This window comes from Cygnus atratus, chromosome 1 (genome assembly GCF_013377495.2).
Source record: "Cygnus atratus isolate AKBS03 ecotype Queensland, Australia chromosome 1, CAtr_DNAZoo_HiC_assembly, whole genome shotgun sequence".
Classification (NCBI taxonomy): domain Eukaryota; kingdom Metazoa; phylum Chordata; class Aves; order Anseriformes; family Anatidae; genus Cygnus; species Cygnus atratus.
Genome location: NC_066362.1, coordinates 16,021,517 through 16,165,695, shown reverse-complemented (window position 1 = coordinate 16,165,695; position 144,179 = coordinate 16,021,517). Strand labels below are relative to the sequence as shown.

Genomic DNA, 144,179 nt, shown 5'->3' with positions numbered 1-144,179 from the left:
GCGCCCGGCTTGCAGGGCAGAGCTGGTGCTCACAGCTCTTTGCTCCGCAGAGAGTATCCCGGCTTGGCTAAATGGAGAAGAAATCCTCCTCCCTCTTTCTATCTGCAAAGTGGAAGGGAACCACGAAGGATCCCTCCTGAGAGCACAAGTGCCCTGCGAGCAGCCCGCAGCCAGCCAGGGGGACACACAGGACTTCTGGAGGGGGCAGGATACAGCAGCAGGGCACAGTTTATTCCTCATGTGCAGTTTTTTTAAAGTTTCTCCTTAAACTAAAGGCTCTCCAAGGCACTGTTCTTGCAAGCCCAGGTTGTTACTGTGATGTTTTTGTTGAACCAAGGATGTCCTTATGGAGATCTCCTTCCCATCTGCTGTAAGTTTTCAGTCCAGCACCCAAGCTGCTCCTCAAGATGCCAGCTTAAAATGTCTGCTGCAAAGATGGCAGAGCTGAAGGTTTTGGTAGGCAGAATTTGGACAGTCTAAGCCTAAAATTCCTTTCCCCATCAGCTTCAGGCACTGAGCTCTTGCAGCCAGAGCTGCAGTGGTGGTGTGGGAGCAGGTCTCACTCTGGAGATGCAGATTAGGAATTTACCAGATATTTGGCTTATTCTGCACCAGGATCTCTAGTGGTTTTTTTTTTTGTTCTGTCTTCTGGGTGTTTCAGTAAGGCCCTGTATATGTTGTCAGAGCTTTTCTTCTTCGTTTCCACAAATTATTAAACTGCCAATCTTCATATTGCTGGTGAAATCCTATTAAAATGTTTCAAATTATCATTACAAATTGAATCTTCTCTCACGTGTCTCATGTACTATGAATCCTATTTTATTAACACCGCAATATTTCAGGTCTAGAATTAAAGCCAGAAGGGTTGGTAGTAATTAGTCCTTGAAATAATTTTATCTACAGAGCTTTGATGCCATTTAATATTCAGTGAGTTAATGACAGCGCTCTTCCAAGCAATGGTTCTGTCTGCCGCCTGCCAATTCAAATAGGAATTGGTTTAGGGAATGGAAAAGGGCTGGGATTGAATTGTCCATGGCAGATGAGGAATGTCTTTGGAAGGTGATTATAAAGGCCTTGACTTCCCAGAGATGTTGCTCGGTGTCTGGGTGCAATCCTGCACTTGCTGGGACCACCTTACCTGCACGCATCACCTCTCTGCTAAGCCCTGGTCAATGACAGCTCGGACCATGCTCCATTTGTGGGGGACCATCTCAAAAAAGGTCCTATCAGTGCTGGCTTCATCTCTAGAAACCTCATCCACAAAATTACACCTCTTCGGTGAACAATAATTTTCAAAATTTTCAGAATTTCAATTTCTTGCTTAAACAAGCAAGACTGTGCAGGGAGGAGTAGGAAGAACCACAGCCTCACTCCAGTTTTGGAAGTATGACTTAACCCCCAAAGACAAACACATCCCCTCTCTGAGTACTTGGCAGCCCAGTTCCCTTCAGCTGCTAGTATTTCCCAAGGGAGGGAGCTACCTGGACCATCTCTGCGCTTGGATCCCAGTCTTGTGTTGGCTTGGGGAGGGCAGGAAACTGGCTTTGGAGCTTCACAGGCATGCAGGATGGAAAGGATTTCTGGAGGTGACTGGCCCAGCCTCAAGAATTCGAGCAAGACATGGTCATCTCGTCATCTACCTGATTCTTGAGAACCTCCATGGATGGTGCTTTCACAGCCTCTTCTGCTGGAGACCACAAGGCCCCCACAGGGCTGGTGTGCTGCTGCCAGCGTGGAGGTGGAGTTACTCTGTGGAGGGATCTGGCTCTGTTGTCCCCTAGGGTTTGGTCAAACCCCACTAGGGTTGGATTGCTAAAGCCATTCTGCACTGCTGCGGGGAGGTGTAGCTCTTGGAGACAGTCTACAGCTACTACCTCACACTTTTTTTAATGTCAGTAGAAGCTAAAGCTGCAGCTGTTACCACTAATTACTTGAATATATCTCTTGTGCAGGTAGGTTAAGTTCTAATTTGGCTCCTGCTGTGTCAGTGAAATGTCAAGAAGAGAAAGTGCATTATGAACCACCACATACAGCCAAGATAGGTGTGGGAGGTCAGCTAATGGGTCGGGTCCTTTGACAATTTTTAGCTTTTCTTTTTAGGATTCAAATTAATATGTCTGTTTTCATGGCTGACTTTAGCTGCTTGCTGTGTTGCCACCTCCCTCCTAGTGCTCTTAAGGCATCCTCAGAGTACAGCTGATAGACTGAAGCTAACTACTCAGGGACAGATCACGAAGTCTCTTTTTATCCTGTTCTCCACACACAATGTGAGCCAAAGTGGACAGACATGTGCCAGCTGTAGAGCAGTGTTGCCTTGTGATGCCTTCTACACATGCATTGTATAGATGACATCAGGTAGCCCTATCACTGCAGAGATACTTCTGCCATCAAACTAATCATGCTGGACATCAGGATACCAAACTGAGTTTTCCAAACATGCCCTAACCTGGTTTTATTTTCGGTCTGCAGTCTGCCTGGCCTCTAGCCACGCAGATAGCTGTAATGATTCAATATGGCAGATTTCTCCTGTGCATTTTCAAGGGTTTTTATATTGAAATGTCTGTCATGGTCTTATGATCTGGAAGAAGGCAAAAGTCCAAGAAGTCTTGCTAGGATGTTCTTCTGTTAATTCCTATGGAAATTATTTGCAGCTGATGATGACAAGAGATTGGAGGGGCTCAAATTCAGACAACCGGTGCTGTGAGAGTTGCCCTGAGGCATCACTTCTGGCCCATAGCTGCCCTTCAGAAGCGAATAGTTCTCAGGGCCTTTTGGTCCTGCTCATCGGGATACCTTTCCCTTAATTCTCCCCAAAATGGAGGGCAGATCTCTGAGGGCAGCACTCTGTGAGAGCAAACATACCCTTCCCTTGGGCCAAGATGAGGGCAGTGGGGTGCTCATCCAGCTGCTGTTGGAGCGCTGACAATCTCAGATACAAGAATGAAGCACAAAGATTGGGCATTAGGTCAAGTAATTAAGGATGACGATCAAAGAGTGACATGAGCTTGCAGAAGAAAATGAAAAGATGATAATGTAAGTGACGGTGACCAAAAATGGTACAGTTAAGATCTCTTAGGAAAAAGCGGGAGAAAAAAACAAAACAAAACAAAACAGAATTAAGTCAAGGGGCTTCAAGTAACAGATTTCAGTAACAAAAGAGATGTAGTAGACAATAGTTAGTTGGAAAATAGTTTAAAAGAAGAAATAGCTCCGTACAATTGTCCATTCCTTTTAAAGGATGATGTTTTGATAGAGCTGGAAACTATCAGCATGTAGGCAGGCTGGAGATTGCAGCAAGCGACCAGTCTGGCTAAATTCCAGCTCCTCAGTGAACTCATACAGAAAGGAGTACAGAGAAAATGGTCATGAGGTCAAGTGAGTGAGGATGAATATCAAAGGACAGCATGTGCTGGAGGGAGAAAATCAAATTCAAGTGAAAAAAAGAAATAAAGAATGGCAAAAAACGCAGTCTATGGAGGCATTAATGGAAAGAGATATATCAGAAGACACATCGGTCCACTACTCACTGTGAAAGAAAAGATAATGGCAAATGATACTGAGGAGGCTGAACTGCAGAATGTCTTTTTTGACTCAGTTTTCACTGAGACATCTGTAGTGATCAAACAGAGGGGAAATGGTGCAAACTCAGGCTAAAAGGAAAGTACAGGAAATTGAAATATGTTAGAAAGAACAGCAATATTTAAAATATTTTGAAATTGTTGGAGCCTGATGAAATTTGAAAGTTGGATGCTCTCCAAGGACACTTTGAAAGCTGGCTGAGCAATTTTGGAGTAGGAGAACTGAGGAACCAAGAAACTCCATAAAAGAAAATTGTATTTTTCTCTAAAGAGAGGCAGAAGGGGGCTCTGGTAAATGCACATCATTCAGCTCAATTCTGATTCCCAGAAGAAGTACTGGAACAAATAAACATCCTATTTGCAAGCACTTCAGAAATAACAAATATACAAGTAATAGCCACTGTAGATTTGTCATATGCTAATAACGTCAAGGCAATCTAATCTGCTTCTGTGACAGGGTAATTAGCAGCGTATGACACACAGCTAGATTATAATAAAGTTTTGATGCCATCTCACATGAGATTTTTGTTAGCAAGCTAGACAGATAATTCCTAGGAAAGCGTAGGGGGTGAGCACAGGTCTGTTGTGCAGATCAGAGACTGTCAGTGGGTCACTGCCCAAAGGAATACATGGATCAGCTGTCTTTTTGGGGGGTTCACACTGGGATCAGGGACCCATCAGCATTTTCACCCGTGGCTTAGGTGACTAGAGAGTTTGTACATTAGATTTTCAAAACTGTACACAGGTGGAAATACGAACACACCAAAGGAAGGTGTTATATGGTGTTATCTGTGCAGGTTGTGAATTGACCTGAAACATTAAAATCAATTCAACAAAAGGGAAGTCCTGTGTCTGGGTAGATCTGGTCAACTGCACAGATGAATGGGGGATGATGCTGGGTACGTGGCAGTCCTGCAGAGAAGGCTGTAGAGTTGAGAAGGACCAAGCGGAGGAGGAGCCAGCAGTGGTGTGCTGCATGGGAAGGCTGCTGGGGATGTGGGGCCATCACCAGGAGGGATGGGTGGTGGCAATGGATTGCACCAGCATCCCACCCTGCTGCATGCCCCAGCTTGCCAGCAAGCGTGGGAATGGGCTTGGACCCACCAAGATGCTTCCCCTGCCTGTGATAACCCAAATTCAGCCCCAGGCACTTCCCCCATGGAGGGGTTATTCCCAAGATATCAGTCAGGGCTGGTGGCAGCTGTTTGATCTCTTTGCCAGCTGATGTGAGAGTGACTTCAAAGGGGCCAGTTCCCTGCTGGTACTCCCTCTGCACAAGCACCCACAGGTGCCCTGGGGGATGTTCATATCCTGGTCTCGGCCGCAGCAGCCAGCCATAGCTCTCCCACTGCCTGCTCAAGCAGGAGCAGGAGGAGCAGCTTCCCTTCTGCTCTTACCTGGGCACAAGAGGGATCACAGCTGTAGGTGGCCTGAGCAGTTTTGTTCCTGGAGATGATATATAAGACACATAAAATACGAGCAGTTCAGTGTGAAAGTAAGGGACACTGAGCCAGAAAGTGTTGCAGGACATATAGGGATTAATTCAGATCGTTATCAAACACCATCAGTGTAACAATGGAGGAAAATATGTTTTACATGCTTTCTGCTCCAACAGGTCTTAATACGTTGGCCTTTTCTTTCTAACAGATTTTTAAGAGACACATGAGTAATTTAACCCTGGCTAGGGAGTACTGATCAGTGTCCTTCAGCTGATCTTAATTATTATCAATACTGTCAGTGCTTTCCAAGTTTCTTTATTCAGATGCAGCCAGCAGAGCCTGCTCCACAATAAATGTCTTTGCTGTGTGAAAATTAATTCATGATCGCTGTCAAGGAACTTGGATATAATAAAGGAGAAAGAAAGTGCTTCTTGTAAACCTTTCTTTGTCTAACATTAAAACATTGTTCCTTTCTGTTCTTCTGCATAGAACATTTTAATGGGGCTCTGTAGGTGAAAAATGCATTAAAAGCAATTATCTCTGTAATTACTACCTTGCTTCTCTTGACCTCGGAAAACACAATCTCGCACTCACTGTTAGGGAATTATTGCTGGGAGAGATGCATATGTAAAAGGGGTCAGATATGCGAGACATTTAAGATCTGTGGATAACAGGAAAGAAACGGGACCAGCAAGGACGTGCGCTTTCACTCGCAGAGGAATTGCAGTGTTTCTCATCCCAGCTGCTCACGCACCCTCCCACTGTCGCTGTGTCTCTGGCACTGAGCAGCTGATACAGAGGCTACCCCTCTGCAGCTCTATTCTGAACTGCTTCCAGGTGCTGCATTATTTATGACCACAAATGAGTGCACACAAGCAACCGAGGTTCACGTTCCCACCTACACTGGTATCTGGCACTTAGTCAAAAAACCCTGGGACTGTCCTCCTTGTCACAAGTCAGGTGATGAACCTCACCCCAGATTTGCTGTGCAAGCTATCAGATTTGCCGATGGGAAACTAATATATAAAAAAGTTGCAACCCACCATTTAAATATATCTAGAATAACATTTGTGGTAACTGGATGCAGAATCAGGATTCAGGGTTCATTCTCTACACTGCCCTGTGTAATCAGTGCTGTTGGGGAAGGGCTTCCCAATACCCCTGATGGAAATCAGCTGGTCAAGTTGAAAGGAAAGTTACACAGAATCGCTGATGCTGGCAGGGCCCTCTGGAGGCCAGCTGCTCCAACCCCTGCCCAAGCAGGGACACCCAGAGCAGGCTGCCCAGGACCACGTCCAGGTGGCTTTTGAAGGTCTCCAAGGACAGACGCTATCCACCACCTCTTGGGGCAACCTGTGCCAGTGCTTGGTCACCTGCACAGCACAGAAGTGTTAATGGCAGGACTTCTTAGAAACCTATCTATTTTCTGTCTTTGCAGTGGGGAAGTACGACTTTATGGTGGTTTCACTCAGGTGGGCAGCTGAGCTCCGCCACAACAGCTCCTCACTCCCCCTCCTCAAAGGGAAAGAGGCAGAAAACATGATAAAAAGGGCTTGAGGGTTGAGATAAGGACAGGGAAATCACTCAACAGTTATCATCACAGGCAAAACAGACTCAGCATAGGGAGATTAATGTAATTTATTACCTATTACTCACAAACAAGAGCAGTGAGAAACTGAAAAAACAAACAACAAAACATTGAGCTCCGGCCCAGGGCCTGCTCCACTGGGGGCTCCTCCACGGGCTGCAGCGTGGAGATCTGCTCCATGTGGGACCCATGGGCTGCAGGGGGACAGCCTGCTCCACCAGGGGCCTCTCCACAGGCCGCAGGGGAACTGCTGCTGCGTGCCTGGAGCACCTCCTGCCCTCCTGCTGCACTGACCTTGGGGGCTGCAGGGCTGGTTCTCACTCCTCGCTCTCCCAGCTGTTTTTGTGCAGCATTTTTTTTTTCTCTCCTTTCTGATATCTGCCCTTACTGAGGCACAACCAATATCATTCTCTGGCTCAGCTCTCGTCAGTGGGTCCCTTCGGAGATGCCTGAAACTGGCCCTTATCTGACGTGGGGCACCTGCTGGGCTCGTCTCACAGAGGCCATCCCAGCAGCCCCCCTGCTACAAAAACCTTGCCACGTATACCCAATACACAATCTGTTGGTAGGATCCTGTTCAGATCCAGAGGCCACCATGATCTATTCCCACCACAGGTGCTATTTTTAGTTACTTTAACTATCACATCTAAGAGGGCCTACAGTACCTGTTAGCTGTGCCTGTCCTACATTGCTTGACTGGGGAACCTGAGGACAATTTTTTTTTTCTTTTCCCATGATAAAAATGGGTGTCAGACACACAGCTGTCGTAAGTGGCTGGGGAAATCTCTTCCCACATATTTTGCATAAGAATAATGGTGCTTGTAGAGCTTTTTGTCTGCAAGGGAAATGTGGAGTACTCTGAAAAACATAGCATTGTCCCCCAGAGTCTGCAGACAGCTGGAAGCACCAGCCTATGGGTGTCCACCAGCCTGGGGAGGTGTCTGACACTTTCACCTGAAGGGTACTAAATGATAAGTACGGCTATGTGGCGAAAGCTGAGCTGAGAGGGTTGGAGAGGCTGTCGTGCTCCTACCTTGATGGTAAGCGTAATAAACAGTCCCTAATGTGCTGGGGCAGACCAGATTGAATGCCCTGGGGAGAATTACAGCCATTACTTCGGAGGGATCAGGGAATGTGCAGGAAAGAGGCACTCTACATCTTCCAGTTTTGACTTAAACTGAGGGCAAGTGACTGAAAAGAGCATGTGGGGCAAGGGCTATCTATAGGTTCGAGAGCTGCATGTGTGTAGCTCTATACTAGTAAGTGTGCCAGCTTGATGTGACACAGTTATACTAATCTCACCACGTAGCCAAGAGAAACTGCAAAGGAAATGACCTGCCTCTACAGATAACCTTGTTCTAAGCATCTCTTGACAGGAATTAAATCCAGCCTCTTCAGAGAAGTCCCACTGGCTCCTTAGACGAAATGCGCTCCCAGCAGCCTGCCTCCTGACCTGGAGGGAACGAGGTGACCGAAGTTACAATTCCCAGGCCGCAATAACAGTGAAGCTGCTCCTGGGTGGTGGCAAGGGAATTTGCCAGTGATACAAAATGCAGATTGGAGGTCAGAGGGAAAAATTCCCTTGACTGCTTTATCTACTTAATCCTTGCATCCTCAGAGCCCCTCCTTGCTATCAGCACGAAGAAAAGAAGCTGTCTGGCATGCTGGGTGTTGAAACCAGAGAGGGTTTTATTAGTTTATCAGTTTTATTAGGCTGGTCCCACTTCTGAAAAGTTCAAAAGGAAGTATTATTTTATTTCTGGTTAGGCTTTCAATGCCTCTAACATACAGAAATGGTTTCTCCTTCTCCCTGCCTGGCAGTGTAATAGTCAGGACTCTTTTTGCAAGCCCCTTTATCCAATGAAATTGCTTTTACAAGCAGGCACCTTGCCAGTTATTTTTCTCCTGTTTTCTTGGAAAAGGATCAGACATTTATTGTCCTTGTATTTGTAACCATGGCAAAATATCTTACCTTATCTTCCGTGATGCTTATGTGTTAACACTGCTGGTTTCCACTGGAAATATGTCAAATTGCCTCCCAATGCTTTTAAGTCTATTAACATTTTCATAGGCCCTTTTCTTACAGCTGTATTGTAGTTGAATGATACAATTTGTTCAGCAGATTTTAGGGTTTGTGCTTTGTAATGACATAAGTCATGCCTTTACATGATCAAGGCTGGAGATCGGTTATTTTCTTTGGTGGATGAAGAGGAGGAAGGCAGAGGAACATTGTCCTGCCCCAGAAATGTGAATGCCCCTCAGCAGCTCTCCATCCCTGGGACCCATCTGTGGTAGAGAAAAACACAGTATTTTCCACAGAGATGTGCCAATTGAAAAACAGAGCTTCTGGAGGCTGAAAACTATTACCAAAGCATTAAAAAAAAAAAAGTAAAAAAAAAAAAAAAAGTACAGGTGCAAGGAAATTCCGTGAAAGAATGGGTAAGTTAAAGTAATATATGAGCAAAACAAAGCTCATGAGGAAAAGTTCTAGATACAGCCGTATACTAAAAGGAGATTTATTGGAGGAATATTGCAAACTTCTGCCTCCTGTATTAAATAATTATCCCCTATTAAGGTCTTCAACACAACATATTTTCTTGCTTAAATTTGTGACCTCACTCAATTTCAATTGATTAAACACAACTAAATCAATTTAGCACATCTTTAAAGATGGCCTGGAAGGGAAAGAAGCCATACCACTGCTGCTTCATTATCAAGTCAGCATCTTTTTTTTTTTTAATGTCACTCACAAGGGTATAATGCTTCCTGCTGTTTTTGTTATTTTTAGTTCTTCATTGTCCTTTGGAGATTCGTAATTGATTTTCACAAGGCGTGTGTGTACTCTTAAGGCGTGTGCACGTATAATCAGACCATGTAAGTCATATTTTACTGCAAGACTGGAGAGTGAATGAGTCGCTATTATGAAAAGAGAATGGTATTTGAACAATTGGGAGTGGCAGAAGTCTTGAGTTACACTATTTAAAACTGTTTGACCACCACCTCCAGCTTCCCACAGTGCCTGGGACCAGCACTGCCTGCAGGCAGGGATAGAGCCCGCTGGGCAGCACTAGGAGGGGGTCCAGTACTCCAGGCAAAGGCAGCATCCCAATTTTTCCTGGGCCCGTCTCCCTGCAGCACAGCCTGCATCCCCGTGCACCCCTGGAGAAGCTTCAAGCCTCCTCCATCCTGCATTATCAGGCTGGTGGGTTTTAAGAGTCGCTGCTTTTGCACTAAATGTTGGGATGAAAGAGAATGGTGCTGGCTGTCTCCACAGGGATGAAAGTCCCCGAGGTGTCAGCGGGCCACCACAGTCTGCATGTGCAAATACCCACATCTGAGCTGGACTTCCTTCAGAGTCAGCAGAGAGAAACAGGCACAGCTTGTGTGAACATTCATTTCATCCTATCCAAGTTGCCTAAAATAGTCCAGCTAAGTCGCACCCTGCAAAAGCCCATCTCTTGCTTTTCACTAGAAAGGAGTTCGGGGTGATGGGATCATCTATAGATATTTGTACTGCAGACATCTAATATTAAGGAAGATGAATCCTTTGATTCCTCTGTAGCTGGCTTCAGTTCCAACACCTGCCTCTATGTGTATTTTTTCTCTGTCTTCAGAAGTATTGTATGACTTACAAGATAAGCTTCCTCAGGAAAAGAACAAACAAAATTGATCAAAAATGAACCATACCCTCTTGATATAGCAAATAGACTCAGATGAAATGAGAGGAGATGAAAACCTGTCAATATTTAGAGGCCTTGTAAATGGATAATTTTGGCATAGTTGTGCTAATTTGCAGCCTGTCTCCTGCCACAGAGTCCAGAAGTGGCCCCTTGCTCCTGTTATTAGCAGTCATTGATTTCTCCTATGCTTCAGACATGCAAATGGCTTCGTGATCAAAGAAATTGATCTTTGGAGGGGTGCAGGGTCCGCAAAACCTGTCGATTGCCCTGAAAATTGAGGCTGCTTAAGCAGGAGCAGAAGCAGGCTTCGCCTCCTCTGGGAGTTGGAGCCTAATGAACACTCAGACTGGTATTAATGATCTTTTAAAAGCGTTCATGCTCTGAACATCGCAGTGAAAGACTTCTCTTTAAAGAGGCAGTGTATAGCAGATTATCCTGCTCGCACAAGCTCTGCCCTATACTTTTGTTGCCTTCCACTGTTTGCTGGCTTTCAGATTTGTCCAGAAGGACATTAGTTAAGGGCAGTGGGACCTGTGGTTCTCTAGCGGCTGTGGGGTTTTCTCCCTGGATGTGGGGCTGCTGGTGAGAATAGTTGGACATGATGGGACAGGAAGCTGAGGGAGGGAACAAAGTACACGGTATGTGATCCAAGCTCTTTAGAAGATGGCTTAGCAGTTATCACTCAGAGGAAGTAGTCTGTGCTCCTCGATCCATGACAATTGGAAGGAAACTTTAAAGGCCTTGGGATCACAGAAGAGAGAATCAAAATAGATTCCATCAGTAATTAAAGACAGACTTGAGAGATGAAGGAAAAACCACTCTGTCCACGGCTGACCACAAGCACGAAAACTGTCTTCACAGTTGACTAGTGGCACGGAGGTAGGACTGGAATAGATCATTCAGTGCCGTACTCGGAGCCTGACAGGACCAAAACTTGCAGCCTGCAGAAGAAAGTCCAAGATTAAAGGAGCCCCATGCTCGGTGCCATCGGCAGCATGTGGGGCTCGATGGTCCATGGGTACCTCCTGCAGCAGGGAGGGGACAAGCAGGGGCCACCTTGCTGGGCACAGTGGGGCTCCCAGTTGCAGACAAAGTCTCGATAGCACCTTGGGAACAGTGTGCTGTGAAGATTTATTATCTAGCCTGCAAGGCCTATTTTCTTTCATCAGTTTTAATTTACACAGGGGTTGCATTGCGCTCCTTCACTGTATCACCCCGCTCTTTGGGGAAAAGACTCAGAGAAGCACCTGATTTATCTTCCTTCTAGCATTTACTGGTTTGTGCAGACCGTTGCGTCTCCCTTCTTTGTCTTAGCTAAAGCCTAACAGCTCCAGCTTTCTTGGTCCCTTCACTTGGAAGTCCCAAGATATCGCTAAAGAGAACAAATTGTATTTTGTCAAGAAAGCTTTGAGATACAGAGAGAGGACTGAGGTGCAATAATCTAGAAGACAGGTACTATCAATTTATACAATGGCATTAAAATGGGGCTGTAGTGACTGGAAGATAATCCTCGGTAACTTTAAGGTAGCAGGAAAATAAAGACTTTCAGCAGGGTCATTCATAAGTAAAATGGATGGGTTGGGACAATGGAATATATTCTGCATCCACTGAAGATCAGGTGTCCTTCTCCAGAGGCATGAAACACTTTATTTTCTGGCCCTTAAATCGATCGAAGTTCTGTCTGCAAGGCCAGATGCTAATGGACATGCATTCCTGCTTGCCCTGTGTGCTGCCACACTTGGGCAGTGCTGGTCCAGGAGCCACCTACCTGCTCAGAGCGTGTTTGCCGGCGTCCCCAGAGAGCTCACCTGGTGGTTGATGTGCTCCTGCTGAAGAAGCAGGAGGGACACAATGAAATGTGCCAGCTATGGTGCTAGCCAGAGAGGACACTGCCCGAGCCTAGTGCCCTTCTCTGCCCACATTTTGAAAGAAACTACATGGAGCAGACCTGGACTTTAATTAATACTCAGTTATTCCTGACAGGTTAGACAAACCTCTGCTGGGAATGGCTGCAGCAAAGGCACAGGGTCACAGCCCTGGTGGCCTCCTGAGGCTGTTTCTAGCCCAGGTTTTTCAGAGCTTTAAGGAAAGGATGTGTTCCCAAACTCTCTTCCATGCCCTTGAGGAAATCTGTTTGCTTGGCAGTGTCTCTGGCGGGGAAGGTTCTTTGCAGGAGAAGGCACGTGAGCCTCTACAAGGTCCGTCAGATGGACATTTCTCATGTCCTCCACCAAAAGGCTCCTCCTCAAGCCAAAGGAGCTGATCTGTGGGAGACTGGAGAGCAGAACAGCAAGTGGTTTGACTCACTGTCAGAGGGAGCTGGACTGGTGTTTGGAAAGCTCTAACCCTGAGCTGAAAACAGGTATAACATCGGGTGTCAGAGATTTCAGGATTTTAAGGGCGACGGATGTACCCAGGAGGGGTCACGGAGCACCTCTTCTTCATACGAAGATTTTTAATTAGTCTTCTGAAAAACACAGCATACCGCAGCCTGCATCTGTAGACACTGTCTTAGGCAAGCGTTAGGAGAAGTCCTCTGACCTACGTTGAAGAGAAATGCAGATCAAAAAGTCTCTTTTGCTGTTAAAAACTGCATTAACTTCTCTTACAGTGGCTACTGGCAGATGATACTAGGGGTGGAAAGAAGACAAGAAAACGCACCATGCTCCAGCCAAGGTGTTGGTGGGGAGGGCTCGTGCTGCTGCATGGCAGCAAAAGCATCCTCTGAACAGAGCAAAATGGAGCAAAGCAATCGCTGAATGGTGAAAAAAGATAACTTCCAAATCCTTCCCAGCTTTCAGTGAGATTAAAACCTGTGTGGTGGAACTGGGGCCGGCCCACGAAGCTCAGCAAATGAGCCAAGAACCGGCTGTCACCGGAAATATACGGTGATGGCCAAGCCCAGCGCAGCGAAGTGAGGTGTCGCACTTGAAACCTTTTCACTCCTGGCTGATTCCTTGCTCTGCAGACAGATCTATGAGCTCTCGCCACTCCAGTAATTCACTGGAAATGGAACATGGTTTATTACCAGCTGTCTGTTGTCTATTATGATATTTATAACAGAGGGAAAGGCCTATTCTTCTCTGACAGTAAATCCACGCTATGGAATAGAAGAAAAAAGCATGTTTTGACTTGTAATCTGAGTAAACCTGACAAGGAGGGAACAGAAAGGCAAAAGAACAAAAGGCCATTTTTATAACATTTAAAAAAAAAGAAAAAAAAAAAGAAAGAAACAACAAAGCCAAAGCAAGACAGCTGAAATGTTTGAAGGGTTACTGCTAGAGCAGTTCCCTTTCTTCTCATTTTTTTTTCCAAAGTCACTTTCTAAATAAATAATGCAACTAACACCTCTGCAACCTTCTCAAAAGCACTCGGATGCTTGTTTGCAAGGATTTAGAAGAACAGAAAAGCAAAGTCTCTGAAATTCAGTCTCAAAAGCATTACAAATAATCCTGCTCACTCCAGTGATGCAGGATTGCCCACGAAAGCCAACGAAGAAAGCAGCAAGGTGCATCTGGATGCAGTGCATCTGCTGCGTCCCGTCTCCATTGTCTGGGTGGACAAGGATTTACATTTTTCAACATTTTTGCACCCCAGATTTGCTGACTTGACATATTTTTCATCCCAGTTAAAACTCCAAAGCATACACAGCGCCATATGTGAATTTTGCCATATATACTGGAAAAAGCAATCACAAATTTCTAACTGTGGGATTCATTAGATGAAATGCGCAGTGTTAGTGTAGTTAGAGCAGTGGAGAAGATGGGCAGCGAATTTGCATCTGGTCTCTGTATCCAGCAAGCTGATCCCACCGCAGTGCTCGAATTGCCCACTGCTTGGCATACGTCCTGTGACAGGGAGCACAAGAAACCAAGAGCTGGCCGAGGTCCGTGCTGTACAGGCATGACGTACAGACACAGAGACACACTGCATCACGGCAATCACCCAGCTGTCCCAGCTGCACACCAAGAGGCATCGATCACCCCTGCATTTCACCCTGAACAAGTGCAGCTGGAGCCTGCTCTGGGAAATCATGTCCTTATCTCAGCGCCACCTCCAGCCCAGCCCTCATTCATGTCGTGGTGGTATCAGGCACGCCTTTGGCAGGTCCAGATCCCTGCTGAAGAGCTGACTAGGGGAGGGAGATAACTGCAGTGGCACGAATATACGCCTTTAGGGGTCCTTGTCTTTGGCTGATACACACAGAGCAATCTCCATGTATCAACTCCCTGCTTCCTGAGCCACTGCCAAGCAAGCAGATTTTCTCAAGAGTGTGGAAGAAGTGTGGAAGGAGATCCTCTCCCCAGTCTGGAAGAGGCCGATGCTGCTGCTATGGCATGTGCAGGGGATGTGGTAGTGTGGTCCTGGATCCCACTGCTCCATCCTAAACCTGCCTCCCCTCCTGGGGGGACAAAGCACCAGGGGTGGTGTGGCACGGATGGGACCTCGGCTGCTATGGCTGTAACACAGCCAGCACAGGTGAGAAACCTGTGTGAGCAGCCATGGTCCCCGTACAGATATCCATCTCCACAGGCAGTGACTATTCTGGGGATGAGGGCAATGCTGGAGCTATGAGAAATCCCAGTCATTTCTCCAACGGGAATCCCAGGGCCACCCTCACTGGGAACACATCATTGTTCTGAGGGAAATACCCTCTCTCTTCAGGGGAGATCCTCCCTCCTTTAGGCGAAACACTCGGGGTTTGGGCTGGCCTGGAGGACGGACCCTGACATAGAGGGTTGTAGTCAGGGGGCACTGGTGCAGAGCAGAGCTCCAGGTCGTGTCTGCAACACCTGCACCGCTTTGTGCTGCCAGCCCATTTCCATGCACTGCCTGTGAGCCTCTGAGGCCATCCAGGCTGTCTCCTCTGGTTGAAATACTTTCAACCCACCTAAGCAGCCCTAAAAAGAGAGATCTAACCTCAGAACAAGGATGTTTTTACTGCGGATGAACAGATAAAGGTGAGAGAGGAAGCAAGAGGCAGCAGAGTTGTGAGCTGACATAGGTTATAGCAGGCAGGTGAAGCATGAGAGGGACATGTACAAGAAGTGAAGGGAACATGAACGGTGAAGGAGAAAGACACTCGAAAGACATTTAGTTTCTTTTAACAACTATTATAGCAGCTCTGGAAGTTGTATAGACAAGGCAGACTTCTTTCATACAGAGACGTTTCTCATGAAGTGGGTTTTGTCCTTGCACCCCAAATGGAAAGGGCTCTGCCTCCCTGCGCCGGGGAGAAGTGGGCCACAAAGATGTAGACCCAGGTGGGAATGGCAGCTGCACTTACACCAGTGCTTCTCCGGGGGAGAAGAGGAATTTCAAGCTGCATCTCCGTGCCTTTGATGTTGACATAACCACTTGTTAACAGAAAGGCTCTGAAGTATTTAAGTACAAGAGAGAGGAGACAGTGACAAGTCCAAGTTTAAGAGCAGATGCTTCTCAGCCTCCATGAGCAAAAAAAAAATAATAAAATCAAACAGAGCAGATTAAATAGATTACACTAATTAAGAGACATAATATCCAGAGGAGAACAAGACAGTATTTTCTTTGGGGGATGTTAGCTGTTGCCCAGGTGACAAATAAAGTTTTCCCAACTGATCTGTTCTGGCTAATGTCCTTGAAGACATGCTGTAGAAGAAATTAAGGAAAAATCGTTGGCTTGGGTTTATATCTGCTCGGTTATCCCACACCCTCTAAGGCTTTTCCTGTTTAAGCTCAGTCATTAAAAGAACAAAAATATACACTTAGTAATTGAAAGGAATCTAATGCTGTTTTCCCAGCCCTTGGAAGCACGGGATGCTGCCTTGCATCCAGCTAGACGCGTGCTGGGCCTTGTCTCCACCCGGGCACGTGTCTGTGGATGTTGGAGGCTTTGATCTGCACCCCTCTGGCTGGGGCACTGGGGTGGCTGCTCTCCGATCCATCACTGTCTTACGTGATTCATGGCAGCGCTGTCATGGGCTGGGATCCGTCCCCTTCGTCCCCCGCCGCTCGGTGCTGCAGTTACTGACGTCCGCATCGGGATGGCGGCTGCAGGTGCCTGGAGCATTTGTCATCGCTTGTGCTTCTTAAATAGGAACAGCGGGACCCAAAGGCTGGGCAGGGATGGGAACCAGAGCTGGGAAATGAAACAGCACTACCAGGAAGAGGGCAAAGGCCTTGTCGGTGCATCCGAGTCTATTTAGCACTTCTGGGTGAATGGAAATGCCGCAAGTGGATCGATACAACAAAGAACTTTGGTTCATAGAGTTTAGCACATCTCTCCAGCAAGCTGGAAACCACAGCACTCAACACAAGCACACACTACACGGAGGGGGAAATTAGTGATGGGGAAACTCCCTCGTCCCACCAGGGGCTTGCGTGGTGCAGAGCTCACAGCACTGGAAGCCTGTCCTCAGCCCCTGCCACCTGCACCCGGACCCCTCGCCCTTGCGTCAGATGTTGTTTGGGGAAAAGATGAGTTTTCCCCTTCTGTCTCTGTTTTTCCTTGTGCAGCCTTCCCGACCAGTGATAGTTTTTTGGCTACTTAGTAGATGAGTCTTTCTTTTATACATTAAAATTTTCTTTGGCCTGTTTGTTCAGCATCCAAATGTTTCATCAGTGATTGTGCTTAAGGGTAGTCTGTATTTTTATTATCTGCTTAATCACATGAAAGAAGGATTTTTTCTTTTCTTTCCTTTTTTTTTTTTTTGGATTTATTCTTAATTAAGAAAATGCCTAAACTTGTTGCACAAGAGCAGCGCAGCCTTTTCCCTCCTAGGCAGGAGCAAGCAACGCTGCCAGGGGAAATGTCTTGCACACAATCTTCCTTTCAGATCTGGTTATAAAAGATAAGTGGCACTGACATGATCAATGTGATAAATGCCAACTGCTGACTTGCTGAACCTCGGACAACTGAAAATGCACTTATTAGAGCAGCTTATCACTGCTTGCTTTTATAGACAAATATATAAACTATATGTCATTAATACAGACTTCTTTGAGACCAGTATTGATTTCAGCAAAACATTAATTACTATGTCGAAAGAGAGAAAATACGAAAGATATGGTTAAATTGGAATTAAAAATCTCCTTGAAGTGCTCCTTGTTCTTCCCAAGCCATCTGCTTCCCAGCTGGGCTGTCTCCTGCCCTTGCAGCAGGAACACCTCCCTGGCCAGACACCACGAGAAGGATCCAATTTTACAGCGGCTTTCCCACCACTGCTTTTAGGTCAGGAACAACTCATCAGTTTTCTCACTTTAATATTCTCTTCACAGCTCTCCGTGGCATTGTTATCCCTTTGGGGAGCCGGTGCTGTGCTCTATTTCTTTCCCTGTCACTACGCAGAATTAGGCGCTAATTCCTCTGCAGGATCCCCTGAGGGAACCCACTTAAGCTGCTCTCGTGGTGCTGTGCTGGTTCCTCTACACAGGAGCACCCACCCCACGTCCCTGCCACCCTTGTCCCCCTCTGACCATGTACCTGCCCAAACTCTGATGCCCCTGCAGCCAGTCCCAGCACATCCCTGCTGGCTGCAGGGACACCACGAGCTGGGAAAGGAGTGACAGGAGTGTTCGGGTTCCTTTGGAGGTGTGACTGTGTTTTCAAGTCCCGCTGGTCTCGGCCTAAGGCTAAGAAATGTTAGTACCTCTCCTGTGTCTTCCACTAAAACTTATGGCAGCAGCTGCAGCCCCGTGGGACAGCCTTTCCTTGCATTGCAGCCCACACTTGTCTTGAGTTCCCCTCCTTGGAGATGCTCAAAAGCCACCCGGACATGGTCCTGGGCAACTGTGGCCCTGGTTGAGGTTAACCTCAACCCTTCTGTGATACTATGAGAAGGGATTTTCATGAGGTTCGCAGAGAATCAAGTGTTTCTGTTGAACTTAATCTCTAGCGATTTCCTTGGAGAGGCTCCTTGGAGGCCAGAGCCCTGTGTGAAATTGCTCCTGGATCCTCCAGCGACAGCCAGACATTGGTGGAGGCTCCAGGCAGAGCCTCCTGTCACAGGGAGTGAATGCTGCTGCTGCTGCTGCTGCTTCCAAAACACCTTGGGGCTCCTTGCTGGGCTGCACAGCTCTGAGGCCCCGTCACTTACTGTGTGCGATCTCCAGTCTTTCTCCCCACTCTTTTCTTCCTGGATCCCAAGTACATGCTTGCAAGAGCCTGGCGGCACTTTAGGCAGCCCCCAAAGCCCATCTGCTTTTCTGCTGTGCTCTGAAGAAGCATAACTCAGCATTTCCCATCCCGATGTGAGACACCCAGAAGAAAATTTTGTCAATTCCAGAGCAGGCCCCCTTTTCTTTTCCTCACAGAAATGTCTCAATGCCATGGTAATGAGCAAGTGGGGCAGGAGCATCCGTGCTGCCAATGTTGCTGTGGCTGCTGGAGGTGTGCGGAACTGCCCGTGTCTCCCTGAGCTGGCCAGCAGAGATGCCACCTGCCTTGAGAAAGCTCTGCTGGCTGCAGGGGGAGCAAATCTGCTGCTCCAAGGCCTGCTGTGCTAGGACAGCGGCCTCGGCGTCTGATAAATCTGGAGTGTTTCACATCAAAGGACGAGAAAGGTTTCCTGGAATTAAGCAGTCCTTTCAGATCTCTGCGGATTGCAGACCTATTAGCCAGAACCAGATGGATATAAGTGCTTCACCCAATTAGGGCCGCGGGAAGGGGCCTACACCTGGCTGAGGGCTTGCCTGGCTGCACGTTCCACCAGCAAAGCCAGGGGCAGCAGGCTAGAAACACCACAGGACGTGGCTTTCTCAGGGGGTTCCTCAGCTCATAGCGTCTTCTGGTTCTCTTTTTGGCCGAGGGAGGCAAGTGGGGGCTGGCTCAGGGCCATGCAGCATGGGCAGGGAAGGGTGGAGGTCCTGGCCATGAAACACCAGTGGCAGCCAACCGTTGGTGTCACTCCATGGTGTGGCTCCATTCCTGCACCCTCTGCTCGGAGGGTCCACCACAAAATCTTTAACATCAGGCTTTGAAATGCGGCTGTGCGGGGTGGCACTCGTGACCCAGCTGTCGTGCTGGGTGTCACTCAGGGACGAGCTGATGCTCCTGAGGAGCGTGAGTCACCCGTGTATATTTGGCTCCTTATTCACCTCCAAGAGTGCACCTGGGGGCTTAACGTGGCTCAGGGCAGAGGCAGCTTTGGCCGAGCGTCAGGATCCCAGAGGGCTTGCCGGAGGGGTCCAGGCATGGAGCAGCCCCCCGAGGATAAAAGACAGAAGAAAAGGTTTTTTTCAGACATGCCTGTAACATCTTTTTGCACAGACCTTTGCTACAAAGTCAGCTGGGACCACCTATTTCCTCCTTTTAAAAAATGAATCTGAAAGGAGTGATCCTGGAGTGATGAGAAAATGAGTGGTGAGGAGGCAAAGGGAAAATTTTATGTTGGGATGCTGCTGCCCTCGGAGCTGCTGAAACCCCGCTCTGCCGAGGCCTGTGTCCTCAGACACCCTGTCCTGATGGCAGGGGGAGCATCAGGTGCGAGCCCACCAGCAGGCTCATCACCACCCTTTGGCATGGCATGATGCATTATGGCATCGCCTCCTGTTTGCTCCCACCTAGCAGGGAAAATAGTGGCTTCCTTATGGGACAGGTGACTTTTCAAAGACCATGAAGGCTCTGAATCTGCCCTCATTTTATTCCCAGAGGCAGAAAGGTGAGTCTGGCAGGGCCTTCTGGAGGCCAGCTGCTCCAACCCCTGCCCAAGCAGCGACACCCAGAGCAGGCTGCCCAGGACCACATTCAGGTGGCTTCTGAAGGTCTCCAAGGAGGAGACCCCACATGCCCCCTGGGCAGCCTGAAATTCAGGTTCTGCAGGGGTTTAACTGAAGTTTTGTCTGCAACTATGCAGGTGTAAATCAGAAATAGCTTAACATCTGACTCATTCAATACTCCAGCTCATCTCACATGCTCTTTTGCTCTGGTGCAGGCCTCTGGCTCCTGGGAGGCAGCGCCTGGGGCCAGGGGTGTTGGAGGCCATTCCCAGGAGGAGCTTTAGCACCAGAAGCTCAGAGGTCACCACCTGCCCCTCCTGGGCTGTCTGCAGACACTGCTGGGGCAAGACATATCCCTGTCCCCTGGCTGGGGGCTTTCTGCAGCATCCATGCACCCTTTGAATTGCCCACACTGGCCCTGACAGAGGGAAATAATGGAAATAATGGAGGAAAAAAATGTTTTCCCCAAAATAGTGCTTCCGTTTGTGGCACTGGACAGCCGTGTCACTTAAGCTCCTGCTGGGTGTGACTTTATGTAGAACTGGTTGCTTTGGGTAAGAAAGGCTGTTAAGTCTCAAAACAGGTTGTCCATAAGACAGACAGCATTTGTACATAATGACTCAGTCACTATAAAACTAACTAACTAACTAACAAAACCCACCAACCAAACAAACCACGCACACAACAAGAGAGAGGGAGCTATTGAACCAACCTGAAGTACAAGCTGCAGTGGCTTCGGTCCCCTCATGTCTCCAACGTGTCTTGCTCCTGGGGCTTCACTGAGGGCAGGGGGAATCCCGCATTTCCTCTTCAAAACGCCTAGCTCATGCAGTGCAGTGCTGCCTTTGGCCTTGGAAGTTTCACCTGCACAGGCACCCGCTTTCGTATTTCATAGGTTGGTTTACCTGCAGCCCTCATGGCAAAACAAACGAAGTGCCTTCTGCGCTGCCTTGAGCAGTGCATTCTCATCTAGATGTTTTGCAAATACGGTATTGCTGCTGGAGCGATGCCCGAGGACAACTCTGCCTTTTCCTCCTGAATCTACATTCAGTTTGCATTCAGCTGGTGTCACCTTCCCCCTAACCCTCATGTTTAAAGCTTCTTCAAAAAATACCCGTGTAAGCTGGAGTTCAGTACCATTTTCCTCTGCCTTACCTTACTCCGGCAGTAATTTCTGCTTCTGCAGGCAATGTAAAACCAAAGAGCTGTTGGCAATGATATCCTAAACTCAGACCCATGATAACCTGCTCTCCCCAGGTGGCTCCAGGTGTTACTGGGGTCAATTCGGCAGCAGCTCTTGCTGCCTACCATCTGCTCAGGTGCTGAGGGCCTTCCTGTTACAGCCTGCACTTGTCACTGCTCCCCAGGGAGGTCCCCAGCAATGCCAGGGCAAATGGTGGCGCAGGGTGCCAGCTCTGGTGTCTCGGGTGGACTGGGAATCATGCTTCCCTTCTTGCTTCATCTTCTCCCTTTACAAAGCTGGATGAATACCTCATTCTCTGGTAATCACAGCCAGTCGCTCTCATTTAGTTCTCACCCTCAATTAAAAAATAAAGCTGTGATTGCCATATCTTGTGTAGCACATGTTCGCTTGCGATGGTGGGTATTTGCCCCTTGCTTCCTAAAGCTTTCTTGATTCACTGATGCCCTCACTGCTTCAGGATGGCATTTTCCCATGAGGAAATAGTCCTAAACAGTTACCTGTTACCTCATTTGCTGTGATACTCGCACAAGTATCCTCAGACCTGAGCGCTGTCCTTCCCTTCCCGAAGCAGAGCCACATCGGTGTGTGATGCTCAGGGTGCATTTACTGTGAGAGGAAGGGAGCATCTGCCCACGGAGCGCAGCAATACTTTAAATATCCTCTTGTTCCTATTTCAGTCTAACAGGTTTCAAACACAGCACCCTTTCAGCTTGTTTTGCCGTTGTTAGGAAGAGTTTTTGGAAACCTGATACTTCCTTGGAATGACAAGTAATAGACACATCTATTGATAATGACAGAGTGCATGCATCAGCGAGCATTTGAAATCTCTGTGCTGTTAAATATCTAGCAGTGCCAGAAAGAACCTCGCTAATGCTGTGGGTGTGCATGAAACGTGTCTCTCTTTTCTCGCTAATTCTTCCAGGGCAGTGGGAAATGTTGCAGTGCAGCTGACAGCCTCTCTCCAGTAATGAAATGCTGCGATTCAGTGGTTTTCCTCACTCACAATGGCATCACCTTCTTCCCATTTGTATTCCTCCAAGAGGCTTATCAAGATGAGAAAAATAACTTCAGAAGCAATTGCAGTCTGTCTGCAATTGACTTGGGTTTTTATTTTTTTTAAAGGCTTTATCTGCTGCAACGCCTATTCTCACGCTGAAGGGAATTTAGTGAGGGGTAAATAGCTAATTTCATTAGCAGGTGTAATTTCTCCACACTGTGAATTCTGCTGAGTAAAATGCTAAAAAAAATGGAATTTTGTTCTAAGCTTTTTAAAGGGCTGCCAAAGTGACATTTGCACAGGAGATTTGTGCAGGTCTAAGTTACAGAAAGGTGACAGCTTTAGAGGAGGCCTAGATAGCAGAAAATGAGGATGACTCAGTTTTAAAGCCAGTGGGGTTTCTTTTGTCAAATATTTGTCACGGTTGCAACAAAAGGACGTCTGCAACTCCAACTGGAGGAGCAAACCATTATCTCCAAAGAAGGCCAGTGGGGGAGAGTATTATTAACAAATCATTCGCACCGTAAAATGATTCTCCCTCCACACCAAAATGGCATTTATCTCTGAAGTTTTACATGACGAACATGCAAAGCACAGATTTAAGGGCATCTGATAATGTTACTCCAATTATGGCTCTATTCCAATATCTCTTAAATGCTGCTTCAGTTCTTTTATCACAAGCCTTAATCCTCTGTTACTGATGAGTGAGTTAGAGATGTGAGGAAAATATCTTGTTACTAAAGAAATAGTGTTTCAGTATCGCCTGATGTTATGAATCCCGAGGATGTAACTCCATATCCGATGTCCCTCCCTGTAAAGGAATTGTAGGAAATATTTCTGTTGATTTCTTTTTTTCCCCACCAGCCCACATGCTTAAAATATAATTTCCAGCTCCCGAGCTATTACACATCAGTCACAGTAACGTGTGATGTTCCTTTGTTCAATGACAGGTAACCACAGCTGGCTGAGTGCATCAGAAAAACTGACTCTACTGATTTATCAGTGGGAAATGTGGAATGCTGGCATTACGATCTGAAGCACGCAGAGACTTTGGTGCCCGGTTCGTGATGCCGGTGACCTGGCTTTGTAGCCACTTTTATGGTAGACGATGAGTAGCCAGCACCACGCTGGAGGCCACGCAGGACACAGGTTCTCCTCACTTCATTCCTTCAAGCTCATTTCTGAGGCTCTCTGCTCTTCTCTGAAAAACAGAAGGTCCCTGGAGCAGGGGAGGGGGCTATGAGGTTTGGGGAGGGGAGCTTTAGAGGGTCCCTCGCTGCCTCCTGTTCCTCCATCCCTTCTAGAGAGGCCCTTGCTAGAGGAGCAGGCCTGGCCGAGGGCTGAAGGAGAGAAGGCCCATGGAGAAGGGCGCAGAGCACCATGATGGCCGCACTCCCCATATACCTCAAGGCCTCTTGAGGTATGAGGTCTGTGGAGATGAGAAGTAGGAATCAACTCATCTGAACAAATATGCTGATTCCTGTTTTCTCCAGCACAGGCAGAAGAGGCAGGTTGTCCCCCTCCATGTTTGCCTGCCACCTGGAACAGTGGGGAATTCAGTTCCCAGATGTTGCAGGCAGCAATGTGCTGTCACCTCTTTCATAAATGCATTAAGTTTCTCACTGAACTTAGCTACAGTGACTGCTGTTGCATCATCTCGTTGCAATTCTGCTTAGAAACCTGGGATCTGCACACAAAGACTTCCATCTCACTGTGCTTTAGCACCAGCTCACTTGGCACATCCCACCCTTCCCCTGATGTTCACCGTCAAAGCGAAGAGCTTTGCTCTTGACCTTTGGTCACGCACCCAGGGACCTGGCAGTCTCACCTGTCTGTCAGATGGGAATATCCTCTTCACCAGCCCACTTGAATCCATTTCTTTTAAAATGTATGACTGGGTACACATACAAGAATACGTGTTTTGGATGACATCTCACCAGAGCCCTCTGTAGCTCTCCTGCTGACCTTCCTACCAACCTACCCAAGCTGCATGAGCTGCTCCAAGGTCCCATTTGCCCTTTTCCATGACCATACCACACTGGGTGCTTGAGTACTTTGTGGTGGATGATGCTTTTTCCCTTGCTCTTTTCCAGTTGAAAAGACCAATTTAGCAAAGGAAATCATAATTAGCCCGAGTGCATGCCATGTGTCTCATTCCAGTCCTCTGCCTCCTCTCCAGCTGCATTGCTCTTTGCTCTCTCTTAATATGGCTGCCTGCATCTGCAGGGCTGACAAGCAGGACTTGAGGAGGATATTTAACTACTTCATGTACTATTTCCCTGCTCAGAGGGAGGCCATCCCTAATGGCCGTCCAGCCTGTTCTGAACAATTTCTAAGACACAGATTACCCAGTGTCGCTGAGACACACTAGAAGGTGCCCTGCAGTTTGCTAGGAAGTTTTGTTCATCATCCCCTACAAGCCTTCCTTGCTGCCAAAAATGATAACTTCAGCTGCCATCACTTTGACCTCTGAGAACAGATCATTACAGCACCTCTTTGCACACAGAGTTAGCATGGTCCCCTGGTCATTTGCAAATGAAACATAACCAACCACTTTAATTTTTTTCCTCAACAATTAAAAAACACTTGCTCTTGTTCTCTTCTGGACTCTTTTGAAGTTGTCCACATCTTCCTTAAAGCGTGGTCCAGACCCAGTGCCAGGCTCAGCGTTGCTTGGTGGCAAGCAATAATCATCTCCATCTCATACAGCCACTACTGCTGTTAACATCTTCCAGGGTGATCTTTGCTTTTTAGGTATCACAATTTGATTCATATTCTGTTTGGAGCGCAGCTGTAATCTGCAGATTATTAACTCCAGTGTTGCTGCTTATCCAGGTATTTTTCATTTCATTTGTGCTTATTTATTCCTCTCTTGAATGCAGCACTTTCCACTTCTTTTTCACAGCAGTTTATCTCACTGATTCCTGACCTTCCCTCTCATTTATCAGAAACATTTTTGAACTCTAATCAAGCCTCCCAGCCTGCAGCCCCGGTGAGCTGACACATTCATTGGTTTTATAAACGTAGCCTCTAATCCCTTGTTAATAGCATTAATGACAATATTTACCAGCAATAGATGTGAGAGACTCCTACAGAACTCCCTTCTTTCCTCCAGGTTTGACAACCTATTGGTATTTTTTATTCCCTCCTGCTCACAGAAAGTAAGCAGTCAGGGCTCTGTTCTCGCTTCCATACTTTTGGGGGCTTTTTGCCAGTGGAAGTATTTAATGACATGGTGAGGGGATTATTTACTCCATTATTCTCCACAGAGAAGTTGCCCAGTACTTCTGTGTTCACAGAAACCAGCCAATTCGCTTCCCAGCTCCTTCCCTTTCTCTGATGATTGCATCCTGATGGCCCGCTCAGTTGAAGACACAGCCTTCATTGCTAATCACTTTGCACATGCAGCCAATTGCTCTGATTTCACGATCAGCCCAAAGAAAACCGAACCACGGATAATAGCCTGTGGCAAGGGGACGCACATGTCCACCCTGTTATTAGGACAATCATGTCCTTCTCAAGGCTGGGTAGGATTTTTTCTCCCTAGGGAACAGACCAATACAGACGTGATGAAATTACTCAGTGCGTGGCCACGGCTGGCGGTGGCTGCAGAAGGCTGTCCTGCCACCTGTGGAAATCGCAGTGGTGGCACCACACGTGCGGGGCAGGTATCTCACAGCATTTGTACGCCTTCTGTCCATGGTGTATCTATTTGAATGCTCAGTTGGTTTGATGCCTTTGATCTATTTGCAAAATAAATTCACCAAGTCAGAACCCCAGTGATGAAACTGAATAATGTTTAGTGTTTGGCAGTAAGCACGTGCTCAGAAACATCTATTCCCTTTGTTTAGAGGACCAACTTGATATAGCAGTCACTGCCAGCCAGCTAAGGCAAGACACACCACTCCAACAGCAATGGGCATCAGTGCAAAAGGCTGGCTTGAAATAAACATGAAATCATGCTATATCAAAGGAATGGCAAAAAAACAATAATCTGTCATGGAGTGATGGAAGAAAAAATGTAGCATAGCCATAAGGCATTCTGAAAGAAGTAAGAGCATACTTCATGTGAGAAACGAGCAGTATCAGGCAACAACCTAACGATCTAAATGGTCATGGCCAGTCCTTCCTGAAAATACGTCTGCCACACTTATGTCCATCTGCTCTCCCACATCAGTAGGGCAAGTTGTGGTCTCACGCTGACCCTTGCTGTGGAAGTTTACTGTGATCGTCAAAAAAATTACAGACCAGCTCTGGCAGGGAGGCCAACCACACTCAAACCTTCCCTGGCCATTTGCCTAGCTCGCTCTGACCATCCTCTCTGTCTTCAAACCGATCCGCTGCTTATTTGAAGTCTCAAAATTTGGACCTGGTACGCTCACTGAGGCCTTAATATTTTGAGAATGGCGAAAGGATTATTTCAGGTGGCCTACATTCAGAACGTCCCACCGCATCTCCTGCCCAGTGTCTGTTCTGTGATCCACCATCGCCTGTCGCGACTTAACCCACAGGTGGCTCAGCACCACGCAGCCGCTCGCTCAGTCCCCCTCGAGTGAGATGGGGCAGAGAACCGAAAAAAGGTAAAAGTGCGAGAACTCGTGGGTTGAGATAGGGGCATTTTAATAAGAAAGGGAGAAGAAAAATAAAACAAGGATTAAAAACAACAAGTGATGCACAGCACAGTTGCTCACCACCAGCAAACCAATGCCCAGCAGGTCCCCAAGCAACAGCAGGCCCCCGGCCAGTCCCCAGTTTATTGTCCAGCACGACACCACATGGTATGGGACATCCCTTTGGCCAGTGTGGGTCAGCTGTCCTGGTTCTGTCCCCTCCCAGCTCCTCGCACACCCTCAGCACCCTTGCTGGCATGGCAGCACAAGCAGCCAAAAGTCCCTGACTCAGTGTAAGCACTGCCCAGTAACAATTAAAACATCGGTGTTAATGGCATTATCTTCATCCTAAACCCAAAACACCGCACCATAACAGCTATTATAAAGAAAATTAATTCTATCCCAGCCAAAACCAGGACAAACCTCAGACGCTTCTCTGCAGAATTGTTGCATAGCCAGAAAATAATGCAATTGGGTGCTACTTAAGTACTCTTATCTGAACTCATTGAATTTGCTTCTCTTACAGGTATTTTTTCTAATTCACAAACATACTTTTGAGTTTTAAGCCCGTATTTGAAAGTGTTTGAATTATCTCCAGTTAATATAACCTGCTAATTTAATAAAAACCTTTTATATATGGCGTCATCAGTGGCAATGACCAAATAGTACCAAAAGCAAGACCAGTCCCTACAGAAGACCAATGGATACATTTTTCCTGTTGGACGATGAAAGACTGCTAGCATTTTTCTGAACACAGCCTAACCAATTTTGTAGCATTTCATAGCCCTTCAAATGAAGCCATTATCTCCCTCTTTGCCTTTAAAATGTAATTTAAAAGCTTTAATAAAATTACATGGCAGCTGTTTCTTTCTTTTATCCTGAAGCTTATTATATTGCTTTTCAAGACAATCATTTCAAAAGTATGCATTTTTAACACATTTTTATTGGTAGCTGTAAACCTAGGTCTAGATAACTTTTGGGGGGGAAGGATGGAGAGAGGAATTGGCCACTTAGTTCAATGATTATTCCTCTTCTGTGAAGAATGAAGGAAAAAGAGACATCTAACATTTCAGTTCTCTAGATTTACTTTTCAGTTGTTCTTTTCATTAAATAATGGGCCCGACTTTACTTCTCTTTCTAGCCTGGGATTTACTGGCCTTTATGCACTTACTTAGTGCTTCACCGTCCTGATTTTTTTTTTAACACTTGTCTGTGCTAATCTTTTACATTTATCCATAGCAACATATTCTCCTTTTCTATTCTTTTTGATGTTTCTGTTTGAAGAACTTCTGATACAGTCACAATAGCCTCTTACTATGCTCCCTGGTTTCCCGCTGCATTGGCATAATTTGTCATTTGTGTCTTTTTATTAGTTCTCAAAGATGATAATCATTTATCATTCGGATTGTTTCAGCCATTTTTTGAATTATTCTGGAATGAATTACATCTGACCCTATTTAGCTGAGAATTTCCAGCTTTTCAAAATGTGTCTTTCCAGCGAATACCTGTTCTCCTGAATTCTTTATCTCTCTTTCAAATATTTCCCTGGGGACCACCCTTAACAAGCATTTTTGTGTATAGAAGTAAGCTGATTTGAAGGCCACGAAAATTCTGTTGTGTAGGCTGCTACCTTTCCCTACAATTACAGAATTCTGTTCTTCATAACTAAGATCAAACTAATTTCTTCTTCCAGATTAGCAAATGATAACACGCTAGTCTGAATGAAACCTAAAAGTTATTCTCAAATGATATCCTCCATGAGACAGTGCTCTTCCTAATCTGTAGGACGTTTGTGCAATTTGCACCCTGCACATTTGTACATTTTGTCCCATCATGTCACACTTCACCTTTCTTAAATATAAATACTCTTTGCTACTCTTAGTAATTAGAATAAGAGGACTATTAATTATGAAATGCTATCTACAACAGCATGGTAGATTTACAACCCAACATGTGCGTTACCAAAGTGTTACCTTGATCATGAACTCTGCATAGAGCTGCTTGCACCCTGCTGCCTGGCCAGGACACCTTGTTACTCCAAGTCCAGCTGCATATGGTAGAACTAGAAGCAACTCTCTGGTTGGAGAAGTGACAGTCCAAAACTGGAAATCCTGTTGGAGAGTACAGCAGCTAGCATTTCTTTGGAAGGAACGGGAGTTTTATGGCTCATTATTCTTCAGAACAAAGCCAGAAGGAAAAATGTCTCCATATGATGTTTTGCAGAAATTCAAGTTATGACCATTGACTCTCATCATTATTACTGGCATGACTAAGGCTACTGTGTGAGCCTGCATAACGGTATCGTACACGTTACAGAACTAGGGTGTTGAACACACAGGCAATGTCACCAGTCTGGAAAAAAATCTTTTTCCCACTAGAATACTTAGTCGTATGATTATACATCCTCAGTATGGTTTGGGTTGGAAGGGACCTTAAAGACCACCCAGTTCCAACCCCACTGCCATGGGCAGGGACACCTCCCAGTAGATCAGGTTGGCCAAGGCCTCACATCTAACCTGGCCTTGAACGCCTCCAGGAATGGGGCATCCACAGATTCTCTGGGCAACCTGTGCCAGGGCCTCACAACCCTTTGAGTGAAGAATTTCCTCCTAACATCTCATCTAAATCTCCCCTCTTTTAGTGTCATCTACAAACTTGCTGAGGGTGCACTTGATCCCATTGTCTATGTCATTGATTAAAACGTTAAATAGTACTGGTCCCAGGACAAATCAGCCCTCTGATTACATCTTTTTCTTTCCATTAATTATGTTAAATTTACACTCCAATACCAAACAGAAGGAAAAACAACAGTGTAGAACAGAATAGGTTGGAACCAGTGCTGGATATAATTTTTTGTTTTGATTAATTATTAATTTAATTATTAATTTTTGTTAATTAAATTGATTAAATAATAGCAATCCTTAAAAATTCCTCACTTGTTAATTTTGAGACTGATCTTTGCATTAATAAAAGGTGCTGATTAAGTGAGAGCTAATAAAGTTCCTTTTTTTTTTTTAAATAACTCAATCTGAAATGAATAAATACTAGATAAAACACCAGATAAATATATAAATACTAGATAAAAGAGGGAGAAATAAAAACTTGGAAGACCTGGAAACCGATTAATGTAAATTGGTAATTTTGGCTTTAGGAGAAAAACCTGCTAAAAGCATGGACCCATGTGAATTCATACAAATGTCAGCATAAAGATTCACCTAACAGAATGAAGCAACAGAAATATAGTATTAATTCAGCTATTTATAAAGTGCCAACAATACAAGTATGAAATATAAAGGCAGAAGATGGAAGGAGAACACCACCATTCAGTAGATTTAAACATTCTTTATGATGCACTTTCATCAAAATTTGTAATTGTCAGGTATCAAATTTCATTCATGCAACACCAATCCACTAAGAAATACATATCTTGGTGAGAAAATTAAAATTCATATTTATGTAAAAACTGTTTTGAAACAAAAATAAAACAATATTTATTTCTAAAAAAAAAAATTTCCCCCTTACTAACAGAATAATTATCTGGAAAAAAGAACTTCCTGCATGAGATAGTTAAAGGAATTTAAATATACTTAAAAATGGAAGATTCTGCTTTTATATAGTTATATGCCATTAATATTGAAGATACATTTCTGGAAAAAAACTTTTCATGCTTAAAAAACGCACCTTAGTTTCATACTGTACATTACCACATACAGTAGTAAGAAACAGAAGTAGTAAATAGTTTATATGCAAAGAAAAGAAGTTACATTACAAGACAGTTACAATTGTGACACACAAAAAATAAAAATGTTCAATTTTAACAGTATTTGAAGGCAATTCACAATCATTTCAGGAGTTTTGTGAAATTTAAGGCCATTAGTTCTAAATAAAATATATCTGACAAACTCACAAAACTGTGTATTTTGTAAAAACTGTACATGCAAAATCATTTCATAATTATATATGAACAGGCATATAATAAAATTTTTGGGTAGTTCAGTACACAAAATTGTGCACAAAGCAACATGGTTGTGCAATTTTTAAACCAGTTAATTAACATTATCATTCATGCATCCTGAATGGAAATGTGATTAAATGACAATATAAACCCAAATATTAAGAGCCAGCATCCCTTTGAATGGGCAATCTAGACAAAAAAGTTATAATTTTAAATTAAGTTTAAAATGATCCATTATAAAACATCTGCTGTAATCACACCAAAAGACTTTTCTGATGCAAAATTTCCAGTGCTTTAAGGAATGCATGATAAGATTTAATGAGCTCAGTGAGTCAACTGTAATACTTGAAGTTCTGATTTGAGGTAATTTTCTTTAATTACTTATAGCAAGTAACTCTTCTAATTTGCTTCAGTAACTAGTTTAAAAAACTGTAAACTTAGATAAACTTAGAAATTGGAGAATCTCTGAAAAAATACACATACCTCCCCCTTGAAGTTTGGAGTTGGTTGTAAGTCATACACAATTTATGATATTCACATTTTAGGAGCTTATTCTCAGAGTGTGAGATGAATAGATTACTGAGCACTGATTGAAGCAATTCAGATATTGGAAAACACACATATATTTGTCCTTTTCTTAACTTCCGCTTGTATTTGTCTGGACAAACATTCAAAGAGATATTGCTTCTCTTGTGATCTTGTGACAAACTATTGCAAGCTAGAAGACGTGTGAATCAATATTCCAAACTTTTATTCTTAAGAATAGTTATAAAAGTACTGAAATTTAAAAATAGTAACATGTAAACATTGATACAGAGGAATAGCATTCCTATACATTTATGTACACACAGTATTCAGAGAGGACATTTCTTCTGAGTTGAAATCCTGACTTGTGCTTTCCCCTCGAATAAATAGATCAAAAAAGCAGGGTTTCTTGTCCAAAAAAAGAAAAAAAAAAAAAGGACTCGGAGAGAACATACACATTTTCATCCTAGCATTTAAAAGCTTTTCAGTTGCTCATGCAACCTTATGGAGAATTTTGGTATGTGAAGAGAATTTTTCTAGCTCCAAAAAGCTACTGCTGCACCCAGAGACTCTCAACTTGTGAAGAATGCCAAGCACTTTGGAGCACTCAAATCTGAGTCTGTAACACATGAATAGGAGGTGTGTAGGGTGGTGGTGCAGGTGATGGCTTTATTCCTCTGACTCTCATGTACGACAGAAACTGGTCTGGGATCTCAGCTAAAACATCTTTAGCAAGTCTTGCCATGCTTAACACGTGGTTCCCACTTCTGTCAATGTAATCCCGGAATGGCACAAACTACAAAACAAAAGATACATTCACACAGGTCATTACGCAGACACAGAAGACATCTTACAACACAAAAATGAGAAAGTTTGATCTAGGGAGTTAAGGTACGTGAATATACTACCTTACACATTTTATATATGCATATACACATTCATATTTTGTATTTTATATACACACATTGTATCTCAATTTAAAAACATCTACTTTCTAATAGAAATAGTATCAAGCTTTCACTTGGGTGAAGCTCTTCATATTCTTAAACCATGGCTGGCTGAGATTACCAGTTACGTGCTTTATTGACGTATTTGGCTTGTCTCTCAACCCTGTTTATACAAGAAAGTAATTTTGTTTCACAAAGCTATTCTTAGCTTACATGTCCTGTTCATATAGGGCTCTCCTAACAGACTATCTCTGCTCTTGCAATTTGCGGACAGAATTTTTGCCATCTGAAGTGAACAAAACAAGAATGGATGACTTTATATTCTTAATCATTTTTCATTATACTTAGTAGGACTATGAACCAACTCAATACTTTTTACCTGACACTAACGAATGCATTAAGGCTCTAAGCTAAAAAGATTTGATTTCAAAAAAGAATGCGTTATGGGATACCCAGATCTGCTACACCTAAAAAGTTAGCCACCAGCTTTTCCTTGAAATTCATAATAATTAACAAGATGCTTGTGCTACTGGTAAGGAAAAAAAAGAAACAATCTAGGCTCCTTGATTTTTATTCACAGCAGGCAGCATGCAGAGATGTAGTTGGTAAAGTTATCTAATCAGTTGTGCCAAAAGGAATATTTATCTGAAATACTGCTTCTTGCTCAAATTTTGGGGTCTATCTCAGGATTGCAGTTGGGTGACTTTTCGAAACTGTGATTTATTTTCAAAAGCTACTAATATGGTTGACTATGCCAGAATTCAAACCCTAACAGTAATTTGTTTTCCCCTCATGAAACAGAGAAGACTTAATTGTTAACTTTTCCCATATAATACTCCAGGATAAAACTAGAACTAATTGAGAAGCCAAACCCAGAGATGTCTCATCTCCTGGCTGAACTCTAAAATGAGCAGACCCTTTTCCCCATTATACTAACCTGAAAAAAAATTGTCTTTTTGGATGCACATCAACCAAGACTTTATATTAAATTTCATTTTTCTAAAAAGCATTAAAGCTTTCAAGATTTAGGAGACCACTGAATTACAGCGAGAGTTTAACTTATACCACATTTCTGAGAGTCTTCCAGGAAAGACAGAAAAAAAACACAACACAAGAGATCTACTTAATATATTAAACAAATAAAGCAACTCTTCGAAAAAAAAAAATGAAGGCAACCTTTCAGCAATAAAGAACTTAATTAAATCATTTTTACATCAGCTCCGGAAAGCACTTCTCACCCTGGACTTATGAAACTAGATGAAGTTTATTGCTACCATTCTGCTATGGTTTTTTGCAATGAACTTCTTTATTTTCAGTGGAGTCAATATTAAAAAAAATGCTTAAAGGAGGCAGGATATGAAAAACATAGCTTGTTCATCAAAAGCAAAATAGTTGAAAATTAAAAATTGTTCTTAAAAGGCAGTATCGCTATAGATTCTATAGGGATACATGGAAACAATGGCACATGCAGAATGACACAGGTGCATGCAACTTGCATATTGTCTTGTTTTCAAAATCCGCCACAAAAATCAGAAGAGCGAAGAAGAGGGTTACAAGGGAAGATGGGTAACAAGGGAAGATGGATAAAAAGAATGGGGTACTATTATGTTTAGTGGTGCCCAGCTAGAAAGTTAAGTCATCTCTGGGATTGGAAATAACATCCACATTGGGAATGGAGATATCCCACAGAATTTAGGAATCAAATTTTCCATTCAGGTGAAATTTGGGAATTTGAAGGTTAGGTTTGACCTGAGGCATAGACAGCATTAGCAATAACTTTCCTATGCTTAATCTCGAGCTCTGGAATCTGTCCAGTAGCATCCCTATCAAGGCATCAATCTCCTACCAAGATATGTTTAGAATTCAAGTAAGAGTTGGCTCTTTGCTTCACTCCCTGGATGAGGATCTCAACTTGCCAGATAAACAGCTTCAATCCTTGGTGCTTAAACTATGTTGATTTACACTGAAGCCTGTGTCCAAATTAAGCATAAACAGCAACTGATTGGAGTATTTCCCCAGCAAGCAGTTCCTTAGAAAATGATGACTCAGTCACAGCATAGTTGAGTCTGGAAGTGACTTCTTGAGATTATTAAAAAAAAGCAACATTGGTTTCCAGAAGCCAGCACAGCACTGCCCAGTTTCAACAGCATGCTTCTTCTTAAACTCCATCACCTTACTGGTAAGAATACCTCTAACTGTCCCCAGAAGCATGAAGTTAGAATGACAAAAAAAAGGAAGTATCTCTGTAGTCTGTAAGTTTATACATTCAGCTGAGAAGGGATAAGCTTGGTGTTCATTTCGCTCTCAGATGGTTATTCCTTTTCTAATGTACTCTTATGTAAAAAACATATGCTCTCCGGTTTAAAAAAACAAATGCGTCCCATTTCAAGAGATCACCTTAACAACAGCCATGAAAACTCAGACCACATTTCTGCAGCAAAGGCTGGCTGTTTCAACAGCGAAGTTGTTGAAATGCAATTATACAATGCAGATGGTATGAATTAGTTCTCCCTGCCCTCTCCTTAAGGTATATAGGTATCAGAAGAGTTGTAGGAACTATGGACAGATAAACATATGCACAGATACACGAGGACAGATGGCAAAGAGAGCAAGGCCTAGAGCTACCACACAGAACAAGCAGAGGTGGTAGAAATCTTTCATAGAATGAAAGATGTAAGAAAAATTGAAGGGAGACTGAACAAATGCAAAATGCTTTGCCTTTAGCTTGAGAGTTTATATAAAATTTTAATATACAAAATGTTCAAGAGAAACAATAGGTACATTACCATGAGTAAATATTTTCCTAAAAATAAATAAACAGAAAGAGGAAAACAAAGGAGCAGAAATTAAATAAACTGAGGAAGAATTGGTAGATGTATAATTCAGACTCCCTATAATACTTATGTTTATCAGCAAGGAGGGAAAAACAAAGATCATGTCTTTCCACAAACTGCAGTCAGTAGTAAATATAATCAATACTGTGAGTCACTTATAGCGGGCAAATCTCTCCATTCCTAATTTACTTATTTCACAATAATACTCACTGTTAAAATTAACAGTCAGTTTTACTAGTTAATTTTAACTAACCTAACACAAAAAAAGATTATCTTTTTATCTTTTAGTAGTTTATTTTATAAACTCAAGTCAGTTTTATCCTACCATTTACAAAATAAAGGTCACACTAAACTTAAAGGGTTTGACATTATCCCTTTTTATTCATGTAGCTAGACTATAATGTATTTGTTATTATTTAGGCAGAAAGCACACAAAATATTACTGCCTTCAGCTAATTCAGTATGGCTTGGGGCAAAGTTCTGATTGAAATACGTTCATAGTAAATAAATGTTTTATTACATTTCTGATCTGCAGTGAATTCTAAGGAAATGCAAAAAGGTATTCACTGAATTTTAGTTTTTATCTCAGCAGAAATTAGAATATTTCTGATGCATAACATTTTCACTAATCTTTTTTATAACATTTGAAGAAGTCTATTTGTTTATGCTCACTGAATGTAAAAACAGCAGCTTTAGGAGATTCTGTTGTTTGGAGAAATTATGTACAATTACCTTGCACATATTTAAAGTACACAGTGCAATGCATGTCAGATATATGTGAATTAGCTTCAACAATTCTGACATGGCACAGGACTTTGCAGAAATACTAGTCCAGGATCCTGAAGCACTTCCAGTTCTGGAGGCAGCTTGTTTATAGTTGACTTAGGCCAGATACCTTAGACAGATATAATTATTTCTACAGTCACCAGGTTGATCTAATTTTTAAGTAGTTTGCTACTTTTCAAATGTCAATTTCTTTAATACTTCCTTTAGCAAGCAGGGACTAGTATGCTGAGCCATCAAACGTCTTTCTGTGTGTTTGGTTCCCCTTTAGTATCCCATGAAATAAAAATGAGCATCTAATCTCTAATTTGATCAAGAAAACAATTATGAAATCAAGTCTTTCCAGGTGTGTATGTAATCAGTAAGGCAAAAAAGGGTGCCAGGAGCATGGATGAAACACATGGTTTGGACAAGCTGTGGACTTCTAGAAATCTGCTGCCCTTGGGCAGAAAGGGAATTACGGTGGGTATGTGCACGCAGAGCTACCATACCGCTCTGCAAGTGGCTGCTTAGGTGTGAATGACAATCATAGGGCTGACTGAATGGTGGTAATGAGCAGGAACAGAACCAGAGGGTTTTGGCAGAGAAGTGGAGGAGCCTGTGGAATGCAGATGAGAACAGCACTTTTAAGGCTTTGTTCAGTCACCTGAACACAGTTGCCTGCTATCATCTGCGATACCTTGAGGCATGAGGCATCTGCATGGTCATATGTGGCTGACAGGACACGGGAACTGGGAGACACTCATGGTCTTCTGTACTGGCAGTTAGAGGCAAGGGAAGATACCCTACGCATCTCAAAACCACTTGCTAGAAGGCTAGGTACTGCTAATTTCCACAGAAGTTGCAGTTTTTCTTCATGGAATCACAGTGAGATCGCAGTACCTGGAATGCAGAGGCACCTAACTCTTCTCCCATGGCTGTATAACCCTAAGACTTTATCTCAGTGCGTTACCAGTTAGGGATCATTTTCTATTCAATGCATATCCAATATCTTGTGTTATATAAAGGCTTAGAGGTATCACAAAGAGTTTCTGAGCTCGTTATAAACATCCGTAAGATAAAGTATGACGGTGCTAAGGTAAAATGAAAGGTGGGAATATAGATAGAACAAGAAGTCAAAACAAAAAGGATCAGTAAAATGTAATGATTAGGGCAATTTTTCTCTCCCACCTGCACAATGTCTCTTTCTGCAAACTTTCCTCTTGAAGAAATCCTGACTACATCACCATCCAGTTCTTCCATAGCTTAAAAAAAGAAAGAAATTAATTTATCTGTGAGAGTTCAACTACCCAGAGAAAGCATAACTGAGGAAAACTTTAGTCAATTTACACTTTTAGAGGAACAAAACCAACAACTGCTATCTTAAGGTAACTCTTTAGATTATTTGCTCTATAAAATACATAATGTATTGCAGTTATTTTGTACTTTTTCATGCTAACAATACCTACTTTTTGCCTTTATTCTCATCTTCAGAACAAAACACACCATGATAAGGTCCACCATATCCTTCCGGCTCCCAAACCAGCAAGCATATCCTTTTGGTAAGGCTATATTCATACTTTCATAGGTGGAGAAGAATTCATCTTCAGAAATTATTGTTACAGAAGGTAACAAAGGATATAGCACAACAAGGCAATAACATTCATACTGGAAATGTAACGACTGTTATTACATATGAATTAGGAGTTCTTAAAATAATTTTCTTAAATTTACTAGCTAGCTCTTGTATTTTTTTGAACAGGGTCCAGGAAAATTCTGTAATTGTCAATATACCCAGAAGCCATTCTAGACTTCTGTAGGAAGGCATACCTGCTCTACAGTTAGTGTTGCAATGGATGGACCTGGGGTTACAAAATAATTGCTCAGCCATTGGATCAGCAATCCTACAATCCTTCTTTCAGTACGCTGTATGAAAATCTAAGCCCTGGAGCAGTAGACCTTCTTAGGGCTTTACAAACTGGGCTGAGCTCACTGAACCCAAAATTTCAAAACCCATTTCTTCCAACGCAAGAACTCGAAAGCATAAATAAAGCTATCAGGATCCAAGTTCAAACAAAACAAAAGAATATATTTCTGCAAAAAATAGTTAGTAGGCCTGTAAAACACATTGCTAGATGTTGCTGTTGATGCAATAAATATATGCATGTTCAAACCAGAAGACTGGACAGGTATTTGAAGAGAAGACCCACTGAAAATTTCCAAAATAAACATAAACCACATTCTGCTCAGGAAATTCAGAACTAAAGACAGTATTCAGGGAAATATCTTTTTTGATTATTTCATTTCTAACATTCTCTAGATAAATACCTGCGGCCATTTCACAGACTGATCACTGGGCAAAACAGAACACTGATCTGAGCCTTCATAGTCATCCTGACATCCTTGTGTAAAGCTGCACCAAATGTACATGCCATCTATCAAAGCGCCAGACTTTTATCCCTCTGGTAGCCCCTAGGGGCTTTGAGATCGAGAGTGGACGGTGGTATCTGGAAAGAAGTAGCTCAGTCTCTCTACAGCAGCTTGACTGGTTCACCTTTGAACTGTAAGAATATGCCTGGAATGTACACGCTCTTACACACACACTTTTTCACTATCCACATCAAAAACGGAGACTGTTTTTTTTTTTTTTTTCAGAAATAACTTATGTATATGGGACAAATCATTTCTCTGTCCTCTTGACTGTTGTTGTTGTCTACAGATCTGGCACACATCTAACTGGTGAATTTCACTCATGGGGCATGGGTCCAAAGATGGAAACTGTATCCTGCAGTGGAAACAGAATCCTGCTTGAACAAAAGTTATAGGGATGACACCCTAAAAACTCTGTAAAGACAGCCTCCAGAAGTAAAGGGAAGTCAGAATTTACATGATCTGACAGTCAAGACGAGTTTGAGCAAACTCAGGGACTGGATAAACACAGAAAAGGAAAAGGCAAAGGAGGGGTGAGGAAAAAATAAGTAACATAGGTCTAGAGTTTGAATCCTCTGGGGGAAAGTAAACCTTGCAAATTTCCCTCTTAATGCATTTTTGAAGAGAAATGGTCTCTTCTCATTGCTTGTGGCATACAATCATCTGAAGTATGAATGTCCATTTGGACAATCTCATACAGGAATACGGTACTTTAATATACCACTTGCCAAAAAGCATAAGAAAGTCAACCCCAACAAATTATTTTTCTTGTATCATTTTTTCCTCTTGTTTTCATACTCCTGGAATATTTGCATAAGAATTTAAATGTACAGTCATTGAGGACTACTTACATTATATACCTGTGGTAGTACTAGTTTCATGTACAAAATGAAACATGGTAGTTTCATGTACAAAAGAAGACATGCTGCCTAACCAGAAGTACTAAAATGGAAAAAAAAGGATGTATAACTTTGAGAAACAGATATAAAGGGAATGTCTACACTTCATAGTGCATTGATGTGCAAGATGCCACTTAATAAATTAGTCCAAATAATGGAAGCAGCTTAGTCATTGAAATAGAGAGTGCTGTTCTGGAACACCATATGAAAGCATATGCAAATAATCCTGGTGATTTCTTTCCTGCTGTAATATTCTCCCAATGCTGGTAGACAGTAAGGTTCACTTCTGTTATAAAGTGAAACCCAGTTTAACCCAGATCACCTCTTCAAAGTTATTTACTTTCCTTAGCATTTTATTACTGCAGTGAGAACACATGATCAATATTTCCATTCAGCTGACATGAAATATGCATGTTGAAAAAATTCAGAATTACTTGAGTATACTTATTTTACTCTTTTTTTTTTTTCCCCACTCATCTTCTAGAGCAATGTAAATGCTCAGCCCCCATATGGTTCTGTGACTTGAACAGAGAGCCTGAGGGGCTATACAGCTCGACATGGTAGCTTGTAATCATACTGAGTTATCAATCAATCCAGCTGGAAATGTCAACGGTGCTTACTGCTTGTTCCATATTATGTTTTTTTTAAAGAACAATATTTGTTTGAAAAGCCACATATTACTAATATGTAAACAAACATAAAACATTCTAAAAAAACACTAAAACACTTACCATCAAACTCTGCTGGTCCTACCCCCACTATAATTATTGACATTGGAAGCTTTGAAGCCTTCAAAAGAAGAAGAAAAAAAGAGGTTTAATGCATTGCATAACCTCTGCCACTATTACGTAAGATCCGAGGACAATATGAACAAAAAAATGTGCAGAAGTGATGCTTGAAATAGCAATTCCTCATCTTCATCTCCTAAAAAGTTGAGTGCAAATTGTCTGCTTAAGTGCTAGGTACAAAGCATCTTGGATGAAGACAAAAAGGCAGATGATTATTTTGATTTATTTTTTCCTTATAAAGTCTTTGAATCATATAGGATCATAATTAAACACAACTATGCTAGGATTTAATACTAAGATGACAACTAAGAAGACAAATTTCTCTTAGAATCTTTTGTAAACTGACAGTAATTGTAAATATGTACTTAGTGACAGTCTGACATTTATTTAAATGTACTCTGTTGCTTCTCGATATTACATAGCTGCTTGGAATTACATGATTCCCTGTATTTTTTACATAGATCTTATGCCAACTTTTCTCAGGAGAATAAATCACCTATTTGAGCAATATCTACCTGGTATTTCTTCCATGAATGAAATTTTATTCAAGTTAATCATCCATGCCACAAAATAAACAAGATATTGAACTGCTTTATATTTAAGATTTTTAATTTTACTTTATCTTTTTTATTCAGTGAAAAAAGGCAAAGATGATATCTGGCTTTCCCTGACTGAACTCTCTGTAAAACCTTTAAAATTACAAAGACAGCATCATAAATATTGGATTCTCCTGCCCTGATAGCAGCACCAGATATCCAGTAGAGAAATCGTCTGAAACTGGCTCTTTTGAGGAGGGTAACAACTAAAAAAATCATCTAACAAATGTCAGAGCTGACAAATGTTCCTTATTGAGATATTCCATTGAACTGTGAAATGTCTACAGTCATTTTAAACAGCAGTCTACACTGGCCAAAAATCATAGCTGTATGCTTTCTGCTAAATTAAACTCAGCTTCACTGAAGTTTGAAGTCAGGTGGTTTTAAAACATACTGTTATAGCTTTCTTCCGGAATATAAGAAGTGTTTTTCTGCTTCATCTAAAAGACATTCTCTTTTTAGATGCACCATCCCCACTTCCCATTCTTGATCTGTCACAACATTGCATATAAAACCAACTTTCTTATAGCAGAAGACTTACAGTTAATTAGTGTATACATGCTAACTAAAACAATGAAAGTATGACATTCTATAAATCACTAATGTGCTCACCACTCTACATTGTACGGTGTGTGCTATACACTGACTGCAAATTCATGATGAAGTATTACTACGTAGTCAATCTTCCAACTAAAATCTTGTAGCAAAGTAAAAAAATATAATAATCCCTAGTTAATTTAAATACTAAATATTTATTAATATTTATTAATAAACGTTATTAATATTAAATACTATTTGTTAATAAATATTTATAAATAATTAAATGCTACTAAAGACATTGGTTAAAGACCAGACGTCCTGGTCACGTGGCTCTGGGTGTCCCTGTTGGAGCAGGGGGGTTGGACCAAGTGGCCTCCAGAGGTCCCTGCCAACCTCAGCCATTCCATGACTCAGGACCATAAAGAGAGTGTAACTGTACCTGAGTTGCAATACACTGCGTAAGACACTGATAGTAAGTATAAAGTATTTTTCAGACATGAAGTCTCTACTTAAAACAGCACAGAACACCTTCTGTTTTTCAGATGTTTTCTAGAATCTCAGCACTTGAGTGTAAAGAAAACATTCTTCATGGGCACTCCTATTTAGGAAGACACATTAGTATGTGATACAATATATTTGAAACAGTAAGTGGCAAGGTCAGGGAAAAGACAAAGAGTTCAACTTTTGCACATAAGCTTGGTGTTGGCATTTACTGAATGACAGTGTAACCTTTAAACAATTTGATAAAACAGAATGTGTGACATATATGCTGTAAAAAGGAGGATGTATAAAGCACAATTAGCGATAAAAAATGAAATATACTCTTCCCAAGTCTTACACACATCAACTTGTATTTAACATCACCGCCCTTTTTATTAATTCAAATATTATCGGATAGCATTTGATTAGTTCTGTAATGGTATACTGTACTCACACTGCAAGAACTACATAGAAAAATTAATGAATCTTCATCAAAAGTAATATTTTTGAATTTATGCTCATTCCAAGCTAACAATACATCTGCTGCACTTCCAGACAGTTGCAGAGTAACAGCTAGTGTTCCTATTATTCCAGTAGCATTTCCTACTCATGGAAACAAGTCTGTTCTGTATTTCTTAGTGACAAATTACTTAATCGTACAAATTCACAACCAATCAAACTTGCTGGTCTCTAACTTACCCTCTACACGGACTTCGAATTGAGGGGACAGTTAAATCAAAAGCTTTTTTTTTTTTTTTTTTCCCCTCCATGTAGCTTTTTTTCCATGTAAAAGAAGCTAGATAACAAACTAACAAACTTCCAGGGTAGACTAGAGAATGAACTTCCAAGATAAAAGCTTGTTTATTTCCTATAAAAGTGAGAGTGCCTTTATCCTATTTTTAACTGGAAGAGGTAAAAATTTATCATATGGGTTGAGAGAGTCCTTATCAACATACAGACTCTGTCCATATGCTGCTGGCTAGAGCTTGATGGCATCTTGCTTTCCAGTGAGAGACGGAGCATTTCAGTAATATTTTCTTCTGCACCCTACAAGTGGAATGGTACTACTGTAGGAAGTAGTGAAAGTGGGCCTTCAAAAATATGCCTCTTAATTCTATACCATTCATTTTGACATGATGCTTAATTATTTTAATATAGGCTTTTCACCCATCACTTTCCTAGTAACTAGATCCACTGTGGTATGTTTAAAATTATTGGTACAGATCTTTTCAAACCCTAGATGGAAGCTGGTTGTGTGTGTAATTTCATCTGACATTTCCCAGGGGCAAAAGAAGAATGGAATGTGTTTGTAATGCAGAATATTACTTATAAGCATAGCAGTTTTGAAGAGAAAAATATTGAAAATGATGAAGAAACTGAGAAACAATTAAGAATTTTTAAAATTCATGGGAACTATCTACAAGGATATCAGCTGACAGTTATGCCTGACCTTTGGGACCAGAAAGTTTGGGACAGTTTTTAGAAGGTGGGAAAAAAAGAAAAATCAAAGCTGTATGCAATTATTTGAAAAATAAACAAAGGTTCACTATGAAATACTGCATGGTGGGATGTGCACGAGGAAGGAAGAACCAAGACATGGACTATAAAAGTTGTATGAACATACAGCGTTAGACAGAAGAGTATCACTTCCCACAAAACACTAATTAAGCTGAGATACAACTTTTGGTTTCTTTAATCTTTGTGTATAATTATATTTTTTTCGCTGTTTGGAAAGGATGGTTAATTTACAGAACTAAATTAATGCTTAAAATAATAACAGACTTAGTTTATTGCCTAAAATATTTAAACCCAGAAATATAATTATTTTAAATTTCAATACTTTCTGCAAAACTTACATTCACTATGGATTCTTTCGTCTGAGCCATATCTGAAATAACTCCATCTGTAATAATGAGAAGAACAAAGTACTGGGAGCCATCTTTTACTGAAGAAGCATACCTAAAGGAAAAAAAAAAAGAGCATTATGATAGTAAAAGAAACCTTACACAAAAGGTGCTAATATGACGAAAAGCTGTATTTTTTAATTTGACTAAGGACTAACAAAAATACTTAATTGTGATGCAGTGGATCTCCAAAAGTGAAGACATTCATAGTTAAGATGGGCATTCTACTTTTAACTGAGAACATTAGAAAATATCTAATACAATAACTGTAACTAATACAATATTGATACTGATAATCTGCACATGTTGAATCAGTTAAAAACGGGGCCTGTATCACCATCGAAAGAAGCATGGACAGAATGCAATTTATAGAATCATGGGTCTTTAGAAAGTTATTTAACAGTTATTACCTTTGGGAAACATAGTTTGGTATACAGAGAATATATCACTATTGAATGGTTGCTTTTATAGCACAAATAAAATTTATCAGGACAGCACACTACATAAACACCATTTTTTTTTGTCTTACAAGAAGAAGTTACATACTGTTGACCTCATTTTCAGATTTATAGTTCACGTACAGATTTGTAATATGGCTGAACATGCATCCTGAAATCTTGGCTTAGGTATTTACACCCCTTTATACCGCCCATAAATAGGCCCTCTAGACTCAAGCCTCTCCCTGTGCTGTATATACGACAAAACACATACAGTGCCATCCCAGTCCTGCCTCAGCCAAAGCAACCAAGAAGCAACTACTCTTTGAAAATGAACAGCTTTTGAAGATTTAGAAAGTTCTGAAAGATAGTGAGTCAGCAGCAGCTCCACTGAACTCTGTGACCTGCGTATCAGAAACCAAGACTTGAATTTGTTTGCTTTCAACTCCCAAGGGTCAAAGTGTCCTGTATGATTGGTTTTGCATGGAGCATGATGTTCCACTTGCTGCTTCACTCAACAGCAGCCTGTGTAGTTGCTACTTTCATGAAGGCTCTTGGTGCTGTCAAGAAGTCAGGTAGTGGAACTTTGTAAGAAAAGTGGTCATGAGTAGTGTGGAGAGCAGGGGAAAAAAAGAATTCTCCGTATGGAGTTATGTACTTGGGCATGATATATATGCCCAAGTATACAATAAGACTGTCAGAATTCACTGTCTTATTGGTCACTGGACAGGGTGCGTTCTAATGATGTTCATGATGTTCATGAATATTCTAACTCTGATGTTACACAGTATATTTGCAAGTGAATGCTGCCAGTAAATAAGATGGTGTAACCACAACATTTGTAAGAGTTTGGAGGATTGTGTGTGAAATGAAATCTACAACTCTCAGAAAGCCATTACACTCCTCCACCTCCCTCCCAGGATACAGATGGGTAGAAAAGCCACACAGTCAACAACCTGTTGAACAACTTCTGTTTGTATGTTGGCAGTAGGGACTGGAATTAAATGTATAGATTAACAAGACCTACTGTGGAATACATTTTCCCTACAACATCAAGACTTCTTTTATCTCATTTTTCCACAATACTCATAATTTTTTCATTGATGACTTCAGAGACGAGGAATGATCAGATGAGAGAGTAAAATGAAAATGCACTACCCCTTCCGAGCACTTAATACTGTCTACATGCCTACACTGAAAAAAAATGGAACAAAAGTTTGATTACTTCAAAATATCCATGGAAAAAAAAACACAATCTGCAGTCCTTTGGAAGAAAGATCGTGTACAAGGAGGGAAGATGATACAAGACATTAGAAAGAACCTGGTGTAGTTTGGATAATTCTTTAGCTAGGAATTATCCTAGCGAGGGAAGTATAACATTCTCATTACCTGTTTGAAGACCTCTGGAAGAGTTCTGAGATCACAACAGCACAGTAATATCTGACATAGTTTCCAGAGATTTCATCAGAGATGTATTTTTAAGCAGGAGGGATGTGGGAAGAATAAATTTCTTCGAGACTGAAGATAGGTTAAAAAAGAAACTGCAGGCTAGATGAGAGGAATAACTATCATCATTTCTACTGCCATGTCTATGAGAGTCAACAGAATAGCTGAGAAGCTGAACTTTGAGGGTAGATGCTGTTACTGAGAGCTGGTCTAGTACATGGATTGTATTAATGATGGCCATGCAGTAGAAATGAAGACATCTATGAAGACATCATGAAGACATCTTTTCCACTTCTAATGTAGTGCGATTCATTATCAGAAGGAGTTCCCAAAGTTTGCAATGAGTTGATATTTAGATGGAAGTTCAGTGGAAGAACTACAAATGACGGTGACAGGCTTCTGCAATTCTGGAAAAGTTGACAAGTATTCAGGAGAAACAAGTGGTGAGAAGAACTCAATTTATACCAATGTTTTGATGGTACTAGATCATGAATTTCATATTTTTTTTTTTGTAATGAACAGGAGGCTTAATGTTAATTGGCAAATCCTGAACCAGCTAGCTCAGTTGGTACAATCAGTTTGAAAGAAGAAGGAAGTCAATGGGTTTCATTTCCAGTTAACAAGGCAATGATACATACACGGAATTCATCTATCATAGGGGCTGGCAGATTTCCTGACAGAAGACCACAGTCTGAGGACTGCTACTGCTACTTCCATGTCAAATGGAAGACTAAAAGGAGATAGGTAGTTTCGAAAGGCAAGTAATGGAATATACATGTAAATGATTTAAATAGTATGATGCAAAGATAGAGCAATTAATCCTAATGATAAATAACTGAAATCAGCTCTCTAGCCATGCTGGAGTGCACAGCCAATTATTTGCACCATAGAATTTGCAAATTATTACTACTGGGCAGTAGAACAACAGCAAGAGCAGTAACAAGAACAGATAAATAAAACAGGTGAACAAATATATAGAACAGCTAAATAAATATTTTTTGCTACAATACCTACTTTGCAAGCTCATAGTAAAACATTAACCATGCAATGATTTACATATCCCTGATGCTTTGTTTTATGAATATTAGTTCTTTCTATGTATCTATGAATAAAATAAAATTTGTTCAGGTGGTTACTCAGTTAAATTATCTGATCTGTACCTCTTTTCCTATACCAACACATGGAAGAATACTGTAAGGCAAGATCTTGTCTGCCAAGATAATGCAACATTATCCTCCTTGAGAAACTTCTAAAAACACGGGAAAGGTTATACTTTGAGAAATTAGAGGAGGTGTTGCATAACACAGCATTGTGGCTCCCCAACAGAGGCTGTACAATTGCTGTAACAGTACCCTTACCAGCTGAGAATCTTAGCCACAGAGTCCTCCAAAATGTATTTGACACTGAGATTAAAGGAACTGCATATCTCTAAAAACTACACTTTAACAATTTTTTGATAGATTTATGTCTTATCCGTGAATCAAAAATTCTGATTACTGTGCTTCAGATGACAAAAAGGGAACATAGCAGAGTGATCTCATGAATAATTTTTTCATTACGGATTCTCCTAAGATTTTAATACAGAGTAGATCAACTGGATCACTTCTATTTACTTTTAGCTGTACAAAGAATAAAAAGTTTCCGTAAAGCACCTGTTATGCTTACCTCGCTACATGGTTAATTACAGGGGCAAAGTTTGTAGGTCCATAAAGCTGGACAGATTTTAGACTCCTATAATACGCCTCCATTACTCCATCAATGCCATGGCAGTACGGATTTTGAGGGTTTCCATTCTAATGAAAATAAGAGACAAATAATCACTAAAAATAATCACGAAAGAAAAATGATGCAGCTTAGTGAAAATTTATCCAGTGTCCATTTTTAAATGGCAAAGACCTAAGAATTTAAGGATCTCTTCAAAGAGTTTGCTAGCAATGTCCAATATAAGAGCTATGACTGGTTCTGAATATTAATTACTTGTAGAAGGAGTTTTTAGCAGCCTCATGTTATATGCAGTCTGAATCACTGGCACAGGTTCCCGACATAAATACCATCTTAAGGGGAATTAAACAGTCCTTATATGGAACAGTAACAAGCATTTTCTCTGTGTGCATTTAAGGTATGAATTACGGGACTGATGTAAAACTGAAATCATATTTAGGAGCACAGTTATGTCTCAATAATCTCTTATTTTAAAAGCATGAAGAAAAAGAAATGGGAGCCAAATCCTGATCTTTTTACAGTATGTGAGTATAAGGTAAGCTATAACCTCTTTGTCGTTTTGCGATACTGTTCTGCATTGGAATACTCATTTTAGATCTGGTATAAACTGATGAAGAAATGAACTTAGTCTCTGGAAACCCATAGAATTAGTTGGGACTTGCACATAAGACTGTAAATTCTTTGAGTAGGCATTTTACTACCTAGTTCTATGACGACTCTATGAGGATACCTATTTTCAGATGATAATACAAATATAAAAGGTTAAATTCCAGATTAATGATCCGTGTCAGGCTAGATAGGTAACCATGTAAGGCTTCAAACCTTCCAAATCACGTTACTCTCTTCCTTATGCCAACACCTCATTGACTTAATGTGCCAGTATCTTATTCTAAAGTACACTGCATCTCCCTTAGAATCTAGAAAAGCAAAGGGGATTTTTCATGGAATTGATCTGGAATGTTAAAAAAGAGTGCTGAAAGCACTGCTGAGAATTAAATGGGAGACAACTATGCATGTTTAGATCTGCAAGAAGGAAGAAAGACTGTTTATTCCTCCTGTAAAAGCACACACAATGCATTATGTGTTAATTGAATTAATTTTAGAATAAACTTTTAAAAATCTGAAACTAGCCAGGAATAATTCTGCTGTTTTAATAGTCTTAGTTACTATCTGTATCCATATTTTTGAACTTGCTAAAAGAAGTCCAAGGAAAGTCTGTGATTCAAATTAATATCTGCAATTACATCTGCTTTAAATTGCCATCCATATGGAAAATTTCTCCTTGAAATGTGGCATTGGTTTCTAGCACACACTAACAGATGAAATACACATCTACAATCACCAGTTTATTCTGCCATGTCTTTGCTGCTATCTAACTGAAACTCACCTGATACATCTACATTTGCTGAGAACTTTATCCTACTCAGGTAAGAACAAAACCTTCAAAATAAGCAAACAGATAAACATCCACACTAATCTCAAACACCAGTTTCAACACATTAACCTTTCTAGCAAATCCAGTTAGATTTTAGCTTTGTAATTTAACTGGCACATATACAAAATCTCAGATTTGTTCCTATAACCTCATCCTATACTCCACTTAGTTGTCTCTAGGAATCTCTAAAGTAGCAGCATGTAAAAGATAAAGAGATCCCAGAAAATGAGAGAGAACAACAACAATAATAAAAGATTATCTTGGATCATGGTTCACTTGCATGTTAAGATAGATTAGCTTCAAACTGAAATCTTTCAAATATTTATTTCTCATGCTGCTACAGATGAGGTTTATTACTATTTTTGGCCTACAGCGACTTCTTGACTCTGGACTTCTGTCAGTAACTTCACTAGCATGAAAATTTTGAAGTAGTCTTTTAGACATAAGAATTAGCATATTCTGTTCTTTACTTGCCTGGTAATTACTTAACACTAAAACCTTAATTCCATAAATTTGATTGCAGTACAGAAATTGAAAAAATATTTATATATATTTATTAGCTTACCAATGCAAATTCATGTGATACTCTTCCGTCTGGAGGCAGCCTAGCTCCAAAACCTAGAGCTGGGAACATTTTATCACTATCATAGTCCTGAATTATTTCACCTACTGCTTTCAGTGCCATGCCGTAAGCATTCAGCTGATAGGGATTCATATAGTGCAGTGAAGTAGGCTGTGAAGGATTACCTGTTGAAGCAAGAGTCAGGTTTACTTTACAACTGAATCACTCCCAGATTTTCTCTCCTAAAAATGACAGAAATCTAAGAAAGCAGAAATCGAAAAGATCATGAAAAGGAAAAAATATATATTTCCTATATACATACTTGTGGTTAAGTCAGGTAAAAATGCAATGTTCTGAATACATTTTTAATAGGTTAATAGTAGTAGCTATAACCTTTTCCACTACTGGAAGGGCAACAAGAAATTGTGATTAAACTTGTAAATTTGTATCACTGTTATAACATACAATACTTTTACACGTACTTTTAAGATGAAATATACAAAAGTATTATGAGATTTGGAAAGTAGTTCTGGAGGAGAATCAAAATATATTTCTGTTTCATCACACTTCAGCCTCACTCTACCTGAAACTCCTTTGGTTTGTCTCTCTCAAGGGGATCTTCTAATTTAGCCAACTTTCTCCCAGCAGTAATAAATACATAAACAAAAAATCAGAAAGTACAGAAATATTTGCAAACTGTTCCTACTTATTTAATTTTGCACATAGCTTTTTTAAAAAATAAAAACTAAATAATCCAGCTGTTCTGTTTGCCCTGCTTTTCTGGACAGGAATTGTTTTCTAGTCTGTAATTGCTCAGCTGATTCCAGATGGTACAAGTATACTAATAATTAGTAATACAAAGCAGTTAAGTACAACACTGATATAGGTACACACACATACACTATCTCAAAACTGTGCTTTAAAACTGAACACAACACTTAAATATAGAAGAAACTGATTTTTATTCTTACCATTTGAGGCTGTGAAGTCAATAGCGACTGTGAAATTGATTTGGGTTCTGTAAAATAAGCATATACAAATCTTATCAATAGCTTAACTGTTATATGGAAAAATAAACAAGAAATGATATTGGTTGAGGACAAAGCATAGGACACTGACTTTCTAATACAGAAAAAAAACACATTGAAAACACTTATATAGGATTCCAACAAAGAGCTACACAACACTATTGTATCAGCATACTGAAAAAAGTTAATTTACTCCATTCTTCCTTTTTTTAAATGTTTAGGAAAAATTCTAAATCAACAGTAAGGTTATTATAATCCATGTACATTATTAATTGATTTTCAACATTAACACTGCTTTTTCCTTGGACATAGTTTAGCTCTAGTCTTGGATGACTTTGACAAGGCATGTAGGGTTTTACTAACCTGCTCTTAACACTAAAACCATGTCTTCAGTCAGAATGTGTTTGAAATCATGCTATATATAATATCTTTGGAGAGGATAGCAGACTTTTTGGCGGGAGATTTCATTCATGTGAATATAGTCAATACTTTGAGTGAGTGTATCAAGGAAAATTTTGGAAGGTAAAAGTAAAATCTGGGGGCAAGAATGTTGAGCAGTAGCTAAGTGAAGCCATTATCATGCACTTGTTAGCATATTATTATTATCAGAAAAATTCATCACTAATGGACTTAATGAGTGGCAATCCCATTATATGCAATTTTGTTCCATAACTTCTTTCAGGACAAACTACTGCCATTCGGGAGATAAGCTCTTAACTAGTAAGACTCTGATCAGGCAGAACAGTTTGGATGGATATGAAAATTGATTTTTTACTCAGACTAAGTCTTTTACATCTTCCTTCAAGTTTCTGCCTTTCACCACTATGAACTTACTGACCAAATTAGCAAAGCTCTTCAAGAATTACTGAACAGATTTAACTCATGCATATTTAGATTAAATATCAAGTCTGACACCTGGCTTTTGACAAGATATTTGATTGCTATATTTTGTGTAATGAACAGTAGCCACAAAATCTTTCATTTGGTATAAAAATGCTCAACATTTTAAAAAAGCATCTGAAATTGAAGTCTCCAAGACAAATTTAGATGCATGATTAAACAATCCAAATTTTAAAACACACCAAGAAAACTGAAGCTTTATCTAAGATGGTTAACTGGTTGTTTTTAAAAAAGTCTTCCAAGCTTAGAGTTACATCTGAAATATGAAAAATAACTGCAGTGAAATAATGATTATTTAGGATGGATATGTTGAGCTACCTTAGGGTTTAACTCAGGACAATCTAGTTTAGACTTTAAAACAATACAAACAGCTGTTTCCTATGATGCTGAGGAAATCTAAACAAGTACTCATATGAAAATTGTGAATGAAACTTGGGGTGTTTTCATGAGTAGCTGAATGCTGTTAGAAGGGATGTACAGTATTACTCTAAACAGCAAGAAAGTAATTTTACAAACAGTGCTCAAAAGCACACAAAAACATTAACTGGTTGGAAACCAAAGATTCTCAACACACACAAAAAGCAGAAGGCATGCACCTACACCTAGGAAATCTTGAAAACCAAAAAACCTCTTTTTCACAGTAGTATATGAATGCTATGTTGTTATCTCTGTACATTTTTCTAAAAATCTTAAAATGCCACTAAAGCGCACTTAAGATGCAACATGGAACAAAAATACCTCACATTTAGGGAGTTTTCGCAAACTTAGTGGCACAATATTGGTTAGATTTTAGTTTAGAGAAGCACAGAATCTACATAGTACTATGCTACAGAAAATGGCAATTTACAAGACAACAATTTAGTACATACAAACCACAGAAGACCTAAGGCATTCTGACTATGCTGAATTTTATGGTAAAGCCACACTCTATTTAGGTACAATTAGTCAATTCTGTAATGTATCATTTTGTGAAAAGATAAAATCACCATACTGGCGACTGTTTGACCTATACAGATATCAAAGTAAAAACAATAATAATTTAAAAGGGCTAGAAAAGCAGTGAGTATAAGAAGTAGTCAAAAATTATCAAGTTCCTAAATTCAATCCCAACCTATCAACTCACATGCCCATCATTAATAACGTGATCAGATACAGTCTGAAACCCACCCATCTCTCCTACCCCCCACACCCAAGAGTAGAATCTTCTTCAAAGAAGAACAGGCAAGGGATGGGCAACACTCAGTATTTCCATTTATCCTCAGAGCAGTCTGTTGCATTTACTGCACACTACCAACCCACTGCCCTGATGACAATACTGTTCATTTCTTTAGTGACTTTTAATGACCTTTATCACTATTGCTTCACAGTTAATTTATTTCCTCAGCATACTTGTGAAGCAAAGGGACCTTAGAGCTGTTCTACAGATGCAGAATTGAAATGCTGGAATTAAAGTAAACATTTCTATTCATTTTGCATGTTTTTTGTTGTTTTGTTTTGTTTTCAGCTGATATAGCATTGCACCTCATTTCTTCAATATAAGCACGCAGCAATATTGACCTCAGCATTGACAAGGAATGTACAGTGCTACTGCTGACTTGGTGAGACGCTTAAAAAAGAAAAGTCTGGTTCATGTGGTTTGGCTGCTATTACAGAACACCACTGTGGAAGACTCAATAGATAAAATCATTGCTTGGGAAAACTTAACTGCTCTAACAATGAGAATTCTGTGATGGAAAAAGATACCATTTTATGAACTCTCCTTTTTATTACAAACCTCATATTTTATGAAAACATGGCCTTCCAAAAGTAGAAGGTTCATGATTTATCATATTTGGTCATTCCCTCAGATCAGTATTTTTTTATACAGAAAGTCCAATTTGAAGGAGGAACTCTAGTTTCCTACATTAATGTATGATGGAAAAAGGTGTGTCCAGTAAGGGATACTGCTCTGAATGGCAAGACAAACTTTGTAAAGAGAAATCAAAAGACCTGCAGAAGGAGACACTGCCACATCTAAAATCCTTAAAGAACACAGAATAGTAACATGCTAGCAGAATTTCCCACAATGAGAGGCAGGAAGGCCCTGGGAAATGGAAAGGACAAACTACTTGAGGCAAAGGTCCAAGGCTTTTTTTGTCGTTATTTTAAAATATTTCTAATTTCCCTAGATTTTTCCAAAGTTCTTTCTAATTAGGAAATTCATTTACTGAGGTTGTGCCCCTGCTTTTCCAGCTGCACACTCCTCAAGCAGCTTAATGAGAAGCTCGTGACACCACCACTTCAGTGAGGTTACAAGGTCATGAGACAGTGTGCAAAAGATGCTAAAACATTGCCATCTGCTTGGCAGGCTGAGGTGCTGAATGTCCTGACCCAGGAGAGGGCTCAGAGAGGGCATCCAAGCACAGCAACGTGCCTTGTGGACTCAAAGCTGGAGACATCACTAGTGTCACCATCTAGCTGGTAGAGAGACACCACAGATAGATACACCTTCACCACAGAGCAGATGTTCTGTTTGTGTATTTGGGAGAGCAAGGTAAAAGCTAACCTCTTTCAACAGGAGCTCTATCAGAGCTGATACACGTAAGGGAACAAACTAAGGCTGGTTGTAGCTTTTGACTAGGCTTGACAGCATCTGATTTTTAAACAGCACATTGGAAGAAAACACGAATTTCCTCTGTGGCTTCAGAGAGAAACAGCTGGTCTGTTAGCAGGGGGGAGCTGGTGAAGGTTTGAGAATCACTTACTGTGTGGAAATCTGTAACTGAGCTAATGGAGTAACTAACACTGCCAAGGGTCTGTATCGTCACCATGGCATTTAGTCTAAAAAGTCCCCAGTGACAGTAATTTTTTTATTTCCTCTTTGCAGATGCTTGCAAATGCAGTATCAGCATAAAGAATCTTTTCCTGATAAAAGCTGTATAATACAGAATATTCCTCCTATAGAGTTTTATTACTTCTAATTATTCTCTAAGGATACAATATACCTGGTTAAGCCTCTAAGATACACAGCTATAGCAGCCCTTGCTTCACAGCTATAGCTCAACAAGATCTCCTCAGAACATCAAATATGTATGTCACTACGTTAGATGCTGCACTGGTTGGATGAAAATAGCTGTCATAAAAGCAGTTTTAAATTTCTATTTTGGCCATCAATGATTCAATATAGCTCAGTTAAAAATGAATGCCCAAAGCCTTTAGGATCCAAACAGCATGTGGGTGTTCGTATCTGAAAACCTGGATGAGGGCAAGTTTTAACATGATGGTGGGAAAACATTTCCTCTCGTCTTCCAGTAATCTGGGACAGAAAAGATGACAACACTTTTGGATTGAAAGAGGATTCGGCTCCTGAAATTTTCATGATTTACAAATGTCTAAAGTAGCATGTTAGCTCACACCCTACTATAGTAAGCCAACTGAGAAACTTTTGTACAGAAATATCCTTTCTGTATACTTAGTCTTGCAGCTTTTTTGGTCCCAATTTCTCTTCCAGATAAAACAGAGCAACCTATAAACTAATTTACCTTTACAGATTTTTTTGTTTGTTTGTTTCACAGTCATTCCGATAAACCAGGATTATTTCAACTGCATTCCTCTTCAAGGCAATATCCCTCATATTCCTGGCTAAATCATATACTGGGAGGTGTTTTCATAGGAAAATATGCTATCAATTGGTAGGTGGTAGGAGAAATCTCATTTTGAAATATATATATATATATTTAGTACAATGTACCCTCTTTTAAATGTGGGAAGGTCAGTGTAGTAAAATGTGATTAAGTGTCAAGACACAAGGAAAAGCCAGCTACCAAAATGGTGCCACTTGATGCACCACAGATGTAAAAGAGACATCCATCTCTTTCTGAACATACTAATATAAAATCCAGTGTTCTGAAATAAAACTAAATTAGAATTTATGGACAAACTACTATTTCATTCTTCATGGCTCTTTAAAAAAAAGCAACAGTCACATTGATGATACTTATAATGGAATATCCCAATTAAACACATGCAGACTCAAAATACAAATCAAATCAATACTGTAATCCCAATTTGTTACAGTTAAAGCTGTCTACTTTTCCATTAAATCAGTATTAGTTCTAGACACTTCAAATCTATTACAATGAAAGTTTTGAACATGAAGTATTTCACAAGCATCCGTTTATAGAAGAGCCAATATCATGCCTATTGCAGATTCAGTGTTTTCTGTCCCTTGCCTAACTAACTGAAAGAAAAACAGGGAACTAAAACCAAAATGTTGGAAAACATACTTGATGGGAAAACAGACTGATAAATGAGGAAATCTTCACTTCCCCCTCCCTCCAAACTCTGTTAACTGGACTGAAACTGATATGTAGTAGTATTAAATGAGATGAAGGAAGGAAGGAAGAGAAAAGCAAAGAAAAATACTCTGAGGTTCAATCTCCTGGTCATGCTTCCACAGACCAAAATTGCACAGGTTGCAGATGGAAAGGTAACATTTTATAAAAACCTTTACAGTTTTTCACTGTCATGTACTTAGAAATAACTGTATGAATCACCAAACAAGACTTTGTATAAAATAATTAAATGATAAGTATTACTGCTCAGACTTTTAAGCACATTCTACTAAATTATACTCCAATCCTTCATAAAAAAGAGGAAAAATCTTTACAAGTGGTAATTATTAATACCACAAGACTTATTTGATTTGCATTTACAGAGAAATACACAAAATATCAATAAGAATAACAAAGTATTATTTGTATTCAGAATTTCTATTATTTGTCTACAGAATGCAGGTAATTGAGCTTATTAACTGGCATTGTCACATCTCAGTGAGAAACGTGATAACTCAACCTGAAAAGATTATATGTGTACCCACTCTATTCTTTCCAAATTTAGATATAAAACTTGATTCCTCCATTCCTTTTCTATACCCTCCTTGCAGAGACAAACTTTGAATGAATGAGGAATAATAAATTGTGGCATAGATATATCCAATACACTTCAAAGAACAAACATATCAGAAGTAGAACCATTTCTTCATCCATGTACACATGTACCTCATTCTATGCAAACTTTTGGTAAACACTGATGGATGGTCATTTCCTTTTGGGAAAATAACGATAAATGGGAAATTGAATGTGTTATAAATGTTAGTTAATTAATATGAAAAAAATGCCTTTGAGGGGGAAAGGCTCTAAATAAATGCCAACTTTAAATACACCAAAGGTCAGTGTACTCAGAAGAAATAAACCAGCATTTTACTAGTGTAATATATAGAGATGGATATAGTATATAGGTAAGTCCCTTTCAGTTAATCCAATTATCACTACTTGATCAAACGTCATTACTCAATGTCATTATTTTTGTACCAATACCTATTCCAGCATTATAAATGAAGCTCCATAACTTAACTGACATCAATAACTATTTGGAGGTTTTACATAAGAAAGTACAGCCTCTATCTAAATAAGGAAAAAAGAAATTACTTGGACCCAGCATATGCAAAGTACAAATACAAATTATTAGTGAATTACAATGAGACTGTGAAAACAAGAAAAAACTGTTACCAATCACATACCCGCCTTTAATATAGTCAAGGAATGAAACTTCTGTTTCAATTAGAAAGGAAAGCAATGTTACCTGAAAGCAAATAAAAGAGAGTAAGATATGAATTGTCATTTTCCAATTGAACAAGTAGAGACATAAGCACAATGTTTTTGGAGGTGAAAAAAGAAGATGTAGAAAACAATGAAATAGTTTCAAGAAGCAGTGTTTGAAAGGGAAGAAACAAGTTTGGAAGTCTACTAAATTTATTTTTTAATTGTTGTTTTGTTTTGTTTTGGTGTGTGTGTTTTTTTTAAGTGAAAGATAGGGAATGGAAGATCATTTTCCATGGCATGTTACCACGTGCTTTTCTTCTGATCACTATATACTACTTCTCTACGTGAATATTAGAGGCCAGATGATAATGTGACTATTCTTTTTGAAGTACTCATTGAGTACTTCAACTTTGTTTGAAGAACTCAATTACGATTATTTGTTATTTCCCGTCTCACATTAAAAGTGGCATTGAGTATTGACACAATCCAAGAATGAAGAAAAACTAGTAAGCTGTATATATATGCACACACACATATTTATAATATAAATATTTAAAGTGGAATATACTATATAAATATGTGAAGATAAGAAATTTCTTCACTCTCAGCTTTCATCATTCAGAAATTACATGGGTCCAAGATACAGGCAGTGTTACTGGCATTTGCAGCACTCAAATCACAGAAATTTAACTAAAGATCTGGTGTTCAAGATATTCATATGCTGCACAACATTCATGAAGCAAAGAATTCAGTCCATATTATTTTGATTTTATTTACAAAGTGACACAAAATTCTCTCGGAACAGAAAATGCATCAGGCTATCAGTGAAAATTGCTTATGCAACTATTCAAAACAGAAAGAAATTACATACAAGAAATAGAAATGAGGTAGATTTTTGTCCATAAAACCAAAATTTTATTTGCCTCCAATTGCAGCAAAATACAAAACTTGCAAACATTTCTATTATGTAAACTTACATTCAGAACAAGATTACAGGCAGTAATTGTCTTCTATCTTACTTCCTTCATCACAGCTTCTCTGTGGTTCTTAGTGACTTGCAAAGTTTAAAACCACCAATTTACTTTTCTTGTTGAGAACAAAAGATCATAACAAGGTTCTACCAGACTATAAGTAGCATAGTCTTGAATATAAGACTAAAATTTCTATGCATTTTCCCACTTCAGAGTCATTTCAAGGGTTCATCTATTAATACAGGTGGTCGGTCACCTTGTTCCTAATTAATTTAAGCAAATGTTTTCAGTGAATCTAATTTTAAAAGGTAAAAAACACAGACAATACTCTTCATAAATGGCCAAAGTGTTTACTTCCATACAGACAGTAGCTACCAATGCTACAATTTCTGTATAGTGAATTTTAAATTTGACTGCTTTGTTTGAAACTAATCGTATTCAGAAAGATTTCTGCTTAGCATGTAGTTTGTATGTCTGAAATTAAAATGACCTCCTAAATAATAACGAATTGAGATGGCAACTATCTATGTATTCCTTAAAAGCAGCAGTGAGATAGCAGTCAAGGATCTATATCCACTTTGCTAAAATTTTTCCAGAAGCCAGCACTCCATTAGCGAGAATGATGGTGGTTTGAAAATTTAGGTATCTGTTGGGACAATTAATACGTTGGGTGAATGACAGAAAGAAGTAAAAACAAAACTGCAGGCAAACACACAGGAAAGTGACAATTTGGAGAAACTTAAGGGAAACTTGAAGACAGAATAGAAGTAAGAGCAAACAGGGACAAAAAGGTATTGATAAAGAAATTATAAAAGCAACGGTAGAGAACACTGGCAGAGAAGGAAAGATGAAAGAAAATTACTAACACCAAACCATTTATTGTAAATTTCCATGTAATTTGAGACCAAGGATAACAAGGCACAGCTGATTCTGTCTGCCCAAACATGAGTAAAGTACATTCTTTCAAATGCAGACAAATATCCTAATAGAATTTATTCAAACACCTTAAAGTCTAATAAAAGGGATATATTAGCAAAACATAAATTATCTAATGAATCAGATCTTGCATGGCAAATTTTCATGGACAGACTGCTTGTGACTACTTCTTTTCTTTTAAAATAAAGGTACAAAATAAGTCATCATTTTCCTACTGATGAACAGACTTATAGAAGAATGTGAGAATGACAATTTGTTCCTGGATGTGTTTTCAAAAAAAAAAAATCATATCTAAAGTCTGCTTGGATTTCTAATATACAGTTTTTCAACATTTATGTTTATTTTTTCATAGATGATGTTTTGAGTATCATGGATGCCAGAACATGGAAGCTGAGAAAATGCTGAAGGGTGTCCTGGTTTTGGCTGGGATAGAGTTAATTTTCTTCCTAGTAGCTGGTATGGTAGCTGTATTTTGGATTTTGGATGAGAATAATGCTGATAACATGCTGATGTTTTAGTTGTTACTGAGCAGGTCTTACACAAAGTCAAGGACTTTTGGCTCCCCGTGCTGCCCTGCCAGTGAGGAGGCTTGGGGTGCACAAGGAGCTAGTAGGGGACAAAACTAGGACAGCTGGCCCAGACTGGCCAAAGGGATATCACAAAGCATGTAGCATCATGCTGAACGATAAAACTGGGGAAACTGGCCTGAAGGGACTGCCATTGCTCAGGGTTTAGCTGGGCATCAGTGGGCAGTGAACAATGGCATTGTGCATCACTTGCTTTTTTTGTTTGTTTTGTTTTATTGTAATTACCTCCCTCCCCCCCACCCCCACCCCCAATTTTCTGTCCTATTAAACTGTCTTTATCCCAACTCGTAAGATTTTCACTTTTTTTTTTCTTTCTTTTTTTTTTTTTTTCCCCTGATTTTCTCCCCCATCCCATTGGGGGGTGGAGAGTGAGTGAACATTTGTTTGGTGCTTAGCTGCCTGCCAGGTTAAACTACTACAAGGGAATAATTTGCATTGCTAGCAAATGGTTCATAACAGAATATGGACAAAAGGACATTAAACTCTCATCCCAAATTATACTAACAGATCTTTCAAGATAGATTTACAAAAACCTGTTGGTAATAACAAATTATGACAATTTTTGGTTTAGCATGGTAGACATGACTTACTAGCTTTTACTGATGCTAGCTCAGTGGTCAAATTTAAAAATAAAATTGACTCTTGAAAATGCAAATATGTTTCAGATAAAATTTAATAGTGTCCAGTGATATAACTTCAAGAATCTGTCTCCAACGTTGGTACGATCAATTTTTAAAATCATTAGTGACTTAACAGCACACTTGAAAACAACTTCTATCAACTTTATTCAAATGGAAATCTGAAAAGAAATGTTGTAGTAAATAGTTTATTGTTGTAGCCTTCACAAAGGTTCTATTCTAACCCCGTTACATTACAAGTCAACTACACTGTATTTCAAGAGAAAAGAGCACACAGTAATATTATAAATATATACTTACTGTTCCAGAATTAATATATTTTTTCTTTTTTCCTTTTTTCTTTGGATTTATTACCTAGAAACACACATACAAGTATTAAAGCAGTATCATTTGTGACTGAACAAAAGATAATTGTTAAGACACTTTCAACGTATGAAATAGTCTATTTTCAGTGGAATCTAAATTTGTTCAGCATTTGGTTTACTTATGCACCTCGATGAGGGGATATACACATATCTCAAAAACAGTGAATTTATCTTCATGGTACCTGCTAGGTAAGCCAGTGCTGCTACCCACATTTGACAAGTAAGGGATTGAAACAACAGAGGTGAGAGTGTTCATTACATCTGAGTACTCAGTGAAACATTTCTTTGAATTTTCACAAAATCCTGCATTTTTATGTACTCCTAATCCCAGTGTTCCAATGTACAGGGTCATAACTTCTTTGGCTTACAATGCATCTCTTCATATCTCAGTGAATCTTTCTCCATCTTCTCAGTATTATCTGAGAAACATGGGAGTTGTTCTACTCCTGGTTTCTGTATGTGATGCAATGACAGGAACAACAGTTGCAAGGCAAGAAAGGCCCAGATCATACTGTTTCAAAACAGAAACAAGCTAGTTATTTCATGAAAAATGACACTGACCATCACCTGACTGGCATACGTGCACTCCCAGTACACAAGAACCTTCACAGAACCGGACTACAAAGCATTAAACCATTTTCTTGAATATCTTGAAGTCACATCTGTAAAATCTCCAACTGTAGCCATGGGAAAAAAATTGCTTCCCTTCTCAACACCTAAAGGCAAGTCTCAGTCAGTTTTGTTACATACATGTTAAAAATGTATTCCTGGTTTATTTAAAATTGCACATGGAATTGGAAGCAAAACATTATTTTGTTAATTAGGTTGATCAACTATCTCCTATATAACCAGGAAAACTCAAATCTCTGAGGCTTAGTGCCAAGTTTTACTGTAAACTACTCACAGATGTTCTGTGAATGACAAGGAGTGAAAACGTTCCCAACAGAAATCTCAGTCCCTTAACTGCTATAATATATTTCACCAATTATGCCTGGAAATGGGAAAAATAGTAAAATGCCTTCCAAAAATTCTCCCCCAACCAAAATGAAATTCCATTTAAAGATTATATCCCTCGCACGGCACAGAACAACTGTGAAATGAAGAGCAGGAAGAGATAACCATCATTTGAGGTCTTCCACAACAGGCTAAACAAGAATGACTCCTTATTTCCCTCCAGTATGCCACAGCGCTAGGTGCTGAGTATTCTTCAAACCTTTTCCTGTGTAACACATACGTAAGCCCTCTGACACCCTAAAAAATCCCAAACAACCCATCCCCCTCCTAATTACAGTTGCTGAACGGGGGAGCTATGAATTAAATCTGTATAGTAGCGGTTTAGATACAATGCAATAATTCTTGCTGAACCAGAATCTTAGCCAGAAGGTGACTCCTGCAGACAAATGCCTGGAATAGGAAGATGAAGGCAACAGACTGCCTGCCTGCCCTGTGGCCCTTCATTCACATCGCTCCAGAATCCAGTAGTCAGGCCTCAGTTAGCAGCATATTTCTTGCCAGCAGTCGTTAAGTGCCCAAAAGGAGACTCATCTGAATCTTTTGCTTCAGGTACCTTGTCAATTGGCTTCTAGGAATTGCTAGGAAATACACTCGAGCTTGGACTGAAATGTCAGGGGAAACAAGGCATCTACTTGGGAGCAAAGATGAATTAATTCACAGCTTCTCTCTCCCCTATAATTGCAGATACTATAATGATTATAATAATTATAAGGGTTTTGCTCAAATTTCAGATAACTTTATTATAAGACAACATTTTTTAGCCTCTGAAAGCCTCACACTCCCGCATTAACCTAGAAAGCTACATGAACTTGTACCTATTAAAAACAAGTCTATCGAACAGAGCTTGTTATAGCAGTGTTTCTAACACAAAACCACTCACACACAAATTTCTCTATCTGCCTTGGGGCAGTCTTCAACTGTAACGCAATTAAAAAAGAATTTGTCCAGTCTCTTTTGTTGTGATACTGCATGGACAGATCATGCAGAAGCAGTAGTAAAGTACAGAGGGTTGTGATGTGGGGAGGGAAACATGGGATGTTCAGGAAATGTATGCTATTGCTGGGAGTAAGACATCGATACTGTATTTAAGAAACTGCAAAATCACTGTAAGGTGTTATGACAGAATTCATTCCTGTTAGGGTAGGAGTCAAGTCGGTGATACAACAAGAGAGGACAGTTTCACTGAACACGATAATCTGTGTTGTGACACTATCTGTAGGAAGCTGCTGTAAATTACAGTACCTCTAGGGTTCATTCTGGATCTAAATAAGAAAAAAAAACAAACATGACTTTAAGTTATCTTTGTACTGCTTTGCACAGCTGCATCTTTGTTCATCTTCAAAATAAAAGTGCAGCACATAACTGGAGCAACCTTCTTCCCTACCTTGCATTGTTGCTTGCATAAACCACCATATTTGTGATCACTTATTTTAAGGAGTATGATACAGTTCAAAATACTGAAGTTTAATGGCAATGGACCAAGACCAAAGGGTGGCTTAAGACTTAAGGAATAACAAAGATCTGCATACCATACAGAAAAAAAGCAGCCTATAGCTGCATAGGCTTGCCTTCTCTTTATTTGCGAGAATATCTTTCCATGGGGAACTAAAAACAGGGTTCCGTTCTGAGAGCCACTAGGCATGCAAACTGCATGATGCTGGAACTCATGGTGTAAATGCAGAAGCTGACCTAAATCCTTCAAAAAGCATACCTACAACCTAGAAGGTCTTACGTATTTTAAGTTAAGGATTAAGACTTCATCCACGAAAATCTTACAGACAAGCTGGTCAGGAGTTTCACCAATCCAGATACATATGGTAGCCTAAATGCAAGAATAAGCTTTGCTATCAACATGGAGACAGAGAGGGAACAGGAGCACGGTCCTCAAAACAGCCAGTCACAGAACTATCTATCCCAAAAGCAACTACAGCCCATATGAATCCACAAATGAGAAGGTGGCATCATACAGAAGCGCCTGTGTTGCCTGCATTGTAAATTGAAAGCAAAGTAGCTGTCCATTTAAAAGAGGAGAGGCTCCATAATAACAAGACTACACTAAATGGAGATTTGGCCAAAAAAGGTATTCCCAGTTTTCTGGATGGCCCCGATGACCACTGTTGATCCTGATGCTGGGGAGCCTTAGATACTACTTCCTCCTGGGGAAGGTGGAGGGATAAGAACGAAATCTTGGCTTTTGGTAACATTTGGAGGCCAAGGACAGAGCCACTGAAGAAATATGAAGAAAGTATCACACACAATGTCACAGGTCCCATCCAGGACAGAGCTCTAGAATACAAGAAAATAAATACCGTCAGAGACTTCCAAAACAGCAGAACTGTAAATGGAAAAAAACGTTAAATGTCTTATTTCTTTCAGTTCCTATACTTGGTCTGTGTTATATAGGACGAGTGTTGAAACTGCTGATGCAACAAGACCCATTGTATGCTAAGAGAACTCCTCTAGAGAAATGAGATGGCTCACTGTATGATGACATTTTCCATTTCAATCCTGCTAGCAATCAGACCCAGGAATGGGGACATGTACTGTGGTGTGATGACAACAATCTATTGCATGAGGATGAGTCAAGGTCTAATCCAAACGATCAAGGCTCCACGAACTGAGACAAAATGAAGGTAATTTCCACCAGGATGCACGGTTGCCTTTTCTATCTTTCCCTCAGGAATTCTGGCAGATGCGACATTTTCCTGGGTTATGTTCATTACTCAACTAATATAAAGACCTTGTAAGTCCATTACAGAGGAGACTACAGCCTCTTCAATATGAAAGAAAGGAAAGCACAACTAAACTTAACCTCATAAAGAGAATGGAACATTCCTATGCACTAATAAACTCTGAAAGGGACAAAAGATCCCATATTTTGTATTCAGTTTATCTTTATAAAGGATCTGTTACAAAGTTATCAGAAAGTTTGGAAAACTTCCGGAAGTCATGGGGCAATGCACATCAAAAAAGTCTACCTTTAACACTGTTCTTTGGGTGCATGACTACCAAGATCAGAAGCACTCAATACAAACTTCACATGCAGACTTTCCTAAGGTTTCTCTGTCCCCAGCATATAACCACCCTGGGACAATAAACATAGCACAGACTGGACCCTGCGAAAACAGCAGTTTTCTTGCGTTGTATGAATGCTCATAGCCAGAAATGAAAGACAGCAAAAATAATAGAATTGACTGAGGAAGACAACAAAAAAGTGAAGTTAAAATCAAAGAAAAGCTCTTTGTAGATCTCTGAAAGTGAGGCTATAAAAGACCTATAAAGCAAACCCTACAGATTCAGCACTTTAGCTTAGAGAAAATGAAAGGATTGGGCACAATCCATCCATTTAGTCTATGAGCATATGTGAAATGGAGGGTGCCAAAAAGCTTTCACACAAATGGCTAGACATATGCCTACGTATGTGAAAATGCAATAGTGTGCATTTCCACACACAGAAATACACAGGCCCCTGGAATACATGTGTTATTTCCATGTGAAAATTGCTACTCTTGAGCCTCTGTGGGGAGTACCTCTTTATGGTAATGCTGCTTTGATTAAGCAAACCACCTGCTCCCAAACACCATCAGTATCACAAGACAGCTGTGGGTTTCTGTGCAAAGACATCAAGAATGCACACCATCAGAAATTAGATGCTCAGGTACTGCAGTGTACCAAAGCACTAGTCTACTGCTGGGAGAAAAAGCAATGATGAAAGGACACACACAGCATTCAGGCAACTACACTTAGTTACCTATTACCTGCACCACCTAAACTAGTGGAAAACACTTCCTGGCTTTTGGCACATAGTGTGTATACTCACACACACCAAGGAGGAGGAACTCAAAACACTTCATATGGTCCTACCATGGGAAAGAAATCAATTCATAGAATCACAGAATCATTGAGGGTGGAAAAGACCTCTAAGATATCTGGTCCAATCTTTAACCTAGCACTGCCAAGCCCACCATTAAACCATTCCTTTCACTGGAATTCTGGAAGACAACTCGAAGTGTGCAGTGCAATACAGTGCAGATGCTTGACACAGACCCAGGCAAGTGAGTATGTGCAGAACAGTGTAGGCAGACTTCCTACCTCTGGTCCCAAAAGGAGGATGACCATGCTTTATCAGCATCAGAACTGATCATTAGGCTACAACAATTTAAGCAGAATTCCTAGCTCAGGCAGCATAATTGCAAAACACCTATCCTGCTTCTAGCTGTGGAGCACACCCACAGCTTCTGGAGTTGCTGTACTATACACTGTCTACCAAAAATAAAGCTGAAGTGACCAAAATACATTTTACATCTTTTACTCCTATTCCCTCTTCTCATTTAACACACCTTGAAATTTCACATTATATTTTTCATTCCAGACTGAAATTCTTCTGAGATATTAATTTTAAAACGATGTTTTAATGCATGAGTCTTAATGCTTAGACTTTTGCAGTCAATTTTTGTGCCAAAACCTGGAATCATTTTTAAAGGGACTTTTCCAAAATAGAAGAAAATAGGTTGAAAATGAGTTCCTTCATGACACTCTAAGTTTGTGCAGCTCAGGTTTTGTTTGTACAAACATCTTGATTGCTTCTGAGACAGATTGCTTCTTTGAGGACAAAGGGAATATAGATGTAGTCTACATTTACCTACAATACATGAGAAGGTCTTAAAACAGTTAGAAGTTATCTAAAGATGTAAAACCCTGTACTTGAATTGATGACTGCCTGACAATCCCAGGAGCTGGCAGATGAATGAATACCAAACTGGAAATAAGAAGGAAATTTTTAAGCAAAGATCGTAACTGATCACATGAAAAAAACCAACCAACCAACAACAACAAAAAAGCTAAAAAACAAGCTAAATTCTCTGTCACTTGTAATCCCAGCATCAAAGCTGTAAAGATTCTGAAGTCTGCATAAGACCACACACATACGAATTTGCATTTGATGTAGGTATCATCAGATATTTGTATAAAAGAAACTAGCACAGGATCACAGAATCACAGAATATCTTGGTTTGGAAGGGACCTTAAAGACCACCCAGTTCCAACCCCGCTGCCAAGGACATGGATGCCACCCACCAGATCAGGTTGCCCAGGGCCCCATCCAACCTGGCCTTGAACACCTCCAGGGATGGGGCATCCACAGCTTCTCCGGGCAACCTGTTCCAGTGCCTCACCACACTCTGAGTGAAGAATTTCCTCCTAACATCTGATATAAACTTCCCCTTACAGTTTAAAACCATTCCCCCTTCTATCACTACATGCCCATGTAAAAGGTCGCTCTCCATCTTTTTTTATAAGCCCTCTTCAAGTACTGAAAGGCCACAATGAGGTCTCCCCAGAGCTTTCTCTTCTCCAGGCCGAACAGCCCCAGCTCTCTCACCCTGTCTTCCTAGGAGAGGAGCTCCAGCCCTCTGATCATCCTCATGGCCCTCCTCTGGACCCACACCACCATCCCCAGAGCTGGAAGCAGTACTGTAGGTGGGGCCTCACTGCTGTGCCAGTGCTGAGCTGGTTGCAGCATGGCCCTCCCCTGGACCACTTTAACAGCCCCGCATCCCTCTTATGCTGGGGGCTTCAGACCCAGATGCAGGGCTCCAGGTGGGGCCTCACAAGGGCAGAGCAGAGGGGCACGATGCCCTCCCTCCCCTGCTGGCCACCCCTCTGTTGGTGCAGCCCAGGACGCAGTTGGCCTTCTGGGCTGCAGGCACACACTGCTGGCTCGTGTCGAGCCTTTCGTCCACCAGAGCCCCCAAGTCCTTCTCTGCGGGGCTGCTCTCAGTGAGTTCTTCTCCCAGTCTGTGCTCATGTCTGGGATTGCCCTGACCCAGGTGCAGCACCTTGCACTTGGGCTTGGTGAACCTCATTAGGTTCACGTGGGCCCAGTTCTCCAGCCTGTCCAGGCCCCTCTGGATGGCATCTCTTCCTTCTGGTGTATCGACTGCACCACTCAGCTTGGTGTCATCTGCAAACTTGCTGAGGATGCACTCAATCCCACTGTTTATGTCATTGATGAGGATATTAAACAGTACTGGTCCCAAGATAGACCCGAGGGACACCACTTGTTACCAGCCTCCACCTGGACACAGAGCCACTGACCACAACTCTCTGAATGCGGCCATCCTGCCAACTCCTTATTCACCAAAGAGTCCAGCCTGCAAATTCATCTCTCTCCAATTAGGAGATAAAGATGTGTGGGACCATGTCGAAGGCCTTATAGAAGTCCAGGCAGAACTTATAATATGTGTAACAGCTGGCAAAAGGAGAAGTAAATGATAAATTGCCTATGTGGAAATGAGGCATAACCCACTAGTTCCTTCAAGTTATATCACGCCAACCCAGCCATCTGAAGTTCTCTTCTTGTCCTACTACAGTTCAATGCCCACACACATGCAGACATACCTACTCATCTTTAAATCTATTTATGAAGCAACACTTTTAGATTCTCTGTTCTTCTCTATAAAAATAGAAATGGAAATTAATTCCAAAGCTTTGATTTTGACAAGCACTGTGCAGATTTGATCAGTTCACATGAAAGTACTGGAAGTTTTCTCATTTATTTTCTGAAAGCGAGTAAATATACTCAAAATACTTACCTCATACACGTTGAACTGAGACTGCCCTCTTGACAACTCTCTGTAACTTGTTGTGAATTCTCCAATGAAATCATGACTATATAAAAAAAATCAAATCAAATGCACAGTATTTACTAATTTAAATATGTAATATACATATTCATAAAAAAGAGAAGTACAGCCAGTACAAACTGACACCCAGGAAAGCAGCAATGTCAAAAGATGCAATTTGCTTAAAAAACTTCATTTTACCTCCATTGTGTGCTTACTCTACTAGTAATCAAAATGAAGAGATGATTTATTAGGTTAAATCTTTCTGATAGCTTCTGCTTAGCTTAGCCACATAATGGGGACTAGGTTGTAAATTAGTGATCTGCCCCCCATGAAAAAAAAAATCTCAAAGAATTTCTTAGATTCTTAGCGAATCTAAGAAAACAGAGTGGGCTATTAAAGGCTATCACCACTTTCTCACTGGATCACCACTGGCACCACAGATATCTAAACGGTGTGTGACTGTATGAGAGAAAGGGAAGTACCAAGAGTGAGAAAGGAGTAACTTACATCAGAAAAGACCAACCCTACAAATTTATGTAATGTGACATTCAATGGTGCTTTTGAGAGGAAGACCAAGGCTTATCGCAGTTGCTGCCTCTACCTGTCCAGGAGGAGAAAAGCAATTCACTGAGGCTACTCAGGACTGGACTCTATCAGAAAGTAGATCTTACCCTAATACTAAAGCCGTGGTTACAAGCTTTTTCTTTCTGAATTCTACTCCTGATCCAAGAATAAGTTCCACACTCCAGTGCTCTGTCACCCACGTTTTGAAAACTGCTTTGTCAACTCTTACCCGGGGCATGGCATGCAGCCAAGTAGCCGCTGGGAGCAGGGTGACCAGAGGGAGCGTGCTGGGTGAAGCATCCTTGCGAAAGGCTTCTGGGGTCAGGGAGCTGGAGCATAGAAACCACATGGCTGCTGCCAGAACGGACTGACCTGCAGTGTCACATCTCAGAACACCTGGAGCAGGCAGCAGCCACACAGGAGACTGCCAAACAGCCAGCTACACAACTGCCAGGCGGCACAACACCTTTCTGTGCCCATTCTCTGCCCTCCCCAGCTGAACACTGCTCACTGCTGCTCCAGCTCCCGTTCCCTCCTGGCCCTGTCTCTGTTTTCAAACTTTTTTCTTCAAAAATAAGACTTTTTTCTTAAAAAATAAATTTTAAAGATATTGTTTCCTTTCTCTAAATGCTCTCAAGTTTGCAACAACTATATAACCAGGGCAATAGAAGAAGTATCATATAAGCAATGGAACTTGAGTTCTATACAGGCTGTAGCACATAAGGTATATTAAATTTTGGGTCACCACAGCACTGGAAAAAAAAAATGTACCTTGGTTGAAGAGGAACCCTTCCCTTTCATAACAATTCTTACCGTAAATTTTCAAGTCAGCTTGCTTATTTCAAAAGCAGAAATTCAAGCAATAGCTCAATGACTACATATGAATATGCTGTAGCAGACAATAAGCAATTCCAGACTGGGTTCTTTCTGGTAAAAGTACTTAAAAATCTGTACTGCTTACAAGTAACTGTTTCCTTAATTCTAAGAGACACTGGAATGCTTCCTTTTTTCTTGTGGCAATGTTCACAGACTGGTTAAGAGCTAGGAAGATTTAATTCCTCTGACTAATCTTGTTAAATAGGTGTGGACATAAATGATCATTCTCAGAGTTCTCTGCTCTTAAAAGATCATTAACCTAGATCTGAACACTCACTATTCAAATGGATGTACATTCCTCCACTAGACTGGCTCTGAAAAAAAAGCACCTGCTGGAAGTATTAAGAATAAGAAGATCCCTCCCCACACTCCTCATCGCACAGCACCCCATGCATTTCCTTATTAGTCTATGAATTGAGAATCCAAAGAAATAGTTGTCTTCAACAGACTTTTGCCTTCCTAACATCAAGTATTCCTAGGCTTAAACACTTTTGTCCATGAACTGCTTATCAGAGACTCTTACTACATTAAATAATCACTTGAACCCCAAATCCCTAAAACTGCCACTTATGGTAATATGCTTTGAAGTGCTGAAAATCAATTTCAGAATTATTAACTTCACTTATCTTAATGATCTAAATGAAAAAAAAAACCAACAATGGAGGAAAGGACAATCATCACCAGAAATGTCAGTAAGTAGGGTGAAAAGCCCAATCATTTAAAAATCAACTAAGCAGCTGGAAAAGGAGGTCAAACATGGAGGACAAGAAATAATTTCAAGGCACCTGGACTCTGAGGCTTATGATCTCTCTTGCAGTGTTTAGGTTCTCAGATAAATTTTTCTCTCTTGCAGTATTTAGATTCTTAGATGGCTGTTTTGGTGGCCCCAGGCTTGTATGGCACTATTTATAATTTTAAAATCCAAGAAAAAAACATTTATTCTATGTAACAGATCATGAATGTCAAGAATATGAAGTGGCTTTTGTACCACCTATACAAGGTAACAATTTCTCTGAAGTTAGTAAAAAAGCCTTCAGAGAGAAATAAAAACACCAGAGAATTGCTGATGTTCTCCTTTTTATATTCACACAGCCCAGAACTCAGATGGAGCAGACATGCCTACTGTATTCTTGGGAATTTTCACTGAAGTGCCTCAATGGAGGTTGCCTCTCCAGTTCCAGTTTTTTTTTTTCAAACTTGCATATGTGTAATTTAGCAAGCTGCTCCAATGCAGCTGTTTATAATAATTTTGCTTTCCTAATAAAACAGTAATACCTCAAATAATGTGCATCTATACTGTTACACCACCTATAAGTTATACCACTTAACCGGAATTTTCTAGCAAGGTTTGTGGAACTGTTGTGTTACTCCCTCACAGCTCACTTGCTCAAGATCAAATGTAAGAAAAGAAAAGAATTTTCTACAGTTTTTCCTTTTTTTTCATTATTTATTTTTATCTGTTAGGCCCATTCTACATCCACTAGACTACTTTCCTATTCAAATTTTTATGTCATGGATATCAATGCAACGTGTTGCAATACAGAATCTTCCAGATGTTTTCAGCAATAAATGACACCAGAATTCAGCACTGGAAATACAAGCAAGCTAGTATTTCTGTTGAGGATGAATGAACTAGAGAAAATAATCCTGTGCAGTTAACTATGAGTATAGAAGTTTTTGCATTGCCTGATTAAAACCAGGTAAAACCTATTTTTGTTGGAAATGTTAGGTCTGCTAAAACACACAAAAAGAAGAAAATCTTTTAAATGAAGTATGAAAGTATCCAATGGGAAGTTGCAAATTATCTTATTTTTCCTCCTGTAATACCTGCCTGCAAGTACTTCATTGATAAGGACACTCAAGAAAAGAGGTCACCAGTTTCACACAAGTGGGCTTCTCTGAAGCAACAAAAACAACTTTTGTGACTTCATAGCACCAAATATTTGGGGGGGTTATCACAGCTCTTAGAAACAAGGGTTATGATTTAGAACAAATGTTTCACATTTTGACAACTTTTGTATGAAAACTGGTTTGAGACAAAGAAATGCTTAATAATTAAAAGTGTTAAAGTTACAATGGTTCAGTGGTACATTTTAGTCAAGAAATTGTAAATGATGTTTGAAAATAGATGAGAGTTAAGAATATACAATTACTCAATGTAATTCATGAACTTGACAGTAAGAAGCTGAGCCCTCGAGCTGTTTTCCCAAAGCACAAATAACAAGGCATGAGGAAAAAAAAGGAAAAAAAAAACCAACAAACAACTCTAACTCAAGACTGTTGAATAAAATAATACTGATTCATAAATCAAGTATATGCACAGTAATGTTGTCTTACTGATTGCAGAATAACCTGCAATATTCAGTATAACTTGCTTTGCTATCTCCAGGCTCTCTGATGATCTTTCAAAGGTTGTTTTTGGCCAGAGTACACAACTCTGGAGCAAAAAGTTGCAGCCCAGTGAGGTAATCAGATCGTTTATCAACTGCTCATTAATAAAGTGTCCATATTTGTGTAACAGTGGCTTTGTACAAAAAAAGATAGACTAATTAAGGCATTTTGAATAGGATTCTCTTCAGGTAAATTTGGTTAACTCTAAGTTAGATCAGTCAGTTACGTTCTTGCTAGGATCACTAGTAAGTCATAGGCACCACCAAATGGCAATTTATTGCTGTTAGGATGGATTAAATCAGAATGTAGACAACCATTTTCCCTGTTTGCTACTGAAGTAGCTTAAATGATTAGTTGCTTGATTTTTAAATTGTCTGAAGTTATATGAGATGGGCACTGTCTTTGAGGAATTTAACATGTGAAATGTCAGTGTTGTCTGCTTCTAAATTCAAAAAAGGTGGAAAGCGAGAGGCAAAACCACATACAATTAGAATAAAAAGGAATACATGTAAGTAATATTCTTTTTTTCTTTTCATTAGATACTAGTATTACAGGTATTAAGAGTGAGATGTGAGGAAAAGCAGATAATGTTTCAAACTGTTTGGCACAGTAGAGGCTAATGATTGCCTGAATTCCACAGCATGTTAAAAATTTCACTGGAAGCTGCAGCTATACAATATTACTTCTCAGATTTCTTCCCTTTCTTTATAATCATACTTCAGTTTCTGATTTTGGAGGAAATAGGTCAGCACATGGGGTTCAACACATTAATAAAATACTATCTTTATCTTTAATAACTTGTAAATATTTAAGTTTTCATTTTCATATTATTTTCACAAAATATTGTAGTTTAACTATATATAAGTATATCCCATTTTTTGAAGATTTGGCAAATCTAAGTGAAAAACAGAGGATGTTAATAGAAATTAATCTTTATAGTGATGCCACAACTTTTTGTTAATAATGCTTTGATAATTTAAATCCCCATATTTTTAATTGCTAGAATATGTTATTTTGTTCCTTCAGGGAATAGCTAATCAAGGAGGATGAATTTGCACTAGCAGGTGGTATTTATAGAGGGTAAACATGTGGTAAGAATACTTATAAATCAAGATACTTCATGACAGAACCAAAAAGACAAAAGTATAAGCTGAAAAGGCTGAAACTGGTTTTGGCTCTTGTCGGCGAAGAAATGAATGGCAGCACAGGATATATTTGCCTATTATGATTACAAGATCTACTGGGCCACAGAAGCACAGTATCATAAGCTATAATACCAGAAAAAAAAATGCTTTAGCAACATCAGAGACATTACTATATAACAAATACTATACTCTTAAAAATTCAAATGTAAATGCATATTATTATATTGAAAATATAAAGATTAATAAGAAATAGTTAAGACAGACCAACTGATAGAGAAATGTAAATCAATATATTCTTGTATTGCATGCAGCATCTAGTACCATGATTTATGAATATGCTTTCTATCCTAAATATTAAGATACAAGCTCAAGCATTTTTTAAGGAAGAGGTATCAATCCAGTCTGACTGAAAATAATTGTGTCTTGTTTGTCAAAACAAGGACAACTTGAAAAGCTGATTTCTTCAGAAGAAGACTGTATACTCAGTAAAGACAGCAAGGTTGAACAATTATAAATTCCTCATCTTGAAATTAGCTAAAGAAAATCCACATATATTCCACCACCCTCTTTTTAGTGATGGAGTTATTTAAAATCAAGTCTTACCGTTCTAGAGTTTACAAGAATGTTTTGATGAGGACAGGCATGGAAATGATCATTCAGATCACATCTGAAATTATGATAATCAATAGGTAGTTTCTACACTGCTATATCTAGGCAACCATGCCTATCAGTTACAGGCTCAGGCATTTTATCCTACTTGAAAAGAAAACCAGCAGTTCATGAAGCAACGTCTTAAGCAAAGAAAGGAGTTTATAAAATGGATTATCCCTCCTTTCATACATGTACAGTAACTGTTAGAGATCACAAAACATTCCATCTTGCTTGTTCCATGTATGAACATATACACATCATGTTTGAAACGGGATGATACATCAACATTTACAATTGCAAAACAAGAGAACTGTAGCACAACTTTTTTTTTTCAGTACCTGTGACTCTAAATATTGAGACAGACTATTCTCTAGTTCAGTTCTGGCCACTATATATTTATACATTTTTAAATATACGTTCATGGAAAATCCTGAAGTATAACAACGTCTTACCTTCCATCTCTATCCCAATCATACACTTCTACTTTAATTGTCCTAAAAAAAATAAAAAGAGAAAACAATATATATATTTTAATGTACTACATTGCCTTTAATATTTACATTTTAATAGGATATGGAAAAAATCAACTGTACCAAAGCCAGAAGACCAATTTTTCCAGTCATTTCTCATGGTGCAGAAAATAGCAAGTCAATCAGGCTACCCAATATAAATTCATGAATGAATAGTAAAATATGGTGAAAGCTAAAGAAACAAGCAAACGTATTAGAAGCTTAACCAGTATATTTTTACTTGCTTATGCTCTGATTTTTATTTTTATTTTCTTTTGTAATTGATCCTTTAAACATAAAGTATTATCTATCAACATTTTTAAAGAAAATCAGCAAAATGGAACTTATTGTGGTTGCTTCTTGGTGTATGCTATTACTTGGAAGATCCTGGGGTATCTACTGTGGGGTAGTAACATCTTACAGAAAAAAAAATGTATTTATATTTGAGAAGATGACTCTTCTCTGAAAAAGAAGAGAACTTGAGGAGCACCTTATGAAACAAAAATTCCTGGCATAGTACTGTTTGCAAACAACGTTCATAATACAAAGTAATGCACGCTTCTAGAATTCTAGTATATAAATTTTGGTTCTTAAATGAAAATAACTACTCCAGAATAAAGCTAAACTTCAATCTGGTAAACAATGTTAGTCTCTGCTAAATATTCTGCAGTGGTGAAAAATGAAAACTGTGTGATTCAGCCAAGGCATTGTGAAGGCACTGGGGCTGCAGATGAATGAAATCTGTAGTACTTCAAAAACTGCACTTTTCAACCCTTAAACTCCCTCTTACCCCACAACAGAGGAAGAGGCTGCTTTGCTATCTGACCGAAAAGTAAAGCGCAGGATCATTTTTTTGAATTTTTGATTTTTTTTGAATTCTTGTAAAGCCAAAAGAATGGTTCTTTAGTTCTTGCATCAGCTTATATTAGATAACCACCACATTAAGCAACACATCCACAACTCTGGCTTCCTAGAATGAAATGGGATCAGCAAATCATGGAAGCATGGGTGGGAACATGACATAGGAAGCAATTTTTCCCAAACTGACTGATTGCCCTGGGCACCCTGGGAATATTCACACTCCTCATAGTAAATCAGGAGCTGGTGGGCAAGTTGGGTAATAAAATGTTAAAGTCTGGCAATATACAATTACCCAGTGTAAACACTTATTCAAGAGAACTAATTATAATTTATTCAATTTAAAACACGATTGAGAGACAAATTAGCACATTATTATACACATAAAAAATACTGATATTCCAAAATAGGCAAAGGAGGAGTTGGTTTCTCTTGATGTTTCTCTTTTCAACTAAAATTCTCTTTTCAACCAAAATTTAATTGCTCTACCCACATAATTTTTTATATTTTATCTACCTTGTAGCATTTCAGTTTGGGGTTAAATTACCTTAGGATGACAACTAATTATAATGACAGTTGTTCTTCTATGGAATGAAATCAAGAACAGTTCCGAACAGTTCCACTGAGTGTTTGATTGTTGAAATGATATGGTATTTCATTTAGTAAGAAAGGCAATATCACAGAGTTTCTTTCCCCAGACAACCATTATTTTACTTACAGGTTTCAAAACCTGTTACTACTAAGACAGATAAGACACTAGTAAATTAAGATTTATAACACTGGTAAATTAAGATCTACATGAGGGTCAGTGGGATTTAAATTTTGAATCGTCCTACAAATCTGTGTTTGAATATCTACATACCTACTCAGTTAATACCTTAAATACCTACATTAAAAAAAAAACTGCAGAAAACTTTAATTATTAAGATCAATTCTTAAGATTTTTGACATAAATTCTCAATAAGTACAACTTCAGTAAGAACAACTCTTCCTTGAATGAAGCTCCTTTTTCCTCAAATTCATTCCACATTAAAAAGATTGATCACCAACCCTGAGTTTCACCTATTTTGCATGACACATGCATGGCTATATGCACTAAAATAAAGACCTTTCAAACTTTCATGTACTGATATTTCAGCCTGCTCTACACTGCTATTTTACCTTAAAGGACCCAGTTTCTCTACTTTCATTTAAAAAATTATAGTTACACAAAATTGGGATTTAGGAAACCTCTGTCTTAAAACTTTCATGCAGAAAATAACTGTGTGTAAGTGCTATTTGAGAGCTCATATTAAGAAAAAGAAGAGAACAAAAATTTTAAAGTTACTAAATACTACTATCAAAATCCCTGTGGTGGTTTAAAAGATGTTGTATGATGGTATAGTTTGAGAAAAGCTAAGCAAATTCTTGCCTTTTCACAATGAAAACATGGATAGAGTTCACTTGGAAGCATTAGCTAACTGCAGAATTACTCTTCCCAAAACTAGAATGAATGTTGACTGTGAAACATATCCTTATCAATTACATTACTCTCACCTTTCAACATCTATCACAGAATCCAGAGCATCATAATCTAATCTGTCAAACTATCATTATCCAAAAGAGACTTTGGGGTTTTATGTTTTTATGTATTACCAAACTGATCTTAGCAATCTAATCCTCACCTTTAGAAATAAAAGTTTTCACATTAAATAAATGAAAACAACAACAACAACAAAAACTTTTGATGCTTCTTTTGGGCCATCAACAAATAATAATTTGAATTTGACAGCTAAAATGTGTTTCTTCATTTGAAATATGATTATTATAGGCAGGACTACAAAGTTGCATTGAGACATTTATTTATAAGGCATTCACTGAGTACATTATGTAGAAAGAATTCAAAGTACAATCAACATGAGAAAACAGTAGTTACACAATAATTTGAAGCATGCCATTATATTTTTTTGTTCTCTTTTGGAATGCTGGAATTATTTCAATATTGCTTCTAACACAGTATCTTTTTTTTTAATTATTATGAAAGCCTTTTCTTGAATATGATAAACAGTGCCGAGTACAGAGACTAGCATTATGAGCACTATTTTGCTTTGCATTATGCACATATATAAGTTTAAAATTCTATTTGATTAGAATTTACTTATTATGAAATTTCTGCATTTTTTTCTATCTAGCTGAAAGAGAAACCAATGTGAATGACAGTAACTGTATTGAGTACTTCACAAAGAGAGTATTAGGAATGTAAGAGAACCCTTTTTCCTCCACTTTGAAGCAACGTGACACCAAGTACTGGAAAAATATGACATAAAATAAAGCAGCTAAGATCCAGTAGGAAGCACTGAGAATGGTCATTCCCCAAAAGAATGATAAAAACAATTCCACTTTCGTAGAAAAAAATCACAACTCAATTAGCTTTTGAGCTTTCCATTTTTAATAAGCAGCTTATAAAAATAGAACTTTATTACCATGAAAGCATTCTGCTTAGCTTAGTGAATATACGCACTTCTTACTATCCTGCTTCTTCAGTACTAACTACTTAGTTTAAGTCAAGTGAAGCACAAGTCAGGACAAGTGTTGATTTCTGCTTATACCCTGACATCAGCTAGTAAATTACAAGTTGAAGGAATGTCTCCCCAAAAGACTAGGCTTTCATGGTAACAGATTAAAATAATTTTACTTCATACATTTCACTGATTAATTAACTTAATAAAGTAATGTAGGTATGATATGGCAAAACCATGTGCTACAGCAACTTAAAACATACATGAATGAACAGTAATTACGTACATGGAAGCTGAAAATGAAAGGTCAGGTAGAGAAAAAAAGTAACTACTTAAATTCCAAATTAAAGATTCTTTCAAAGACACACTCATAGGAAAATTATCAATTTGAATAAATTCTTTATTTCCCTACATGTAGTAATAGGTTTCAAGAAAGGATTGGGCTTCTGCTGATGGGAACGTTAGTTCAGGGTTAGAAGAGTGCAATACAGAACTCTTTTATTTTAACTGGTATTCTATCTGAACTGACTTTTTATCTGAACTGATAAAATACATTCAAAGTATAAAAGATAATAAGATATGACCATACCAAACTCAACTTAATAAAACATATTTTAGGGGGTTACAAGGCATTTGAACTGTATTTTTGACCTTTTGCCTTTGAAATACCCAGACAAGTATATTTTGCATCTCTTGTATTTTCTCTCCTTTATCTTTCACCCAAAGTAAAGCTGAATTGAATCTATGCACTACATGCAGCTTACCTATTACTCATACTCCTATTCTAGTCTTCATATATTTTGTTCATATTTCTTTCATTATTTTAATCTAAATATTACATTATACGCTGCTAAAAGAATTATGACTAATGGTAAGTCTATACTTCCTTAGAGTCTTACTAAAATAATTTCAGTACTCCAGATTTCAGGTAATAAGGATACATAAATTACCAGACATTTATCTGGGTATATAATAATAACAGCGATATCTCAATGCTTTTCAAAAATATGAATAGTGACAACAGAACAAGTCATCAGAAGGGACTTAAACATTTTTCTTGTTGATATTGTTAGAAGTTAGCATGTCCATTTTTAAAGAAGTCTAAAGATACCCATAATTCCTCAAATTAACTAACTTGCTTGATAGTATTGGTAAAACATTAGTAAAACCATGGTTTATGACCATGTTTTTCAAAGATGGACCCTTTTGCATTGGATCACTGAAAATGTCAACTCTGAACAAGATAGTAATTAACTTCTGGGTTTCTAATCTATTTATCTCTAGATGAGATCTACTTATCTCATCTATCTATATATTGTAAATGCTCTCAGTTATCAGCATCCTCTGACATTACAATGTCAACCAAAGAAGGCAGACATTGGTGTACATTTTTCACTGAAACATTATATATTAAACATTAATCCTTGTGCATACTAGTACCAGTGGCCAGCCAAGTTAGTTATGTTCTTTCTAACTTTCTTAATCACCATAGAGACTGAAGAATTTTTCTTCCTGAAATCACTGCTAGCATTTCCTACAGATATAGCATATTGGCTTAATTTTTGGAAATTTAATTTGGTGTTTTGAATACATAATATCCTTTCAGAATACTGAGTAAATAATTTAAATAACATCCATAACTGAACTGTTTAGAAAAAACGGATCTATAAAAGAATACATGAGTTAGGAAAAAAAAAGTATATGCTAGGAAAGCGTAACCTACAGCTTACCGGTCATAGTCTCCATTACACAGAGCTCTGACAGAAATCTTGAATGCCTGCCACACTGGATTTAATGTATTTTTTACAACTTCTGTTTTGTGGCAGATTGTAAAACTGAAAAAAAAATAAAATAAAGATATATTTGGATTTATGTACTTTTTTATTTGTGTCAGCAAACATGGAATAAAAAGAGCTGTAATCTGTATTCACTGATACAATGTTCATATAAAGTTTAAGCTAAGAAAAGAGTAGTAGTGAAATCCAGGAGAAGGAAGGCAAGGAGGACTGACGAGAACAGACCTGTTTGTGAGTGATTACAGACTAGGTCGCTACACAACTCTAAACCTAAAATGTTTTTACCCAAAACTTCCACCAGACTTACAATCACTCAGTGAATCAGTTCAGGGAAGAGCGCTCTCCACCCCACTTGTTTAAACAGGCTTTGTACAGCCAGAAACCAGTCACAGATCCAGAAGGAAAGAAGTCTGGAGAGAGGATTTGACTCTTTTTTAGCAGTTAAGATACTTAGCCAAGGGAGTCTTGGCTTTCTGACTCTTGTTCCCCAATTAATGTCTAATTTTTTTTAACCAAGGCTGTCTCAGATAAAAGATATAAACCTCCACAACATTCCATGACCACCTTCTCTCAAATGAAATGCAACGTTTTAATATATATTTTGCTTTCTCTAAATGATGCAAAATTAAAATACGTCTGAAACCTCATAATGGAAAGTGAATTGTTCAAAAGAAAATAGGAGGCAAGGTCACTGGTGAAATCAATACTGAAATTCTACATACAGATGACACTAAAATTCTCTTTTGAAGGAATACATTCCTTAAATTCCAAAGGCCTAAGTTCTTATCCAGGCTATTACTGAGAAGGCATGGCTAAAAAAAGTTTTCTAATTGGGATATTTTAATTCTACTTCCTAGAACACTGTCAAAAAGGTAGAAGATATTTCCAAATTTGCAGTATAAAGAACTTTGACCTAAAACAACATATAGGTATCAGAATATTCTGAAGCTATGATTTTTTTTGGAATATTCTATTTAATTTAAAGACATGCTGTATCTTAGGAAAAGTCATGCTATTTAACTATTATGACTATTTTTTTTTTCTATATTTACCATACATTCAACTCTTAAAACCCTTAATTGCAGTATTTGATATTTGTTGCAATAGTTTTATTTCTATGCAGCATAACATTATTTATTAAAATTCAACACACATAAAAGAAATGCAGCTTAATCTGACAAATATAAAAAAAATGAAAACTGTATTACCATCTGAAAATAAGTAAGTTGCCTACTGTTTAGCAGCAGACGTACTTAACAGGCATCTATCTACCTGCCATCTTCATTGCTTCGATGAAATACCAGGAAAGGATCGGATTTCCCAAAGAAGTCCTTCTTGTCTAGTTTGTTCGCACAAAATTGCATTAAAACTGAATCCTGAAATTGATAATACAGAAAAATTACAAAGAGCATGCAGTTTGATAAGAGAAAATTATCATTGACTACTAACAATACAAATAGAAAACAAACTAAATGAGAGGTATCTGTCTTCTAGATACTTTCTACTTATTCACATTCTTGCAAATGTCCTTAGAGTGCAGCTTGAACTGCTGGAACCAATAATTTGTTTGGAGAAGCATGAAGTTCTATGCTAAATGATTCAGGATTTTTGTAGTACTTTCTGACATCCAAAGCTGCCTTTTGAGGGAAGTAGATGCATAGGCAAAGAACACATGTTAGAATTAATTAAAAAAGCTGCAGTGAGATACAACTACGCCTTATTCCTTCAGTGACTTACACCTTCAGTTGTCTGCTCCTGCAGTCTGTAAAGCAAATGGCTTAGCAATTAAGACTCTAGACATTTCCAGAAAACGGGTGCAAGAGGAAGACTAGTGAAAACACGGTCCACCACTGACTGGGGCACGGGACCAGGTGACAAAGGAAATGCAAAAGTCTGGGTTCCTCATAGCCTGTCTTGGTATTTAGTGCTAAGGATTGACATCAAGAACCTTGGGCACCTGGGACCAGTAATAAGTAAAAAGTAATTCGTACCAGCAATAGGTACAAAACGAAATACAGGAAATTCCATTTAAATACAAGAAAAAAAAGCTTTTTACTATGAGGAGTAACACTGGAACAGGGAAACTGTGGAGTCTCTTTGAACATACTCAAAACCTAACTGCACAGACCCCTGAGTAACCTTGTCTATGCAAGTTCTGAGAGGGGTCAATCTGGAAGAACATGAAGGCCTCGGAATGCACCTAATGTTTATCTTCATTACAAGAGAAAGAAAAAAATCCTGTTCCAACTGTGGGTTTAATGACATATTTGTGACTTTTGAATGATTTGTTATAACTGGAATGGCAAAGCTGATCTTGATGGTTAAATCAGAATATCAGGAAAAAATATTCTGCAGACTCTTCTAAGGTTACCTATAAACGCTCAGGGTGATGGCAAACTAGACTTAGGAATGGTTAAGTAGGAGCATGATTTCTGCAGGAAATCAATTAAATGAGATGTCCATTTTGTCATCTGATAAAGTGTGAACGTTTTTACCAGTTACTACTTCCAGACGCTCCAAAATACTTCCCAAAACAAAGGAGAAAGGCATTTTCCATGACCATACTTACTATTCTCACTAGTAACACAGGCATGTCCTATTGCTACATCATCTATATCAGAGAGCCATCACTAGTGCCACCTTTCATATCATCAGGTTTGATAACACTCTGCATTTACTGATTTATTCTCTTGTAATGAAAGCAGAGATGTGAACACAGGCTGAGAAGATGCCATTGTGTAGAGCAATGGCAAAGTTAGTACTCATCCCCCAGAAGATCAAACATTTGTGTACAGAAAAAAATGAGTAAGAAACCAATTTCTTGAATTGTAGTTAGATTAGTTTTTCCCTTTAAATCTGACAGATAAGAAAGAAGAGAATTAGGATCCTTCCTCAATAAAAAAAAAAAAAAGGTAACAGCAAAGGACAAAAGCAATAAACAAAGCCTAACTAAAGGAGTCAGAATTAGGAATAATCTGTCATAAAAAATTATAGTTCAAGGACAACAATTTTTCTGGTTCCACTTGCTATCAAAGTTGAAATAAAATTAAGTGTCCACTGCTTCTTTCAGAAATCCTTGTCACAAAAAGGCATGCTTTTTGTAAGTCTATTATTCCACCACTCAATATTAGCAGAGAAAAGGTAGTGTATGAGTGCACTCCCACAGACACTGTTAATGGGAGTTAAATAAGACTGAGCCGGTGCACCCTATTAGCACAACAGTGCAGGACTTGTAGGTTGTCTGACAAAGGCAAATAAGATTTTACCCTGTGTGCTATTCATATACACCAATTCTGCAGAGAAATAACACAAATTTAACTAAACTGGAAAAAAGGCAAAAAAATAATGATTTATTTCTTATGGAATATATTTCTTCAAATATCTAATGAGCTTAAGTAAATAAGACCTAAACAGATTAACTATTGGACATATTAGTAAAAACAAAGTCATTACTATCACAGAAATAGATCAAGAATTAACAGCTTATGACCCAGTGTGAAAGTTTTAAGTTAAGGAAACTCTGAAGCATTATCCCCCAACATCACCAAATTGCAAAAGCTAAGCCCCAAAAACAAGTCTCTTCAAGCCTTAAGACATTTTTGTAGGTTTATGTATCTAATCTTATATTCTCTAGATCCCCTGGATCTCACCAAACGTCTGATATTATTGCTTTCCTCATTAAGATTTGCTATCTTGTCATTGCAAACTCTTCTAAGATACACACTACAGCCTTGTTCATTATATACCATGCTTGGGCTAACTCCCCCACCTTCAGATTCCAACCCTTCTTTTATCACCCTGTGTATATAATCCTTCCTTATTCTTCCTTCCAGTCTCTGTTTCCCTATGATTTACGGCTTGCTGCTAGCTCATTCAGTGCTGGGAAGCCACAGAGCTGGCCTGGCTCCAGGTGCTTTCTGACCAGTAAGCCTTCTCCTCTGTCCAATCTACTTCTCCATGAGCACCTAGGAGGGGGAAAAGTGGTGATACACTTTGGGAAGGTCATGACCACACCATGTCTCTCCCCTTAACCAGTCAAATTCCCGACTGTCCCCCACACGCTGAGATATTCTTTTGCTTTCTATTAAATAAGTAATGTTATAGCTACCATTAATAAGCCAAGGCAGTCTTAACTTGAAAGAAAACTGTTTACATTCTTCTTGTATGGAGATTCTTTTAAATATCCAAATAGCTTTTTCCAATAAACATTAATTTGATATTTCTTTAAATAATATGACTATTAGCATAAAGTTTTTAAATTAGAAGGTCAATTTTACTGTGATGTTCATGCAATATCAATATCCCATAATGGAAATGTAATTCCACAGCCGAAACAAATGGATTTTTGTTAAAAATTGGACACTAAGAAATTAAAATACGATTACTTAGAGAACCAAAGACTAGATTTAAAACTCATTTAAGAATCAAAAACCTTATGCTTCAAGTTGTTTTCTGCTTATTTCTTTACTACATAAAGCTAAGAGTAACTCATAAAGGAAAAATACCCTAACTTCTTACAGATATCAAAATATAGAAATTTGTATATTTTTTTTTAACAGTCTGGTGCAGGGTAAGTCACAAAAACATTTTCACTTTACTTTTCAAAAGCAACGAACACACACTTACTCGGCAACAGCCCAGCTCCTCTGCTGTTACTATGACTGTTCCACATTTCTTCCCAGGAATGCCTCTATAAGAAAATATAACTATATCAACTCAGTACCTTCAGATCAATCATAAATGCTACAGCTGAGACAGATTAACATAAGGTAAGCTTTCAAGTCACAAAACTGATGGCATGCTATGCAGTTTCACTCCTCTGTCATTTGTCCTGTGTTAAAATGTTGGTTAACTTAAGCAAATTGGTGACTAAGTTGCACGTTCCTTCTAATTTGCATGGACAAACAGTTAAAATTAAAACTAAACAGATTTAATTTTAAAGGAAATAGTACAAAAAATTTAAATGGGATGAAATGATAATATCAGAAATTCTATTTTTTACTCTCTCATTAACATTTTATTTAGAGATGACTCTAAAGCTTAGAAATTCATGAAAATGATCCTTTTGCAGATTTTCCTTAAACAAAATGCCAAAAATAAATTTTAAACTATACACCAGCCTGATTTTTACAAAGACACTTAGTCTGAAAAGTTTATGAAAACACACGATAATCTCATCATAATATAAGATACAGTAGTTATTAAATAAATTACTATTCACCCAAACAGCAATTAAAAGCACACTGCTGCAACACCAGAAAGCACAAAACAAATCGTTAGTATATAGGAATAGAGAAGTCACAAATAATGTGACAGTATTCAGCGCCAGCACTTTTTCTGGGGAAAAAAAAGTACATGTATTCAGATACAACTTGTTGCATAATGCTGCCATATCTTATTATCTATTAGTAAATCCATTAGCAGATACATTAGCAATTAATAGTGGATTATTTTTTTTCAAGGTGAATGTTATTGCTTATACTACTTCAATTTCAAGTTCTTTATTTCTTTCTTGAAAATAAATAACTATTTAAATAAAGTTATTTTCCAAGGAGACACAGAGGTAAAATTACGCTTTTAAATTGGTTATATTTTTCAGGTTTTTCAAAGAGAACTAGAGGGCACTCATGTTCTTCTGTTATGACATAATATCAATGTAAATATCTACTCTTGCTCTTATTTTTGCTTACTAGTTTCCTTAATCCTTTTGATTTTTGTACAGAGCTCCAAAATTTTAAATAAGTTCACCAAGACTGTGGTAGGGCATAGCAAAAACAAGTACAGTGATGCAAAGAGAACTATGGAATTTTAACTTCTAAGCAACACTACACCATATCTGCAACCTGTAGAGGTGGGAGATGGGAGAAAGGAAGGGACAGAGGGGCAGGGGAAGTGGAGGGGAGAGGAAGGGAAAGAGAGAGGGAGAGAAGAAAAAGAACTGGTGGGGAAATAGTTCTTAAAAGCAGATTATGAAGAGGAGCAAAGACTGATGAAAACGTATGTGAGGACTTCAGAAGCTCACTGAAACTCCTGTTTAGAATGGGATGTTTGAGTCTGTAGGAAATACATCAGGGAATGCTGCTCTTATGCTGCTCCAGTCACTTGTCAGTAATCAAAGAACTACGTGACTCTCGTCCTGGACCTAGTATCCTCAGTACAACAAGGTAAGTCTGATTTCACAGGTAAAATTGTATATAAGGAAGCTATTCAAGTTTTTAATATTAAATCTTAAGTGAAAATTTAAATACATAAAGATCTTATGGCACCCTTCCATTTAACATTAACTTATAAAATATAATACCTTAAGACCAAACAGGAAAACTTTATAAAAACAACAGAAAAAATATGGTCAATCAAGTGTTACACAGTATGATTCATAGTTTCATCAACTTCTTCTGACCACGTGGTTTTAAATCTGTCACCCTTCAACAGCTCAAAGCCTGAAAACTATCCATTCTAGTCTCTGTAGCAATAGGATTTTGATGTGAAATACCAGATTTTCAAAAGATGAAAAAAACTGTGGTTGTTTTTTTTTTTGAACAGTACATGTTGAAACTTCAAAAACTTTTGAAATTTGGTAGTAAGAGCAGCAGTAGAAATGACTTAGTTGTAAGAGTGATATTGAATTTATATGGAAAAATGTTTCAAGGAACAAATGACCTTCATCCCTGCTTTGACAAGTGAGGAAGAAAGAAATCTCAGAAGTATAACTAAAAAATCAGAAGCACCACCATTCTGTAAGCTATGTCACTCAAACAGAAAGAACCAGTATCAGAACTACCACAGACTGAACCAAAACTCTTGCTACAGAGACACTTGAGTCCAGGATGGATGCAAATTGGTATTAGGGATGTATTTGAGAGATAGCCCAAGCAACAACAGTATTAAGAGCAAAAGCACCAAACATCTCTTTTGGTACAAAAATTCAAATAGATTTATTCCACCCCCAAAAGGTTATTGTGTCATGTGCTAAACCATCAGAAATACAACTTGGATCACCTCCTGAAGAGCTGGAGGACTGAAGTAAACTGTTGATAGCAAGCTCCATTTCTGACAAACTGGTCACCAAACAGTTATAGAGAAGAATCTTGTGCCACCCTGCTTGCAGATACAACACATCGCAGTCAATACCTGCCAGTGTCAAACTGAGATTTGCACATGAAGACATGCTTTATTTTATGAACATGGAGGCCAAGGCAGGCCCAATCCCAAAAGATACACGTCTGGAATTAGCACTCCGAAAGCTGGGGAAGCTGGAGGGGCAATCGCCTGAAGATATTTGGGTGGGTATGTCAGCAAAAAAGGGAATTCTTGATTGCTGACAAGACATGAAAAGTGCACACTGTTAAGTCGTACCTGAAAGCAAGGTTTGGCTTGACGTATCACCAAGGTTCTAGAGGACGTGACTTACAAAAGAAAGATCATTTTACTATGATAGCTGGCAAAGAGGTGAAATGCTTAATCAAGATTAGCACAGAATTTCTTTACAGCACAAAAATCTCTCATTATTCAGGGACTGAAAACTACCAACTGACCTCTACAGTTTGTGATGCTATTCAGGATGAGTTTTCTATCCTTGTCATGAGACTACAAGCACGAAAAAAAGACTGGCACATTTGCAGATGCTAAAGAGTTTCTTCTCTTACAAATTCTCTTTCAACCACTCATCAGGACGAGAAATCCTTAAATGTACAGTCAGCACCCTGACAAAAATTTCAGTGGTCACAGATCAGCCAAATGGAAAAACCTTTAACTAGCAATAATGCCTTTATGAGAACAGAATAAAATAATGTCAAGCTGGTCTTACCTATACAAAAATACATTAGGAAGACTTCTGCCTGTTTAAATCCAGAATGCAGTGCCACGGCCCATCTTCTTTAGCTTTAGGGAATATCTGGTTTTGAGCTGTCCTGGAGTTGGTTCTATAGCACTGAAGTGACAATACAGTACTTATTTTCAGACTACCAAATTCTCTGGGTAGGATTCTCTGGAAAATGTTACAGAATACGATTTGTGGGGTAATCTGTATTGCACAGCCATTGTCAACTCTGTCAGTGCTAGTTATCTGATATTCAAATATAGAAAATGTGCCAGTCGGGGTGTGAGTAGGTTGTATACTGAATAAAGGAAGGTAAAATGTGAGGAAGATCTACATATAGGGTTTTACTGGTTCAAGCCCAGAAGCTGTAGGCGTACTACAATGATAAGCAATTTTTATGTGGTTTAAAATGTCTTTCTGGCAGAAGTTGTTATGGCACAGGGTTCACCTGAGGCCTCTGATATTACACAGAATGAAAGATTTTGTCATTAGAAAAAAGATGCGCATGGAAAGATTCCCAAAGATGGCAAAATAATTGGACAGTCTCTGAGGGAGCAATTAACTTGATCGTTACGGGAATTGAACATGAGACCATCATCGAAAGAAAAGGCCACAACAATACCTGCATGTCTCTAGACTGGGTACGGCCTTGAGGAGTGATCGTCTCCTTAGAACAAATGACTGCATGATTGAGACACAGTATCTGCAGCACCTAAATAAGCTTGAAAGGTCACTCTGCCTTAACAAGGACTGAAAGGAGGACCTTGTGAGACTCAGTGGAAAAGTCAGAGAAAGATGACAGTTCATCTAGGAATTTGAACATCTGAGAGTAAACAGAGCAGTGAGGCAGAGAGGATTGAACACTTTTCAGATCATTAAAAAATTTACAGTCTTAACCCTGAACGTACAGAACTAGCCCTCTGGCAGTCACAACCACGGATAAGAGGATAGGACAAATATATAGAAAGTCCCTATTCCAAGGTTCAGGCATTTTTTCTATCAATTATGTTGACAGCAAGATGACAGGAGAAAGAACGTCCCAAAATAGGCCAGCTGGCTCCAGTGCAGCCTCATTAACAAGCAGTGGCACTCAGATCTGAATAACTGGTGTAGAACCTTCATTAGACTTCAACTGCAATGGCTCTGCCTCATCATTACAGAGAATCCTGACAGGAGTGCACTTATTAGATCCTGAAAGGAATATTGCTCAGAGTTACAAATGTAGCTTCTCTCTAGGAAGACAGAACACACAAATATCTATTTATGAATAATTTCAAGGAAGGTGACAGTCTCTTGAGAGAAAAATAAAGCTGTGCCATTTCTGGAAGTAGATACATCTGCACCTTATCCTTTCATGCTATTACAACTGGGGCACACAAGGTCACTGAGTAGATCTTACACAGAGCTTGTCTTGGGAAAGCATTTAATGAATTCAGTAACCCAATAACTAAAGAGAGTAAAAATTACTGTTAAAATGACAGATTCCCCATTTCCCCTGCCTTGTATGACTAGATTTATTTTGCAAGAGAAATAACTAGAGGAGATGTTCACATCCGCACCTGGCCAGTTTGTAGAATGAAATGCAGCACTGAGGAATTATGATCATGAACTCAAATGCTCACACTCACATAGGTAACAGGGTGGTGCCCTATCATACCAGGAGCGAGAGTCTTCTGCCACAGAGTGCACCAAATTCAAAGCCCTTAATGCTATCAGAAACAAACAGTGAGGTTGAGGAGATATCCTCATACCTGCCAAGAGCAAATACGATTAAGTTCATGCCTCCGAGGCATAATCCACTGGAGCTTGTAAAACCAACAGAACTGCAAGTCATGCCTGTGATGAGGGCAAAGAAAAGTGTGCATGTTTATCTTCATTTTTGCTCTCACCATGAAGGACAGCGCCAAGGTATGTGTTTCAGCCTGCCTAGTAGACCACTGTAATAATGAGCCTCTAGGCTTGAGATGTGTTGCTTAATTTTGATGAGGTGTAGAACAAGAGGGTCCTTTCAGGGTAGAATTTCTAAGGGAACTTTCCCTGGTAGTGGGCTGTCTGACTTGGGCTTGGCCAGATCACAGCAGCCACGGGTTCCCAAATCTTACAGAGCTTTTGTAGATGTTGAAAGTAGATACATCTGAAGTTTAACCTTCAAATGCTTTTAATTTTCATTTTGAAAAAAAAAAAAAAGTCAAAATTTACTTGAATGCCATTAAGAGGATGGAGTTCGGCTTCTCAAGCTGCTTAAGTACAAAAAGTGGTACTTCAGTGGGGCGGCTGACTGGGACTAAAACAGCTCTGAGCATTCCCTTCTTTGCACACCTATTAGCAGAGAACAGAAAAGGCAAACTTTTAATGAACTTCGGCAATACTGTGAAGAGAAAAAGCTCTCTGATCTCAAATGAAAGATCATAAAGAACATTCAAAATATGTGAATGTGGACTTGACTTTGTAAAGAGAACTGTAAATTCAAAGCAGAAGATATCCTTAGGAAGGAAAGACATAATATATCACCAAATGAATCGTAGAATCATTTAGGTTGGAAAAGACCTATAAGATCATCAAATCCAAGAGTACTGAGGCTTTAAACACACCTGTACAATCAAACGATTTTGAAATGAAATGTAATGGTTTAATGAACAAGATAAGATAACAAATGTCTCCTAGACACCAAGATAACCAGACTCCAGAAAGTCCAGAGTGAAAAAACAATGAGGCACAGCTGTCTAGCCACAGCACTGTCAAAAACCCGAATGATAAACTAAAACCTGAACAATGGGAACAGCTGAAAAAAAAAAAAACACACCACAACATTAACAAGTATCTACCAGCATCACTTACACAAAAAGGAAGAGATATTTGGAAACATTTCAAGGAGAAAACAGGCTTGGGTCCATTTAGTATCTGACACACAACAGAGCAGCCTCTATAAGCACAAACCTAAACAACACTCTCTTGCCCAAGAGAGAATGTATTACACAGGTCCACACAACCATGAAATAATAAGACTTTTTTTCCCAACAGGAAAAGATATCGGTGAAGATTCTTTCTCATAGCTCATTTCAAACTTTAAATTTCATCTGTTAATTCACTTAACCTGTACCAAGTGATGACAAACCACATGGTCTAATGGGAGGTGTCCCTGTCTATGGCAGGGGAGTTGGTATTAGATGGTCTTTAAGGCCCCTTCCAACTCAAACCATTCTATGATCCTATGATTATTTTTAATCTACGCATTTAAAATAAATGTCAGGAATTTTCTCAGAAAAAAAAAGTAGTTTGTTGAATAATTTAACACTTTTAAGACAGAAAAAAAAATATAAAGACCTTCAAGCAAGATTTGTCTTACAAACCACAGGAATACAGATGTCTCCAAAGTCAGCACCTGTCTCTGGCCAAGTCAACGAAGGCTCCCAGTAGAGTCAACTAACAGTTGGCCAAAAGAGTCAATGAAGTTCAGAGTGCAATTCACTGTGTAATTCACAATTCAATAGCAAAAATTAAGTCTAATTAGCTTATCTGTTAACATAAGTCTGTGAATTTTTTTTTTTAGTAGAAGGAAACAAAATAAGGCCAACCCCCTGTCCCAAACACAGGATAATTTGTATGTTCAAATGAATAGACAATGCAACCGCCCTGTTCACCATCAAGAAGGAAAACCATGGCCAGAACAAGCAGACAGTATGTGTCCCCAGCCCGTAGTGCTGAGGTTCACCTGGGACAACCCTGGAAGGAGCTGGACAGAGGTGGAGATTGGCCTTTGCTGGTCTGATGGCTCTTCTGGGCTGGGTCAGGGAGTAGCCTAACATACCCCTTCCATTGTGAAGGTAACTACTTACTGAACTCGACCTCAAGGCTATTTCCTGGACAGACTTTTAGAAGTTTCATATCCAGGATGGGTGAATCACAAAACACTGTTGTCTAATAGCCACAATGTTTGCTGAAGTTAACTACTGTATCTGAAAGTCACTTTTTCTTGGTAGTTTCCCAACTAAGGAAGTGATAAAGTGAAGTAGTACTACCTGTAGCACATACTATGTCACTGTGTGCACAGATGTGTTTTTAAGATTAACCAGTATATTTGTCATTTGTATTTCCTGAATCATGCTGCAGATACTGAAACCCTCCTCACCTTGAAGAGGAGCTTAAGATTTTATTTACCTTTAAAATGAAGCACTTCCCAATGTGCACAGTCTTATTATTACAGAGAATGGAAATAATAACAAAATACATAGGGACATTACTAGAACTGTTTATGTATAGGACAATTAAGCCCTGTTTAAAAAATAAGCACTGGCATAGTCCTTGGGGAGGGAGGGCATGGAGGGCAGGAAGAGTTTCAGGGCAGGGGATGACTAGGGATTTGTCATAAAAATTGAGTTTGTAACTACAGTGATGAGGTGACTGGAACCCCTTGAAATTCAGCCAAATGCATTTATTATCAACTTCAGTTCTGAGCATTGAAGAGAATACGAATCATATTGTCAAAGGATGTTGCAGCAGTAATGATCACAGCATTCATGGAATTCAGCAAGAGAACTAACAACTTACATTTATTACACATCAATTTGAATCATCTGCGGTTGGCTGTAAATTAGGGAAGCTAAACCAAAGATTTATTTTGATACCGTAGTATGTAAAAATGTTTTTGTTTTTTTTCATGTCACTCAAGTTTGAAGCATGAACTATAATGAGTCCTGTTGAATAGCTGATATTCGCCTTTGTATAAAATCCAAATGATTGGACATAAGGCATTTACAGACAAAATTTAGTCAAGGCTAATGGACTGGAAGGGCATAAGAATAGGAGTGCCTGCCTATAACACAGTGGTAGCCTACCTCTCATATTTGTGATTCAAAAATATTTTTTTTGTTTTTTTTTTTTTAATTTTATTTTTTTATAAGTCTCAGAAATTCAACTAGTTGAAATCCCATTTAAAATATTTAAAATATGAAATCCCATTTAGAATATTTTCAAAATTTAAGATGTAGTTATACAAAGCTTACTTTTTGTAACCAAAAATTTCTTTTACTTTATTTAAAAGTTTTTATGATTTTATAAGGACACTTATGTTAAATTAAAAGAAAACTATGTAAATTCTCTTTCTATTTATCAGTCTAAATGGTCTGTTTTGAACTGTTATTTCATCCAGAAGCACTACTAGGGACAACTGAAAATTATTTTTGGCATGGAAACATGAAACTTCAGATGCATTTCCAAGCTACAACTGTGTTGGAACTGTAAAAAACTGAGAATTTAACTGGATTCAAATATTGAGAAGAGTTTTTAGCATGACACTTCAACACCTCAAAGTTACTGAAAGAGAAAATGATGGCTATAGTGGTTCTCCTTGAAGCTGGACACTGTTTTCATGAAGCTAAAAATTTTAGGGCCACCTCCGCATATCATCAAGCTCTTTGACACAATGTAGAGAAATGTTATTTTTTGTTATTATTTTATTGATGACATTAAGTTATTTACATAAATAAGAAAAAATAATAATAAAATTTAGGGAAAACTGGTATGTTTTGGCCACCGATAACAAGATACTGACTTCTGAGATTTTTCACAGGACTTCAGAACTACTACTTAAAGTAATGTTAAGGTCTGAAGTTGACAGGATATAAAAGATGCACATGAAAAGATGACTAGTGTATAAACCACATAAACCACTAAAGACATTATTTATTTTAAAAATAAAAAGGTCACCTAAGTAACAGAAATGATCAATTACATCATATATATACCTAGAATACAGTAGTATATGGCTAGGAACATATTTCTTAAGCATCCTACATCAGAGTAATAATCCATCATTTAATACAACTCAATTAGGGAGTTTTACTCTATTTGCGGTAATACTAAGAGACTAAGTACATTCTGAGTTTTGTGAATTGTACTTCATGCTGATATTGATTCTTCTTACGTGAATACAAATTCAGAATATGTACCGTCTGTGGTATTTTTACCAAAGTTTAGCCCAGAAGAATATTTTCCTATAAATGACAGATGTCTGCTGAGTAACCACTTGGAAGACAATGTACAAACGTAGTATCTTCCTTAAGGAATCACACGGAAACATAACTCAACCCACACATTACTTGTCAGTATTTCTATATAAGGTTTCCTAAATCAGAAGACTGCACCTCCACTTACAAGCAAACCAGTGGTGAGGAAAAGTAATTGAAGTAACCCTTGTATATTCATAGTGAACCCAGTAAAATGTGACAAGAATACTCCAGCAGACAGAGTAACCAAATTCATGATCACTAACTGCAGTGCTATCGCTGTTTAAAAAAACAAAACAGAACAAACTGAACAAACATACTAAATCAAAAAAAGGTATTGCTGTCACAAAAAATATCCACCTATACCTTTAAATATTTGCTTTTAGCATGCCATAGCTGAATTTGTAGTTTACATTTGCATAAAAATTGTAAATTATTTTCAATTACTGGATTTTTTTTTTAGGAATAAATAGTGAAGTATTTTCCAAATCATTGACATTTTAAATATCTGTATATCCCTATGAACAGTGGTTTTCAAACATAAAATCCTCTCAGATGAAGGCAAATCCATTGATCACATGAAAGGTTTTGATAAATTTAGTTGGATAAATAGAAAATATTTGATGCTCTGGATTACCTCATTGACTAGGAATTGTAGTATCGGGAATAACAGAAATAAAAGCAGGAAAGTTTGGCTTTGAAACACTTTCTTCCTTGATGCCTGAACAAAAGTCAGTAAAGACTTACGATGTGTTAATTTGGAAGCTAGAATGTCTTTTGGTTGTGTTACAAAGATATTCTTATATGGTATCTCAGTGCATAGGTTGTTTCATAATGTCTTATATTGCTCGGATAACAGTGTCCCATGCAATCTTAAGGATTTGATAAGATTCATTAAGCACAGAATGATTCTGTAAATGTTGGAAGATAGCCATGTAAATTAGTGATTGCTGAAATCAATGAAATAAGGTACCATACCTGAGGATTAATGTAAAATGAAATGGTAGATTTTATTACTTGAATTATAAAGTGGAATACCTAAGGAATGTTTTTTTTTTTCATTGTTATGCAACTTGACAATTTCATATCCATGGACAAGATAGGAGGTTATTAGTATAAGTAAAAGGATAAAATTTTATTCTGAAGGAAATTTCGTTTGTATGTCTCTTTAATCCTAATAGTATAGTATCAGTTTTGACTCTTTTTTTTTTTTCTGAAGTAAAACTGTGATTTTCTTTAATAATCATAGCGTTACTGGTTACTACCTAATAGTCCAATTTTTGGTCTGCTCAATCAAAAAAAAATCCTTATGAACAAAGGAATTTAGTAGATTTAGATGATATAATCCAAATACTTTATCAAAATATAGAAGGAGTAAATATTTTAAAAGAAAAAAAAAACACAACCATTTTCAATGCAACCAAGCCCCTTCAGCTGGTGACAATGTGCTTTTGAGAAATTTGAGATGAAAGTTATTTAATTCTCAATTGAGGAAGTAAGTACTCATGTGCGTGTTAAGTCTACAGGCCCTCTAAGATATGGAATCATTCGAACTAATGCCTTCATTTAAATTGAATAGATAAAATGGCTATTTTTTTTAGAAAGGACTCAGCACCAAGTGAATTTCAGAGATCGAAGTTCTTCAGAGTCGTTATTTGATCTGGCACTGAACTTTAGTTCTAGCTATGTTTCTACTAAAGAAAAGTCGAATATGCAGAGCTATGGTCATCTTACGGACATTCCCAAATATTTTGGTAAAATTCATCAGAAAATAAATGAAAATAAACATTAGCAATGTTATCATGGTATACATGTTCCTTGTACTTGAGATCATGTAAAAAATCAGTAATTTCATATTTTTAAAGAAAGGTGATTTATCATAAAGAACTGTGACATCAACTATTTAAATATTATAATATACAAATTCAGAGAACAGCCAGAGAATAAGCATTCATGTTAAATATTGGGAATGATTCTTCTTAAGAAGAAGAAGTCAATTATTTAACCTTATCAATAATATGAGCATAATCAAAACTGCTTCTATTTCATGGTCATTCCTAAACCTTGACTGACAAGAATAAACTATTTACAACACGAAAGAAAGAAAAATATTTTTAAATTTATTATATTCGAACTATTTCTAATGCACAATATACTATATTTGACAAAAATTACGGATTGGACAATTCCTTTCATAATTGTCTACTTTGAAATTTAAATTACCATAGTCTTAAAAACTTAAATTACCATCAAAACTTAAATTACCATAAAGAAAGAATTTTACTGTACCTAACAATTCATTCTGTCTTAGAAGCCATGTTTTCCAGTTCTGCATATCAAGACAACTCACAGCAAAGAAACCCCACAACTCTCTCCTAATGAAGCAGTATGTATTCAAGGAACATTCCAGAATGACATACTTACACAATTGGTTTTTCCAGTCTGCTACCCTGTGATCCAACTATTTCTCCCAGCGTACAGAACATTTGTCCCAAAAAATCCTGAAAAGCAGTAACAAAAGAACTCAGAAATAGTGTTTTGCACTAGGAAAAAAGAAATGTTTTCCCATTTATTTGGGTCTTTCTTTAGGGTAAAACACATTCCACCAAACGTTGCATCTTAATAATAATTATGTAGTAATGAAACATAAACCAGACTCACCATTACACATTTCACATAACTCTGGGTTACATTTAAAGAAGTAATCCTAATATACCGCATATACTGTTTTTATACTACCTTTTTCATCCAAAAAAATGAAAATGAGATGGAAAAAAATTTAAAGCCATCAGTAATATGTCTTTTTCTTCAGCAAACTGCAGCATTTTAACAGCTTGCTCCTTTATGAAGAGATTCTACAGTGATTCTACCAATTTCAGGAAAGTTAATTATGTTGTCAGGAATTCAAGCCTGTGCAGGATCTCTGTGAGCATCCTGGATTGACAGTCATACACAAGCATTGCTTTAATGACAGACATTATTCTTCAATTTTATAATTTAACTTTATCACTAAAAATCAGGTAATTTTCATATTCCATTTCCCTGTAACATAAGTAGCACCATAATATGAATGGATTTGCAGGGTTGTATGCATACTGAAAAAAAAAAATTATGCTGCAGTCCAACTCCTTATCTTGCATATGAAAGCAGCTTGCTAGTTTTATTCTTGCCAGCAACACTGGCAGCAGGAGTAACAGTAGCATGTGAGACTTGTTCACAAACATTAACAGGAATCAAAACACTTTGATCACTATACAGAGAACCATAACTGTATGATACAGTAGTGAATATCTGTACAAGTAGTTTCTACTCCTCTTTAAGTCCAGGCCACTCATTCCCATCTCTGAGTCACCTTCCCAGCTGTGCTAGTTATAGGTTCATATTACAAATTGGGTCTGAGAACTAATCCCACTGAAGAGGAAAACCACTCTGTAAAAACACATTTTTGAACTGTGTCCTTTGACTGATCTGATACTGTGACACTGTTTCCATCAAAATTAAGTCCTTTAAAAGGGCTAAGGCTAAAATGCGTCTGAAAATACTCAGCTCCTCACTCATTTTTAAAAACATTAGGCATGATACATTCTAAAACACGCCATTTTCTATACTGAAACCATGCACTCAACAATTTTCTGCTTTTTTTTACCCTCACAGAACTTGATGTTTATTTATGGTGGTGTTTCTATGATTAATTCCTATTTGTTCCAGTCTATTACTAATTACAATTGTTAATTACTATGCTTTTTTGTTTTTGTTTTTTAAATCTCTAAGTTACCATGAACCTAAGAGTCTAATTTCAGGTACCCAGTTTTATACACATTTTTACAGACAGCTACAATGGCAGCTGTCTATGAAAAAAGTCTACTCTACTTACTTCATGTATCCATTATAACAACTCATTTCAGTTTCTTCCCATTTTGCCAAAATTCAGTCACCAAGACCAAAATTCTTCAGGTTTGCTCTTTACTATCTCCCCGTATGTTCAGCTATTAAATGACACTGCCCAGTATTTGCAAAGAAATAGGTTAACAGAAATTTTTAGGGACAGGAAAGATGTTACTACACACCAGGAGACTACACCACATGGAAAGTCTAGCTAAGCAAATACTATTTGTATGACATTTTTCAGAAAAGCCAAGCTTCTGGTGCATGAATACGAGCAAAGCTCTGCTCAGTCCATACTTACTGTCAAAATTCTTAAGACCTATGTGAAAGAGATGAGGGAAAAGCAAAAGGCAGACCAACCCTGAGCACTCAGTAAACAATGGAAATGAACTGAAGTGGTCAAGAAATCTCTAGCTACCATCATTCACAGGACTCTCAGGATTCTTGTTCACGAGTATAACATATTGCACAGTTTGGATGTCTTCAACACAGACATCCAAGACTATACAAACTTGTATAGACTTCTCTTAATACCAATGGAGGGAAAGAGGTATTTCTGATATTAATGTTCATGACTAAAAGACAAAGTTTTCCTCCACACTTGAAGATTCCAGGAAATTGGCACTGTTGAAAGAACAGGGTGTAATGAGTCTGAACATGCTTAGCCTGTATTAAGTACAATGAAACTGACACATATGTAATTCAAGATCTACTTGAATACTCTTCAGAAGGCCATTGGTTGCTTTTATTTTTTTTTCCCAATGGACTCAGCAACATACTCAAATCTTCAATTCTTGTTCCAGTAATCAAATAAAGAAACATAAGTTATATATTTACATATATCTTTGCTTGCACTTCCATATTAACTAAGCTATCTTGCCTCTCAAAAAAAAAAAGAAAAAAAGAAAAGAAAAAGCCCAAAACATTTATTTCTTAGGTTTTTGTACTACAAACTATGTTTTGGGGAAAAAATAAAAGAATTCAGATAAACTTGTTACTGGAGAAGAACAAACAATCTAGGGCTGAAGCTCACAATGCTTTATCCTTGCTCGAGTCAGTATAGGAAGACTTCTATTTTGTGTGGCTATTCAGAAAATCTTGCCATGATGACAGAAGGAAAAGAGTTTGCCATGGACTTTAAATCTTTACAGTGAGGATATCACAGGAGATGAAAGGCAAGAAGCCTCATCTTTTTACTGTGAAGCACACACACAATGTTCCTTCCATTATCTTTTCCTCTGCTTCAGCAGATTCTTAAAGGTTCTCTTACCAAAGCCTGTTTATTTTTAAAATTTCACTCAGCAGTCCCTGAATTCTACTCCAGCACCTCTAAATATTAAAGCTGCCATTTAATCTCTTTCAATTTAAGATGTCATGAACATAAAAGAATTTTACTAATATTAATTGTGGCACAATCAAAACAAATTTACAATTTTAGGAGAATGATTAACAAAATGCAGCATATCCCATATGTGAAAAGATGTACACGTGCTTAAATATGCCCTTTACAGGATGAATGTCCCATTAAAGTTATACTCGTGAGCATTATAGATGATATTAAGTAACAGCACAAGTTTTCTATTTGTCTCTAAGCATCTGGTTTTATTTACAGTCAAAAGAAAATAAACATATCTAGGAAAACATACGCATTTCAGTACAAGAAAGAGTAATAACCAGGAAAAAACTTACATGCTTCGATAGGTTAGGACTCTTGGAGTCAACATCATAGCTTAAAAAAAAAAAAAAAGTTAGATCCAACTTGCCAGATGACAGATCTAAGGACACTGTAAAAAATGAAAATCAAACAATTCTTTCACCTATTTCAATGTGTAGAATTTACCACAAAATGATACCTCAGTGGAAGTCTCACCAGTGAGAAAGGCGATCATCACAGATTACAGGATTAGTGTTCACTACCTATCTAAAATAAAATTGTTTTCAAAGTACAGGCTAGTAAGAGAAATTAATCTAATACTCCTTTTCGAAAAAGAAGCGGAATGGAAGCAGGAAAAAATTGAGAACAAAATTTTAGCAGATATCAAAATACCTTGGGAACTATTTTCTTTGGTAGTTTTTCAGTCATTTGATTAATTAATAACAACTGCCAATAAATCAAATTTCTTTTAGCAAGCATTTGACTTGCTCTTTTCAGCTTTTTATCATTATCTTGTTCTTCCTCCAACTAGCAAATATCATTGTTTCCTTTTCACTACCAATTCAGGTTTCAGAAAAATTACTCTGTGAATTTGAGATAAATTTAAAAATGTGTAATACAGTAATCCTTATGGGAGTGCTAATCCCTACACTATCAGTCTTCCACCATTATCAGAAAATCCCCAGTATTACTTTTATCAAATTACCCATTCAACTCAATACCAGTAATGGAATTGAAAAAGTATTCCAATCTCCATCTCAGCCTCTAACTGCACGTTTCCGTTCCCACATTGTGGTATACCACCCGTTTGTTTGTGCTGCCACAACTGGTTGTGGGGATGGATGATGCACTGTGGACCAGATCAGAAATCAGAAGGATGGGAAGCTGAGTGTGGTGCAGCACAGGCTAAGTTTTAGAAACATATTTGTAAACAGAAGAATGACTATAGGAACCACTAACAGAAGATTTAAAAAATAATAACTCCACACCGTCTGGTGAAATTGAACAGAAAAAAAAAAAAAAAAAAGGTAACTTGACCCTGAAGGCTAGATACACTATTGAAACAAAAAACTATTTCATTGGCAGTATTAGGAACATATTATCAAATATGAACAGAAGAAAGGCTGAAACTTTGGTGGCTATAAAGTATATGTACATGCTCATGGTCATTTATGAGTACCTCAAAAAAAAAAGAAAAAAAGAATCAGAGATATGCCTGCCTTTTTCTTTTTTTGTTGCCAGAAATTTAAACCCATCAGAACTTTCTTTCCTTGAAAAATAACACTTTGGCCAACTGGAGTACACAATTTTGCCGAGGAATTTAAAAAGTAAGCTTTTTAAAGATGTTTCTTTCTTGATCTATATCAGAGTTTTAATCCACGATTAGTTACATGAGTCACATTTTTAACTCAGAATTCTACAATAATTCATTTCCAATCTACTAGAGTTATAGGACTTTGAAGAGAATTCACAGACTCTGGCTATACAGGCAGGCAAGCATTGAAAACTGTCATTCAGCTGTGAGTTCAGAATAGACTTGTGGTCACAAGGTGATCTGGAACAACAGTAGAAAAGTCAGGTCTTTCTGCTAAGTACAGAGTATGATGTTTACAGCTTTTTAAAAATAACAAATAGGATCAAACAGGAGATTGATTTTCCCCTGTCAGGCTCAAGTCCTTTTTCAGATCACACTTATCCAGAAGTTCTTCACAGATTTCCCTTTCTTTGCCTAGATTGAGCCTAGCTTTCTTTTCCTTGGTCATTTCTTTTGGTCTTCACTTCTATTGGACCTTCTCCTCCCATAACATACATGCAGCCTACAAGGAGCAACAGATATACAAATAAGTATTTCTATGTGGTCCCAGCTGTTTCTTCATTTCTGAAATGCATCACCTGTGCTTCTAGGGGTAAACCTTTATTTTGCAAAGTGACTAGCTCTTAAAGCTATTGTAAACGGCAGGAAATAGTTATACTCAGCAGACTTAATGACATCACATCCGAATTCTAAAAAAAAAAAAAGGAAAAATAAGAAAAATATGTGCAACATGCTTTCATGGTGAGGATGAAGAAAAAGTTGCAAATGGCCATCTACAATCACCCTGTAATCTATCTCGGCACTGAGGAATTCATTTCACTCCTTAAACAGTTGAAGTCCAGATGGAAACAGGTAGCTGATATCTGTGTATTGAATACAATGCAACTTTTTTTCCCTTATACATCCTTCCAGTACTTCTTGTTAACTTAGGTAGCATTATGATGAGTTATAAGAAGACTGCTAAAGCTAAAGAAAAAATAAACATGATTTTTGTTTGTTTGTTTCTATTAACTTTGCTAATGTCTATTTATCAGGCACCATACCTTTTTTTTACTATAGGAAAAATCAACACTAATGCAATCACTGTTGTATTTATTTTATGCCCTGCCTCAAATAACAATTGATTTGCATTCCAGAAACTCTGAAAAAAAAAAACAAAGAGACTGTAAGAGTCAGTTTGAAGCAACTATTCGGATAAGTAAATGGTACATTCAGACTAAAGCCTAGAAGATTTAAAGATGGCTTTGCCACGAAGTTGCTAGGAGATTTTAGGCAAATAAAGAGGCATTTGTCCTTCTGGTTTGCTGTGTACAAGATAAAGATGCACTAAATGAAAACTATTTCAAACTATTTTTTAAAAGCAATTATTGTGAGTATGAATACATTTTGACTAGTTAACACCTACCAATTTCTTAAAATTGAGTCATTATTATGTTACATGTTGATTTCTGGAGAAGCAATGCTAAATCAATCGTGTTTACTAATTTGTTCCATGTCAACAGACACTATCTCTTTTCAAGTTAATTTTGTGCTTTATAAATCTTAGTATGTTTACAGAGACTATAATATTAGAGTAAAAGATTGTTAACTTACAAATCAAATCGAAGATTCTCTCTTTCTTCAAAGAAGTAGTCCATTATAAATTTTCTTACAAAATCTGGATTTAAAGTATTATCAATTACTTCTGTTCTTCCAAACTGTAAAAGAAAAGTATCAGTTTAAGGCAGGTACTTTATGGAAATGTAATTAAGTAGTCTTCCAAAATCAGCAATATGTGAGATATGGAAGAGCCTATAAAAATTTCTCTTAAACAGATGTCACGAAAGAGAATGACTATGTTCACATGAATAGATCAGTTATCAGAGGATTAAGATAGGGTGGCAGAAGTCCGCATACTTCAGTGTGACGAGTGGTGCACGCTCTGTATTGTATGATCTAAACTTTATAAACATCAGCCCCCAAAGTCAATCAGAATCCACAAAAAAATTGAGAAAGAAATTCAGTAGCATAAAAATCCACTTTTTCCTCAAAAAAGACAATAGCAAGCAAAAGCTTACATAGACTGCTTACTTCAGATAGATTTAAATATTAGCAAATTTAGCTCTTCTGTTAGAAGTGAATCATTTTTGCACTATCCAGCTCTTACTTCACCTCAGTTCAGATTTCTTTTTACATTTCCTCTCTGAGCTTTCTGCAAAACACTTTTTTTTTCCCCCTTGGTGTTTACAGCAAGCTCTTGACAAGCAGAAAATATTTTACTTTAAAAAAATAACTTTTGATTGACTTCAGTTCATAAACATCACAGATATAAATAACAGGTCATAAAATATGAGTATTGTGTTTTAGCTGTTCTTTCAAGACACTTTCTTTTTGAAACAGAAAACAAAACAAAAAAGGATGAGTTAATGACACGAGCATTTCATTTTGTCCTACATATTGAAAATACCAAGACATTTTAATATAGCCTACTGAAAAGGTGGTTGACACTTTTCTGAAAGATCATCATTAATAATCCTCAAAACTGCAATTTGTGACTCCAAACTTTGAATGAGTCAAAGACTGCCAACCTCTTCATTGACAGGACTGAATTAAATCCATAAACATGGATAAAGAAAGAATAAAGACAGCTATTTTCTTGTAACTAAAGTTTTTTTAAAAAAAACTAAAAAACTTTTCAGATCACAGCTGTGATTGTAGCCATTGCACAGAACCCCTAAGTCTCCAACAGGAGCCTCCCTACCCTGGCCCCTGAACACTCAACACATCTGTGGATGGAAGCACAGAGCATACTCCACTGTCACTTCCTCTCAAAACTCAGTAATCTCCTTTTATTACTTGATTCTCATTAAAACAAAGTGGTAAAGAACTCCAGCCACATTATTTATGTGCTTTAAAGAACTCCATTACTTTCAAAAACCGTTTTCTTCTTCAAATGACTGTGCATGCATTCACTCAAACTGCAGGGGTCTGACTCCAAACACCACTCGTTCACATGGGTCATCAGTATCTAAGAGTGTGACTGCCTTGTGAAAATCAACTACCCACCTCAGGTACAATAAAATATTCAACAAAACTTAACACATCTTCACGACACAGCTCTATAAAGTCTCAGAAACAGGAACAGTCCTCTGAAGTTGCACAGCGGTGATTTGCATCTATACAGAGTGTGCTTGAATCCTGTTAGGTACTTTCACTTTTGCTATGCTGTGAGATGTTCAGTTGTGATGATATTCAGAGATATCCAGCACTTCCCAAGAAAGACAGAAAAGCAAAACTATCTTCCTGATGAACAATATCCTCTCCAAATAAAAACAAAGAATATTTAACATGTAGTGTCAATTAGTATGCTCCTCTGCCAAGACTTTACGTCAGTTCTTAAAACCTAGATAGAATGGTTTCCTGACCTCACTGGCAACTCACTCGAGATCCCCTGCAAGGCTTCTGAGCGTGTCCTAAAGCAAATTGTTTAGAAAGCAGGGTCACTCATGAGCAATCATTCTCCTAAGCCAAAGTAATAACTATGAAGGGGGTAAGCACTGTGCAGAAGTGGGCAGGAGAAATCTCCAGAAGCTCTCCAGAGTGGTGAAGATACTGGATATTCAAAATGATCTCCCTGAATCTTTTGAGAGAGGACTGGCATTTGTGCACAGGATCCTGGAAACAGATCAGAACATGAACAAATAGTTTAATCCTTACAGGTGAAAGGAGTTACTCTCTTGAGAAAAGACTCAAGATATCCTCTGAAATGCTTGAACAAAGTTGACAGGTAGAGTGCTGGAAAAAAAAAAAAAAAAAAAAAAAACACTCTTGAACCAAAACTGGTGACTACTGTGGTCAAGTATTTACGAATGAGAAATGATAACAGCACTAGAAAGCTGGTGTTTCTATAGGAACAAGTATGGCTGGAATATATGCATGGCTAAAAGGCTTTTCTTTTGCCTTTGAATAACAGCATTCAAATTTTTACGAACAGCTGAAGTCTTCAATCAGCTTCCAGGTCAAACAGATCTCAGTGTTTATAAAGAAAATCTTCCCCTGTCAACTGAATGCTTTATAGCATTCAACAATACTGGAGCCAGGAAAAACTGAAAGTTGGAATGGCTGATGAAATATGCAGCAATATCTAAGCACTGTCTGAAGTTGTGCACTGAGAACGAGTAGCCAGTCTCTGACACAAACATCAAGCCAGGAATGAGAAATGAAAACAAGGGGGTCATAAGGACTATCCATTTTGCAGTTCTGAGCAAGAATATATCATCTGAGTATTTTTTTTTCCCTGGCGTGTCCTATTTCTTGCATTTGCATTCTCACAGCAAGCTGGCCAAATACTCTCAAACACTGGAATCAGCCACAAGCAGAGGAGATTCACTCTTAGCATTGAAATCTGATGAACACTCAGCTACTCAAGAAGGAAAAGACTCACGGCATTCAAAAAGATGTGTACCAGATCCTAAGATGACTGCTATGTAACTTGCAAAGCTACCTGAGGCACAGCAGGTAAGTAAAGAGTACTTACTAAGTTGGGGCTCTCATCTATGTCCAACAGAGTCAGATGCACATATGCAAAGATATTGATGAAGATGTTTCCCATATGTGCAGATTTAAGTATAAGTTGTCCTGGGAGACCCCTTAATCACCAGGCAGGAAAAAAAAAAGGTTACTGAAATCCTTTAAACGCTCAGATTAGGACCACCTTGAAGGAGAGTAAGAGGATCTTTCATCATGTGGGGCCTACTTCTACATACACGGAAGACAAAGAGGAACATGAAGAACATAACCAGCTGTAACCTAAGTACTTTATGCTGTCAAAGTCATCATTTAAATTGTATGATGTGAGCTCAGAGGATCAACTTGTCAAAAGAGTCCCTTTAGGGGTACTCACAACCCTCTCGACAAACCTCTGACTTGACACCTTCATAAACTGATAATTTTCTGATGTAATACTTCTTGAAACAGTAAAGGCAGTTTGCACAACAGGAAGTTACAGCTGACTTTGGAAGAGCCATTCAGAGAAGAAGAAAATTAATGGCTAAGAAAAACAGACAAAAATCATAGAATACTTGAGGTTGGAAGGAACTTGGGGAAATTGTCTCATTCAATCTTTCTGCTCAAAGCCAGATCAGCTCAAGTAGGTTGCCCAGTCAGGTTTTGAGTACGTCCAAGGGTGGAGACTTCACAACTTCTCTGGGCAACCTGTTCCAGTGTACATAGTAGAAAAAATAACAATAATAATAAAATCTTATGTTTAAACTGAATTTTACCACACATTGTCTCCTGTCCTTTCACTGAATACAGCTGAGAATAGTCTGGCTCTGTCTTCTTTACTCCCTTCCATCAGGTATTTATACACATGAATAACATGTGAGCCTTCTCTTCCCCAGGTTGCAGCAAGGACAGTGCCTGTGTTTTCTTACGTAACAAGTGATAGGGCACGAGGAAACCATCGCAGGTTGCATCAGGGAAGTTTTAGATTGGATATTAGGAAGAATTTCTTCATGGAACATTGGCCAAGCATTGGAACGGGCTGCCCAAAGAAGTGGCAGAAGAGACATATGGACATGGCACTAAGGGACACGGTTTAGTGATGGGACTCGGTGGTCAGGTTGATTGTTGGACTTGACGATCTTGAAGCTCTTCTCCAACCTACATGATTGTCTGGTTCTATGAATAATTTGGCTGTGGATCTGGAAGAAGAGTTCTGCAATGAGAGTCAGATGTGCCAAAGACTTGATGGATAAATGGAGAAGGTCCTGAAAAGAAAACTGGCAAAGGCAGTAAGGTCAGCAAGGCCCTGTCCCTCCTTACATTGTTCTGGACTTTACAAAATAATGAAATTAAGACATAGCCCACTCTTGAACAAATCCCTCTTGCTGGAGTAGGAAGCAAACAACTCTATACTCGACAAATCCAATCAAAATACTCTCAAGAATTTCAGAACTTATCGTTCACTTGAGGGACAGTACAGGGACTCATACCACAGAAAATCAAAAAATCAGTACAGACTTAAAATGTATGACCCTCACTGTCTATGTACAGTTCATACTATAAAGGCTGTTTGCTCTTCTGTTCAACTGTCCATTCCCTGAGTATGCAATCCTCAAACATGAGGCTGTTCATCACCCAAGGGTGCAATCCTCAAGCATATTCCACACAACTCTAAGCCTCAAGATGATACTTTGAAGACTTGAATTTCACTGATCAAGAAATTGCATACACTGCTTTTATAATGCTTGGTTGAACATGTGAGAGAGAAAAGCCTCTGCACCTCAGGCTTTAATGCAAAGGTCCGCTCGCTAGCTCACTGGATGCTAAGAAAAATGATCTGCAGGCTGGAACATCTGACATGTGTCATGAGCTTGGTGTGCTCAGCTTGGAGAGGAGAAGGGAAGATCTATTGACACAACCACCCTCTACTCCCTAAACAGCACTGTAGAAGACAAAGCCAGACAGTTCACAGAAAACATAAAAAAGACAAATGTTTCCATCATCATTTACAGTAAAGGAAATTATGATGAGGTATAGGGAAACAAGCCTCCCAGAATGAGTGATTAAGCTCTGGAAGGGTTCACCCAGAGAGCTGTGCAGTCTCTGCCACTACAGAATTTCGTATCTGATTTGGGAAAGGCCCTGAGCAACCCGACCTAACTGTGAAAATGGCTTTGCTTGGGTCAGGAGACTGAACTAAACACAGCAGGTGAGTTGGAGGCTCAATAAGACAAAGGTTCCCTTCACCTAAATTATTCCATACTTATGTCACGTATCATATCTTGGATTGTTAAGTTTTATAGTTCCATTAGGAATAGTATGAATTTGAAGAAAAAAGTTACCTCAAAGGAAAATTTTTAATGTCTTATAAAATCATGGCTAAATGTCAGTTAATTTTTTCAAACAGTAAAATATAAACTTATAAATAGCTTCAGTCCCTTCAAAACCGCATTTTTTCAGTAAACAATATTCCACTTAAGACAATAACCAGCTACACTTGGGAAATCTTTTGGACTTGATTTAAAATGCATGACAGAAGCCTATCAGTGAAAGAAGATAAATATGCAGTATCTTGATGATTAAATCACACTGAGACCAGAGGAGGCCTGACAGAATGCCTGCTATGCTGCTGCCTTCACAACAAAATTGTTACAAAACTCAAGAGATTGAATTCAGAGGCAAAGCTAACTTTTCTTTAGATTACTTTACATGACTTTTCTTACATGAGGCTTCAGTTTTTTGGTCTGTTTACTTCTTTTCCAAGAGCTACTTAAACAGTTCTGTCATATTAAAGTAATATAACTAATTATTTAATTGTCAAAATTTATCTTATAGATGACATTGAAATACTGGCCTCTAAAAATCATCAGTCTACATTTTTCAGCTAAACAAAACATCATCTTCTTAAATCCCTTTTGCCAATAAAGTATAGCTTTTTTAAACAGAACAGGTTATTTCTATAATCCGGTGACTTACAACTAATAGCATAGCTGCTAATTAATTAGTTCCCCTCCTGGCCCAGTTTCCCCACTAACAGCTGTGTAAAGTTAAAATCTTAAGATGGCCAACAAGCAAATATTTCTAGAAATGTCATTCAGGTGAGTAAGAAAATCAATCTAGCTATTTAAAGGGAAAAGAAATTCAAGAAAAAAAATCAAGAAAATTGTTCATTTTTTGGATTAGAGAATGAATCTTTGCCACCTCCTAATGCAAGTTCTCCTGGTAGAAAGAAATTTTGTGTATTTATTGAGTCATCTGAAGTTTTACACCATCTCAATTTAGTGATCCAACCCAAAGGGCTCTGAGGTTAATGTAAAATCATAGCCTTCATTTTAATATCAGAATTATAAAACTAGCAAGTTAGATGTCTGTTCTGTATTTCTCAATCAGAAGATATAAAGTAACTACTGTAACTCTGAGGTCTAACCTAACCAACTGCTCAGAATTTTCTGAATTAATTCTTACTTCAACTTTAAGGCTGTGACTGAACTTGAGAATAATATTTAGTAAGAGATCTTTTCTTGGTTTTTAAAATTTATGATGTTTTACCACAATTACAATAAAGTTGTTCCAATAACTAATTATCTCTGTTCTGAAAAAAATCCCTGGGTTTTTTGCCTGATTTTATCTCATTTCCTTTTCCATCTCTTGGATCTTTTTATAACATCGTTAGGCAGAAATGGTTTCCATTATGAAATTTATGTTCATAGTGGTGATATTAATAGCTGATTACAATTATCGTTAATTTGCTCTTTCATTAGGCAAATAATTTGAGCTTAAGTTTTTTAGTGTGGCATATTTTATCTAGTCCTTCAATAATTCATTACTCTTCTCTCTCATCTTTTGACTTTTAAACATCTTGCCTGAAATATGAAGAGTCAGAACATCGTATTCTATTAACAGTTCTAGGAAAATAACTAAAGAATGGTTTAAACTACCACTAGGTTCTTGGCTCTGGTCTAAATGGTTTTTGAAAATTCTTTAGGAAGCTCCAAGTAGCAGGCTCCATGGGAAGCTCACTGCACAAAATGGCATATGAACACACAACAAAAGGTAATCCTAACCTCAGAAATTATAACCTAGTTTCACAGTATGTGAACAGAACAAATAAGGAATTTGAACTGGGGGAAGAAACAACAAAATGATCCTGTTATAATAATCACTAATAGCCTCAAATCATAAGAATTAGAGGACACAAGGAAACAAACAAAAAATTCACAAGTGTGCATTGGGTTTACATGGCAAGTGTTTGGTAGCAGGGGGCTGCAGGGATTGTGTCTGTGAGAAGAGCCCAGCAGCTGCCCCATTTCAGATAAGGGCCAGGTCCAGACAGCTCCAAAAGGGACTCGACACTGGCCAGAACTGAGCCAGTGACCGACACTGGTTGGGCCTCTGTGAGAGCAGATTCAAGAAAGGGACAAGAACTGCTGCTCAACAGCAGCTGTGAGAGAGAGGAGTGAGAACCAGCCCTGCAGCCCCCAAGGTGAGCACAGCAGGAGGGCAGGAGGTGCTCCAGTCACGCAGCAGCAGTTCCCCTGCGGCCTGTGGAGAGGCCCCTGGTGGAGCAGGCTGTCCCCCTGCAGCCCATGGGTCCCACATGGAGCAGATCTCCACGCTGCAGTCCGTGGAGGAGCCCCCAGTGGAGCAGGTGGATGTGGCCTGGAGGAGGCTGCGGCCCATGGAGAGCTGCCACAGGAGCAGGCCCTGGGCTGGAGCTGCAGCCCGTGGAGAGGAGCCCATGCAGGAGCAGGGGGCCTGGGGGGAGCTGCCGCCCGTGGGGGACCCGTGCTGGAGCAGTTTGCTCCTGAGGGATGGACCCCGTGGTATGGACCTATATCTGGAGCAGTTGTTGAAGAGCTGCTGCCTGTGGGCAGCCCCCGCAGGCTCAGTTCGGGAAGGACGGCATCCCGTGGGAGGGCCCCCATGTGGAGCAGGGGCAGGGAGTGACCGTGAAGGAGCGGTGGAGCCGAAGCATCAGGGACTGACTGCAGCCCCCCTTCCCTGTTCCCCTGTGCCACTCAGGGAGAGGAGGTGGAAGAGCTGAGATTGAAGCTGAGCCTGGGAAGAAGCAGGGTGAGGGGAAGGTGATTTTAGTTCACTTTTAGTCTCTCGCTGCTGTATTCTGGTTGTGATAGTTAATAAATTATATTAATCTCCCTATGCTGAATCTGGTTTGCCCATGACGATAACTGCTGAGTGATCTCCCTGTCCTTATCTCAACCCTTGAGCCCATTCCACTGTATTTTCTCCCCGCTTCCCTTTGAAGAGGGGGAGTGAGAGAACGGCTGTGGTGGAGTTCAGCTGCCCAGTTGGGTAGAACCAACATAAAGTGGCAATCCCACCACAGGAAAAGCATAGTCATAAAATGTTCTGCAGTGTGTTTATACCAAAGGAAAAATAATTATTTTAATGTATAAGCTCATACTAATTATCAGAAAAACAGCAAGATGCTTCTAACACATGCATGCAGGCACTCATATGAAATCTGTATACTCCCTGTACAAATTATGGTGATTTCTAAGCAACACTTTTTAACCGAAGGTCCTCCAATCCTAAGTATGTAAAAACCAGAATGGATGACTAGTTCTTCTGCACTTTGGCTTTTTTTCCATGAACTGTTTGCCTTGAAAGGAAACATGACCTCCTTGAAAGGAAGATGGCTTCTTCTATTCCCTTAGTCAGCTGCTTCTTTTAAGAAATCTGTCAGAGAAAGTTTTCCAGTGAATTGAATATTGCACAACAGGAAAATTTATTCTTTCTTCTTTATTGGGATAGTGTAGGCTTCTTCAGTGCTCTGTGTTGTTTGCTTGCATGTACTGAAATGTTTTCTGTGGAGCTGCTACACTACATTCCTACTTATGCCTCAGCCCTCTGATGAAGAGGATACAAGCTATCATTGCAAAGAAACTTTCTCTAGTACACTTAAAAAGATCTAAATCACAATAAATATAAAATATAAAATCTATAATTTATATAAATTTTGTAAATTTATTAAAATGTCTGTCATTTTCTTTAAGACAGACTCTGAAATCTACACAGGAAGACTCAAAAGCATATCTTATAGGGTACAAACAGTAATGAAATTGTAGATGCTACAATGAAATACATAATTACCAGACACATGACTAAGTGCTCACTTTGAGCAAAATCAATTAGATTATATAATACCTTACGTAGAAGGAGAGTATACACTCATCTTGAAGGTCAATTTATTAACGTAATAACTTAATTATCATTTACTAATAATTAATTGGTTTTATTATTAATATTACAACAATTTACTGATTTATTAGTACATAGCAAAGAAAGTATAAGAATAAGCGGTCAGTTTGCTGGATGAAAACTCATTGCAAGCACTCAACAAGTTCCTGTTACTGACCCTTGCAGTACAACACAAACCTAAATGATCTGGAACAAGGAATGAAATAATAAAGGGACAAAACAAATAGATTTTTAAGGAATTGCACATATATATAAAGAATTTACAGAACTGCTCATATATATAAAGACAAGTATGAAGACTGAAAGACAAGTATAAAGACTCTGTAGACAATTTTTCATCCTGAGTGATCAGACAATAAAATGGCAGATGGATTTCCATATGGATGAATGAAACACTATATGAACATGGAGAATCCAGAATAAATACAGTATTTAGGATGGCTGAATAAGCAATTGTGAGCACACAGAGGAAGAAGTCTTTCTGTTGATAAACTGTACAGTATAGGGACTAGGTACAGTTAATGACAGAGTATTTTTTTCATTCCTTTACAAACTGGCCACCCTTGCTATCAGGGGATCAATTCCACCACAACCTTGCCTCATCTCCTTCTCTCTCAATTTGATGACTCAATCAAAACGGAACCTTCTTCTCACCTCTAGCATATTTCATACAGATCAATAATAATAATAATGATAATGCGAACAGGATTAATGAATAGGAAGGCCGAATGAATGAGAAGCCAAGAAAAATTTCAGAAGACACAATGGAAATTTACTGAGAATATAAAAAAAACATTTGGCAGCTCATGAAGCTGGAAGTCAGCATGATGAGGACCAACACAAGAACTAAATTCCAGACAGGTATACAAATTTAATTTGCATCCAATGCATTCTTACAGTGGGTGCCAAGGGCTCAGAGCCTTGCTCTATACACAGTTTCTAACACTCACCATTGGTGGATAATGCCAGTAAAACTGCAGTTGGTAGAGTATTTCATCAATTCTATTATTTACTTAATATTCCCCTTTGAAGTGCTCTCTCTGGTTTTCAGAAATAACATCCTCTTTGAAATGAAGAAATTCACATTCTTCCAAAATATTATTTAAGGCCTCTGCAGATAACAATACGTAAGTTATACTTTGCCATATTTGAGTGTATCTTCACAAAGTAAGGGGAAGTAAATGTTTTTAAAACCAAAGCTCAGATTCTGGTGAGTTATTTGTTGCCAATTACACTAATGGACACCTGATGATCAACCTACAAGTGATAGATGAACTGTTCTGAAAAGTAACACCCTACTAAACTGAGAACTAAACATTTTCACTTTTTGTTTGGATTTGGTGTGCAAGAATAACACTGGGTATAACACTAGAATCTGTACTGCAGGCAAACAGGAGTCGGTGCCCAGAAAACATCTACTCAGAAATTAAATGAAGGGTTCGATTTAATGATTCTATTGAATCAACTTGAATATCTTAGTTGAGGGGAAAAAAAAACACGCTGGTAGAACAGAGTGCTAGGGAAATTATGGAGATTATGAAATGATTTACTATGTTTATGATCCCTGAGCATTTTTCAAGTTTGAAAGAAAATCATTAGCCAAAAGAAGGAAGACAACTATGGATAAAAGGATACGGAACAGAAACGAGGTAAAGTATGTTGCCATGACTGAAAACCATTCCTTAATGTCTACATGTATCATCAGGGTCTTAGTTGTCTCACATTATTTCTCCACACAGTTCCAGGTGGCGTCTACCTCTACAAGCTAGTAAAATATTGAACAAGTGTTTTAATGCAACAAAATGGACACATACACAGAGTTTTGTTTAAAAACACAATACTACTGCATTCACCACAGCAGACAGGAAAAAACACAAAAATAAAGACGTGGTTACCCATCTAACGTACATTATCAACTAGTTTTCTACCTACCACCATGTTTTACCACTGATATAAATATCATACACCACAACATACCAAATGCAATCCTGACCCCATCCCTCTATCATGCCAACCTCTGAATTTTGACTGTCATAACAGCTGTTAGGAACAGGATTCTACTTACTGAACTTTACATCCAACATAGTCAAAAGCGATCGTCACTTAGAGGCATTTCTAAAGAATGATTCATCTGATCTACAGTGGACATCTAAATTAGATCTGATGAACTGCCCTCAGGAGTTATCTTTTTCCATTAACCAAAAATAGTTTAAACAGTCATCTGAGTTGTAAATACCTATAGCTAGATAATAGACGAGATAGAGATAATTATGCCTTAAGAGGGAAAATAAGCTAAGATTTTCTAGCAACTGACATGTTGAAAGTCTGTTTTAACCCCTGTAGCTCCTAAGCTGGCACATGATACCATAACCACATGCCAAAAGGTATCATCTAGGCAAGACATTCTGTAATCAGCGAGAAGACACAATACAAGCACATTATTCTATTTTGCTTTCATCAAGAAGATAAAATAGCAGAAAACAATATAAAGCTGGAAGATGGTAGCACACTTCAATGGCTACAAACTTGGATCTATAAAAATGGAAACCAGATGGATTTTTTTCATTCACAGTCTCCTAAAGCACCTCACAACTGTCTCGTGGAACATCTTCTAAGAAAGATGATAATATTACCATTCAACCATCAGGACAATTACAATATGGAAAATGCTTAATACCTATTTTAACAGTTACACCAGAATAGAATGAAAATTGCACAAATTACACACCAACCTTAGACAACAACAAAAAACAGAATTTCGGACAAAAACCTTTTCATCATAGACCAAAAAATGATCCAGATGATTTAATAGCAGCTTAGACTTGACTACCAAATTGCACCAAGCCATTTAGGCACTTGAATATCTAAAGACTCCTCTGTTTTCAGAGTTACCTATCCACACATTCAGAGGTCTATGCACATCCACTACTTCTGCCAATTTAGTTAAGAATAGTGAGTTCCCATTTAGGGTCTTCGAACTGACATTTCTTCACACAAATCATCAGAGGAATGTGATCCTTTAAGCATACTGAAAGCACGTCTGGTACACAGTTCAGAACATGAGAGAGCAGCAATTTAACTATAAACACAGTAGATAAAATGCTTCACATATTGCCCAGTCATATGAGCTTTGTCCAGGATGCAGACAAATTCAATTTTCTCAGCTTGACAGAACTGAAAGCTATATTCACTATCTTTCAGCAAAGCAAAAAATATGTTTCTCCAGCCAACTAGCAAGGACAGCAAGAATAAGGGAAGAGGTCTGGTTTCTGTGGCCTTGGCCCTTCTGCTGGAATTTTTTAGACAGTAGTAATCGCATAAAATATCATTTCTGAAAACAAGAATATCAGGGCTCCTTGTTCATTTCTCTCTTGTCTCTATACATGGCTAAACAGTGGCACACATACAGTGAACAGCACAATCAACCATCTCTGTAAGGCAGCTAAAAAGTACATTTTATCAAGAGAAGGAAAAGATGACCACCCTTCCTCCAATGCTTCTCTTTCAAGGAATAATATTAAGGAAAAAGAATTAGATGACTAAGCACAGGGAGACAGTTCCAGTCTGTATATGTTAATATTCTACAGTTATCCAATTTAGAGATGTTTGATTTACTTTCTTAAGGCATATCTCTCCAGTATTTACATGGATAGGCTAAGAAGACAGTGCAATTTATGTATAACACCATCCCTCCCTTTTTGCCTGGTGAATACTCTATTCAGCCACACCTAACTTCTCCCAAACAGTGCACAGGAAAAGTAGGTCTCCACCACACCTGTGGGTTAGTTTTGACGTTACTAAGCATCACAACAGCCAAATCTTCCCCTAGATCTTGCACTGCTTGAGTGTCTTCCTCTCTTGATATTCACAAACCTTGTCCACATTGATAGTTAAGTTTGACTTCACAAAACTCATGGAGAGTGTAGAACAGGAAACATATATTTTCTCTTATTTTGCTCTCCCTTTTGACAGACATATGGGATACAGATATGAAAAATCAGAGTAACGTGACTAGATATTGCTTACTGTAACATAAGATTCCCATTGTATAGCATGGCTTTCAAAAGGCTATGACATTAGTTTTTCTGCCAGGGCAAATTACCAGCATTAAATACACCCATAAAGTTTATATATACACATGTGCATCTTACCTCTCTCCATTCCTTGTTTCCAATGGCTTGCGTGTACAAAACACAGACTGTGAAAGGAAAAAAAAGTTTGGTCATTTTCAGAATAGAATGTATTTTTAAATTAAATAAGCTGATTTCGTAGTTTGTTTTCCTGTTGAAATTATTAACAAGGACAATCAAATAGTAACGTTTCCCCTCAGTTTTCAGTATGCCTACCCAGATCAGTGACTATATGGTCTAGCTGTTGCTGCAATGAGCTAATAAATAGTGTGGTTATAAAATGGGATGTGACTTTTATGGCTGACCTCCAGTAAATCACCTAAAATCCTTAGAAGTAAAATTACATAAAAGCAGGTCTTCATTAAATGTGGATGGTCTAACTATCCTGGTTAATCTAATGCACAATTACTTTAAATTATGCCTCTTTCAAGAGATGAGAGAATTAAAATAAAAACAAATGAGGTTCCTACTAGTAAAAGAGACAGGAGATGAAAGTGGAAAAAGGAAAAAATAATTTCTCAGGTATTCTTCCTCAATTTTGCTACAAATTATTCTCATATATTTAAGTATCTTGCATATATATAATTTTTAATTAAAACCTAATAAAATAGATTCTATGATATTTGTCTACCTAAGCTGTGTTTGAAGCATCAAGCAGCACAATCTCACGGGCTTCATGGTCCTTACGGATCCGTTCTTCTCCTGTTCTAACCCACCACACGTCCATCTGCAGCTCCCATCAAAGGGGTTGGTGACAGAGGTAATACACTGATTATCTGTCTTCCGTACACTGTTACAAGCACCAGTATATGTGTAAATCATTTGCACTTGGAGTACTGTAAACTTTATTTTCTGCAGTTTTGAACTACTCGTAGCTAGCAATTTGAAAGCAATTTTAACCTGAAACTCTCACCCTTTCCTAAACAGGGGAAAGACAGACGTGCGAACACTTTTCTGTGACAAATTCTTCTCCTGTGCCAATCATTACTTTTCAGCACAAGGTTAAAAATAGTACTATTTTGGGTTGCTGCCTTGAACAATAAAGGTAGAAGCCTGGTTTCATTCTCGATGAAGTCAGAATCATAAACTGACCTAAGAAGAAATGAAGGCAAGCTTCAAACTATGTTTTCTTCTTACTTGGAAGGTATTTGTTCGACACTAAAAACACATCAGGCAGTAGTGAATAAGAGGAAGAACAGAAAATAGCAAGTTCAATATTTTAGCTTGACATAGAAGTTAAAATACTTTTTTTTTTTTTCAAATAAGATGTAGAAGAAAAAAGCTTTTACAAAAAAAAAATCAAAGTCATTTTGTGGAGATGTCTGTCTTTCTACATTTACTTTAAATGAAACCTTGGACAATCACACTCCTAGCTTTGGTTCCTGCTCGTAGTAGGATGAATCCAAAGCAATGAGCCTACTTTTACAGAGCTCTTTGGAGTAAATTGCTGAAATACATGACATAAAGAGTGAAGTTAAATGGGAAAACAGAGTGAAATGGAAGCTATAAAGTCAGCTGTGGATGCGTCTGATGGTTACTGAATTTCTGACTAACCTTTGTATCTATTGAGATCCGCGCCAAGATAATCCTGGCAGATGACCGAAGTGTTGTCAGTGGAAGTTTCCATAGATAAAAACAAACTAAGAAATATTCTCTGGAGATAACCCTACTGCTAACATAAAATCACATAGTCTGTCAAAGATCCCTTCCACTTTCCCCACTGGCAACTCTTTTTTAAACTAATGCTACCGGTTCTGCAATGATAAATATTTTCCAGTCTTCAGAGGTGGTTTCCAAGAATGCAGATGTCTTACTAATTTCAAAAGCTGATATAATTGTGGATTTTGTCCATTTTGCCAACACCCTACATCTAAGTTTGCAACTAAAATTTTCTCATAACTACAACTCCTGTTGAGAATACAACTGAAATTCATTTGGAGAAAAAGTCACTCTTTATAGATAATGTGCACTTTTGCTATTCAAATATTTCTATTGTCTAGTTTTTTCTTAAACATAATCATTTTTCACCATCGATTTCCTGCTTTACTTTTTGTACTACATCCTGCCCTGTGTATTAGTGTTAATACAGTAAATCAAGTAACAATTGTGCATTGCAGCTGTGGAACAGAAAGAATATTAAAAAATGAGAGATTTAATATTGAGAAGAAAGCAACAATACAACTGTAAAACACCCTCTACTATCAAATTTTCAGAAAAGAAGCATTCTGGCACTGCCTTATCTCCCCGGTTTATGAAGCCAAATGAAAGAAAAGCTATGAAAAGAAAAAAATAAAGAAAGATTACTGCTGGATAGTTTTAGTCTCCTAGTATGGTTGATGGGATGGGAGTCACAACATGTAAAAGGGTTAAAAAATAGTAAAGCTACACCTTAAACCTAATTCAGTCTCTTACTCTATTTCTACCTTTTGGAAGGCTGCTCACACCCCTCTGTCTGTTGAAGTCAGTTTCTTCATGGTCAATTTACTATTATTTGGGTTTTTCTCTTTGGAGGACATAGAGTAAGCAATGCCATCCTTCTCACCTTTTCACGCCTGAAACATTAGAAGACTTCTGTTCCCTTCCACTCCCAGGGGCTCCCCAGTGCTTCCAAAACTACAACCCAGGACTGGGACCACATCTCTAGTTTAAGAATCATTTATATACTTAGATTATTATTATTATTCTTAAATGAGGAGAAAGGAGCTAAGAGTCTGTACTATGACTTGACTAGCAATTTTCTGCTATTTAGCTAAGCTGCAGATATGGCATGTACTTAATATATAACTAAGACAGACTAATAGTCATCATCAGTAATATTTATTTTATTATACATGCAAAATACAAGTTTGACAGTAATATGGAAACGTGCATCTCATAAACTACATTTCAAAAAAAGTCAGTCTTGGATGTAAAGAAATAGGATAATGAAAGCCCCCGAAAAGACACACATTCCAGACTATCTGATAAATACTTTGCAGATTTAGAACAATTTAAAAATTTCTACTTTCTTCTAAAACTGCTTGCCCCACAGATTGTCACAAAACTGTCCATGTTATTGGTCTCCACTGGTGTCATGATTTACTAACCTTAATGGCTGCTGGAGAGAAGGTTTTATAAAGACCCTAAACAACTTCTTCAAAGTAACTTGCAACTGAAGAAATTCAGCTTTTTCTGTATGAGCTCTTCCAAAAGAAGATACCAATAGTCAGAAATATTAACTTTTAGTCATTTTAAACTCTGGACACTTACAACACAGTGTCAAATTCTACATAAATGTAATTAAATCTTTCCATGAAGAAGAGGGCAGATGTTTCAACCGTTATCATTCAGGTCTAGATTCAGTTCCCAAAATTCTGTAGTTTGCCACTCTCATTTTCCCACATAGCTTGGGCTTCCCTTATCCTACGCTTGTCCTCTCCTATTCAATGCGTATATACTCAACATTTAGCCTGGCAACTGTAACATCCAAACTGCCCACCTCAGTTTTCCTGAACATAAAAACATCTACTCCCTTTCAAGAAAGTCTTAGCCACAGCACAGTTGGCCTTGGCTCCACACAACCTAAATCTTTTCATGATCCAGCACCCAGTTCACACCATTACCATTAAAATGTTTTTGCCCAACTGTCCCAAGGAAGACACACCAACTTAATCCGTATCTCCTCTGCAGAAGGTCTTAACCCTGTCCCACCATGGAAGCACTGCTTTAGCTCAGTCTCTATAAGAAAAATTGAAAAGAATGGGTTTTCTCAAAATTTTTGCTACGAAAAACAGTATCTCCAAACTGGAAAGACAGAAAGGTCCAAATTACAGTAAATCAGTATATATGACTTGCTTTGACACCACTGAAGTATTGTCAGTAAGAGACTTCAGTATTGTTTAAAATACTTCATGAGTATTCAAGGGCTATCCAAGTCTGTCCCATCTATGTCTAATAACTCTGCATTATTTTGGTAATTTGCCTCTAGGGAGGCAAACTACCAGATCCCTCTTGGCATGAATATTCTAGATTGCAGTGAAGTGGCTGGCATTTGAATGAATACTGAGTAGTAATTACAGTATCAAAAAAGGATAAGCAAGCTTCCTCAGAGAACTGGAGAAATCACAGGTTCCTCTTTATTTTCAGGAGAAGGCAGCTTTTGTGGACATGGGAGTCAACTATATTCATGTGTGACTCTCTAAGCAGAAGACCAAGAAGTCAAAATTGAATTTTCACAGTAACTATGATCCCTAGGTAACAGCACTGCAGTTTGAAACACCTATTAGAATTGGTCTACTCAAATCCAATGAGATCTGAACATAGAGAGTAACTCTGCATGGCTCTAACTTTTACGAGATCTAATGGTTGCGAATGTAGTGTGTCTAAAAGTGGATCTTGTGACAGTGGTATGATGCTGGTTTTGACACCTTTTTTAGCTAACAGGATAAAGTTACTGTATACAGACCAGTGTAAAAATGGCCTTTGTCCAAACAAACAGACACAGAGGAAAGGTATCCTGCTATACTTCCAAGTAGAGAAAAGAATAGCACTTTTTATACCATGCTCTTATCCCTTTAACTGTTACAGTAGGGCCATATGTCTGCATGGAAATAAAGGACACTGGCAGCAAACTGATCAGCTAGTAAAAAGCTTCCACAATACTAAATCTACACTGTTTGGAGGGTATCCATAATCAAAGCTGCTTTGCCAAGTCATTTCTTGAGTGTGAGTACAGTATGAGCACTTTCAGATTTAACAGTTTCCCCATTCTCTCTTTACTAAGGCCGGTAATACTGTATTACATGTTTTTAATCTGCTAGCCTGAGACAGATAGGCCTGATTGGCAGAAAAACTGGATGCTTACAATGTGAGCCTAGACCTCCAAAGCACACCATCAATTTGAGTGCTTTAAATAAGCTACTTACCAGAAACAAGAGAGCAGTATGTTTGGAAGTGATAGGCAAGGTTATGATGCTTTAAAAAATATTTCCACATACTTCACCTTGAATCTATAAAAAATACCACCGGATTACTTCTCAGAAATATTTTAAACATACATAGTAAGGTTTCTACAGGTTTTCCTATCCCTTCCCTGGCATGGGTCACCCACCAGCCACAATCCCTTGTAGAGGTATCCCTGCCCCAGCATGGGCTGCCCACAGACCATAGACACTTCAGAAGTCTTTTGCACGGAGTGTCTTGTTTAAAGAGTGCATTCCCAGCAGCACATCTTCAGAAGTATGGCTCCAGGAGAATCTTCAGCAGCTGTGTCTCTAGCCCCTAGCTGCTGCCACTTTCTTTCCGAAATGCATTTTGGCAGGGGCACTGTGTGGTCGCCTGGCTGGCAGAAGTTCCAGCCGGCAGTGGTTACTCACAAGGCTTCCAGAGCTGACTGCAACTAGCTGTGACAGTCACAGAGTGATTTGTGGCCTCCTCCCACGCAAGTCACACGGCAGTCGCCTGCTACTCAAATCCTGTGATTTATGCCTAATACAGTTTCCTACCTGAGAAAATCTTGAAGCACTTATCCCTAATAGTATTTAAGTTTAAAAACTAGACATCTCATCGCTTTTGCTGAAAGATGCCTTGATTCAACAAAGAAAGCCCTGAATTTAATTCATCAGGGGCAACATATCATTGACCACTTTTCAAAACTGCTTAAAAACCAGCTTGCTATATGCAAGATACTCAGTTCTGCTTCTGCATGATTTCTCTACATCAGAGGTATGGTACCGCCTATGTCTCCATTTAAAAAAAAAAAAAAAAAGTTTTAAAGCTTAGAAATGTCAAAGGCACTCCTAACTTCATGCAGCTTTTCCCCAGGAAGCAGAAGTAATCAAAGTCTATTGTGGAGTCTCTCTCAAGAAACTTTTGATTAAGAACTGACAAATAGACCCTTACAAAAGTACTCGAATGTTTGGCACTGCCACATGACTCAGTATTCAAGTACATCCCATCAGGACATGGTTACACGTCCAGACAGAAGATGGAAGCATGTATGTCTCGGGTTACTTTGCAATGTCAGTAAGCACAACATACAGTATTTATTCTAAGGAAGAAAAGCCCAGGCTTATTTAAAAAAAAAAAAAAAAAAAAGGAACACAGATAAAAATAGACATGGAGAGCTGTAGAAGAGACAACATGACCAAGACAACATAATCTAATGACTAGTCAGTTAACACTGAAGAAGTACTTTGATCAACCACTATCAGGAAAAAAGCAAACAAAATTAGAGGACAATATGTACTAGCAGCAAGAAGTGCTCCCAGTTTATCAAGTAGCTTTGAAAACAATCTAGAACAACATATAATTATTTTTAAAAAAAATAATGTTTTTTCTGCATTTATTAATTTTAAGAAAATGTAGCTTGACTGCTCAACTAAAGGACCATGTAGTTCAGGAAAGCAGGAGTGATCACAGAGTCTTTAAAATTCCAGTTCCTGTAATAGGAGCTATGAGCATAACCAGCACTGTTTTACATAATTGTCACAAAGACAATGTAAACCTAACTGACATCAAGAAACCACCCGTCTAATTTTTTATCCAGTGTTTACAAGTTTGGAATATATGACGAGGAGATAAAATAATGCTACGTACTTACTTGGATCAGATTTAGAAAATGTATCTCTGTCCAAAAGATTTCTGTTTAAAAAGAGAGAGAAAGAAAAGTAATCTTAATAAAAATGGTAAAAAATACAGATCAGACACCAATGTACGTGTGTTTTTAACAATACTGATCAGAAGTCTGCTTAGTTTTTTCCCCTCCTACTGCATAAGATTTACTTGAAGTCAGTCAGCACCATCCCTTGAGTCTTCTCACCCTTCTTTTTGTTATACATTCCGGATTTGAGCAAACTAAACCTTAAAACTCCAGTATTTTGAAGTGAGAAGTGACACGTAACAAGCACATTAAATATATGTAAGGGACGTCAGGAACAGAAATAACTTTAAATCAACAACGTCTACCACAGATTAACGTATCAGTTGAACTGAAAAAAGCTTGGACTTCATTTAAGAGAATGGTTATGAGATCTCAGAACCATCAGCAAATACCTAAAAGAATACTAAAGAATAAACAGGACATATATCAAAAATAGGAAATTTCTAAGCACCTACTAAAAAAAAAGTAGGGAGAACAAATTTATTTGTTACGTGATACAGTCCTAATGTCATGCCCATACTAGAGCCATCTTATTACTACAAGTAAGTCTAGAGAAGCAGGACTGACCAAAAAAAACATTCTTTCACAGAAAGCAATTCATCATCCCAACCATTTCATCATCCAAAATTAAAAAAAAAAAAGAAAGAAAAAGAAAATAATAATAATAAAAAAAAAAGGTTTTGACAAACCTGAAAAATGACCTGAAAACAGAAATCTATTGAACAGGGACAAGAAAGAGTTATTAAACTTAGGTGGCTAGATTAAGTGAGGTATTAATCAAGAGCAAAAAAAAGCAGAATGGAGAATAGCAGTACATACAGCAGTAATGTTAAAATGGTTCTAGGCATCGCAATAGACTACAAATTGAATGCAAGCCAAAAACCTTGTGCCTTTGGAAAACAGGGCTTACTATTAAATAAACATATCAAATAAACAAGATTTAATAAACAAAAATGCCACTTTGGAGTAATTGTCTGGTATTCTTAATGCTGGTAAACACTCAGTTCCAACAATAAAGTTTTAGGCATGCCAATGTCTTGCATTCCAAGGAATTCATGGAGCCACTAGAGTCCAGAAGAAGCAAAAATCTAGGACTGTCTAAGAAGAAAACAATGCTGATCCTCATGTAGGCAGAACGAGAAGGAACAGGCCTGACCACAAGCTGAGTCTTCTGCACAGCAAGTACAGAAGTTGAACTTTCCCATTGTTTTACCATCTTTTGTTGTTAAAGGTGGCCAGACATGATGTGAAATCTCCGCCACTGAAGGTCTTTAAGAACACATTAGGTAGCTGCAAGTCCTAATTAGTCCTTTGATCCTACCCTGGAGCTAGAGGATGTATTAAATAACCAGTTTACATCCCTTACAACTTATTATTTTTAATAATTAGTGCGGCCTCGTTAAAGGTCACCATTTATTACTCTCACTCAGATCTAAATCACATTTTCATGCTACTGCACAGTGCTGAAATGCATATTAATATGTTATAGTTTTTTTAAGCAGTCCATTCAGACTTCAACAAGGAAAAAATACTGGATCTCCAGCTTAGATATTGCCAAATCCACAATTCAGAACAAGCAATATGAAAAAAGATAGCTTTAAAAGAACGGTATATTTATTTTAGCCAAAGGATTAAGATAAGCATTTGTGAATGAACCTGAAGTCTGCACGTACTTCTTCAGAACTTCTCTAATCCATTCAGAAATGGGATTTTTATATGTCCATGTTTATATTCAGAGAGACTGTATTCAATCTTAACCAACAATGTGCAAATATATATTGAAATCTTAACAAACCAAGGAAAAACAGTATTTTTGAGTTTCTATTTAATAATGACCACTACAAACTGCTTCAAAGTATGGTACAGAAAGTTCTGCAATGCCAGAATTGCCAATCTAAAATCAAAATTGTGTCTTATTTCATTTTAATTATACGTACCTAGATATGTCATTAATTTGTGGTAACTAGATTGTTTTTATTATCTCAAAATGAGTATCTGAGAATGTTATAAAACTCTAGAAAAATTCAGATTAAGGGTTGTATGAAAAAAATAGCACATTAGGTTATGGGTAGTCCTCCCGTAGATAGATAGACTGGCCATACCAGGTATCATAAAGTTCAGTCTATCCTGCTACTCTGATTCCAAGAGAGGCAAAAAGTACCTGCTATGGGAAGATGTAAGAACAAGGTAAGAATCTGTAACACTGCCTGAGAATCTTCCTAGTCATCAACCATTCACTGCTCAGGGACTTAATGAACTAAAACACTGCCATACCGCCAACATCCCTTAAAGGAGGGTAAGGCTTGAGATACCGGAGTTTAACACAGTAACTCAGGTCAGTAAGTATCCTTAATTCACAGTTTTGAGATGATATAGCTTATAATATCCTCAATTTGATCCTTCGTACGTTTTACCATAAATAAACAATGTCTTCAGCAAAGTTTGCAGACATGTCTGATTTTCCAAATCATTAATAACCAACTAAAATAGCAACATAAGAACTTAGCAGGCTGTTCAAGCAACGCAGGCAATTTTGGAAGGAACTTAAAGACCAATGTCAACAGGAAAAAAAGAGCCTGATTTTCCCACTAATTCCTCTAATAGCTCAAGAGACTGCACAATTTCCTTTGTGCATTTTCATTTCGGTGGGAAAACAATCAAAATGTTCCTTTAAATATATGAAAACTGCATGGCAGAGAAGCATACAACAAGCTACCACCAGAAGAAATGCAAAAAGCAAAAGGAGAAAGAATACTGGATGAATTTCTAGAATTTTATGTAGTCTTTATCCCCTTAATTGTCAACAGCACTTTCTGCACAGTCCTAGCAGAAAACTTTTTTCCTTAGAAAAGCATTATCTGTGTTAGTATACTGTTTTGCCTCAGGAAACAGTCCTAGGAAAGCTCACAAACTCAGAAACTAGAAATGCCCAAAACTTCTGTTACTTCCTCCTAACCAAAATATCAAGAGAAACAGACTTCTATTTCAGCTGAACATAGTGAACATATTCTTTCTCTACCCACTATGCCTTTCAGATAAACAATGCAAAAAGACAAGAAAAGGAAACCATTAGGAAGGATAAAACAGGAGCCTTTTTTTTTTTTTTTTTAACCTGGAAGAACACGTACATCAATTACCTACAGCAAAAAAGCCCAGTAACATCTGTGCAGAAAGCATTATTCTACCATCACAGATCCTGAAGGAATTCATTTTGCACCTGTTCTGGACAAATTCTGGAGTGGACCTTCCAAAACACTTCCAGTAGCATTGATGACTAAGGGAAAAAAACAAGCAAACAAACAAAAAGAAATAGGAGTCATGGCAATAACACCTACTTAGACTACACTGGAAAATACAAGGGAGATTAGAAGATTAGAATTGCTCGAGTAAAGATTTCTTTATCTGTATAACGAGAGCAATTTCCCCAGGTAAAAAAAAATAAAAATAATACAAATCTGTAAAAAGAGAAGTTAAAACATATTTAGCTATGCCTTGCAGAATCACGTAATTCACAGAGTTTCACAAACTCCAGAAAGGTTTGTCAATATGATACAGTTTCTGCCCAGTGCTTTGCTTCAAAAATTTTCTACTATGTTTCATATGAAACTTTAAGATCTCATATTTCTAAACCAGATTTTTTTTATGATTAAATGATCTAGTTAGCAGTGGTAGCTGAACAGAAATCATTATTATGTTGCTTTGTGTGATTTGAATATACTGTATGTACATAACATATATATGTTGACAAAGACTGACCTACCTTATAAACTAGCATTTACTCACCTTGTTCATGAATACTTTGCTTCTAATTTGACTTTTTTTAAATGATCAACGTATTAACTTCCTGCTCAGTAATTTTCTGTTATAAATTTAACCCTTCTTATGCTTAACTTGGAAGTAAATTCGATTCCTCCATCAGAAATGCCAGAAATCTGGCACTGTAGAACAGACCACAGGAAATACAGAACTGAATATTTTAAAGTCTATTTCCTTTGTTTCAAAGAACTGTTCATTTTACTGGACAAATACCTGTTCCTATCCCGACCCCACAAGGTGGGGTTTTGTTTGTTTTGTTCTGTTTTTTCCTCCATCTCGTTCCCCGCCCAAGTGACCGCTATGTGTGACGAGGATGTTTTCCTGGAAATGGCCCAATGCCTGTCTCTGAACAGGAAGCTGTGAATAAATTCTGTATTTTGCTTCACCTATTAAACTGTCTTTTATATCAACCCACCAGTTTTCTCACTTCTACCTCTGCAATTCACTCCCCCATCCCACTGGTAACAAAATTTAGTTACCCATGCAAGATTGATTTCATTTTTTAGAAAACATACATTTTCAATGTATTAGATTCTTCTATGAGCATACCCTACCTGTCTCAAAGTACACTTGAATTACTCCCTGGGAAAAGGAATTGTTCATTAAGCAGTTATCCTGGTTTGGGCTGGAAAAGAGTTAATTTTATTCAGAGGCTTGTATAATGCTATGTTTTGGATTTCTGATGAAAATAGTGCTGATAGCACACTGATGTTTAGTTGTTGCAGGACAGTGTTTACACAAGCCAAGGACTTCTCTGGTGCTCATGCTGCCCTGCCAGCGAGCAGGCTGGGGGTGCACCAGGAGCTGGGGGGGACAGAACCAGGACAGCTGGCCCAGGCTGACCAAAGGGATGTCCCATGCCACCTGATGTCATGCTCAGCAACACGAGCTGGTGGGAAAGAAGGAAGAAACGGGGACATTTGGAGTGACGGTGTTTGTCTTCCCAAGAAACACATGATGAGCCCTGCTTTCCTGGGAATGGCTGAACACGGGAAGCAGCAAATTAATTTCTTGTTCTGCTTTGCTTGTCCATGCAGCTTTGGCTTACCTAGTTCATTAAACAAATGCGTTTAAATTTCCTTCACTTATTAACAGGCCCATGCGCTTTTTTTAAGGAGCATCCTGAATAATAGAAGTATTTCCTCTTTATTTTTTGTGCAGAACAACATCCATTTTACTACTGACCGTAACATAACTGTATTACACCTTAGTAGTCACTGTCCCTCAACTTTAACTGATACCATTGGACTTGCAACAGTCAGCCCTAAGTAAGACGACGTATGGTCCAGAGAGTCTACTTGAGTGAAGAGTCCACTTGACTTCTTGCAGAGCAATTTCACAAACAACCACTCAGCTGTAGTGCTAGCTTAAGTAGTCACCCTTCCATAGCTACTCACGCTCTTCTCCTGTATTCTGCCAAAACGCAATAAAAAGGAAGCTAATGGCCTCCACGTCTCTAGATCCAAAATGCCCTGGACCTCAAAGTAGACCAGACAATTTCTCAGAGTTTTACCTTCTTTTCAGAATGACTGGTTCTTTTAGGAAAGGCCCAGAGGTGAGAAACTGGTGGCTCTCCCGACTAAGAGGCAACTAGGATGATCTCTTACTTTCTTTTCAGATTGCCTCCCCTCTTTGGGGCATTTGAGGGACTGGGAAAAAAGCAAACACATCTCTGATAAGCAAACTTAAGAAAACATCCACAGTATCTCTTTGGAGAAGTAACTGACTCTTCTTGTTCAGAAGAAGATGAAGAACTAATTGTCAGCCTCCCAGGTAACGTCCTTTGTCAAGTTACGAACATATTGGTTCAGATGTCACTCCCTGGAGAGAAAGAGGGAAGCAAGTCTTTATGGCAACACACAGAAAACCTTCTCTGGCTAGAGGTACAAAAACAGTTTAGGTCGACACCTCTACTAAAACTGCTGACTGCTCTTGGGGGTTAAAACAACAACGAAATTGCCAAATTTGCACACTTCAACATAGCAATAGTTTTGCAGCTGTTGTTTTGTGGAAACTGACTAGAAATACTTAGGAAAAGATACTCTTACAGAGGAAGCAGACCTGTACAGATACTTGGGCTGTTCCACTTTAATTTAAAGTCCATTTAGGAACATGTCCTGGGTTTGGCTGGGATACAGTTAATTTTCTTCAGAGTGGCTGGTTTGGTGCTGTGTTTGGGATTTGGGAGAAAATAATGCTGATAACTCGCCGATGTTTTAGGTGTTGCAGAGCAGTGCTTCTACAGAGGCAAGGACTTTTCAGCTTCTCGTGCTGCCCTGCCAGCGAGGGCACTGGGGATGCATGAGGAGCTGGGAGAGGACAGAACCGGGACAGCCGGCCCAAACTGGCCAAAGGGATGTCTCATACCATGTGGTGTCATGGTGAACAATAAAACCATGTGTTTTTTACAATAAAGCCAAGGGGTTGTTGGCCAGGGGGCTCCTGCTCGAGGATTGGCTGGGCATCAGTTGGCTGGTGGTGAGCAATTGCATTGTACATCACTTGCTTTGCTTTTTTTTTTCCCATTTGTTTATTTCTTTTTTCCCCTCTTTCTTTCTTATTGAACTGCCCTTATCTCAACCCACAAGTTCTCGCACTTTTCTTTTTATTTTTCTCCCCCATCCCACTGCGGAGTGGGAGGTGAATGAATGGCTGTGCTGTGTTTAGCTGTCTGCCTGGTTAAACCACAACAGCACAACACAAACCGGTTGAACTCTGCTTCAGCACAAGCCCAACTATTACTTGAAAACAACAAAATGAGCCATCTACATTTATATTCCTAATGCTAGGCAGCTAAACAGTCTGTAGCTCTGAGCTTCTAGAGATGTATCCTGGGCGATGGCACTAAGGATCCCTGGCAGCCCAAAGATCTGTCAGTTCAAGCTAATGTCAACTCACCAGTCCTTCTCCAGCTGCTTTTACCCAGTCCATCCAAGCCTGTGGAGACGCTGTTCTATTTTGGATATGGTTTCTTTAAGGATGTATAGTTAACAGAACATTTTATTAATGTGTAACAATATATAAAGCATAAAAGCAGATTTTGCATGGTTTTTCTGAAACAGTTCTTAAAAGGTATACATCAAAGAAGTCATTTAGAAAGTGAATGTGTACCATCCATGTAAGATTCCTCATTCCTTCTCAGCCACTGTGGGCTGAGGGAGGAGGCATTGCTTAGATGGGCAGAGAAAGAAAAGAAAATGAGGAAAACAGTACTAATACAGAAAGCCTTAATACAGTTGAAGCTGTCGCACACTTCCTAGTACCTAATCCTTTTTCTGCTGTCAGGCTTTCCCTTGTATTCCCTTCCTGAGGCCTAAGACTGTCAGCTTCAGCTGTGGGAGGGCGTCACAGCCAGCTGCCGGCGAGCATCCCACAGGAGGATGAAGTTCATGGTGGTGGCAGGGCTGGCACAGGACGTCTCAGGAGGAGTACGATGTTGATGGTTCCTTCCTCCAAACTCTGAGGCTCCCTACTATGCCCTTCTGTGCAGGTCACAGCTAGCCCATTCTACACAAAACAACCACTCGCTACAACTACCTGTAGAAAAACTACGGTTATATCACACAATTATACAAGCCAAAGTGAAACTATCTCAGCAGCAGCCAACCGGTCAGTAGAAAAACTGCTGCTGGAGCTAAGCAAACCCAAACAAAGCTCCAGCTGGGCAGAGACAAGTTCAGACAGAAGCTGACAAGTCCCGAGACCTTGCACAACTTGTACGAAACCTGGGACCTGTTCCTAACAGTAGCAAGTCTGCGTCTACAGGGCCACAGATCTCAAATTATTAAATTCTACAACTCACACGTGTGCCTGCTTGAAGTGCAAACAATACAGACACGTACGGGAAAACCCAACCATGCAGGCCATCGGGAATGCACCTCCGTGAGTGTTTTGAAGGACACTGCCACCCATGTATATGCTTTTGTTTTTGTTTTTCCTGAAACACCAGTTTTCCCCCAGCTGAAGCCAGCTGGTTGTCTAGGAAGTTTCATTTCAAAGAAAACAACATGTAAGATCAAGCTTCTGTTGTCAGCCATACATAACCACTACACGGATTTTTAATCCAGCCTGGACACACATACACAAAAGGGCAGGTAAATGAAAACCAGACTTACAGACTTACAATCAGGGTGAATTTTAGTTCCTGTACTTTGTATTATACCAAGTTACAAGCTCAAAGAATTTATGTAGGGTCTCTCTTTTGTCACGGCATCTTTCTGCCATGGAAATTTCTATCAAACGATTAACATTCCAAATACCAAGGAGGTAGGTATTCGGGCCAGAGAGAAGAGATCTTGCTAAAAATCAGTCCTTAGGACAATCAAAGATATAATTAAACTTGCTGTTGGGTACCACAACCGCCAGAAAGCAACTGGTTAAGACTTCCAGACAGCCAAGCAAATGGAAAGGCAAAAACCCAGAGGTAGTAAGTTTTGTTCCTCCACGCAAGAAACTTGAAAATAGATTATTTTCATAACTGAGAACAGGATTTGCTTAATTCCATTCAGCCCATTCATTAACATGAGATTTCTGTACAAATTGTGAAGCAGCAGAGAGTTCATTCAAATGAGGTACAGGCAAGCAAATGTATTTCTGCTGAATTAACTAGAAGGAGTTTGCGCTGCCTGCTATGGGAATACCGACAGCGTAGAGCCTGCCTGGCACAAACCCAGAATGATGAGGACAGTCTGCTCGACCCTGCATAAAGCCTAGCAGACCCATGTCAGTATTTTATAAAACTTTTCCCATCTCTCTGATGACCATGGCATCTTTGATATAATACTAGAAGTCATAAAATGATCAAACTACAGCTTCACTTTCCTATAGATACACACAAATTACTCTTAGGAAGACAATTCTGTTTGATAACTTCTCATTCAGTAAGTAAATTAACATGGGACATAATGAAACTCTTGGCCCTCCTTATAAGATAAGGTTTCATAAAGACTGTGGCTCAATCAGGAGACTCCAGGTCAGTCCACACAGCAACCATGAGGAGCAGAGATGACCATTATATAGATCACAACAAAAACTGAAAAACTTGAGAGCCCACTGAGTAACTGCACTGACAGTAGGGAAGGTGGGACCAGGATATGAAGTTCCTCCAACATTTAACATGCAACTGGATTGCAATTAACAAAGAACACGACCAGAGAGGGACATACGGGATGGCAGGCACGAGATGAGCAATCTCAAATGTTCCCATTACTTCCTTCCATGAAACATGGCCTGGAGCTTACCTCCTGCTCACATGGGACTGCAAGTTTCCACCCACAGCTTCTAAGTGTAGATTCAAGTCTAGACATAGGCCTAAATCGGTGTGCTATGCAAATACACCTTTGGAGGAAAAGGAACCTTTTGGCTGGAAAACAACAGTAAAGATAAAAACCAACCTATATTCTCTTTCACTTATCGACTGCAAGGCCAAGGTCCTGATCCTTTCTTTCACCACAGGACAATCATCCAAAGTGATGCCAGCCCGCAATCAAAAAAAGACTGCATGGCAGATGACAGTCTTCATCAGACCACGGATACACTCCTGGGTGCATGACGGAGGGAGCTACGGGGTGCAGAGAGAGACGGCTTCTAAAACAACTGGTCCAGGCAACAGTGGACTCTTACCAAAACCAAAGGATCCCTTGGGATGAGGTGTTTAAGTTGTTCTGCCACATTAGGTCTGGCCCTTGAGCCAAAGAATATAGATTCCTTATAAAAAAGCCTTAGAAGGTTAGAAATCTACATCTTACAAGAGTTGGAAGAAGACCGTAAACTTTTTGTCTGATAGACACTGGGTAGTAATAATTAGAAGGAATTAAATTACTATCTTGCCTTCCTAGTATTTCTAAAACTACAGCCAATGCTGGCATTCAGTGAGCAAAGAGTATCATAGGAAAGATTTTTATTCATAAAGAAGCCCTGGAAGAGCATCAACTGACATTCATAGACAAAGATTTTCCATGCCATGAGATGCACCTCACCTAACGGCTGCCTCGCAGGACCCCAAAGCTAAAGCAGGCTGGCTTGCAGAATAAAAAGTCATGCAACCCAATCTGCATAGTACTGAAACCTGGCTGGTTTGATCACGTTGACAGTATGGGCATGCTGAGCAAACTGACTTGGGAAATGCCAACAGATGAACCACGCTGGAATGTGAGTAGAAGCTGAACAGTAGAAGCCTTACTGAATAAACAGAAATAACAAAAAACAAAAACAAAAACAAAAACAGAGTTAAAAGGATTGTCTAGAATCAGAAGTTTGTTTTGTGACACAGTCAGACAGAACCAAACACCTTGCACTGCTTCACTGGCCACCAATTACACCACATGTGTAAACTGAAGGAAGTTCCCATTATTACTATCATCAAAACAAATAAATAAGGCAAAAAATATCTAGGAAAAAAGTGTAATTATCAGCTGATAACTACTGATGTAAACTAGTAATCAAATTGGCTCTACAACTCTGCAGATACCAAGAGAAAATTAATGTCATGACAAACTATTTTCAAAGCATTTCTCTCCGTATGTTTAAGTATACACAATTGCTAATTATTAAAGAATTTTCAGCATTCCCTGAACTTTGCACAGTGGACTCTTGCTGTATTTCACAATTTCGTTTTGCACTGCTTTTCCAGCGCTTTAGCCAATGAATGTGTTTACAGATGAATCACAGCCATATGTTACTGGTTAATCTCTGCCCCATTCACTTTACACTCAATTTCAAAGCATGATTTTGCAATCAAAAGCTGTCATTCCAGCACATGAAGAAGGGAATCACCTGGGTAATTCCCATCCTCCTGCACTTGATATTGAGACATACCAGGGTGAAAAACTGTTTTTAAAACTTTTTTTCCTGCTTCAACAAAACAGACATGGCTTTTGAAGAGATGTGCAGAGAAACTGACATGTAAACTATGTCCTGAAATTAGCTATAAATAAGGTAACTAACATCAGAAATGATTGGCTATATCATACACCTGCCTTTCTTTACTGTCTGATGGATTCTCAAATAACTACAAAACTAAGGTTAGAAGCAAACATTGCAGGTTGATACAAACAATACCTGGAAGGAAATAAACTCCCATTATCGTGAACTGGGTCAAAACTAGCACAAGAATTCTGCCATCTTTAATGGTGACAGGTTATTTGAAAAACCTAAAAGTAATATAAAAGGTCCTGGATTGCTTTTACACATAACAGCATGCCTTTCACGGGACCAAGGTTTCTGTGGTTGCTGCTAGTAAACTTTGTGCAGACAGGCAGAGCATCAGCATGTTCCTTTGTCAGCCTAATGTCAGATTTAGTATTCCAAATTCAATCGTATTACATTTCTCATGGTCTCTGCCTTCTTCTGACATGCACCCTTGATAAAGCACCAAGCCGTACTTTATTTGCTAAGGGAAGAGAGGAAGCAGTCTGACAATTTTAGCTTTTTTTCCCCTCACAAGCAGCAGCGTTAGCAGCAGCAACTCTCGGGCAGCTACAGCAGAAAATGGAGCGCCGGGCTGTAGTACAAACTTTGCCTCGTCTCGCATCAGGAAACCACACTGACACTTCAAATCAGCCGCTGGACGCTGCCAACTCTGCCGGCGAAAGGAACGGCTGCTTTCTAACTACGAGCACGTATTTTAGCGGAGCTGCGAACCGTGAATGGAAATACACACACAGAAAGCCACAGAAAATAATTTTAGACCTCCAACAGAAAATGCTCTGTTCCCTCAAGGGAGAAAGCGTTATTTCTGAAATACCGATAAACACACCGAGGCCAAACAAATGTTGAGGAACGAAACTGTACACACTGGGATTTCTGTTACGGGCGTGCATTTTCTTATTTTTAGTTTATTAGCGACAGGGTAAAACGTGACGAGGTAACACGCCCGGTTTCGCAAGACTTTTGCAAGAGAGCCTTCAAAAAATAAAAATACGTGAAGGGATCATTCCGGATGGGAGTTTTTTCCTTCCCCACCCGCGGCACTTGGGACAGCTCCAGAAGTTAAGGAGCTGCTGGAGGAGGCGAGGCGCGAGCACGGCGCGGCGCCCCTCGCCCTGCTCCTCACACGGCTGGCCCGGGAGGGACCCGAATGGGACACGGGAGGGACCCGGCAGCGACAACCGGGGCCACAGCAGCCGCTGTCCCCAGGGGGGACCCGCGGCAGCCCCGCCGAGGGCTCGGTGTCCGAGCAGCCGCCGCCCCGTCCCCCCGCCGCTGAGGGGGGCACCCCCGGGAGCCGTCCCCCGGCCGCCGCCTCACCTGCAGGACACGGAGAGCTCCACCTTCGTGGCCGGGATGCTGGAGCTGAGCGCGTTAAAATCCCCCACGGACGCCATGTTGGGGAACCCCCCGCTCCTGGCCGGCTTCTCCAGCCCGAACATGGATGGGGCAGCGCGGAGAGGGAAAGGATGGAGGAGGGAGAGGAGAGGGAGGGAGGGAGGGAGGCGGCGCCAGGCGGCCCTCCCCACAGCGCCACGCCGTCACCGCGAGCGGGAGCCGCCGCCTGAGGGGACGCGGTGCAAGAAGCAACTTCAGGGGCAGCCACGGCGATGTTTCGCCCGGGAGCGGAGGGCGGTGGCTCCGCTGTGAGGTGGTGGCTCCGCCGTGAGGTGGCTCCGCTCCGAGGTGGCGGCTCCGTCTCTCCGCCAGGGGGCGCGGGGCAGGGGCGGCTGCGGCGGCCGCTGCGAGCTCCCGGTTGCTCGATGCCCTGTTTGGAGAGAAACGACTTCGAGTGTCACCGATTTCACAGCGTCAAGCGGCGCCCGGGGTGTTTTGGGTTGGGTCCTTGGAGAAATTTCTTCACTGAGGGGGTTGTGAGGCATTCCTGAGCATTCCCTGAGCAGGCTGACCAGGGAAGCGCTTAGGGACGTGGTTTAGTGGGTGACATTGGTAGCGGGGTGATGGTTGGACCAGATGATCTTGAAGGTCTTTTCCAACCTTAATGATTCTATGATTCTATTCTGAGTCACCATCCTTGGAGGTCTGCAAAAATAGTGTGGATGTAGAGCTTAGGGACGTGCTTTAGTGGTGGACTTGGCAGTGCTAGGGTAGCGGTTGGACTTGACGATCTTAGAGGTCATTTCCAACCTAAATGGTTCTGTGATTCTATGGTGATGTTTCTGTCCAAAAACAATTACTATGAGGTACTTGAGGGAAAAGATGTGTTTTCACCTTGGTTGTTTTCTACACTAACACATTGAAAATGTGAATTTCACCCTCTCGTGTACTTCTGCAGGGTCATGCCTTTCTTTAAAGACGACTCATTCAGCCATGCTGAATCTGTACAAAATAATTCACAATTACTGTAAAAGTTACATTGTCTTATTTCTCATGTAATTTTATGTTTAATTTGCATCCATTCTCATGGCATCCAAGTAGCTCTAAATATTAATTTCTCATCATAGCACTTTTACGAGATGGAATTGATACCATCCCCATTTCACAGACAGGAAAGTAAGGCAAAAGCAAATTAAACACCTGTGTTGTAGTTGTCTGTATTTACACAATATAACTACACACATTGTAGTTATATAATACATTGTATTTACACAACATAACTACAGTGTCTGTAGTTGGACAATATGTAGGGTAGGTCAAAGATCACAGGATATCACCCCAAATCCTGTACAAATGTCTACTCCTCTGGCTGTTTGTGGTTCTACAAGTAGAAATAAAGGTGTTTCATGTGTTTATTTACAAAAGACAAATGTAATTCTGAAGCCACAAACATTGTCAGAATACGTTCATTCTGAATTTCATCTCTGAATTCTTGTTAGTGTAATTCAAGTTAAATACATGATCTCGGGTAGTACATCAAAAAATAATGATGAGAGAACCTGAATTTAGACACCTGCTTAACTCCTAGCCAGTAGATTAAACAGTGCGAGTACAGAAAACAGTAACATGGTCGTATTTACAGGACACATACTTCCCGTGCATGCATCTGAAACCTTGCTAGAGTTTCAGTGGCAGAAGCTCGAGGAAGATAAACACAGATATCTCTGTTCAGAAACTTCCAACTTCACACCCTGCTCAGTTTTCTGCCTCTTTGTTTTCAGGTAGGTGTAACCTGAATTTTCTTTCTCTTCCTTCTTGTCTAGGTGTTGATCAAAAAGTCATTTCTCGTAAGGTATCACCAAAGTATTTCCTCTAAGATCACCCTTCTTGAAGTATTCAGTGCAGACAGAAAACCATGTGCTTCACAAGTATTCTGGGTGTGTCTGCAGTCAGCCAAGCCAGCAAGCCGAAAGCTGAAAATCCTAATAAAAGCAAATTTATTTCACCATTATCTTTTTCAGTACAGCAGTGTGAAGGGATGGGTGAGGGATAGTTGATGTCTTGAGAGACTAATGCCAAGTAGGAATAGGGTACTAGATGACTAAAAACTAAAGAGCAGTTCTTAAGAAAACTTTAAAAGTCGTTTTCAGCATTATACTACTGTTACTCTCCCTTCTGTAATCTGCTGTAAATATCTAAACTTTATCAGTGGAGCCCGCAGGGAAGGGCATGAATAACTTTAACAGCATGAATAGGTATAATAACTATAGCATATTGCTATATATAACTACTGTAATAACTGTTGGCATGTATAACTTAAAAGGATATCATGTGAGTGTAATATGAGCTTATATTCTTCCCTACTAAGCCACTTTAGATCACTGCTGAAGACAAGATATGAGGTTAGATGGTTTTGTTTGATGATGTTATACTTTTGTTATCTGATTTTAATGTTTTATTTTGCTTACAAAATAGTCAATTATTGGTGATCCCATAAATGGAGCATCCTGTGAAAATAATGGAGGAGCTAAGGAAAATCACGTCACCAGTATTGCTGGGGACATACGCATGTTCTCTCATCATGTTTACCAAGGCACAGCTATTTGGTCTTCTAATGTTTCAGCTTAGAGTAAGTACATAGTTCTCAGGCACTAAGAGTGATATATATGGGAAAGATCGAAACTAAAAAGTAAACAAGACATGGTTGAAAGATACTCACTGATGCAGCTAAATATACATTATTCTAATTCCAGAGAGGCACCTTGGTTTTGTTCATTCTTAAATGCCAATATGGTCTGGTGACTTGAACAATACCTGAGGATTACGGCAATATCTGGAATTTGCGTACAAAATAGCCATCAGATTACAGTGCAAAAGAAACATCAGGGCTATTTTTTGTATGTGCTACATAGACATTTGAATAAGATTATTGACTCTGAAAATTTTGGAGTGGAAAGCGGGATATATTTTCCTCACTTTCTTGTGTTATCATTATTTTATTATTGTCAGCTGTTGCTAATTATCAGACAGCTACATATCTTGTTTCAATAAGTGCAACCCAGTTTTAGGAATGAAGGACATACTTGAAGTAATTACAGCATAAACTATGAACAAACTACAGATGCCAAAATAACTGTAATATGTAACACTGAATAATTGCTTTAGGACATCACTGTTTCCAGGTTTCAGCAGTATAACTGAACCCGAATGCCACAGAATGCAAACATTGCTTACTCCCCTCCACTTCCTCAGCTTTCTGCCTTGTAGATCATTAACTTGACATCTTAAGAAAAACACTTTATAATTCAATCTTTGTACTCCTAAAAACAAACACAGAAACAAAAAAACAACACAAAACTATTCTGTAGGAAGCCAAGGAACTCAGAATGGCTTCTTCTCTTTTGTAGATGTGAAAGAATAAGAATATGTGGAAGAGTATAGGAGTGAGATTAGAAGTGAGCTTCAGTGTTACTGGAAAAAAACAACTGCAATTCTAAGACAAAACCAGTTGTGTAACAACCAAAATAGTAAGTCTGAATTTGGGATGAGCATATATATATATTCCCTGCTTCTTCTTCAAGCATTTGTTCAGTAATTCTATTGATTAACATCCAATAAACACATTTTTTTACTATTTTTTTTTAATCCTGTCTGCTGTCAAACTGTTTCTTTCAAGAGCTGAAAGAAGGGATTGAACTTAGGCAAAACTAAGTCCTTTCTGATAGCTGAACATAGCACTGAAACAATGCCAGTATAAAATGTAGTTTGAGAATCATTACATCTTTCTTTCCTGTCTTTGATTCTTACACTTTCTCTTTCTTTGCTGCTGGTGGTTATTTTAATCCAGTGATCAAAGACAAGACATTTAGCATTTGCTGGGGCCAGTGTTATTAGCAGAACCATCAGCAAACACTATGGCTGAATGTAGACAACAGGCTTTAAAACCATCTGTGATACAGTGTGTTGATCATTTGTCTAGTATGAATTATCTTCTATAATTCCATAATTTTGTAGCCCACTTTCAAAACACACAAATACTGATGAAGCTCTGGTTTTGTAACAGTAAAGTGTAAAGGAGTTGTCTGACTCAGAGGTTAGACATAAAGAAGAAATCTCCACTCCTTCAAGGTTTTCACCTTAAACACTCTTTTTTCAAGGGCTTATATCTGCACTTCACAGGTGTCAAGGAGAATATGTTCATTAGTATAAAGTATCTAGGCCTGTGTATCAAAGCCTTTGAAATATATCCTTGATGTCTGCAAGAGAAAAGAGCACCTTGTCACCATGGCGTAAGCGTGAGGAAGTCTGTGAGTCATCAGTGCAGAGACAGCAAATGATTTCACGATTTCTCTACGACAGCAGTTAGTACTCCATTTGTTTGTACACCTTGGTACCGATTCCATTATTCTCATTGCACTGTACTATCCTTATCTACACCAGAGCTGGCTATGTAATCCATCACAGCACCTTTAGCACCAGGTAAAATTTCCTGGATTATTTCAAGCTTGCTTCCAGTTCGTTTCAGGCCAGAAGAGACAGGTCATCATCAACAAAACCATAAAGCTCCTTCCTTCCACATCCTACGGAAAGCATTCTTCCATAGCATAGTCAGTCCAGGTTAAGTGGTGGTAGCATCAGTTCCTGTCAGTTTTCAGTCTGTTCAATATCTCTTCAAAATAGCAAAGACCTCTGATGCACTTCTCAAAATCATCCAGGATAGGTCATGTAATCCATTTCACATTTTACACTTGGTACTGTGTAGTCAGGTCTCTCCATCAATAAATAGAGAAATTTTAGATCTAGAAAACACATTTTCTGGGTCTCATCTCAGAGTGAAGCATGTACTATGGATCTCAAGTTCTAATCATGTGTCTTGGAGTACTTTTAGTACTGGTTTTTAGCAGCCAATGAAGGCAGATTACAGTTTAGATTTCAGTTTAAGGAATCATACTTTCTGAATGAAGAAATATTGATACACCTTCAAATGAGCCATGGGCCAGACTGATTTAATTTCTGGACAAGTTGCCAGAAACATGTAAGGATGTGTTTTAAGCCATTTTTCTAGAAAGACAACTCATCACTAGCTTATGGCAGCAGATAATTTCAGGTGCTGCTAAAGTGTTTAGTATGGCAGCAAGGATGGTGACAAAAAGATTGCATACAATTTATCTTGAGAAGTCTAAATAATAATCAAGGGCTCTCAATGAGTATAAGATCAGGCAGCTCCAAAACGAAACCTCAGTATGTTTATCACAAGATCTTCTGAGCACTTATGGACAGTATCATAGAGTCATAGAATCATTAATGTTGGAAAAGACCTCTAAGATTATCCAGTCCAATTGTCCCCCTACCACCAATATTGCCCACTAAACCACGTCCCTAAATACCACATCTACCCTTTCCTTCAACACCTCCAGGGACGGTGACTCCACCACTTCCCTTGGCAGCTTTCTCCAATGCCTAAGCACTCCTTCTGAGAAGAAATTTTTCCTAATATCCAATGTATCTTAGATACAGATATTCTGTATCTTAACTTCAGAAGAGGAAATCTACTTCTTCCTCTTCCATCCTTTCCTGTGTTCTTGGACTATGCTTAAAAGATTGGAATTCTTTTTTCCATCCTTCCTGCCAAGCCCACTCACCTCTAGGCCTTTCATATTTCAAAGAAATATCAGCTGGATTTGCATAAAATATGAGAGTATTACTAATCTTTTAGTAATAATATACTTAACAATTTCTTTCTCAGACTAATCTCTACCCACATTTTTTCCCTCAGCTTGCTTCCAGGGTGTTCATAAAATCACTGCTACCTTAGGAAACACAACTTTGGAGGTGAAGTCTTTGTATATAAAACTTGCTTTGAGAATTAGCTAATTCAGAAGAAGTTAACACACTCAGCCTCTACAGCTAATTAGTATGTTCTCCGCTGTATTTTCTTCACTGGAACTAAAGACAAATGCATTTTTTTCAGAAATAAATATAAAATCATAGTAATTCTGAACTGAGGATCAGCAATACTCAAACTGCTACATTAGAACATCAATCAGGTTGTGCCTTCCATTAATCACGCACATGACTTCTTCACATATTTCCTAATACCACTGATGAGACTTCAGCTCACACTGTTTAGGGCATGGAGGAAAACAGTATCCCTGCCAAAATCAGCACAGACTGAATCTTTGAGTATAGACTGCACCACAGATTCCATCAGGGAGCACTGACTGATCTGTTACCTACTCGCAAATATTCAGACAAATGTGTGCACGAGAGTGATAACCTTGTCTAATCTGGGTAAGTGGTGTATCCACTGCCTATCAGTAGTCACACACAAATATATAATCTGGATGATATATCAAGGTCACATATCATTTCTACTTCTGACAGGGGTCTCAGTCAGGGTAACACTGTATATTCTAAATAGCCAGCAAGAAGCAAAACTAAACTTTTATGTCAATTGCTTTTTAGCAGTTTCTTTCATGAATTTGTCTGTGTAAGCCAACAGAGTGGAATCTTAAAAAAACTGCCATTATACATGCCCCTGTAGAGTTTATTGCTTCATTTTTGGTAAAAAAAAAAAAAAAGCAATTTTTTGTTTTTATTCTTTCAAAGATAAATGAAATTTAAGCATGTTGCCAAGTCCCTCCATGTCGTATTTTTCATGTAGTTAGGCTTACAATGAAGTTATGTCCCAAAATCATCTTGAAAGCTGTACTGAATTTTTACGTTTATTATTTCATTCACTTCTCGGTTCTTTTCTTCCCAAGATTACACTTTTTTTTTCCTGTGTGGAAGAAACCAACATATGCACTTTTTGCATAAATAGAACATGAGCTACTACTTTCATAGAGGTAAAAACTTCACAGCTCCTTAAGGCTCTTTGTCATATTTGGTAGCCCACTGTTAGATGTGTAACCAGAAAGCTCACACCTCTCCCACACTATGGGATGCTATCGTCTGGAGCCTGGGAAGGGAAGGAATTGTGTCAGGAAAGTTTTGTGAAGTCGTGAGAAGTTATTAAACATCCTCTATTTTCCAGCTGAAAGGAAAATCTTCTGAGAGGATAACAGACTATCAGTACCATCGATAATATCAGTTTGGCTTCTGCAATCAATTTTAAGTGTCAACCTGCAAGGACTCAAGCAACAGTAAGTAAAATACAGGAATACTGTTGAAACTCTTATAATTACCAATTGTTATTCCTTAATAGGATCTTTAGGTTGGGTACTCAGTCTGGCAAAGCAGGAGTTGGTGTCTTTTATCTGTTGAAACACATTGGCTTTCACGTACAGAATAGGCCTCCAGCAGTAAGATCTTTACATTCAGATACTCCAAGAAAGTTTATTATTTTAGAGTAAATGCAATTTTCTGAGATACTACAGAGATCTTGAAGAATTACAGTTACTGCATGGCAAAGTCGTCTTTTTCTGCCCATTTACCAGAAGCAAGCTTCAATGTGTACACACTAAGTTTGAGAAACTGGTTTAAATCACTCCAGAACTATAGCACCCAACCACCAAGTGATAAATGAGGGGAAACAGCCTCAAGCTGCACCAGGGGAGGATTAGGTTGAATATTAGGAGAAATTTCTTTACTGAAGGGGTTGTACGGCATTGGAACAGGCTGCCCAGGGAAGTGGTTGAGTTATCATCCCAGGAGGTCTTCAAGAAACATGTCAATGTAGAACTTAGTAGCATGGTTTAGTCGTGGACTTGTCAGTACTAGGTTAAAGGTTGGACTAGATAATCTCAGAGGTCTTTTCCAACTGAATGATTCTATACTTATGAACTAAATTTTCTTACTTTATAGCATTTATTTTGACTGCATTTCATAATAGTGGCTCTAGTCCCAGTTACCAAACATTAATTATAGCATGGGCTGATTTTGCATTATTAATGAACAATCAAAAAGACATTGTGACTTCTAGTAATTAAATTTAGCAACTCACTGAAATATCTGGAGAGGAAGTAAATGAAAACTTCAAAGAGTCGTTTCTTTTTCTTTCATGGAGATAGAAAAGGACCTATGATAGGCAAAGTGAAAGTTTTAAAAAAATATTCCTTATTTTCCATAGCCATTTATTCCATCTTCCATGAATTTTAATTTTATATTATTTTCCATTACATTAAAATTCCTAAAACAGTTGACAGCATGTGAACTGTCTTTTGTGAACACTGCCCATCAGATTTTCCTCATTTCATGGCAACATTCAAGCAATTAGGGTTTTAATGAGGCAGAAAATTTGTAGCTCAAATAATGTAATGAGTTTGACTACCTTCCAGAACAACTATGGCACTAATGCAGGAATGCATTTAACCATATGCTTAAACTCACGACTGTGTTGTTGGACAGCAGCAGTCTTCCTGACAAAAGGGAGGTGTAAGACCACACTTAAAACTTTCTGAGTTTGGGTGATTTCTTATACTATTTCCACAACTTTGTGAAAAGTACTGATATGATGTTTCTGTTTTCTCACATCGCTTTCTGTTGTCTCAAAATACTTACTCATATTCACAAATGATTCAAATGAGCCCTGATCCATTACTTATTTTCAGTTTTAAAATATCACTTAAAGTTGCACAATATTTTTCAAATGGGAAGTAAATTGGATTCTGTTACTTAATAGAATATGAAAGATTAAACTGCATCGTGTACCATGTTGACGACAGGTTGACCATGAGCCAGCAGTGTGCTCTCGTGGCCAAGAGGGCCAATGGGATCCTGGCATGCATAAAAAGGAGCGTGGCCAGCAGGTCAAGGGAGGTGATCCTCCCCCTCTACTCTGCCCTGGTCAGGCCTCATTTGGAGTACTGTGTCCAGTTCTGGGCTCCCTGGTTCAAAAAAGACAAGGATCTCCTGGAAAGAGTCCAGCGGAGGGCCACAAAGATGATACGGGGCCTGCAGCATCTTCTCTGTGAAGAAAGGCTGAGAGACCTGGGCCTGTTCAGCCTGGAGAAAAGAAGACTGAGAGGGGATCTCATCAATGTGTATAAATACCTGAGGTGTGGGAGACAGAGGGATTTGGCCAACCTCTTTTCAGTGGTTTGTGGGGACAGGACAAGGGGCAATGGCCACAAGATGGATCACAGGAAGCTCTGCACCAACATGCGAAAGAACTTCTTCACGGTGAGGGTGACGGAGCACTGGGACAGGCTGCCCAGGGAGGTTGTGGAGTCTCCTTCTCTGGAGATATTCAAGGCCCATCTGGATGCCTACCTGGGCAGCCTGCTTTAGGGAACCTGCTTTGGCAGGGGGTGGGACCCGATGATCTCTGGAGGTCCCTTCCAACCCCTTCAATTCTGTGATTCTGTGATTCTGTGATAGTCTGAACTGTGCTGGTGGCTGTCAGGGCTTCTAATTCCATATTTATCTGCAATAAATGAGAACCTTTTGTTTCTCTTCCTTTCAAAAAGGGCTTGCCTTCTGGTAAAAGTATGTTCTTCCTGAAGTGATATCATGCACATTATTTATCCAACTGTGGAATAAACATTCAGCCTCATAAATACAGAACTAATTAGTTTGGGGCAATTGCCAGATGCCAGCAGCATACATTCCAGAGCCACAGTACCAAGGATTCCATGAACATTTTTATACTATTTAGGTAACCATAGTACAGTTGTGTTAAAGTTATTCTTCAAAAATATACTGGCTAGCTGCCAGGACAACTAGCATTTGTCAAAGCTGAGACAGTAACATCACGAATGCTTCACTTTGTGAAAAAAAATGCTCACATAAATGCAAAGCTAAAGTAAATGCCCAATTTTAAAATATTCACATGGATCGTGTTCTTAAATTTCCTCAGAGCTAAACTCAAAACTCCATAAAATAAATAAATATATATATAATTAATTTGGATAGTGGTTCTTCATTTCATGTTTATGCATTAGACATAGAAATTAACTATAAACACTGAAAAATTAAGTTTGTGAATTCTGAAGCTCTAAAAATCTAAATGAATGTTACTTTGTATGACTAAGAGAAAAAATCAGAAAAAAAAGAGTGATTCTTAAATGTATTGGATGTCTAAATCATTGCAGAAAATTAAACATCCTAAGCCAAATTCATCCTTATAAGAACTCAACAGAACAGAAATGAACAATGAACTAATTAACCCTCTTGAGTTTAACTGATGTTTCAGTACAAATTAATATTTTACTTTGAATATTAACTTCAGGTGCTTAGTCATTTACATTGTTCACGTATCTTTTCATTGTGATTTAGTTAGCACAGCTATATAGAGTTATATAGTACATTTAGAAGAAGACTGATTACAAAATACACTTTTAGTCCAGTTTGTGTGTCTCCTAAGAAACATAACCTTTCAAAAGGTCAAGGCATTTTAAAAGTTTGTACTTCTAAAAAGTTGTTTTTAAAAGTCTTTTTGACGAACATTATTCATGCTTCAGTATTAATCTTTATAAAGAACAAGCTTGAGCTCCTAAGACCAGACTCAATTCTTTACACATAATTTCTGAAGATGTACTAATCCAATCACTTAGTCCAGTTTTAGCCTTGCAACATACCTTGTTCCAAGAACCCCCATGAATTCAATACCTGATTAAATTCCTCTATTACCCAACATCTTGTTGAAGCAGATGCCTAACACAGCCCTTATCCTCAGTGCCACCTAGATCCCAGGAACTGGACCATGAACTGTTCATCTATATCTGTGCATCAGAAAGGGTCACATTCAGTTATTGTTGAAATGCAACCCAGCACTCCTTTCTTAAGTCTTAGCTCTGCCAGTAATCCTAAATTTAATTTTTACAATCCTAACCCTTGCCTCGTCTTAGCATTGGCTGAGAAGGCACTCTCACCACAGAAACTCAGTACAGCAAGGAAATTTTTGGAGTCATGCTTCAAAACTTACTTTATCAACCCCTTTCAAATCAAAAGCATGATTTACCTAACAGTTCTATGATTCCAATATGTAGCTGTGCTGACCCTAATCTATATT

The 144,179-nt window shown here is 38.8% G+C and overlaps 1 protein-coding gene across 2 annotated transcripts; it reads right to left on the bottom strand.

The window, feature by feature from the left end:
* Positions 1-30,119: 30,119 nt before the first annotated feature.
* On the bottom strand, positions 30,120-133,588 carry CPNE8 (copine 8). Of its 2 annotated transcripts, none has more exons than XM_035549279.2 (20): positions 133,208-133,588; positions 121,085-121,125; positions 114,526-114,572; positions 101,261-101,364; positions 98,388-98,427; positions 95,238-95,314; positions 83,616-83,679; positions 80,262-80,365; positions 78,924-79,028; positions 73,781-73,822; positions 67,669-67,744; positions 59,997-60,050; positions 56,543-56,604; positions 50,026-50,072; positions 49,058-49,239; positions 47,001-47,128; positions 43,405-43,507; positions 39,876-39,933; positions 37,007-37,080; positions 30,120-32,068 (listed from the first exon to the last, which is right to left on the bottom strand). In XM_035549279.2, exons 1-20 carry the CDS (start codon positions 133,327-133,329, stop codon positions 31,880-31,882), a joined length of 1,719 nt encoding a protein of 572 aa, XP_035405172.1. In that variant the 5' UTR covers positions 133,330-133,588; the 3' UTR covers positions 30,120-31,879. The 2 variants fall into 2 exon arrangements, with proteins under 2 accessions (XP_035405172.1, XP_035405173.1); XM_035549280.2 differs by having other exon boundaries at positions 49,058-49,116; positions 133,208-133,401.
* Between the last annotated feature and the right edge of the window lie 10,591 nt (positions 133,589-144,179).

Bases quoted from the DNA above. Each gene is read 5' to 3' on its own strand.
- CPNE8 (XM_035549279.2), bottom strand. From the start codon at position 133,329: ATGTTCGGGCTGGAGAAGCCGGCCAGGAGCGGGGGGTTCCCCAACATG. The intron at 43,508-47,000 runs GTAAGCATAACA...TTTTTCCTTTAG, and splicing joins GTAATTAACCATGTAGCGAG to GTATGCTTCTTCAGTAAAAG. The intron at 37,081-39,875 runs GTAAGTGTTTTA...TCTTTTTTTAAG, and splicing joins AGGACCAGCAGAGTTTGATG to CTATGGAAGAACTGGATGGT.